Below are 117,569 nucleotides of genomic sequence, written 5' to 3'. Positions count from 1 at the left end.
GGGCGGCGGGGAAGACCCATGGAAGGTTTCTTCGGCCGCCCAGCAGCTGATCTGCTCGGCAGCGCCGCAGCAGTGAGGAGCCGAAGATTGGAGTTTCCCCGCCGCCCACGCAAAGGGGAAACCCCGATCTTCGGCTCCTCGCTGCTGCGGCGCTGCCGAGCAGATCAGCTGCTGGGCGGCCGAAGAAACCTTCCCTGGGTCTTCCCCGCCGCCCACACAAAGGGGAAACCCTGATCTTCGGCTCCTCGCTGCTGCCCTCCCGCCGCTTGCCCACCCGCCGCCCGCCGCTCGAGAGCAAGAGGGGGAGAGATAGAGAAAGAGAGAGAAGGAAAGAGATGAGAGAGGGAGGAAGAGAGTGTGAGAGAGGAAGAAGCAAGAGAGAGAAAGAGAGAGAGAAAGAAAGATGAGGAAGGAAGAGAGTGACGTCATCGGGTGGGAAAAATCGCGATATAGCGTTTCGCGAAGATCGAGATCGCGAAAATCGAGGGATCACTGTATACCCTTGGCATACCTGATGCTTGAGAGGCAGGAGGGGAGGGGGCACCTTTCTCTAGGGTGGCGGAGGGTCAAAATATTCCGGTCTTGCTGGGGAGAGGCAGATATGGTGGGAGCCTTGGAGCTAGCCGTTCCAGGGGAAGGAGAGATCACTGCTTAGTAGCGATCCCTTCTTCCGGCTCCTTGAGCTCAACCCAAGATACTGGTGACGAGTGTAATTCTGGCCCTGGGCTCAAGTTGCTGCTACTCAATGCCAGATCGGTGGTAAATAAAGCTTTCCTCATCCGGGATTTGATCCTGGATGAGGAGGCCGACCTGGCTTGTGTGACCGAAACCTGGCTGGGCCCGGAGGGAGGAGTTCCTCTCTCAGAAATCTGTCCAGCTGGGTTTCAGGTATGGCACCAACCTCGACCCCAGGGAAGGGGAGGAGGAGTGGCTATTATAGCCAGGGAGAGTCTTTGCCTGCATAGGCTCATTGCTCCAGAGGTTGCGGGTTGCGAGTCCCTTCTGGTGAAGTTGGACTTAGGGGTTCAGGTGGGCTTGTTACTCACATACTTGCCTCCCAGCTGCGTGTCAACTGCCCTGCCTGTGCTGCTCAAGGAGGTGGCCGGGTTGGCGGTGGAGTTCCCTGGACTTATTGTCCTGGGGGGACTTCAATCTGCCGTCACTCGGCGGTTCCTCTGGACTGGCACAGGAGTTCATGGCCACCATGACAGCCATGGACCTGACTCAAGTAGTTCAAGGTCCGACTCACGAGGCTGGGCACGCACCCGATATGATATTCCTCTCTGAGCAATTGAGTAATGATCTGAGATTAAGGGGCTTAGAAGTGTTGCCTTTGCCATGGTCAGATCATTTCCTACTGCGGCTTAACTTCCTGGCTCTAATCCTTCCCCGCAGGGAGGCGGAACCGATTAAGTTGTTCCGCTCCAGACGCCTGATGGATCCAGAAGGTTTTCAGATGGTGCTTGGGGTTATTGCAGATACACTCGTTCACAGTTCGGCAGAGGCTCTTGCTGAGGCCTGGAACAAGGCTGCAGTAGGGGCTGTTGACCGGATTGCGCCGTTGCGACCTCTCCACGGCACTAGACCCCGTAGAGCTCCATGGTACAACGAGGAGCTCCGGGAGTTGAAGTGCCAGAAGAGACGTCTGGAGAAGCGATGGAGGAAGAGTAAGTCTGAATCTGATCGAACACTTGTAAGAGCTCATATTAAGACTTACAAAGTGGCGCTCAAGGCGGCAAGATGCGCGTATCATGCCGCTCTGATTGCATCAGCGGAATCCCACCCAGCCGCTCTGTTTAGGGTAACCCGCTCCCTTCTTAATCAGGGGGGAGTTGGAGAGCCCTTGCAGAGTAGTCCTGAGGATTTTAACATGTTTTTCGCTGATAAAATCGCTCGGATCCGGGTGGACCTCGACTCCAATTGTAAAACAGAGTCGACTGACAACGAGTCAGTCGAGGTGACTGGGGCTAAATGTCTTTGTCCACCTGTCTGGGCGGAGTTTGACTTGGTGTCACCTGATGAAGTGGACAAGGCCATTGGAGCTGTGAGTTCCGCCACCTGTTTACTGGATCCGTGTCCCTCTTGGCTGGTTTCGGCCAGTCGGGAGGTGACACGGAGCTGGGTCCAGGAGATTGTCAACGCCTCCTTGGGGAGGGGGTCCTTTCCGGCCCTTTATAAGGAGGCACTTGTGCACCCCCTCCTCAAGAAGCCTTCCCTGGACCCAGCCGTGCTTAATAACTACCATCCAGTCTCCAACCTTCCCTTTATGGGGAAGGTTGTTGAGAAGGTGGTGGCACTTCAACTCCAGCGGTCCTTGGAAGAAGCTGATTATCTAGGTCCTCAACAGTCTGGATTCAGGCCCGGCTACAGCACGGAAACTGCTTTGGTCGCATTGATGGATGATCTCTGGCGGGCCCGGGACAGGGGCTTGTCCTCTGTCCTGGTGCTCCTTGACCTCTCAGCGGCTTTTTGATACCATCGACCATGGTATCCTTCTGCACCGGCTGGAGGGGTTGGGAGTGGGAGGCACTGTTCTCCAGTGGTTCTCCTCCTACCTCTCTGGTCGGTCGCAGTCGGTGTTAGTGGGGTGTCAGAAGTCGACCTCGAGGTCTCTCCCTTGTGGGGTGCCTCAGGGGTCGGTCCTCTCCCCCCTGCTATTTAATATCTACATGAAACCGCTGGGCGAGATCATCCATGGACGTGGGGTGAGGTATCATCAATACGCCGATGATACCCCGTTATACATCTCCACCCCATGTCCAGTCAACGAAGCAGTGGAAGTGATGTGCCGGTGCCTGGAGGCTGTTGGGGCCTGGATGGGTGTCAATAAACTCAAACTCAATCCAGACAAGACGGAGTGGCTGTGGGTCTTGCCTCCCAAGGACAATTCTATCTGTCCATCCATTACCCCGGGGGGGGGGGAATTATTGACCCCCTCAGATAGGGTCCGCAACTTGGGCGTCCTCCTTGATCCACAGCTCACATTAGAGAAACATCTTTCAGATGTGGCGAGGGGGGCGTTTGCCCAGGTGCGCCAGTTGCGACCCTATTTGGATCGGGAGTCATTGCTCACAGTCACTCATGCCCTCATCATCTCGAGGCTCAACTACTGTAACGCTCTCTACATGGAGCTACCTTTGAAAAGTGTTCGGAAACTTCAGATCGTGCAGAATGCAGCTGCGAGAGCAATTATGGGCTTCTCTAAGTATGCCCATATCACTCCAACACTCCGCAGTCTGCATTGGTTGCCGATCAGTTTCCGGTCACAATTCAAAGTGTTGGTTATGACCTATAAAGCCCTTCATGGCACTGGACCAGAATATCTCCAGGACCGCTTTCTGCCGCACGAATCCCAGCGACCGGCTCGGTCCCACAGAGTTGGCCTTCTCCGGGTCCCGTTGACTAAACAATGTCGTCTGGCGGGACGCAGGGGAAGAGCCTTCTCTGTGGCGGCTCCGACCCTCTGGAACCAACTCCCCCCTGAGATTAGGATTGCCCCCACCCTCCTTGCCTTTCACAAACTTCTTAAAACCCACCTCTGCCGTCAGGCATGGGGGAACTGAAACATCTCCCCCTTGCCCATGTTGTTTTGGAGTTAGATTGATTGTGTGCTTGTTTTTTAATATTCTGGGGGTTTTTCTTATTAATTTTTTAGCTTAACATTGTAATTGGATTGGTGGGTATTGGATTTGTTATTATGTATTGTTTTTACTTGTTGTGAGCCGCCCCGAGTTTGCGGAGAGGGGCGGCATATAAATCCAATAAATCTAATCTAATCTAATCTAATCTAATACACTACCTGGTTTGGTTTCATCTCCAAACCCCCATAACTTTAACCCTAGATTGTCTACTATTGATCTTGCCACATTCCTAAGACATCTGTAAGAAATGTGCATAAGTGTACCAACATGCCTACCTTCCCTGTCCTAATGACCCCATTTATTCAGATCCATTTCCTATATTCCTAATCCTGTTATACCTGTTATTTTATACATGTTTACCAAATAAATAATAAAAATAAATACAATTAAACATAAATGTTGGGTATATATATTTTTTATTTTTCTCCACCTTAAGATAAAACATATGCAAATAACAAAACACAATACCAATATCAAACCAGATACATATGCCAAATTTCCATATCATCAATGTGTTTTAAGGAGTTTCTTTACTTTGTACCCTCTCCCTTCCCTCCCATAACTCCATCTCTCCAACATTATATGTAGTAATAAACATTGAAAACAGAAACAAAAAAAGGAGACAAGACCCTTTAATATATCCTTAATATCTAACATTCTATAAATCTCATATTCATCATTATTTACGGAGAAAGGGAAAGAGAAAAGAAAAAGAAAAAAATCCGCCTCACATCAACATTTAGCTAATTCCCTAATAAAAATAGTTTTCCCATGTAAAATAATATAAAAACATGAACTATCTTAGATTTGTGTTACATTAGCAACTAGTGCTGCCACCATTTCTTTTTTTTTCCCCATCTGGGTGTTTACCTGCTTTCTTTTTCAATCTGTTACCTTTTTAAAAAAATTCATATTTGTATTTGTATTTATTAGATTTGTATGCTGCCCCTCTCCGAAGACTATACTTAGATATTTTTAAATTTCATCCATTCATAGATTCTAGATTCCATTCATTCCAGATTCTATAATATTCTGAATCTTCTTTATCTTTAAGTCTTTATTGAATCAAAACCAGAGAAATTCTTGTTGGGAATTTTACCAAATAATTTCAATAGAGAAGAAATTTACTTAATTGTGCATATAGTAACGGTGGCTAGAATTGTTTACGCACAAAATTGGAAATCGAATAGGATACCAACAGAAAGAGAAATAATAAGGAAGATTATGGACTGTGCTGAAATGAATAATTTTAAGACTTAAAAATTAAACATAAATGTTAACCTGAACTCTTCTTTAGCTCTATAGTTTTTCTCGTAATGATGCCCAGAGGTCATTTCAAATTTCATGCCATGTGCATGGTTTACAACATTTCAGATCCATTGAGATATCTGCTCTTGTTATACATTGTTTCATAGTACGTTCATCTTTTACATGTTATTCTGCTTTGATTTCTTTTCCAATATATTCAAATTGAAAGTTTTTTTTAAAAAAAGATAAATCAACAAATATTATTTGTTTGTTTGTTTGTTTGCTTATTTATTTTTTTATTTTTTTATTTATTTATTCATTCATTCATTCATTCATTCATTCATTCATTTATTTATTTATTTATTTATTGGATTTATATGCCACCCCTCTCTGAGGACTTAGAGGAAATATAAAAAACTGATAAGAGGTATCATATCATATCATATCATATCATATCATATCATATCATATCATATCAAATGATCTAAGTGCCAAAGCCTTCGCTTGGTGGGACCTAGGGGAAGAGCCTTCTCTGAGGGGATTTCCCATTCTCTATAAGGTGCAGCTGGAGTTGCTGGCCAGGAATTCTGGCATTCCTGCCACCTTGCTATTCTAACATGGTATTATCGATCTTTGGCCACCGCATGTAGTTCCACCCCAGGACCTTCATTCTCATGATCCTGCAGTGACTATCATACAGGCAATGTCATTTGGTGGGGCTCAGGGGAAAAGCCTTCTCTGTGGGGGGGGCGGTCCTCTGGAGGGAATGGGACTTTTTGCCTCCGCCAGTTGGATGAAGCTCTTTCCTCCGCAGCAGCAGATCGGCCGCTGCCTTCACTCCCTCACCCAAAGGCCCCTAGCTCTTGGCCCCAGCCCTTTGGCCACAAAAATCTAAATTCAGCCACAGACTTTTGGCTACATGGGACACTTCACCACCATCCAATCAGAACGGTTGTTACAAAATGCTACTTTTGGAAGGAAAGAATGGGACAATTTGCTCTTTCATACACAAACACACACATTGAATGATAGAGAGGGAAGGGACCTTGGTGGCCATCTAGTCTGACCCACTTTCTCATTCAGGAGACTTACAGAATGATAGAGAGGGAAGGGACCTTGGTGGCCATCTAGTCTGACCCACTTTCTCATTCAGGAGACTTACAGAATGATAGAGAGGAAAGGGACCTTGGTGGTCATCTAGTCTGACCCACTTTCTCATTCAGGAGACTCACAGAATGATAGAGAGGGAAGGGAACTCAGTGGCCATCTAGTCTGACCCACTTTCTCATTCAGGAGACTCACAGAATGATAGAAAGGAAAGGGACCTTGGTGGTCATCTAGTCTGACCCACTTTCTCATTCAGGAGACTCACAGAATGATAAAGAGGGAAGGGACCTTGGTGGCCATCTAGTCTGACCCCTTCTCATTCAGGGGACTCACAGAATGATAGAGAGGGAAGGAACCTTGGTGGCCATCTAGTATGACCCACTTTCTCATTCAGGAGACTTACAGAATGATAGAGAGGAAAGGGACCTTGGTGGTCATCTAGTCTGACCCACTTTCTCATTCAGGAGACTCACAGAATGATAGAGAGGAGAGGGACCTCAGTGGCCATCTAGTCTGACCCACTTTCTCATTCAGGAGACTCACAGAATGATAGAAAGGAAAGGGACCTTGGTGGTCATCTAGTCTGACCCACTTTCTCATTCAGGAGACTCACAGAATGATAGAGAGGGAAGGGACCTCGGTGGCCATCTAGTCTGACCTGACCTCCCTTCTCATTCAGGAGACTTACAGAATGATAGAGAGGGAAGGGACCTCGGTGGCCATCTAATCTGACCCACCTTCTCATTCAGGAGACTCACAGAATGATAGAGAGGGAAGGGACCTCGGTGGCCATCTATTCTGACCTGACCTCCCTTCTCATTCAGGAGACTTACAGAATGATAGAGAGGGAAGGGACCTTGGTGGCCATCTAATCTGACCCACCTTCTCATTCAGGAGACTCACAGAATGATAGAGAGGAGAGGGACCTCAGTGGCCATCTAGTCTGACCCACCTTCTCATTCAGGAGACTCACAGAATGATAGAGAGCAGAGGGACCTCAGTGGCCATCTAGTCTGACCCACTTTCTCATTCAGGAGACTCACAGAATGATAGAGAGGAGAGGGATCTCAGTGGCCATCTAGTCTGACACACTTTCTCATTCAGGACACTCACAGAATGATAGAGAGGAGAGGGATATCAGTGGACATCTAGTCTGACCCACTTTCTCATTCAGGACACTCACAGAATGATAGCGAGGAGAGGGATCTCAGTGGCCATCTAGTCTGACCCACTTTCTCATTCAGGACACTCACAGAATGATAGAGAGGAGAGGGACCTCAGTGGCCATCTAGTCTGACCCACTTTCTCATTCAGGAGACTCACAGGATGATAGAAAGGAAAGGGACCTTGGTGGTCATCTAGTCTGACCCACTTTCTCATTCAGGAGACTCACAGAATGATAGAGAGGGAAGGGACCTCGGTGGCCATCTAGTCTGACCTGACCTCCCTTCTCATTCAGGAGACTTACAGAATGATAGAGAGGGAAGGGACCTCGGTGGCCATCTAGTCTGACCTGACCTCCCTTCTCATTCAGGAGACTTACAGAATGATAGAGAGGGAAGGGACCTTGGTGGCCATCTAATCTGACCCACCTTCTCATTCAGGAGACTCACAGAATGATAGAGAGTAGAGGGACCTCAGTGGCCATCTAGTCTGACCCACTTTCTCATTCAGGACACTCACAGAATGATAGAGAGGAGAGGGATCTCAGTGGCCATCTAGTCTGACCCACTTTCTCATTCAGGACACTCACAGAATGATAGAGAGGAGAGGGATCTCAGTGGCCATCTAGTCTGACCCACTTTCTCATTCAGGACACTCACAGAATGATAGAGAGGAGAGGGATCTCAGTGGCCATCTAGTCTGACCCACTTTCTCATTCAGGACACTCACAGAATGATAGAGAGGAGAGGGATCTCAGTGGCCATCTAGTCTGACCCACTTTCTCATTCAGGAGACTCACAGAATGATAGAGAGGAGAGGGACCTCAGTGGCCATCTAGTCTGACCCACTTTCTCATTCAGGAGACTCACAGAATGATAGAGAGGAGAGGGATCTCAGTGGCCATCTAGTCTGACCCACTTTCTCATTCAGGAGACTCACAGAATGATAGAGAGGAAAGGGAACTCAGTGGCCATCTAGTCTGACCTGACCTCCCTTCTCATTCAGGAGACTTACAGAATGATAGAGAGGGGAAGGACCTCACTCGCCATCTAGTATGACCCCTCTTCTCAGTCAGGAGACTTACAGAATGATAGAGAGGGAAGAGACCTTGGTGGCCATCTAGTCTGACCCACTTTCTCATTCAGGAGACTCACAGAATGATAGAGAGGAGAGGGACCTCGGTGGCCATCTAGTCTGACCTGACCTCCCTTCTCATTCAGGAGACTTACAGAATGATAGAGAGGGAAGGAACCTTGGTGGCCATCTAGTCTGACCTGACCTCCCTTCTCATTCAGGAGACTCACAGAATGATAGAGAGGAAAGGGAACTCAGTGGCCATCTAGTCTGACCCACTTTCTCATTCAGGAGACTCACAGAATGATAGAGAGGGAAGGGACCTCGGTGGTCATCTAGTCTGACCTGACCTCCCTTCTCATTCAGGAGACTTACAGAATGATAGAGAGGGAAGGGACCTCAGTGGCCATCTAATCTGACCTGACCCCCCTTCTCATTCAGGAGACTTACAGAATGATAGAGAGGCAAGGGACCTCGGTAGCCATCTAGTCTGACCCCCAGCTCAAGCAGGAGAATGGAGGGGACAGCAGAGGCCATCTAGTCTGACCCTCAGCTCAATCAGGAGAATGAAATGGAATGACAGAGATGGAGGGGACCTCAGAGACCATCTAGTCCAACCCTCTTTACAAGCAGGAGAATTGGTCTTCCGGTCAAATTCTTGGGCTGCTAAACTGGCTGGTGGAACTCCTTGCCTCACAACAAGCTAATCCTTTAAAAACTAATTTGGGAACCCAATCAGAGCAGTCCTCTCAAAAGAGGGTTGGGAGAGACTGCTAGGTAGCAAAGAAGTGAAGGCTGGTTGCTATCTGGGGCCCCTTTACGACCTGCTCCTCCTGCTAATCTTTGGAATTTTTACGATGCATGGAGCATTTACGACAAAAGTAAGTGTCAAGATAGGCAAAAATTTGGAGGCCCGAGACGTGGGGGTAGGGTCCACCCCTGCCCTCCACCCATACACATTTAACAAGAGTTGGAAGGGACCTTGGTGGTCACCCAGTCCCACCCTCTCCTTTCACCCATACACATTTGACAAATTCTGACCTGCTAAATTGGCTAGGGGAACATACTTCTCCCAAAGCTCCCTCCCCCTCCCACTTCTGGTAACCCTCAAGACAAATGAAGGAGGTGTGAAAAGAGGCATGGGTCCCCAAAGTGGGGGGGCTGGAGGCTTTGTGGGGAAAAACTTGGGGAGGCTAATGATCCTTTCCTGTTTGAAGAGAGAGATAGAGGTCTGTTCATAATCTGGGCATCTAGATGATCCCATGCCTCCTTCTGCGTTCATGTGGAGAGTCCTCAAAGTGTGTGTGGGGGGCTTTGGGAGCTCACAGACACACACACACACACACACACACACACACACACACATTATCAGCAGCAATGGATAGAAGTGAAGGCATTTTGCTGTCTGGGGACCCTTTATGACTCTTCTTGGAAAGAGGGGAGAGGAAAAGAGGAGGGGGCGCAGGGACTTCTTTTGAAATAAGGTACACATTGGGTCTTCCCCCTCCCTCCTCTCTTTCCTTGGGACATGCGGTCTGGGTGGTTGGGAGGATACAGGTGGGCTAGGCATTTCAGGAAAGGATAGTCCCTGGTGGGTTTACTCTATGGGCAGGATTTACTAACTCAAAACTCACAGATTGGGCAAGAAGCAGGATGAATAAAAAGGACAAACTCATTCCGAAGTGTGAGTGTTCATTGCTTCCATTTGAAATCAAGTGTTAATGTTGTACATTTCCCAAAACACCGGAGCGGGTGAGCGCAACCCAAAGACAAACATGTCTGTGTGTGTGTATGTGTGTTTGTGTGTGTGAAAAAGCTCCTCATCTTCAAAGAAACAGGAATTAACAAAAGAGTGAGGAAAAGATAGGAGTTATCATTCTACAAATTGGCATACCGGGTCACATTTAGTTGGGGCAATAGATCTCATGACCCCTTTACCATATATCACACCAAAGAAACAGGAGTTTCCTAAAACAATTAGCATTTCAAGGGGATATAGGAACAGCTTACCACATGCTCCTTTTTTTATAACTAAATTCTGTACTTGGTGATTTTGATTCCATATCTATTGAGGGGATAACCATTGGAGTTTAGCTTTGTTGAAAACAAAAGTTCATTGCTGCTGATCATGTGTGTGTCTCTGTGTGTGCGTGTGTGAAAGAGCTCCCAAAGCCCCCCACACACTTTGGGACTCTCCACATGAACGCAGAAGAAGCATGGGATCATCTATACGGTGGGGGCCACAGAGTTAGCCGTTCCAGGGGAATGAGAGACCGTTGCTTAATAACGGTCCCTTGTTCCGGCTCTGTGAGCCCAATCTTGGGTACTGGTGATGAGTGTAACTCTGGCCCTGGACTCAGGTTGCTGCTGCTCAATGCCAGGTTGGTGGTAAATAAAGCTCTCCTCATCCGGGATCTGATCCTGAATGAGGAGGCCGACCTGGCTTGTATTACTGAAACCTGGCTGGGCCCGGAGGGAGGTGTCCCTCTGTCTGAAATTTGCCCAGCCGGGTTTCAGATATGGCATCAACCTCGACCCCAGGGAAGGGGGGGAGGAGTGGCTATTATAGCCAGGGAGAGCCTTTGCCTGCGTAGACTCATTGCTCCGGAAATTGCAGGTTGCGAGTCTCTCTTGCTGAAGTTGGACTTAGGGGTTCAGGTGGGCTTATTTCTCACGTACCTGCCTCCCAGCTGCGTGTCAAAAGCCCTGCCTGTGCTACTCGAGGAGGTAGCCGGGTTGGCGGTGGAGTTCCCCGGACTCATTGTCCTGGGGGACTTCAACCTGCCGTCACTCGGTGAAACCTCTGGGCTGGCACAGGAGTTCATGGCCACCATGACAGCCATGGACCTGACTCAAGTAGTACAGGGTCCGACTCACGAGGGAGGGCACGCACCTGACATGGTATTCCTTTCCGAGCAATTGAGCAATGGTCCGAGACTAAGGGGCTTAGAAGCGTTGCCTTTGTCATGGTCAGACCATTTTCTGCTACGGCTTGACTTCCTGGCTCCAATCCTTCCCCGCAGGGAGGCGGAACCAATGAAGATGTTCCGCCCCAGACGCCTGATGGACCCAGAGGGCTTTCAGACGGCGCTTGGGGTTATTCCAGAGGCACTCGTCCACAGTTCGGCGGAGTCCCTCGCTGAGGCCTGGAACAGGGCTGCGGCAGGGGCTCTTGACCGGATTGCGCCTTTGCGACCTCTCCGCGGCGCTAGACCCCGTAGAGCCCCATGGTTCAACGAGGAGCTCCGGGTGTTGAAACGCCAAAAGAGACGTCTAGAGAAGCGATGGAGGAAGAGTAGGTCCGAATCTGATCGAACACTTGTAAGAGCTTTTATTAAGACTTACAAAGTGGCGCTCAAGGCGGCAAGATGCGCGTACCATGCCGCCTTGATTGCATCAGCGGAATCCCGCCCGGCTGCTCTGTTTAGGGTGACCCGCTCCCTTCTTAATCAGGGGGGAGTTGGGGAGCCCTTGCAGAGTAGTGCCGAGGAGTTTAACACGTTTTTCGCTGATAAAGTCACTCAGATCCGGGCCGACCTCGACTCCAATTGTAAAACAGAGTCGACTGACAACGAGTCAGTCGAGGTGACTGGGGCACGTACTTGTCCACCTGTCTGGGAAGAGTTTGATCTGGTGACACCTGATGAAGTGGACAAGGCCATCGGAGCTGTGAGTTCTGCCACCTGCTTACTGGATCCGTGTCCCTCCTGGTTGGTCTCGGCCAGCAGGGAGGTGACACGGAGCTGGGCCCAGGAGATTACCAACGCTTCCTTGGGGAGGGGAGTTTTTCCATCACTCTATAAAGAAGCGCTTGTGCGCCCCCTCCTCAAGAAGCCCTCCCTGGACCCAGCCGTACTTAACAACTATCGTCCAGTCTCCAACCTTCCCTTTATGGGGAAGGTTGTCGAGAAGGTGGTGGCACTCCAGCTCCAGCGGTCCTTGGAAGAAGCTGATTATCTAGGTCCCCAGCAGTCGGGTTTCAAGCCCGGTTACAGCATGGAAACCGCTTTGGTCGCGTTGATGGATGATCTCTGGCGGGCCCGGGACAGGGGTTTATCCTCTGTCCTGGTGCTCCTCGATCTCTCAGCGGCTTTCGATACCATCGACCATGGTATCCTTCTGCGCCGGTTGGAGGGGCTGGGGGTGGGAGGCACTGTTCTTCAGTGGTTCTCCTCCTACCTCTCTGGCCGGTCGCAGTCGGTGTTAGTGGGGGGTCAGAGGTCGGCTCCGAGGTCTCTCCCTTGTGGGGTGCCTCAGGGGTCGGTCCTCTCCCCCTTGCTATTTAACATCTACATGAAACCGCTGGGTGAGATCATCCAAGGACATGGGGTGAGGTATCATCAATATGCCGATGATACCCAGCTTTACATCTCCACCCCATGCCCAGTCAACGAAGCGGTGGAAGTGATGTGCCGGTGCCTGGAGGCTGTTGGGGCCTGGATGGGTGTCAACAGACTCAAACTCAACCCGGATAAGACGGAGTGGCTGTGGGTTTTGCCTCCCAAGGACAATTCCATCTGTCCGTCCATTACCCTGGGGGGGGGAATTATTAACCCCCTCAGAGAGGGTCCACAACTTGGGCGTCCTCCTCGATCCACAGCTCACATTAGAAAACCATCTCTCAGCTGTGGCGAGGGGGGCGTTTGCCCAGGTTCGCCTGGTGCACCAGTTGCGGCCCTATCTGGACCGGGACTCATTGCTCACAGTCACTCATGCCCTCATCACCTCGAGGTTCGACTACTGTAATGCTCTCTACATGGGGCTACCTTTGAAAAGTGTTCGGAAACTTCAGATCGTGCAGAATGCAGCTGCGAGAGCAGTCATGGGCTTACCTAGGTACGCCCATGTTTCACCATCACTCCGCAGTCTGCATTGGCTGCCGATCAATTTCCGGTCACAATTCAAAGTGTTGGTTATGACCTTTAAAGCCCTTCATGGCATCGGACCAGAATATCTCCGAGACCGCCTCCTGCCGCACGAATCCCAGCGACCGATTAGGTCCCACAGAGTGGGCCTTCTCCGGGTCCCGTCAACTAAACAATGCCGGTTGGCGGGTCCCAGGGGAAGAGCCTTCTCTGTGGCGGCGCCGGCTCTCTGGAACCAACTCCCCCCGGAGATTAGAACTGCCCCTACTCTTCCTGCCTTCCGAAAATTCCTTAAGACTCACCTTTGCCGTCAGGCATGGGGAAACTAAACATCTCCCCTGGGCATGTTAATTATACATGGTATGCTTGTGTGTGTGTTTGCTATTACATGGGGTTTTCTTAAATCGTTAAATATTTTAATTAATTGGATTGTTGTGACTGTTTTTACTTGTTGTGAGCCGCCCCGAGTCTCCGGAGAGGGGCGGCATACAAGTCCAATTAATAAATAAATAAATAAATAAATAAATGCCCAGATTATGAACAGACCTCTCTCTCTCTCTCTTCAAACAGGAAAGGATCATTAGCCTCCCCAGGTTTTTTCCCACAAAGCCTCCTGCCCCCCCACTTTGGGGACCCATGCCTCTTTTCACCCCTCCTTCATTTGTCTTGAGGGTTACCAGAAATGGGAGGGGGAGGGAGCTTTGGGAGCAGTATGTTCCCCTAGCCAATTTAGCAGGTCAGAATTTGTCAAATGTGTATGGGTGAAAGGAGAGGGTGGGACTGGGTGACCACCAAGGTCCCTTCCAACTCTTGTTAAATGTGTATGGGTGGAGGGCGGGGGTGGACCCTACCCCCACATCTCGGGCCTCCAAATTTTTGCCTATCTTGACACTTACTTTTGTCGTAAATGCTCCATGCATCGTAAAAATTCCAAAGATTAGCAGGAGGAGCAGGTCATAAAGGGGCCCCAGATAGCAACCAGCCTTCACTTCTTTGCTACCTAGCAGTCTCTCCCAACCCTCTTTTGAGAGGACTGCTCTGATTGGGTTCCCAAATTAGTTTTTAAAGGATTAGCTTGTTGTGAGGCAAGGTGTTCCACCAGCCAATTTAGCAGCCCAAGAATTTGACCGGAAGACCAATTCTCCTGCTTGCGAAGAGGGTTGGACTAGATGGTCTCTGAGGTCCCCTCCATCTCTGTCATTCCATTTCATTCTCCTGATTGAACTGAGGGTCAGACTAGATGGCCTCTGCGGTCCCCTCCATTCTCCTGCTTGAGCTGGGGGTCAGACTAGATGGCTACCGAGGTCCCTTCCCTCTCTATCATTCTGTAAGTCTCCTGAATGAGAAGGGGGGTCAGGTCAGATTAGATGGCCTCCGAGGTCCCTTCCCTCTCTATCATTCTGTAAGTCTCCTAAATGAGAAGGGAGGTCAGGTCAGACTAGATGGCCACTAGATGGTCTGTGTGTGTGTCTGTGTGTGTCTGTGTATGTGTGTGTGTGTGTGTGTGAAAGAGCTCCCAAAGCCCCCCACACACTTTGGGGACTCTACACATGAACGGAGAAGAAGGCATGGGATCGTCTAGATGCCCAGAGTATGAACAGACCTCTCTCTCTCTCTCTGCAAAAAGGAAAGGATCATTAGCCTTCCCAATTTTTTCCCCACAAAGAACCCCTGCCCACCCCCACTTTGGGGACCCATGCCTCTTTTCACCCCTCCTTCATTCGTTTTGAGGGTCCCCAGAAGTGGGATGGGGAGGGGGCATTGGGAGCTCTTTCACTCCCACAAACACACACCCACACCCACACCTACTAATTCTACTCAGGACCCCTCCTCAAGCAGGAAACTGACACAGAGTCATAGAGATGGATGGTACCTCAGAGGCCATCTAGTCCAGCCCTCTTCACAAGCAGGAGAATTGGTCTCCCGGTAAAATTTCTGGGGTGCTAAATTGGCTGGTGGAACTCCCTGCCTCACAACAAGCTAATTTGGGAAGCCAATCAGATTGGTCCTCACAAAAGACGGGTGGGTGGGAGAGAGAGATAGGTAGGGTTCTATTAGCAAACGACAAAAGGGAAGATTCGTTGTTGTCTGGGGCCCCTTTATGACCTGTTGTCATGATTATCTGTGGAATTTTTACGATGCCTCGAGGCAGATAGAAAAGGAACATTGGCTGGGGGAACACATTGCTACAAGCTCCTTTCTAAATCTCCCTTTCCATTTCTCTCTCTCTCTCTCTTTTTCTTCAGGGTCCCTTCCAACACTCTTCCCCCCCACACACTTTCCACATGGACTGTCCACATGGACAGAGAAGGGGGTGAAAAGGGCATGGGATCGTCTAGATGCCCACAGCATGAACGGACCTCTTTCTCTCTCTGCAAACAGGGAGGGATCATTAGCCCTCCAACTCTTTCCCACACGCACACACACTTTGTGGACTGTCCACATGGAGAGAGGAGGGGGTGAAAAGGGCATGGGATCATCTAGATGCCCACAGCATGAACGGACCTCTCTCTCTCTGCAAACAGGGAGGGATCATTAGCCCTCAAATCTTCCCCCACACACACTTTGTGGACTGTCCACATGGAGAGAGGAGGGGGTGAAAAGGGCATGGGATCATCTAGATGCCCACAGCATGAACGGACCTCTCTCTCTCTGCAAACAGGGAGAGATCATTAGCCCTCAAATCTTCCCCCACACACACTTTGTGGACTGTCCACATGGAGAGAGGAGGGGGTGAAAAGGGCATGGAATCGTCTAGATGCCCACAGCATGAATGGACCTCTCTCTCTCTGCAAACAGGGAGAGATCATTAGCCAAGAAAGGTGTCAGACTAGATGGCCACTGAGTTCCCTTTCCTCTCTATCATTCTGTGAGTCTCCTGAATGAGAAGGTGGGTCAGACTAGATGGCCACCAAGGTCCCTTCCCTCTCTATCATTCTGTAAGTCTCCTGAATGAGAAGGTGGGTCAGGTCAGACTAGATGGCCATCAAGGTCCCTTCCCTCTCTATCATTCTGTGAGTCTCCTGAATGAGAAAGTGGGTCAGACTAGATGGCCACTGAGGTCCCTTTCCTCTCTATCATTCTGTGAGTCTCCTGAATGAGAAGGGGGTCAGACTAGATGGCCACCAAGGTCCCTTCCCTCGCTATCATTCAATGTGTGTGTTTGTGTATGAAAGAGCAAACTGTCCCATTCTTTCCTTCCAAAAGTAGCATTTTGTAAGAACTGTTCTGATTGGATGGTGGCGAAGTGTCCCATGTGGCCAAAAGGCTGTGGCTGAATTTGGATTTTTGTGGCCAAAGGGCTGGGGCCAAGAGCTAGGGGCCTTTGGGCGAGGGAGTGAAGGCAGCGGCCGATCAGCTGCTGCGGAGGAAAGAGCTTCATCCAACTGGCAGAGGCTAAATGTCCTAAACCCCCTCTGGAATAAGCTCCCCCTGGAGATTCGTACTGCCCCCACCCTCCTTGCCTTCCGCAAGAGTCTTAAAACTCATCTATGCCACCAGGCTTGGGGCCAGTAGACTCTAGCCCCCTGGCCGATGAATGTGCTTGAGAGTAAGTTGACCAAATAGGAATGACTGGTTTTTTATGGTTTTCTGGATTTTTTGGATTACAAATTTAAATTAATTGGATTTAGGACATTATATATTGTTCTTTTATATGTTGTAAGCCATCCCAAGTCCTCTGAGAGGGGTGGCATAAAAGTCAGATAGATAGATAGATAGATAGATAGATAGATAGATAGATAGATAGATAGATAGATAGATAGATAGATAGATAGACAGACAAACAAATAAACAAACAAACAAACAAACAAATAGACAGATTCATAGCAGAAATTGAAAACAGAACACAGATTATAGAATATGACTATGTAAAAACTCCCCTGTAATTTCTAAAGGGATGGGATTGTGTGTTTCTTTATTTGACCTCTTTTCATGCAATACCTATTGTCCAAAACTACATTCAACGTAAACTTTATTTGTTTGTTTGTTTATTTATTTATTTACTTTAAGTAAGTAAGTAAATATTTACTTACTTGCTTAGTATGCCACCCATTCCCAAAGGACTCAGGGCAGCTATGTCTCTATTTATTTATTTATTCATTCATTCATTCATTCATTCATTCATTCATTCATTCATTCATTCATTCATTCATTCGACTTCTATGCTGCACAATCCCGAAGGACTCAGGGCGGCTTACAATAATAATAATAATAATAATAATAATAATAATAATAATAATAATAATAATAAATACAATATAAGTAGATACAAAGGGTTAACAAAAGAAGTCGAACATTATCTAAAACTAAAACATCTAAAATGAAAACCCCATTAAAAAGTTATTTTAAAAAAGGCAGTCATAGTCATACACATGGCTGAATACATCCTATCCTGACTCCATCATCACACAAAGTAACTACCTTGTTTTCCGGTCGGACCGTGAATCCCGCAGAGGAGGTGGTGTAGCTATATTCTATAAAAGTTCACTCAATCTAAAAAACATCCAAGTTGCACATGATCTTATCCTTCCTGAAACCTTTTTTTTTTTTTAATTTTTTTAAATTATTTTTCATAAAATAGACATACTGACATACAAACATTAAACATAGAGTGGGGATGTATTTCCCCGCTTCTTTTGAAAGTATACATTCAAATAGAAAAAAGAATACATAATCAAATATTTGTTAAATGTTAAAAAGTCTAGTAAAAAATTTTCAAATCTTAAGTGCAATGTTAGTACGGTATAAGTAAAAATTCTTAATATGTTGCTATGTGTAATATATTCATCTAATCAAACATTTAAACAAGTCTCAGTTACTAAACATACATAAACCATATATTCATCTAATCAAACATTTAAACAAATCTCAGTTACTAAACATACATAAACCACAATTCTTAATATGTTGCTTGTAGATAAACTATTATATCATAATCATCAACAAATACATTTGAACTAATATTAATATTGTTATTACCTAAATAAAAACAGATACATCTCTTATTTTTTCTTATCTAACCATTTATATATATTATTCCATGTTTCATAAAATTTAGTATCTTCTTGATCGTTTAATCGTCTTGTCATCATATCCATTTCGGCGCAATCTAATATTTTAGCTATAACTTCTTCTTTCTTGGGGATTTCCTCCCCCTTCCAGTTTTGCGCATATATTATTCTAGCCACAGTTAATATGTGTATGATTAAATAAAGAGTTTCTTTCTTGTAAGTCTGATTGGTAATTCCTAATAAGTAAAATTCCGGGGTGTTATCTATATCATGCTTTAATATTTCTTTTAATATCTTCTCAATCATCTTCCAATAAATTTTAGCTTTACCACATGTCCACCATTGATGGTAATAAGTTCCTATATCTTTCTTGCATTTCCAACATAGTGGGGATGTTTTGGGAAACATTTTTGCTATCCTATTTGGTGGGAGATGCCATCTATAAAACATTTTAATTTGGTTTTCTTTTAATGAAACTGACTTGGTCATTTTCCAATTATTAATCCAAACTTTTTCCCAAGTATCTATATCTATTTCCTTACCTATATTTCTACACCATCTTATCATAGTATCTTTTAAAGTCAACTCTATATTTTTGTGAGCAATAAGAAATTTATATATTTTCCCTATCATTTTTACTGAATTGGTGGTAATTAAATTACTTAGCAAATTCTTACTTTTATTAAAAATGTAAAGAGTTTTATCCTTCTGGTATCTGGATCGAATCTGGGCATAATGCCACCAGTCTATTATTATCCCTTCTTCTTGTAATTTATTCCTAGGCTTTAGCTTCATCTGGTCATTTAATAGTTCTTTATATCTATAAAATATTTTCGTGTCTTTTATAGACTTTGGATGTGTTATTGCTTCTAGGGGGGCTATCCATTCTGGAATATTTAAGAAGTGGTTTTTCTTTATATCTTTCCAAACCTCTAATAAATACTTCCTTAATGTGTGTCTTTTAAAATATGAGTGATTTTTTTCCTTGTCGTACCATATAAATGCATGCCAACCCAACATGAGATCATGTCCTTCTAAATTTAATATTCTTTTATTCTCTAAAGTTATCCAATCTTTAATCCATGTTAAGGCGGCGGCTTGGTAATATAATTTCCAGTTTGGAAGACCAAATCCTCCTCTTTCTTTAATGTCTTCTAAACAGTTTATTTTTATCCTTGCTTTTTTCCCTTGCCATATAAATTTTTTAACTAAATTTGTCAAAGTTCTAAAAAAAGTTCCCCCTGGATTTATTGGAATTACCTGAAAGAGAAATAGAACCTTAGGCAAAATATTCATCTTGATTGTGGCAATTCTTCCTAAAAATGATATTTTCAGGTTATTCCACGTTTCTAAATCTTTTTTAATTTCTGATAATAGTTTTATATAATTATCATTTTTTAATGTTATTGTTTTCGCTGTTAAATTTATTCCTAAGTATTTTACTTTCTTTACGGTCTTTATTCCAGAGATATTTTCTAATTTAGTTTCTTGTATTTTATTCATATTTTTAGTTAAGAAAAAAGTTTTGCTTTTATTTATCTTTAAACCTGCTACCTTTCCGTATTGTTCAATAGTTTGCAATAAAGAAGGAACTGTTGTTATCGGTTCTTCAATTATAAACGTTAAATCGTCTGCAAAGGCTTGAAGTTTGTAAGTTTCGTCTCCTATAGTCAACCCTTTTATTTCAGAATCCGCTCTTATTTTAATTAATAAAGTTTCAAGAGTCATAATGAATAACAATGGTGATATAGGACATCCTTGACGAACTCCCTTATTTATATCAAGTGTTGGTAATTGATTATTATTTAATATTATCTTAGTCGTTTGTTTTGAATATATAGTATCTATTAAATTAACAAATTTTGGGCCGAATCTCATTCTATTTAATTGCATTTTTATAAATGTCCAGTTGACGTTGTCAAAGGCCTTTTGAGCATCTAAAAACATTAAAGATGCTGTCTTATCTGAATGTTGTTCATAGTATTCTAATGTATTTATTACAGTTCTAAGGTTATTTTTAATTTGTCTCCCTGGTAGAAATCCATTTTGGTCTTGGTGTATTATTCCATTTATAATTCTTTTAAGTCTATCTGCATAAATGGCAATAAATATTTTATAATCTACATTTAATAAAGATATGGGTCTATAATTTTTGATTTTTACTGGGTCGGTGCCGGATTTGTGTATTAAGGTTGTCAACGATTCTGACCAAGATTTCGGAATTTTGCCCTCGAGTCTACATAAATTAAAAGTTTCTAACATATGATTTCTTATTATTTCATTTTCTATCTTGTACCATTCTGCCGGTATAGCATCTGGACCAGTGGCCTTGTTGTTTTTCTGTTTTTTAATTATAGTTAGGAGTTCTTCCATTGTTATTGGTCCATCCAAAATAGTCTGTTGGTCTTCTGTTATTTGTGGTAATTTTGAAGCCTGTAAGTAATTAAAAACTTCATCTTCACTAACATTATCTTTGGCATAGAGATCTTTATAAAAATTATACACAATGTCCGCCTTTCCTTCTGTATCATATTTTATTGTACCATCTTTATCTTCTAGTTTTTTTTATCAATTTGGATTGACTCTGCTTTCTAAGTTTATATGCTAACCATCTGCCTGGTTTATTTGCATGTTCAAAATAATGTTGTTTTGCTCTTTTAATTTTTTCAGTTATTTGATTTTGTTCTATAATTCTGATTTTATGCTTAATTACATTTATTTCTGTTTTAAAATCTCTGTTCTTGGTGTGTTGCTGCGATGCAAATTCCAATTGTTTTAATTCATTTATTAATTGTACATACTTTAATTTATTTTCCTTGTTATATTTTGCTATATAGGATATTGTTAACCCTCTTATATAAGCTTTGAGTGTATCCCATAAATTCTGTGGAGTGGTGTCTGGAGTTTTATTAATTTCAAGAAATATTTTTAATTCCTTTTCGATCCAATCCTTATATTTCTTATCGTTTAATATATTTCTGTTCATCCGCCAAATATTTTGTTTATTATTCATTCTTATATAAACCACTATTGGATTGTGGTCGGCCCATGTATTAACATCAATCTCTACCTCCCTTATTTGTTCTGCGACCATTTTTGGTGTCCATACCATATCTATTCTTGTCCAGATTTTGTGGGGATTAGAATAAAACGTAAATTGTCTTTTATGGGGGTGTCTTTCCCTCCATATATCATTTAACAGTAATTCTGCTTTCATTTTTTGGAAAGTACTAGGTAGTAAATTTCTTCTTGTTTTTTTCCTTTTTTTCCTTTTATGATTACTTCCCCCCCCTGAATGGTCTAGTTGCCTGTTCGCAATAGCATTAAAATCACCTATTATTAATACATTCTCAATAGCTAAATCTATTATTATTTGATGTAAATTTTTATAAAATGTCATTTGGTCTTCATTGGGAGCGTAAATTGAAACAACCACTATAGGTCTAGGTTCGATATCAACTTGTACAATCAGTATTCTACCGTCATTGTCCTTGTATATTTGTTTGGAATTTATAGAATTCTCTACATACATCACCACACCTCTTTTTTTTTGATCTGCTAATGCAGCATACATTTTTCCAATTTTAGGATTCAACAATAATTTTTGATTTTCTTTTTTAATATGTACTTCTTGTAATATTGCAATTTGAGCATTTTGACTTCTGATTTTAGAAAAGATTTGTTTCCTTTTCCGTGGTTCATTAAGTCCATTAACATTTACCGAAAAGATCTTTAGATCTTTACTTGTTGTCATTTCTTTTACAGATAGGAGTAAAAAGAAGGAAAATCCGAAGGGGATCAAAAAAGGATTAATTAATCAAAAAGAAAACACAATATATGTAGTTATAGTCTTCTTATAAATCAAGAAATTATACTAAATAAATGGAAAATGTAAATCCAAATGTCAGAAGATACAGTTATACTTAATCCCAGTTGCAGGTCTCAAAAAGAAAGAAAGTCAAATTAATAATTTTCTTTGTGATTAAAATGGAGTCTATGTTCTTTTCCAAATTCAAGACAAAGGCAAAAAAAGTAAATCTCAAAATGGAGTCAGGTTAGAAGTCAGAAGTTCATATAACCAGGCAGATGTGAAAAGGTTCTCAAAAAAAAAAAAATAATCCCAAGAAAAAGGCAATCAGCAAGTAATCCAAAGTAATCCAAAGGCAATCAGCAGATAATCCAGCTAGGTTAATCCAAGGGTGAATATTCCAAAGGAAAGGTGTCAATTCCTTCTATTTCCCTTTTATTATCAAGTTGTTATATTATGTTGCAGAGACAGCAGGATGAGAGAAAAAAAATAAGGCAACAAAGTTATATTCCTCCGCTGTTAAAATGTCAGCAGTGTTTTTAACAGACTATAAAAAAGAAATTTTGCTCATCATTACTGATTTCTTTTAGCCATTATAGTTTTCTAAATAGTCATTTCCAGTTTAAGTTCTTTTATTAGAGCATAAGATGGAAAAGATGTTTTATAGGTTCCAAAGTTCAAATGCAAAATGGAAACAATGAAATTGAGAAGAATTAGTCTCGGCTGTTATTTGCGGATGAGTCTCAAAGAGAAAAAAAAAACTTTCGCTTTTGCCTTGTTAAAAAAAGCTTTCCCTTGAGGCTTCAGAACGATCGAATCTTCTAATTCTAGTCTTGAAACAAAGAGGAAATTTTTTACCTTGAGTCCTTTATCGAATGTATTCTTTTTCAGTCGGTTAAATGTAGAACTTTCACTTCAAAAAATTTTCTTAGCTTCCCGCTGGGTGAGGGGAGAAAGCGCTGGCCGGTCCTCTTAGGCAAAGAGGATCGGTTCTCCCGTCTTCGAAGCTGCGGGGCGAACCGCTGCCTCCGGAGTCTCAGCGATGGCTCCTCGGGCAGAGGGGAGCCCCCTGTTCTGGGATCGGGCCATCCGAGCCCGATCCAATCGCAAATGCGACCTTCGGAGGGGGTAGAAGGGATCGCCTGGCAGAGCCCTGCCAAAGATGTCCCGCCGCGATCTCCGCCAAACCGGAAGTCTTCCCTTCCTGAAACCTTAATATGTGATCTTTCCCTCAATACTACACTCCACTTCCTACTTTGCTACAGAGCTCCAACCTACGACATTACTCATGCAACAAAATTAACCTCCCTACTAATGTGGGCAACCTCCTGCCCCTATCCCATTATCTTCCTTGGTGACCTCAACCTTCCACACATCAACTGGACCCTAAACGAATGCTCCACAGAACCTATACATACTGCCCTTTATAATGCTGTCACCAGCCTAGGACTTGAACAATTAGTATCAAACAATACCACACTCAACAACTGTCTTGACCTCATATTCTGTAATAGCAAAAGTGCTATCTATGGACTGCATATAAAAGAACCCTTCTCCAACAGCGATCATAGTATGATTAACTTCAACCTCAAACTACACCATCCTAACACTCACCTGAATAACATGACACCTAAGTAAAATTTTAGGAAAGCCAACTATGAACTCATGGATGCTAATCTCTCAATTCTTGTGCTCTAACTGCATCACCATTGATGATCTCTACAACACGTTCTTACTCCAACTTAAAAGACTTATAGAACTACATGTACCACTCACTTCTTCCAGAGGTAAACGAAAAAATAACGTACCTGTCTCGATAAAGAAACTACAAACCAAAAAAAGATCTCTCTGGTGTAGAAGCAAAAAAGGCCCAGTAACCAACTTCAAAATCCACTACAAAAGTATATGCCTTTGTACTTTTTGCATTTTGCATTTTTTGAATTCAAGGAGGAGGGGCAGATGCCACTGGCTGTAAGAGACAATTTTATTGGCAGTTTGTGTTCAAGCACAGACAAATCAGATTAGGCTGGGGCAGGATTAGACTGGGAAGGATAAAAGGCAGGAAAAAATCCATTTTAAGCTGCACTTCCAGATCACAGAGAAGGAGAGAGGAAGGTAGTGCTTTGTACTTTTTGCATTTTGCATTTTTTGAATTCAAGGAGGAGGGGCAGATACCACTGGCTGTAAGAGACAATTTTATTGGCAGTTTGTGTTCAAGCACAAACAAATCAGATTAGGCTGGGGCAGGATTAGACTGGGAAGGATAAAAGGCAGGAAAAAGCCATTTTAAGTTGCACTTCCAGATCACAGAGATGGAAAGAGGAAGGTTGTGCTTTGTACTTTTTGCATTTTGCATTTTTTGAATTCAAGGAGGAGGGGCAGATACCACTGGCTGTAAGAGACAATTTTATTGGCAGTTTGTGTTCAAGCACAGACAAATCAGATTAGGCTGGGGCAGGATTAGACTGGGAAGGATAAAAGGCAGGAAAAAAGCCATTTTAAGTTGCACTTCCAGATCACAGAGAAGGAGAGAGGAAGGTAGTGGCCTGCGCGCCTAACGGCACGTGAATCATATAACTATAAACCAAAATCAGCAAAGTTTGGTAGCAATAGGAGTTCTTGATTTTCTTGCTAAGTACTTGTATTTCAATACATTGTTAAGATGATTGGCTTGGTGCAGTGTAACACTTGTTTGGCTGTTGTCTTCCGTAGTACCTTGTGGAACTTGGGGTACTGCCCTCTTTGCATAAGGACATCTAGGTTAGATGGCGAGATCTCTAGATTGCAGTCGTTAGTTTGTAGCTTGCAGTCAGAAGTGGAAAGATTGTCCCAGCCACGTGCTGTAATGCATCCATGTGTCCAGCCTCCTCTTCCACAGTGCCCCCCGAGGAGGAGGGCTGCGTGGACAACTGTCGGTTCAGGAAGATTGCGTGCAGTTGAGCAAAAACATAGCAATTTTGGTCTCTCTGTATCCAATTCCTATAATGTTCTTGCGTATTTAAATAGTAAGGAGATGTTGGAGATATTAGCAAGGTCCCTCAGGCAGAGAATGAGGGGATGTTCAAAGGGGCAGTTGTCGTAAATATCACCAAACCATCAAGTGCAGTTAGTAGAAATAAAAAGAGGACACATTTTCTTGTGGGTGATTCGACTGTTAGAGGTGTTGATTTGGGACAGAGCAAGGATGTGGTGAAGGTGCTGAGGTGTCTCCCAGGGGCCACTGCCAGCAGGGACAGGAGGTGGAATCAAACATTGTCAAGGCTGTGAGTAAAGGTAATAACGTTGATGTGGTGGTGCATCTTGGCACAAATGATTTGTCCCAGAGAAATGTTAATGTAGTAAAAAGAGATTTTCAATGTCTTAGTGTGGAGCTGGGTAAAATAACCGATTCAGTGACTTTCTCAGAGGTGTTACTGGTTTGTGGCCAAGAGGATAAAACAACGTGTATCAGAGAGTTTAATGTGTGGTTAAGGCAGTGATGTAAAGCTGAAGGTTTTGGCTATGTAAGTCATGATGTCGGTAGGTGTTCTAATGGGGAGTTGTTTAAGAGGGATGGTTTGCATCCATCATACAGAGGTACCCAGGTAGTCTGTGAGGAATTCAGAACTTTTTTGGACAGGCATTTAAACTAGGTAAAGGGGACAGAGATGTAACTGATGTGGGTGATTTCTGTCCCCGACCAATGAGGATAAAGCAGTTTTTGGAAGCTTATGAAAAGAGAGCTGAAAATAAAATGGATGTAGTTGTTGATGATAAGGGGCAAACTAATAATGAAAATAATGTTCTTCGGGTAATGTGCACGAATGCTCGAAGCTTGAGCAACAAGCTCTGTGAATTAATGGCCATAATATCTAGAGATAATTTGGACCTGGTTGCCATAACTGACACATGGTTTAATGATTCTAATGAATGGGAAATATCCATACCAGGATATACACTGTATAGGAAGGATAGAATAGAGAGAAGGGGAGGTGGAGTAGCCATTTATGTTAAAGAAAGTCTAAAAACAACACTAATTCAAAATACATGTCAAGATCTAGAGACTCTCTGAATTTGCATGCAAAATAAAGAAGGTTCTGTCATTAGAATTGGGGTGGTCTATAGGCCTCCAGGGCAATCTGAGGAATATGACAACAAGATGGTGGATGAAATTACCCAAATGGCAATAAAGGGAGATATTGTGGTTATGGGTGATTTCAACATGCCTGATGTTGACTGGAATATCCCCAGTGCCCTTACATGCAAAAGTAAGAATATAGTAGAGGCCTTTACAGGAGCAGCTCTGGCACAGCTGGTTAAGACACCAACTAGAGGGGAGAATATTCTAGATTTAGTTTTTATGAATGGGAATTGGGTTTCAGATGTCAAAGTGGGAGAAAATTTAGGTTGCAGTGACCATCTATGTTTGTGGTTTGATGTAAAAACTCATTGTGAGCAATCCTATAATGCAACAAAGGTATTGGATTTCAGAAAAACAAATTTTAATGCAATGGGGGAATCTTTAGATAATGAATTAAAGGGGAGGGATAAAATGGCAGGAGCGAGCACCCAGTGGACTGTATTAAAAAAGGCCATCTTAAAAGCCACTGGACTGTATGTAAGAAAAATAACTAAAGGAAAAAGGAAGAAGAAACCGCTATGGTTTAGCAATGATGTAAGGGCTATAGTCAATGAAAAAAAGGCTGCCTATAGGAGGTATAAAGAGTCTGGAAGTATAGCTGATAGGGAGGTGTATAAAATGAGACAGAAGGAGGCAAAACAGATAATATATGCTGCTAAAGCCTCAAAAGAGGAAGAAATTGCCAAATCTGTAAAGAAGGGGGATAAAACCTTCTTCAGATATATTAGTGATAAGAAGAAGAAAAACTGTGGCATCACGAAGCTTAGTACTGGGAATAATACATGCATTAATGGGAATAAGGAGATCGCTGACCATTTCAATCCCTACTTCTGTTCAGTTTTCTCAAAAGACACCTTACAAAATAATACTATAGAGGGATATAGCATTGCTTCCAGCTGTATGGATTCAGCTCCAGTGATCTTAGAAGCCGATGTCTTAGAAGAACTTGAACGATTAAAGATAAATAAGGCAATGGGTCCAGATGGCATCCACCCCAGAGTTCTTAAAGAACTCAGATCTGTCATTACTACCGCCCCTGACTGATTTGTTTAACCAATCCTTGTTAACAGGAGAAGTTCCTGAGGATTGGAGAATGGCCAGTGTTGTGCCTATTCACAAGAAGGGCAGTAGAAAAGAAGCTGGTAACTACAGGCCAGTTAGCTTGACATCAGTTGTAGTTAAAATGATGGAGACTCTACTCAAAAAGAGGATAAATCAGCACCTAAAAAACAATAACTTATTGGACCCAAATCAGCATGGCTTTACTGAAGGCAAATCATGTCAGACTAATCTCATTGATTTCTTTGACTATGTCACAAAGGTGTTGGATGAAGGTGGTGCCCTGGATATTGCCTACTTGGACTTCAGCAAAGCCTTTGATACAGTTCCACATAAAGAGCTGATAGATAAATTAGTGAAGATTGGACTTAATCCCTGGATAGTTCAATGGATTTGCAGCTGGCTGAAGCGTAGACATCAAAGAGTTATTGTTAATGGCGAGTATTCTGAGCAGAGACAGGTTACAAGCGGTGTGCCACAAGGGTCTGTTCTGGGTCCTATTCTTTTTAATATGTTTGTGAGTGACATCGGGGAAGGTTTGGTAGGGAAGGTTTGCCTATTTGCCGATGACTCTAAAGTGTGCAATAGGGTTGATATTCCTGGAAGTGTCTGTAATATGGTAAATGATTTAGCTTTACTAGATAAATGGTCAAAGCAATGGAAACTGCAGTTTAATGTTTCCAAATGTAAAATAATGCACTTGGGGAAAAGGAATCCTCAATCTGAGTATTGTATTGGCAGTTCTGTGTTAGCAAATACTTCAAAAGAAAAGGATTTAGGGGTGGTGATTTCTGACAGTCTCAAAGTGGGTGAACAGTGCAGTCAGGCGGTAGGGAAAGCAAGTAGGATGCTTGGCTGCATAGCTAGAGGTATAACAAGCAGGAAGAGGGAGATTATGATCCCACTATATAGAATGCTGGTGAGACCACATTTGGAATACTGTATTCAGTTCTGGAGACCTCACCTACAAAAAGATATTGACAAAATTGAACGGGTCCAAAGATGGGCTACAAGAATGGTGGAAGGTCTTAAGCATAAAACGTATCAGGAAAGACTTAATGAACTCAATCTGTATAGTCTGGAGGACAGAAGGAAAAGGGGGGACATGATCGAAACATTTAAATATATTAAAGGGTTAAATAAGGTCCAGGAGGGAAGTGTTTTTAATAGGAAAGTGAACCCAAGAACAAGGGGACACAATCTGAGGTTATTTGGGGGAAAGATCAAAAGCAACATGAGAAAATATTATTTTACTGAAAGAGTAGTAGATCCTTGGAACCAACTTCCAGCAGACTTTGTAGATAAATCCACAGTAACTGAATTTAAACATGCCTGGGATAAACATATATCCATCCTAAGATAAAATGCAGAAAAAAGTATAAGGGCAGACTAGATGGACCATGAGGTCTTTTTCTGCCGTCAGACTTCTATGTTTCTATATGCCAACAAATAAAAGCAGAATGTCTCAACTCACAGAAAACAAGAGGAAAACCTCCTACGCACCAAATCTAACCGATCCTTCTACAAGTTCGTCAACAACAAACTCAATGACTCTAGACCTATTCCACCTCTCGTAGGACCCAACAACAAAGAATACCATGATGATCCATCCAAAGCTAACCTCTTCAACTCTTTCTTTGGCTCCGTTTTTGTTAACAGTAATGGCTCATCCCCCATCTTTGCAAATCGCACTTCAAACTCACTCAACAACCTAACCCAAATCGACTTCACTATAGACTGCATTGAAAAAGCAATCTGTGACCTCAAATCTTCCCTATCTGTCGGACCAGACGGTCTTTGTGCATACTTCCTAAAAAAGCTTTCTTCTGCTTTAGCTGAACCTCTAAGCATTATCTTCCAAAAGTCCTTCAGGATCAGCACAGTCCCCAAGCTCTGGTCAAAAGCAGTAGTCATCCCCATCTTCAAAAAAGGAGACCCTTCACTCGTTGACAACTACAGACCAATATTACTATGCTGCGTCCCTTGTAAAATCATGGAATCAATTATAAATCAATGAATCACCCTTTACTTAGAATCTAATAACCTACTCTCTAACAAACAATTTGGATTCAGAAAGAAGTTATCCCACAACCTACAACTTCTTCACTGCAAAAACATATGGACTACCCACCTAGATCAAGGAAAATCTATTGATGCAATTTATATTGACTTTTGCAAAGACTTCGACTCAGTGTCTCATGACAAATTACTCCTAAAACTCAAATCATATGGCATCTCAGGATTCCTCCACAGCTGGATTACTGCTTTCCTGTCAAATAGGCAACAAGTTGACAAAATTGGAAGTGCCATTTCCACCCCCGTCCCTGTCAAAAGTGGCGTTCCCCAGGGCAGTGTACTAGGTCCTACTCTTTTCATTCTCTTCCTCAACGACCTCTGTGACCATATCACGAGCAACTGTGTTCTATTCGCTGATGATGTAAAACTATTCAACACCACGGACAACACATCTACTCTCCAAAACGACCTCGACTTTGTCTCAGATTGGTCTAAAACCTGGCAACTTCAAATATCAACCAACAAATGCTCTACACATCGGCAAAAAAGAATCCAAGCCTCATATATAAACTGAATAAACAAAATCTCACAGCCAACCCCCACTCAGTAAAAGACCTTGGAATACTAATATCAAATGACCTAAGTGCTAAAGCCCACTGCAACAATATCGCCAAAAAGGCTTCCAGAGTTGTTAACCTGATCCTACGCAGCTTCTGCTCCGGCAATCTCACACTACTAACCAGAGCCTACAAAACTTTTGCCAGACCCATCCTTGAATACAGTTCATCTGCCTGGAACCCATACCACATCTCGGACATCAACACCCTAGAAAACGTCCAATGATACTTCACCAGAAAAGCTCTTCACTCCTCAACTCGAAACAGAATGCCCTATGAAAGCAGACTATCAATCCTAGGTCTAGAAAGCTTAGAACTATGACGCCTAAAACATGATCTACATATTGCCCACAAAATCATATGCTGCAACATCCTGCCAGTCAATGACTACTTCAGCTTCAACCGCAACAACACAAGAGCACACAACAAATTCAAACTTAATATTAATCGCTCCCAGCTTGACTGTAAAAAATATGACTTTAGCAATCGAGTTGTCGAAGCGTGGAACTCATTACCTGACTCAGTAGTGTCAACCCCTAACCCCCAACATTTCTCCCTTATACTATCCACGAATGACCTCTCCAGGTTCCTAAGAGGTCAGTAAGGGGCGTACATAAGTGCACCAGTGTGCCTTTTGTCCCCTGTCCAATTGCCTCTCCTTATCCCATATATCATATATCTTTTCTCCCTTTCATATATCTTCTCCTCTATTTTCATATCTTTTCTTTATATATAATACTTCATGACTATTCTCCTCAATATGTATTGTGTATTGGACTAAATATATAAATAAAAAAACATACACACTATTCATAGAGTTGACCATCAAGGATGTACATTTATAAGCCCCCAGGCCTGCTGCCAAGGCCAGATCTTCGTGGCCTTACAAAAGACCAGTAGCGTGGGAGCAATACGAACATTGGGTGGAAGTTGGTTCCATAGAGCCACGGCAGCCACAGAGAAGGCCCCCATGGTCCCACCAACCCGCATTGCTTCGTCGACGGGACCCAGAGGAGGCCAACTCTGTGAGCTCTTATTGGTCTCTGGGAGGCATGCGGCAAGAGATGGTCCCATAGGTAGTCTGGTCCTGAGCCATATAGGACTTTATAGGTAATAACCAACACCTTGAATTGTGCCCGGAGACTAATAGGAAGACAGTTCAGCTCACAGAGCAGGGGAAGGTCTAATGTCCTCAGGCCTGATGGCAAAGGTGTGTTTTTAAACTCTTTCAGAAGGCAAAGAGGGTGGGGGCAGTGTAAATCTCCAAGGGGAGCTAATTTCAGAGGGCCAGGGCCCCCACAAAGAAGGCTCTTCCCCTAGGTCTCGCCATCTGATATTGTTTGGTCGACAGGACCCCAAGGAGACCAACTCTGTGGGACCACACCAGTTGTTGGGATACGTGCAGCAGAAGGCGGTCTCGGAGATAGTCTAGTCTGATGTCATGTAGGGCTTTATAGGTCATGACCAACACTTTGAGTTGTGCCCGGAAACTGATCAGAAGTCAATGCAGTCCACGGAGTGATGACAAAATATGGGCCTGCCTTGGAAGGCCCATAACCGCTCGCGCGGCTGCATTTTGGACAATTTGAAGTTTCCAAACACTCTTCAAAGGTAGTGCCATGTAGAGAGCATTTCAGTAGTCAAACCTCGAGGTGATAAGGGCATGATTGACCATGAGCAAAGACTCCCTGTCCAAATAGGGCTGCAACTGTTGCACCAGGTGAACCTGGGCAAATGCCCCCCTTGCCACAGCCGAAAAATGATGGATTGAGGAGGATGACCAAGTTGCAGACCCTCTCTGAGGGGGTCAATAATTCCACCACCCAGGGTAATGGATGGACAGATGGATGTGTCCTTGGGAGGCAGTACCCACAGCCACCCTGTCTTGTATGGATTGAGCTTGAGCCTATTGTTTGTTGATTATCTTGATTTTAATAAATGAATCTTCATATTTTATTTCATTTGGTTTTAAATAACCATCATCTTCATAGAGATGCAAAGGAAGCATTTATTTATTTATATATTAGATTTGTATGCTGCCCCTCTCCGTAGACTCTGAGCGGCTCACAACACAATAAAACAATTCATGGCAAATCCAATAATTTACAATTTAAAGTATTTTAAAAACCCCATTATTAAGCAGACATACATACAAACATACCATACATAAATTATATAGGCCCAGGGGAAATATCTCAGTTATCCCATGCCTGACGACAAAGGTGGGTTTTGAGGAGTTTACGAAAGGCAAGGAGGGTAGGGGCAGTTCTAATCTCCGGGGGGAGCTGGTTTCAGAGAGTCGGGGCCGCCACAGAGAAAGCTCTTCCCCTGGGGCTCGCCAACCGACATTGTTTAGTTGATGGGACCCGGTGAAGGCCAACTCTGTGGGACCTAACTGGTCGCTGGGATTCATGCAGCAGAAGGCGGTCTCGGAGATATTCTGGTCCGATGCCATGAAGGGCTTTATAGGTCATAACCAACACTTTGAATTGTGACCGGAAACTGATCGGCAACCAATGCAGACTGCGGAGTGTTGGTGTAACATGGGCATACCTGGGGAAGCCCATGACTGCTCTCACAGCTGCATTCTGAACAATCTGAAGTTTCCGAACACTTTTCAAAGGTAGCCCCATGTAGAGAGCATTACAGTAGTCGAACCTCGAGGTGATGAGGGCATGAGTGACTGTGAGCAGTGAGTCCCGGTCCAAATATGGCCGCAACTGGTGCACCAGGAGAACCTGGGCAAACGCCCCCCTCGCCACAGCTGAAAGATGTTTCTCTAATGTGAGCTGTGGATTGAGGAAGACGCCCAAGTTGCGGACCCTCTCCGAGGGGGTCAATAATCCCCCCCAGGGTGATGGACGGACAGATGGAATTGTCCTTGGGATGCAAAACTCACAGCCACTCCGTCTTATCAGGCTTGAGCTTCCATGCATGTCCAGTAATAATTGTAATGGAAAATTAAATGATATGAGCCTAAAAAACAATTTCACTATCATTTCTTTTCCTTAATCATGAGATGTTCCTTTGTGTTTAGATCTGGTCTCAGGATGATAATGTAGCACTTGGGGAAGAAGATGCAGGCCAGAAGACCAGCACTGGAGGCCAAGATAGAAAAGATCTGCACAACCACCATGTATTTCCCCTTGGTGCTCAGGTAAGTGGGTATAAAAGTTACCCAGACACTGCAGAAGACCAACATGCTGAAGGTGATCAGCTTGGCTTCATTGAAGGCCCCAGGGAGATTCTTGGCCAGGAAAGCCACTGTGAAGCAGATGATAGCTAGGAAGCCCATGTAGCTTTGGGTGATGTAGAACATGACATCAGAACCCTCATTACATTGCAGGATGATCACTCTAGGCTGAGAGTGTGGGTCAGAGTCAGGGAATGGGGGAAAAACTCCAAGCCAGATGGAGCAGATGAAAGTTTGGACAGCAGAACAAGAAAGGATTATGGAGGTGGCCAAGCTCTTCCCCAACCATCTCTTCACTTGGTTTCCTGGTTTTGTTGCAAGGAAGACCAGCACAACCATGATTGTTTTGGCCAGCACAGAAGACACAGCTATTGAGAAGACGATGCTGAATACTGTTTGTCGGAGAAGACAAGTGGCTTTCCTTTGCTGTCCAATGAAAAGAAATGAGGACAAAAAGGAAAGAAGAAGGGAGACCAGGAGGATGTAGGACAGGTCCCGGTTGTTGGCTTTAACAATGGGAGTTTCTAGGTATTTAATGAATATGATTAAAACAAGCCCCGTGGTTAAGAACAGGAGTAGGGAAAAAGAGACCAGGATGATCCCCAGATATTCTTCATAAGACAGGAAGGTTATTCTTTTGGGGATACATTGGATTCTGTTCTCGGTTGGATGTTCATCATCTGGGCATTTGGTGCATTTTTCACTATCTGAGAAAACAAAATAACAAGAGGTTTTTTAAAACTTTCCTTTCATCTTTCAATAAAGACTTCTTTAGAAATAAATAAATATTTATTTATTTATTGGATTTGTATGCCGCCCCTCTCCGGAGACTCGGGGTCGCTAACAGCAACAATAAAGCAGTGTACAATAGTAGTCTGATGTTAGAAACAATTAAAAACCCATTAATATAAAAAAACAAACATAGATACATACATACCATGCATAGAATTGTAAAGGCCTAGGGGGAAGAGAGTCTCAATTCCCCCATGCCTGACGGCAGAGGTGGGTTTTAAGCAGCTTACGAAAGGCAAGGAGGGTGGGGGCAATTCTAATCTCCAGGGGGAGTTGGTTCCAGAGGGCTGGGGCCGCCACAGAGAAGGCTCTTCCCCTGGGTCCCGCCAAGCGACATTCTTTAGTTGATGGGACCCGGAGAAGATCCACTCTGTGGGACCTAACTGGTCGCTGGGATTTGTGCAGCAGAAGGCGGTCCCTGAGGTAATCTGATCCGGTGCCATGAAGGGCATTATAGGTCATAACCAACGCTTTGAATTGTGATCAGAAACTGATCGGCAACCAATGCAGACTGTGGAGTGTTGGTGTAACATGGGCATATTTGGGAAAGCCCATGATTGAGAAATAAAAAGAGGACACATTTTCTTGTGGGTGATTCGACTGTTAGAGATGTTGATTTGGGACAGAGTAAGGATGTGGTGAAGGAGATGAGGTGTCTCCCAGGGGCCACTGCCAGCAGGGACAGGAGGCAGATTACAAACATTGTCAAGGCTGTGAGTAAAGGTAATAACGTTGATGTGGTGGTGCATCTTGGCACAAATGATTTGTCCCAGAGAAATGTTAATGTAGTAAAAAGAGATTTTCAATGTCTAAGTGTGGAGCTGGGTAAAATAACTGATTCAGTGACTTTCTCAGAGGTGTTACCGGTTTGTGGCCAAGAGGATAAAACAACGTGTATCAGAGAGTTTAATGTATGGTTAAGGCAGTGGTGTAAAGCTGAAGGTTTTGGCTATGTAAGTCATGATGTCAGTAGGTGGTCTAATAGGGAGTTGTTTAAGAGGGATGGTTTGCATCCATCATACAGAGGTACCCAGGTGCTCGGTGAGGAATTCAGAAATTTCTTGGACAGGCATTTAAACTAGGTAAAGGGGACAGAGATGTAACTGATGTGTGTGATTTCTGTCCCTGGCCAATGAGGATAAATAAGATTTTGGAAACTTATGAAAAGGGAGCTGTAAATAAAATAGATGTAGTTGTGGATGATAAGGGGCAAACTAATAATGAAAATAATCTTGTTCGGGTAATGTGCACGAATGCTCGAAGCTTGAGCAACAAGCTCTGTGAGTTAATGGCCATAATATCTAGAGATAATTTGGATCTGGTTGCCATAACTGAGACATGGTTTAAGGATTCTAATGAATGGGAAATATCCATACCAGGATATACACTGTATAGGAAGGATAGAATAGAGAGAAGGGGAGGTGGAGTAGCCATTTATGTTAAAGAAAGTCTAAAAACAACACTAATTCAAAATACATGTCAAGATCTGGAGACTCTCTGGATTTGCATGCAAAATAAAGAAGGTTCTGTCATTAGAATTGGGGTGATCTATAGGCTTCCAGGGCAATCTGAGGAATATGACAACAAGATGGTGGATGAAATTACCCAAATGGCAATAAAGGGAGATATTGTGGTTATGGGTGATTTCAACATGCCTGATGTTGACTGGAATATCCCCAGTGCCCTTACATGCAAAAGTAAGAATATAGTAGAGGCCTTTACAGGAGCAGCTCTGGCACAGCTGGTTAAGACACCAACTAGAGGGGAGAATATTCTAGATTTAGTTTTTACAAATGGGAATTGGGTTTCAGAGGTCAAGGTGGGAGAAAATTTAGGTTGCAGTGACCATCTATGTTTGTGGTTTGATGTAAAAACTCATTGTGAGCAATCCTATAATGCAACCAAAGTATTGGATTTTAGAAAAACAAATTTTAATGCAATGGGGGAATCTTTAGATAATGAATTAAAGGGGAGGGATAAAATGGCAGGAGCGAGCACCCAGTGGACTGTATTAAAAAAGGCCATCTTAAAAGCCACTGGACTGTATGTAAGAAAAATAACTAAAGGTAAAAGGAAGAAGAAACCGCTATGGTTTAGCAATGATGTAAGGGCTATAGTCAATGAAAAAAAGGCTGCCTATAGGAGGTATAAAGAGTCTGGAAGTATAGCTGATAGGGAGGTGTATAAAATGAGACAGAAGGAGGCAAAACAGATAATATATGCTGCTAAAGCCTCAAAAGAGGAAGAAATTGCCAAATCTGTAAAGAAGGGGGATAAAACCTTCTTCAGATATATTAGTGATAAGAAGAAGAAAAACTGCGGCATCACGAAGCTTAGTACTGGGAATAATACATGCATTAATGGGAATAAGGAGATCGCTGACCATTTCAATAGCTACTTCTGTTCAGTTTTCTCAAAAGACACCTTACAAAATAATACTATAGAGGGATATAGCATTGCCTCCAGCTGTACGGATTCTGCTCCAGTGATCTTAGAAGCCGATGTCTTAGAAGAACTTGAACGATTAAAGATAAATAAGGCAATGGGTCCAGATGGCATCCACCCCAGAGTTCTTAAAGAACTCAGATCTGTCATTGCTACCCCCCTGGCTGATTTGTTTAACCAATCCTTGTTAACAGGAGAAGTTCCTGAGGATTGGAGAATGGCCAGTGTTGTGCCTATCCACAAGAAGGGCAGTAGAGAAGAATCTGGTAACTACAGGACAGTTAGCTTGACATCAGTTGTAGTTAAAATGATGGAGACTCTACTCAAAAAGAGGATAAATCAGCACCTAAAAAACAATAACTTATTGGACCCAAATTAGGCATGGCTTTACTGAAGGCAAATCATGTCAGACTAATCTCATTGATTTCTTTGACTATGTCACAAAGGTGTTGGATGAAGGTGGTGCCGTGGATATTGCCTACCTGGACTTCAGCAAAGCCTTTGATACGGGTCCACATAAAGAGCTGATAGATAAATTAGTGAAGATTGGACTTAATCCCTGGATAGTTTAATGGATTTGCAGCTGGATGAAGCGTAGACATCAGAGAGTTATTGTTAACGGCAAGTATTCTGAGCAGAGACAGGTTACAAGCGGTGTGCCACAAGGGTCTGTTCTGGGTCCTATTCTTTTTAATATGTTTGTGAGTGACATAGGGGAAGGTTTGGTAGGGAAGGTTTGCCTATTTGCCGATGACTCTAAAGTGTGCAATAGGTTTGATATTCCTGGAGGCGTCTGTAATATGGTAAATGATTTAGCTTTATTAGATAAATGGTCAAAGCAATGGAAACTGCAGTTTAATGTTTCGGAATGTAAAATAATGCACTTGGGGAATAGGAATCCTCAATCTGAGTATTGTATTGGCAGTTCTGTGTTAGCAAATACTTCAGAAGAAAAGGATTTAGCGGTAGTGATTTCTGACAGTCTCAAAATGGGTGAACAGTGCAGTCAGGCAGTCGGGAAAGCAAGTAGGATTCTTGGCTGCATAGCTAGAGGTATAACAAGCAGGAAGAGGGAGATTATGATCCCACTATATAGAATGCTGGTGAGACCACATTTGGAATACTGTGTTCAGTTCTGGAGACCTCACCTACAAAAAGATATTGACAAAATTGAACGGGTCCAAAGACGGGCTACAAGAATGGTGGAAGGTCTTAAACATAAAACATATCAGGAAAGACTTAATGAACTCAATCTGTATAGTCTGGAGGACAGAAGGAAAAGGGGGGACATGATCGAAACATTTAAATATATTAAAGGGTTAAATAAGGTCCAGGAGGGGAGTGTTTTTAATAGGAAAGTGAACACAAGAACAAGGGGACACAATCTGAAGTTAGTTGGGGGAAAGATCAAAAGCAACATGAGAAAATATTATTTTACTGAAAGAGTAGTAGATCCTTGGAACAAACTTCCAGCAGACGTGGTAGATAAATCCACAGTAACTGAATTTAAACATGCCTGGGATAAACATATATCCATCCTAAGATAAAATACAGAAAATAGTATAAGGGCAGACTAGATGGACCAGGAGGTCTTTTTCTGCCGTCAGACTTCTATGTTTCTATGTTTCTATGATTGCTCTCGCAGCTGCATTCTGCACGATCTGAAGTTATATATGTAATATTTGTTGTTGTTTTTTGTTGATTTACAGTAGGTGTGCAAAACCCATTCACCTGAAACCATTGCTTAATTTTTGAGTTCCTAAAAGCGGTAAATATGGAAAGACATTCCCAAACTAACAAATTGAAGAGATAGCACTGCCCAATCCATCATATCCTTTTCTCTCTTCCTATCTTATCCTTTAAGATCTTTTCCTTACTCCTCCTCTTATGTAAGAAACTGAGCATAATGAAATTAACAAACAGGGGCAAAAAGTTCAAGCTTAGAACATCTATTAACAACACATTGATTAAAATACTCTAGATGAATTTAGTAAACTTCCTTGTGGTGTAACCCACCTTCCTGAGTGGAGATAGTCCCCTCTGGACAAGGAATACAGTCGTAGCAGCAAACTGGCTCTCCTTCCCGAGTCTGCTTGAAAAATCCAGGAGGACAATTTTCTACACATTTGGACTGAGGCAAAGACTAAGATGAAAAATAGGAACAACATAGAAAATATGTTAGGGGTCACCATCCATGAAATAGACATGAACATTAGCCAAGTAGTTTCATGGCTTCACTTCGATGAGTATAGAAATAACTAGCACATGGAGATGTGGATCTTTCAAATATTAGAAATTGTTGGGTAACTAATCAATTAAAGGTTGTCCTTGATATTATAGCAGTAACTAGAGATTTAATATAGAGGGATATAGAGTTGATTTCATTTCATTTATTTGATTAAATTTGTATGATGTCCAACTCCCAAAGGACTCTGGGCAGCTTAACAACAAAGTAAAACATTAAAAACATCTACAATATTAAAACAATTTTAAAAACACATATCTATCACTCTATGACCAGATCTCGCTGATTACAACCATAAAATCATGCTTTTTGGAAGGCCAATAAGGTGGGAGCAGTCCAGGCCTGTGGAGGTAATAGGTTCCAGAGAACTGGGGCAGCCACAGAGAAGGCCCTCCCTCATGGGGCTGCCAGCTGACACTGTTTAGCCAACAGGAATGCTCTGGGATCTTACTAGTCATTGGGAGTTGGTTAGCAGATTGATTAAACTGATTGATTATTAGACTGATTAATTATTGATATTATTTGGTTGATTATAGATATTGAAATAATTAAGTCCATTGAATTTTGATATTAATTAATTGATTTTATTGGTATTGATATTAATAAATTGATCTCATGAATTATTGTTACTAAATTTTGATCTTTTGTCAACCACTATTTGATTATTAATCCCTTATTCCAATCCCTTAATCATCTTGGTTGCTCTTTTTTGCACCTTCTCCAGAGTTTCAATGTCTCTTTTGAAGTGTGGTGACCAGAACTGAATACAGTACTCCAGGTGTGGTCGGACCAGAGCGCAGTAGAGTGTCAGCCAGAAGTCCTGAGAAAAGAAATAGATGCTTCCAGTTTGGCTTTGAGCCTGATCATATTTTTTCCTACCTTGTTGAGCAGCTTAAGGCGTGATAGAACATCTTGGTTGATAGTAAGTCTCTGTCTTTCAAAATTCCCCAGTTGCTCTTTGGTAGGATTCCCATTAGAGAGAAACATCCAGCTCACAATGTCCAGATCTGCAGTTATAGCTCCATTTTCATCCAAGTACAGTTTCAGCAGGGAAAGATTGACCAATTCATTCTTCTTCAGAAAGGGGTGGAACTGGAATGGATACATTCAGGAATATCAAAATTAGAAACTATGATTTTTTAAAAACCCATGTCGTCTTTTCACATTTGCATCCTTCTTTTAGAGTTGACATATTTGCAAATATTCTTGGTTGGCAGAACCACTGTCACCACTGTCTCCAAAAGTGAAAACCAATGATTCAGCAAAATTTCTGCAATTGTATGTTGAGTAAGTACATACTGACACAAAATTATTAACAAAATGTGTCAATTAGAAGAAATATCCCAGAGAGGTCACAAATAAATTGAAATAAGCAAAGAAGCAAAGAAATTATTCATAAATTATTGAGATTGGAGATTGCCAAAAAGTCAGGAAGAAAGCTGCCAGGCTAATCTTCTTACGGATAGACCAGAGGGAAGCAAGACCACATGATCTAATATTTCTTTATTGTAAGACTACATTAACAAATCTGAGAGTCTGGAAGTACAAACCCAAAAAAAATATGGATGATACTTTCAGAGATCATTTTCCCTTTTGGTTATGTGGCAGTGGACTCTTTTCTTCTCATTTAATCATTTCTGCATGGCATCTCTTTCCCTATCCCATCCCCCAATCTCATTCTGACATTCATCATGCTTCCTAAATAGATTGTGAAAATGCTGGGGATATAACCTGAGTATTATGCAAAGTATTACAAAGTACAGTAATACCTCGTCTTACGAACCTATTTGGTTCCAGGGGGAGTTTCGTAAGATGAAAAGTTCGTAAGATGAAACATTGTTTCCCATAGGAAACAATGTAAAATCAATTAATCCGTGCAACAACAAAAGAACGCAAAAAAACACCGCCGCCCGGCTGTCACCTTTTGAAACAGCCAGGGGGGGGGCTTCTCAGCGTCCTCCAGAACCCGAACGCCAAACCCAAACTTCCTGGTTCAGCGTTCGGGAGGCGGTCGAGAAGCCCCCGGCTGTTTTAAAAGGTGACAGTCGGGCGGCGGGGCTTCTTGGCGGCCTCCCGAATGCCGAACCCAGAGATTCGGAAAAAGTTCAGGTTTGGGAGGCCGCTGGGAAGCCCCGCCGCCCGGCTGTCACCTTTGAAAACAGCCGGGGGGCTTCTCGGCGGCCTCCCGAATGCAGAAACCGGAAATTTGGGTTTGGCGTTCGGGTTCAGGAGGACCCTGAGAAGCCCCCCGGCTGTTTCAAAAAGCGACAGCCGGGCGGCGGGGCTTCTTGGCGGTGGCGACGGCGGGTTCGTAAGAAGGAAGAAGTTCGTAAGAAGAGGCAAAACATTTATGAACCCCGGGTTCATATCTCGGGTTGTTCGTAAGACGAGGGGTTCGTATCATGAGGTACCACTGTACTTCCTAATGTGCACATTAGCAAACCAGTTAAACTAGGGTTACACTGTATGGTAAGTCAAGTGGCTAAAATTGTCTTCAAATTGTACTAAATATATATCCATATATATCACACACAACCCTTCACCGGTACAAGCTGATACAGGGGATGAGCCTGTAGTCTAATGGCTAAGGTCTCTGCCTTAGAAGGCAGAGGCTCCAGGTTCAAATCCCAGTAAGGGTGTGGCTACCTGATGAAGGCAAATAAGCCCGAAATAGATCTATAGTAGTCTCCCTTCCTTTTCATTATCAGCAAAATTTGTTACAGACTCTTTCTCACATACACACACACACAGAGGGGTACTAGGTACAGTATATATGTGCGTGTGTGTGTGTGTGTGTATAAATGAATAAATGAATAAATGAATAAACGAATAAACGAATAAACGAATAAACGAATAAACGAATAAATGAATAAATGAATACGTATGTATACATGCATGCATGCATACCTACCCAGGCAATGCAGAGTTATTGGTTAGTTTCTCATAAAAATGGGGAGTTATGTGTGCGTGTATGTGTGTGTGTTCCAACATAACACTGGAACTCTTGAGCAATTTCAACCAAACTTGCTACACAGATGACTTACTATCTGGAAACAAATACCTCTAGGTCAGGGGTAGGCAAAGTTGGCTCTTCTATGACTTGTGGACTTCAACTCCCAGAATTCCTGAGCCAATCATGCTAGCTCAGGAATTCTGGGAGTTGAAGTCCAGATGTCATAGAAGGTGGTTGCCATAGGTGGTTGTGTGTGTGTGCTCCAGCATAACCGTGGAATTCCTTAAGCAATTTTCAATCAATCTTGCTACACAGATTACTTAATCTCTGGAAAAAATAGACTGTGAGGGTAAGACACCCCTAGTACAATTCAGTGTGTGTGTGTGTCTTTCTCTGTGTGTAAAAATATAAAGATTTATTTATTTATTTATTTATTTATTTTATTTTATTTTATTTGACTTCTATGCCACCCAATCTTGAAGGACTCAGGGCGGCAAAAATATAAATATAAATATAAATATAAATATAAATATAAATATAAATATAAATATAAATATAAATATAAATATAAATATAAATATAAATATAAATATAAATATAAATATAAATATAAATATAAATATAAATATAAATATAAATATAAATATAAATATAAATATAAATATAAATATAAATATAAATATAAATATAAATATAAATATAAATATAAATATAAATATAAATATAAATATAAATATAAATATAAATATAAATATAAATATAAATATAAATATAAATATAAATATAAATATAAATATAAATATAAATAATATAAACAAAAAAACAAAAAAAATAAAAATAATGAAAATGAAAATGAAAATGAAAATGAAAATAAAAATAAAAATAAAAATAAAAATAAAAATAAAAATAAAAATAAAAATAAAAATAAAAATAAAATAAAATAAAATAAAATAAAAATAAAATAATAAAAATAATAAAAATAATAAAAATTAAAATAAGGTAATGCTGGGCTATCGCTTAGTTTCTCATAAAAATGGGGAGTTATGGAGTTGATGATGGTGTCATTGGACACATGGGGAAATGAATTAGAGTTACCAAACTTGATATGGATATGTGTGAAAATGATCTCAAAACAGTAGTTGATAGCAAACCAAATGTGAATGGGTTATGTGATGCTCATGGAAAGAAGGAAAATGCATCCATGAGAATCTCAGGAATGTCTATGGAGATTCTCAGTCATCCAGGTCATGGTTATCCCGAAGGCCCCTTTTTCAAGAGGCAACAGGACTTTTGGGTTTTTCATCTTCAAAAAATATATCTGTCATTCTACCCTCTCTTTGGAATATTCCCCTCTGAGCAGTTAGATTGGCCAAACCTGTTGGGTTCTGCAGCACAAGCAGGTTCAGATAGTTCTCCTTTGAACTCCTTCCCAAAAGGAACTAAGATTAGAGGATCCATGTCAGGACCCATACCTGCCACGGCTGCAGATTCGAAGCCCAACGTTTCTCTTTGCCTCCCTTCCTTTTCCTCCAGGATCTGGAGGAATATGCAGTCTTCAAGGTGTGGGCTAGAGTCTTAATAATACTGTAAAAAGAGTGGTCATTTTGGATTCTGTTCCCTGGATGAGGTGATGCTTTCCAGGTGCATCTTCTCCGTCCTTTGACAGAAAATGTGTGCTTTGAAAAAGAACAGTCATGATTTCCACCTAAGGGTTCTGCAAGGAGCTTGGATTCAAGGGCATCACGATCTTGCCTTTTCTTTCTCTGATAAACAAAGGTGGAAATGCTACAGACATATTTGAATTCTCTTTCCCTTTTCATATCGAATTCCAAAAAGGTCGAGAGAATCCAGACTTTTCCTTCTACGTGTCCTGACAAACTTTCAAGTGTTAAATGAACAGGAATAAAACCATGCATGTAGCCAGCAATTTTTAAAAAGTAAATGAAGACATTAACTTGTCTCCACTTAGATAGGGCAACCCTGAGGGGGCCTGTAGGTATATATTGTGCCAATCGTTGCGATATAACAACACAAATTCCATTCCTGACAAGCACAGGAGTCAAAGCCCTCATGAAATTCTCTCCCTCTTCTGTGTCTGTAGCAAAGAGGCCAATTAAGATCCATCTGAAATGGAGAAGAATTTGGACAATTGCTGGGTAGTGAACTTCTTCTTTGGGGGCCATCCGGTAGAAAAAGGGGAACTGACTTTTGTCACTCAGAACCTCTGAAACAGTTGCATAAGTGATCTGGAAAAGCAATGGGGAATTATGGTTATATGTAGGATCAGGTCTAGTACAAAGTATTAGTTCTTAATACCAGTAAATAATAATAATAATAATAATAATAATAATAATAATAATAATAATAATAATAATAATAATAATAATATTTATTAGATTTGTATGCCGCCCCTCTCTGTAGACTCGGGGCGGCTCACAACAGTGATAAAGAACAATATGTATTGACAAATCTAATAATTTAAAATCTAAAATGGCAATTGTACATTTAAAAAAATCTAAAAACAAGGAACCCCAATATAAAAAACATACATACAGTCATATCATGCACTAACACTACATAGGCAGGGGGAGATGTCTCAGTTCCCCCACGCTTGACGACAGAGGTGGGTTTTGAGAAGTTTACAAAAGGCAAGGAGGGTAGGGGCAGTTCTAATTTTTTTATTTATTTATTTAGATTTGTATGCCGCCCCTCTCCGCAGACTCGGAGGGAGCTAATTCCAGAGAGTCGGAGCCGCCACAGAGAAGGCTCTTCCCCTGGGTCCCGCCAGACAACATTGTTTAGTCAACGGGACCCGGAGAAGGCCAACTCTGTGGGACCTGACCGGTCGCTGGGATTCGTGCGGCAGAAGGCAGTCTCGCAGGTATCCTGGTCCGGTGCCATGAAGGGCTTTATAGGTAATAACCAACACTTTGAATTGTGACCGGAAACTGATCGGCAACCAGTGCAGACTGCAGAGTGTTGGAGTAACATGGGCATATTTGGAAAAGCCCATGATTGCTCTCGCAACGGCGTTCTAATAATGATAATGATGATGATGATGATGATGATGATGATAATGATATTGATAACAATAATAATAATAATAATAATAATAATAATAATAATAATAATAATAGATTTGTATGCCACCCCTCTATGAAGACTCGGGGCGGCTCACAGCAATAATAAAACAGTGTGACAATGTAAACAAATCTAATATTAAAAAAGCATCTAAAAACCCATCATTTAAAAACCATGCAACACATGCTTACCATACATAAAACTATAAAAGCCTGGGGGAGATGTCTCAATTCCCCCATGCCTGGTGATATAGGTGGGTCTTAAGTAGTTTGTGAAAGACAAGGAGGGTGGCTGCAGTTCTGATCTCTGGGGGGAGTTGATTCCAAAAGGCTGGGGCCACCACAGAGAAGGCTCTTCCCCTGGGGCCCGCCAGACGACATTGTTTAGTCAACGGGACCCGGAGAAGGCCTACTCTGTGGGACCTCATCGGCCGCTGGGATTCGTGCGGCAGAAGATGGTTCCGGAGGTATTCTGGTCCGATGCCATGTAGGGCTTTAACAACTTGGTTCTCACCAACCCATCAGAATAGTTTATTATTGAATAGCTAATAGGCAACCATCATGATACAGAATGCAAACCACAAAGTTTTAATAAGTTCTTACATAAAACAGAATAAAAGAAACAAGTTAAATAAAAAAGAATAAAGGATGAAAATCGTATTTATGTATTATCCCTACAATCTAATACCATGTTTTCCCCAAAATAAGACCCCGTCTTATACTTTTTAAACCCTGGAATAAGTGCTTTGCCTTATTGCCATCCACTCAAAAGCCTGATTGGGCTTATTATCAGAGGATGTCTTATTTTGGGGGAAACAAGGTATAATTATACTCAAATATGCAGTTGTCATGTGAACTTTTTTCTTCTAATAAAGGTCCATATAATGTGTAATTCTGAACTATTATTATATATGAAATTGTCTAATGTGCAGCCTAAGATGCTGATCTCTGTCCGAATAGAGTTGGAAGGGACCTTGGAGATCTTCCAGTCCAAAATCCTGTCTAGGCAGGAAACCCTACACCTCTTCACAGAAGACCAGGGAAGTCTTAATACCACTCTACTATGCCCTGGTCCGACCACACCTGGAGTACTGTATTCAGTTCTGGTCACCACACTTCAAAAGAGACGTTAAAACTCAGGAGAAGGTGCAAAAAAGAGCAACCAAGATGATTAAGGGATTGGAAACCAAGACTTACGAAGAGAGACTGAGGGAACTGGGCATGGATAGCCTAGAGAAACGGAGGGCCAGAGCAGACATGATAGCAGTCTACAAGTATACGAGAGGATGTCACAGAGAGGAGGGGATCACTTTATTCTCCAGGGCACCAGAGGGCCAGACGAGGAACAACGGCTGACCAAGGAGAGATTCAACATGGAGATAAGGAGGAACTTCCTGATGGTCAGAGCGATCAACCAATGGAACAACCTACCAGCGGACGTTGTGAACTCCAACACTCTGGACATTTTTAAGAGAAGATTGAACTGGCACTTGACTGGTGTACTATAGGGTTCCTGCTTGGGCAGGGGGTTGAACTCGATGGCCTTCATGGTCCGTTTCAACTCTAACAATAAATAAATAGATAGATAGATAGATAGATAGATAGATAGGATAGATAGATAGATAGATAGATAGATAGATAGATAGATAGATAGACAGACAGACAGACAGACAGACAGACAGACAAACAAACAAACAAACAAACAAACAAACAAATGGTTATCTAACATCTTCTTTAAAAACATTCAGTGCTGGAGCATTGACAACTTCTGGAGGAAAGCTGTTCCACTGATTAATTGTTCTAATTATCAGGAAATTTCTCCTTAGTTCTAAAGTCCTTCTCTCCTTGATTAGCTTCCACCCATTGCTTCTTGTCCTATCCTCAAGTGCTTTGGAGAATAGATTGACTCCTTCTTCTTTGTGGCAACCCATGAGATATTGTCTTTCCTCGACAATTGATATCTTCTGTCTCTGGAGGTCCACAAACTTGTTCATTAAAAGGGATTTGGTTAAATTTTCCATATTTAACCATTGTATCCATCTCGAATCTTGCTCAAATAGATACTATCCTAAGATGTTTAAGCATTCCATGTTTCAATACTTTGTAATTTGGATGACACATTCATCCACTTCAGTGTGCAATAGGAATGGTGTCATGCAAGGATGTGACTTCTTTCATTCTTGTCCCTACAAGAATGGTGGAAGGTCTTAAGCATAAAACGTATCAGGAAAGACTTCATGAACTCAATCTGTATAGTCTGGAGGACAGAAGGAAAAGGGGGGACATGATCAAAACATTTAAATATGTTAAAGGGTTAAATAAGGTCCAGGAGGGAAGTGTTTTTAATAGGAAAGTGAACACAAGAACAAGGGAACACAATCTGAGGTTAGTTGGGGGAAAGATCAAAAGCAACATGAGAAAATATTATTTTACTGAAAGAGTATTGGATGCTTGGAACAAACTTCCAGCAGACGGGGTAGAAAAATCCACAGTAACTGAATTTAAACATGCCTGGGATAAACATATATCCATCCTAAGATAAAATACAGAAAATAGTATAAGGGCAGACTAGATGGACCATGAGGTCTTTTTCTGCTATCAGACTTCTATGTTTGTATGTTTCACTGTGGATTCCAGTCCATAATCATGATACATAAAATGGCCATAGCGAAAAACAGCATTTGAATCAAATGAGAAGATGTGGCTACATCTGTTGTTCTCCTACCACCACCCACCTCACTTTACTAGAAAGAGAAACACACACACACAAACCTGTGGGACTTTGTAGATGCCTACTAATGTGGACATCTGGATTGAGATCTCACTGTGGGCTGCATCTATAAGAACCAAAAGGTTTTCTTTCCTTCCACAGCTGTAGTTGGGAACATTGGCTTTTCCAGTAGAGAGCATATCCAGCAAGGCATCTGAAGTGTACAGTGTGCTCAAAGTGTTGTCATAGCTGTTGTAGCCCAGTGTGATATTGTGCAGGAGCTTGTGATTCTTGTGGACCACTTGAATGGCAAACATGAATTGATTGGCTCTTAAAAGATCAATAAACAACCAACTGTAAAAAAAATGTTTATATCATCATCATCATCTTTTTCATTTATTCATTTGTTTCATCAAACTGTTTTGTTTTAAAACCCTGCTGTTCTGTTCGGGTCGTATGTGACCCGAAACCAAGTTTGAGTCCCTGTAAAAAATTTTCCCTGCATATCTGAAACTTGAAATTTCATGTAGTTTCATCATTTCAGGGGTTCTCTCTATGAGAATTTTTTTTGGGGGGGTGGGGGGCTTAGTTTTTGCTGGGCAAAAAAAGTTACAAATCTTCTGTTCCCGGGTCATCCTGACCCGGACCGAAAACTCTTCATTTGCAGTGCTTATGTTTGGTCTTTTTGAAAGCTTTTTTCACTTGGAAAGTAGTCTGAACATTTCTGCACACAATGATATGAAAATTGAAATGAAAAAAGTAATTCTTATTGGTTTATTTTGCTGATATAATGCACGCCCCCCCCGTTTTTGTGAAAGTTTTTTCAATTTATGGATAGTTTTGCTTGCAAAATGCATTCTATTTTACTGAAGTTGGTGTGGGATTGGTAGCTTGAACATTTCTGAATATAAGAAAAATATAAAGGAACTGAACAAAATTATTCTTACTGGTTTTTTAACATCAGAAATAAGGCCTCCCCCCCCCTCGGCTGCTTGCAACCATTTTCACTTTTTATTTTTTTATGCTCCAAATCCGAAATATTCTTTAAAATCTTAGGCATTCATTTACTCAATTTAACAATGCTGACCATCAAAAAAATATTTGTGGGGGTGGGGGGAAATTTTTTTTTCTAGGCAAAAAAAAAGTCACACTTAGTCTGTTCGGGTCATATAGACCCGGACCAAAATGATTTTTTTTAGGCACTTGAATTTGGTCTTTTTGAAAACCTTTTCAACTGGAAAACTAGTTTGAACATTTATGAACATAATGATATGAAAATTGAACTGGAAAAATTGAGACTTATATTTTTATTTTGATCAAAAAGCCCCTCCCCCCATCCTTTTTTTAATTTCGTGTCAATTTCTATTTTTTAAGGCTACAAATCCCTAAGGAATTTTCCCCCAAAAGGTTTGATATACTAAATTGAACATTTCTGAATATAAGAAAAATATAAATGAACTGAAAAAAATGGTTCTTATTGGTTTATTTTTGCCACAAAAGGGCCACCCCCCCTCGGCCTTGCTGTGTGCCATTATTGTCACTGTTTATACATATTTGTCTAGAAATATTTGGAATATCCTTTTGAAAATCAACCACATTGTAGCCAGAGAACTAATTTTATGAAACAAATCCATTTTACTAAAAAAAAGTATGTAAGTTTGAAATTAACAGCATAATTTTTATATAAATTGAAATAATTGAGGCATACTTTATGTGCAAAATAAACCAATATGCATCAATTTTTCCAGTTCAATTTTCATATCATTATGTTCAGAAATGTTCAAGCTACCAATCCCACACCAACTTTAGTATAATAGAATGTATTTTGCTAGCAAAACTATCCATAAAGTGAAGACTATTTAAAAAAAATGGGGGGGGCGTGCATTTCATCAACAAAATAAACCAATATGCATCAATTTTTCCAGTTCAATTTTCATATCATTATGTTCAGAAATGTTCAAGCTACCAATCCCATACCAACTTTAGTAAAATAGAATGTATTTTGCAGGCATAATTATCAATAAACCTAAAGAAAATTCACAAAAACGGGGGGGAGGCATATTTATGTGCAAAATAAACCAATAAGGATTAATTTCTTCAGTTCAATTTTCATATCATTGTGTGCAGAAATGTTCAGACTACTTTCCAAGTGAAAAAAGTATTCAAATTGACCAAACATAAGCACTGCAAATGAAGAGTTTTCGGTCCGGGTCAGGGTGACCCGGGAACAGAAGATTTGTTACTTTTCTTAACCCTGCTGTTCTGTTTAAGAAAAGTAACAAATCTTATGTTCCCGGGTCACCCTGACCCGGACCGAAAACTCTTCATTTGCAGTGCTTATGTTTGGTCAATTTGAATACTTTTTTCACTTGGAAAGTAGTCTGAACATTTCTGCACACAATGATATGAAAATTGAACTGAAGAAATTAATCCTTATTGGTTTATTTTGCACATAAATATGCCTCCCCCCCCATTTTTGTGAATTTTCTTTAGGTTTATTGATAATTATGCCTGCAAAATACATTCTATTTTACTAAAGTTGGTATGGGATTGGTAGCTTGAACATTTCTGAACATAATGATATGAAAATTGAACTGGAAAAATTGATGCATATTGGTTTATTTTGTTGATGAAATGCACGCCCCCCCCGTTTTTTTTAAATAGTCTTCACTTTATGGATAGTTTTGCTAGAAAAATACATTCTATTTTACTAAAGTTGGTGTGGGATTGGTAGCTTGAACATTTCTGAACATAATGATATGAAAATTGAACTGGAAAAATTGATGCATATTGGTTTATTTTGCACATAAAGTATGCCTCAATTATTTCAATTTATATAAAAATTATGCTGTTAATTTCAAACTTACATACTTTTTTTTAGTAAAATGGATTTGTTTCATAAAATTAGTTCTCTGGCTACAATGTGGTTGATTTTCAAAAGGATATTCCAAATATTTCTAGACAAATATGTATAAACAGTGACAATAATGGCACACAGCAAGGCCGAGGGGGGGTGGCCCTTTTGTGGCAAAAATAAACCAATAAGAACCATTTTTTTCAGTTCATTTATATTTTTCTTATATTCAGAAATGTTCATTTTAGTATATCAAACCTTTTGGGGGAAAATTCCTTAGGGATTTGTAGCCTTAAAAAATAGAAATTGACACGAAATTTAAAAAGGATGGGGGGAGGGGCTTTTTGATCAAAATAAAAATATAAGTCTCAATTTTTCCAGTTCAATTTTCATATCATTATGTTCATAAATGTTCAAACTAGTTTTCCAGTTGAAAAAGTTTTCAAAAAGACCAAATTCAAGTACCTAAAAAAAATCATTTTGGTCCGGGTCTATATGACCCGAACAGACTAAACGTGACTTTTTTTTTGCCCAGAAAAAAAATTTTCCCCCCACCCCCACAAATATTTTTTTGATGATCAGTATTGTTAAATTGAGTAAATGAATGCCTAAGATTTTAAATAATATTTCGGATTTGGAGCATAAAAAAATAAAAAGTGAAAATGGTTGCAAGCAGCCAAGGGGGGGGGGGGGGCCTTATTTCTGATGTTAAAAAACCAATAAGAATCATTTTTTTCAGTTCCTTTATATTTTTCTTATATTCAGAAATGTTCAAGCTACCAATCCCACACCAACTTTAGTAAAATAGAATGCATTTTGCAAGCAAAACTATCCATAAATTGAAAAAAAAATCACAAAAACGGGGGGGGCGTGCATTATATCCGCAAAATAAACCAATAAGATTTACTTTTTTCATTTCAATTTTCATATCATTGTGTGCAGAAATGTTCAGACTACTTTCCAAGTGAAAAAAGCTTTCAAAAAGACCAAACATAAGCACTGCAAATGAAGAGTTTTCGGTCCGGGTCAGGGTGACCCGGGAACAGAAGATTTGTAACTTTTTTTGCCCAGCAAAAACTAAGCCCCCCACCCCCCCAAAAAAATTCTCATAGAGAGAACCCCTGAAATGATGAACCAGCATGAAATTTCAAGTTTCAGATATGCAGGGAAAATCTTTTACAGGGACTCAAACTTGGCTTCGGGTCACATACGACCCGAACAGAACAGCACAGAACAGCAAGCAAAAATTGATTCAAAACCAGAAGCAAATGAGAATCACCCATTACCATTTAACCCCGGTATTCTGCTCGGGTCTAAAAGGACCCGAAATGAAGTTTGAGACCCTGTAAAAAAATTTCCCTGCATATCTGAAACTTGAAATTCCATGACTTTTTCTCATTTGAGGGGTTCTTTCTAAGGGTGGTGGGTTTTTTTGGGGGGGGGGGGGTTGTATAGTTTTTGCTGGGCAAAAAATGTTACCAATGTTACCCTCCGGGTCCTTTTAGATCTGGGGTATAAAAAGGTTGGTTCTAGCTACTGGAATGGTCTTTTTTCACTAGTATACTAATTTGAACATTTCTGAACACAATGAAATGAAAATTGAAGTGAAAAAAATAATGCTTATTTGTTTATTTTGCTCATCAAACCCCACACACCCCATTTTTGTGAAATTTTGTTCATTTTCTAGATTAGGCTGCAAAACCTTACTTTTTTGACCATCTTTGGCATTTAAATACTAATTTGAACATTTCTGAACACAATGATTTGAAAATTTAAATGAAAAAATTGATGCTTATTTGTTTATTTTGCTCAGAAAAGGGCCTCTCCCCCCAAGGCTGTGTGCACTTTTTTCAATTTATAGATAGAATAGCCTGGCAAATCAGAAGGTTTTGACCATCTTTGGCATTGGCATACTAATTTGAACATTTCTGAACATAATAAAATGAAAAAAAATTTATGTTTTCAACACTTGTAGTCCTCCGGGTCATATTTCATTTAATTTCATTTCATTTTATTGGATTTGTATGCCGCCCCTCTCCGTAGACTCGGGGAGGCTAACAACAGTAGTAAAAACAACATGCGACAATCCAATACTAAAGAAACTAAAAACCCTTATTTTAAAAACCAATCATATGTGACCCAGAGTTAAAAAAAGGTTGGTTCTAGCTACTGGAATGTTTTTTTTTTAATACTGCTTTTACTAGTATACTAATTTGAACATTTCTGAACACAATAAAATGAAAATTGAAATGAAAAAAAATAATGCTTATTTGTTTATTTTGCTGAGAAAAGCCTGCCCCCCAGCTGTGTACAATTATTTCAATTTATAGATAGATTAGCCTGCAAAATCCTTTTTTGTTTCATTTCATTTTTTATTTGTTTGTGATCAGGGATGTTCAAATTAGTGTACTAGTGAGAAAAGTATTCTAAGGACCCGGAGGAGCACAAGTGTATAATCTTTGCGAACATCATTTTTTCTCATTTCATTTTTCATTTCATTATGTTCAGAATGTTCAAATTAGTATGCCAATGCCCAAGATAGTCAAAAGGCTCTGATTTTGCAGGCTAATCATGATAAAAATGAACAAAATTGCACAAAAATGGGGGGGGGAGCTTTTATGACCAAAATAAACAAATAAGCATTATTTTTTTCACTTCAATTTTTATTTCATTGTATTCAGAAATGTTCAAATTAGTATACTAGTGAAAAAAGTATTCAAAAAAACCACTCCAGGAGCTAGAACCAACCTTTTTTTTACTCCAGGTAAATAACTCTAAAAGAAAAAAAGTCAAATGCAAAAAATGGAAAGAGGGACACATAACCAAGGTGGAGTTCCAACAAACAGCAAGAATCTGCAAACAAAAAATAAGGAGAGAAAAGACCCAATATGAAGAAAACCTTGCAACAAAAGTCAATGACAAAAAAAGGCTTCTTCCAACACATGAACAACAAGAAAAAAAATCAAAGAAACAGTTGGTACACTAAAAAGGGAAGATGGCAAAGAAATCATAGACAACAGAGACAAAGCAGAGCTCCTCAATACATATTTTGCATCAGTCTTCACACCAAAAGAAACCTCCAACCAACAAACCAGTATCACAGCCACAAAAAACAGTTTTGGAAGAGAATTCAACATAACTAAAATCATAGTAAGTGTTCTGTCTGGGTTCCCCCAGACCTCAACACCAACTGGAAAAAACAGCCAGACACGCTGGTAAAAGCAAAAGTACTTTATAGCTTGAAAAATAAACACAGAGAAAAACCTGTTCTTCCCAACAGGCAGGCTAGGAGACTTTACAGCAGAGTCCTGATGTCCAGACAATACAGCAAACATCTTGCTGGCACACCCACCACTGTAGAGCATAAGACCCCCACCTTTTCCCCCCAAGGTTTCAGTAGTCAAAGTCACAAACCAGAATTCCAAGACGCCAAAGATCACAGCCAGGTCCCAGGACTCCCAAAGATAATACTCCACAAGCCAGGAAGGGTGGGTCTGCCTTTTAGCCTTTCCAGAGAGCACCACACCCAAACCCAGCTGTTGCCTCTTTAGTGCTGAAAGTACCTAACCAATTGGTCCCTTCTTTGTGTTGCTCTTCTCTGTCGCAGATCGATTATTGCTTGTGCATTTTCCTCTAAGGAATCCAGGCTGCTTGCTGGGGAGAGCTCCCTCTCGGGGGCCTCTGGCTGTTCCCCCTCTTCCTCAGCCTGGGATTCCTCCTCCTCGTCTGCTTGCACCTCCTGTTCCTCATCCTCCCCCTCTGAGCAGGAAACCGACAGAAGATCAGTCGTTCCCTGAGGGGCCTCGGACGGAATCACAACAGTAAGAGACCACTTAAGAGAACTCAATGAGTACAAATCGCCAGGACCCAATGGACTATACCCCAGAGTCCTAAAAGAATTGGCAGATATCATCACAGAACCACTACTCCTTATATTTCAAAAATCATGGAACACAGGAGAACTACTGGAAGATTGGAAATGAGCTAACATAATCCCCATCTACAAAAAATGGAAAAAACCAGATCCAGGCAACTACAGACCAATCAGTTTGACATCTATAACTAGAAAGTTTTTAGAAAAAATAATAATAAAGACAGTTCTGCCACTAGCTAGAAACAAACAAGATAATAACCAACAGCCAACATGGGTTTGTCAGAAATAGATCATGCCAAACCAATCTCATATCATTTTTTAACGCCAATCAGTAGATATACTTGGACTTTAGTAAAGCTTTTGATAAGATAGGTCATAACCTACTACTCTACAAATTGGAAAAAGCAAGGTAAACTACAATATATGTAGATGGATTAACAGTTGGCTGACCAACCGCACCCAACGTGTAGTCCTCAAATCCACATGGAAGGAGGTAGGCAGCGGGGTACTTCAGGGATCAGTCCTGGGCCCAGTGCTCTTCAACATATTCATCAACAACACAGATGAGGGAATATAAGGGGAACTAATCAAATTTGCAGATGACACCAAGCTGGTGGGTAGCCAATACCCCAGAAGATAGGTTCAAAATACAGAAAGATTCAGATAGATTAGTACTGTGGGCTTAACCCTGCTGTTCTGTTCGGGTCGTATGCGACCCGAAGCCAAGTTTGAGTCCCTGTAAAAAATTTTCCCTGCATATCTGAAACTTGAAATTTCATGACTTTTCATCATTTCAGGGGTTCTCTCTATGAGAATTTTTTTTGGGGGGTGGGGGGCTTAGTTTTTGCTGGGCAAAAAAAGTTACAAATCTTCTGTTCCCGGGTCACCCTGACCCGGGCCGAAAACTCTTCATTTGCAGTGCTTATGTTTGGTCTTTTTGAAAGCTTTTTTCACTTGGAAAGTAGTCTGAACATTTCTGCACACAATGATATGAAAATTGAAATGAAAAAAGTAAATCTTATTGGTTTATTTTGCGGATATAATGCACGCCCCCCCCGTTTTTGTGAATTTTTTTCAATTTATGGATAGTTTTGCTTGCAAAACGCATTCTATTTTATTAGAGTTGGTGTGGGATTGGTAGCTTGAACATTTCTGAATATAAGAAAAATATAAAGGAACTGAAAAAAATGATTCTTATTGGTTTTTTAATATCAGAAATAAGCCCCCCCCCCTCGGCTGCTTGCAACCATTTTCACTTTTTATTTTTTTATGCTCCAAATCCGAAATATTCTTTAAAATCTTAGGCATTCATTTACTCAATTTAACAATGCTGATCATCAAAAAATATTTTTGGGGTGGTGGCTAATTGTTTTCTGGGCAAAAAAAAATCATAACTTCGAGTCTGTTTCTGTTCGTATATGACCGGACCAAAAATAATTTTTTTAGGTACTTGAATTTGATCTTTTTGAAAACTTTTTCAACTGGAAAACTAGTTTGAACATTTATGAACATAATGATATGAAAATTGAACTGGAAAAATTGAGACTTATATTTTTATTTTGATCAAAAAGCCCCTCCCCCCATCCTTTTTTTAATTTCGTGTCAATTTCTATTTTTTAAGGCTACAAATCCCTAAGGAATTTCCCCCCAAAAGGTTTGATATACTAAATTGAACATTTCTGAATATATATCTAAGAAATAATAGAAAAGAAGGTAAAGTAATAGAACATATCAATGAAAGAATAGAAGAAGAGATATAGGAATAGAAGAAAGGTATAGGAGATATAGGAGATATAGGACAGGGGACGGAAGGCACTCTAGTGCACTTGTACTCGCCCTTTACTGACCTCTTAGGAATCTGGATAGGTCAACCGTAGATAATCTAAGGGAAAAATGTTGGGGGTTTGGGGATGACACTATGGAGTCCGGTAATGAGTTCCACGCTTCGACAACTCGGTTATTGAAGTCCTATTTTTTACAGTCAAGTTTGGAGCGGTTAATATTAAGTTTAAATCTGTTGTGTGAATTTATGTATGTATATATGTATGTCTTGTCTTGTTTTTGGAAAATAAATTAAAAAATAAAAAATAAAAAAACCAACAAGAGCAGCTGGGATTTTCTTGGGAACCAGAAGAAAATATTTCTGATTTGAACTTTATCCCAACTTGGAAAGAGTAAAAGGATAGGCAGTTGGTTTCATTGAAGATTCATTGGTCTTTTAAAATTTGGACGAGATACAAGAATTAAAAAATATTTTTAATGACTTTATGCAAGTTATTTCTGATTGGAGAAATGAATACAGAAATCCTAATATTGTACTTTCAATTGGAAGGCTGAACCAAGATTATATAGAAAATAATGGAGAGGAGAAAGAAGAGAGGAGTTATGAATGGATGGAAAAGTACTGCCAATTGAATTTATTCATGAGATTGAACAAGGAAGAAAGGGATCCCAAGAGATCTCAAAAGAGATTTAGAAGGTGGTTTGATTAAAGAGGGTGTAGAGGTTCATAGATTTGATAGATAGATAGATAGATAGATAGATAGATAGATAGATAGATAGATAGATAGATAGATAGATGATAGATAGATAGATAGATAGATAGATAGATAGATAGATAGATAGATAGATAGATGTAGGTAGGTAGGTAGGTTGGTAGATAGATAGATAGATAGATAGATAGATAGATAGATAGATAGATAGATAGATAGATAGATAGATAGAGAGAGAGAGAGAGAGAGAGAGATAGATGATGTTCAAGTGGTGAACTCAGGACTTGAAGATCTGTTAAACTACTGAAGTTTGCAGATGATACAACAGTGATTGGACTCATTCGAGACAATGATGAATCTGCATACAGACGGGAAGTTGAACAACTATCCTTGTGGTGTGACCAGAACAATCTAGAACTGAACACACTCAAAACTGTAGAAATGGTGGTAGACTTTAAGAGAAACCCTTCCACCCTTCCACCTCTCACAATACTAGACAACACAGTATCAACTGTAGAGACCTTCAAATTTCTAGGTTCTATCATATCTCAAGACCTAAAATGGTCACCTAACATCAAAAACATCATCAAAAAAGCACAACAAAGAATGTTCTTTCTGCGCCAGCTCAGGAAGCTCAAACTGCCCAAGGAGCTGCTGATTCAGTTCTATAGAGGAATCATTGAGTCTGTCATCTGCACCTCTATAACTGTCTGGTTTGGTGCTGCAACCCAACAGGACCGACACAGACTTCAGAGGATAATCAGAATTGCAGAAAAAACAATTGCTGCCAATCTGCCTTCCATTGAGGACCTGTTTACTGCACGAGTCAAAAAGAGGGCGGGTAAAATATTTACTGACCCCTCACATCCTGGACACAAATTGTTTCAACTCCTACCCTCAAAACGTCGCTACAGAGCACTGCACACCAAGACAACTAGACACAAGAACAGTTTTTTCCCGAACGCCATCACTCTACTAAACAAATAATTCCCTCAACACTGTCAGACTTTCTACTAAATCTGCACTTCTATTCTACTAGTTTTCCTCATCATTCCTATCACCCATTTCCTCCCATGTTGACTGTATGACTGTAACTTGTTGCGTATATCCTAAGATTTTTATTGATATTGCTTCTTCATTGCTTATTTGACCCCTATGACAATCATTGAGTGTTGTGCCACATGATTCTTGACAAATGTATATTTTATTTTATGTACGTTGAGAGCATATGCACCAAGACAAATTCCTTGTGTGTCCAATCACACTTGGCCAATAAAATTCTATTCTATTCTATTCTATTTTTCTTAGGTTCTTTTAGGGTTTCTTCTGACCCATTTCAGTCTTTCATGTAACAAAAAAGAAGCTTGTAAATCAAAGTGATCCAAGAGGTTACAGATGTTTTGCGTCAAAGAAATAAGTGGAAGAAGAAGGATAAGGAAGTGGAGGAGGAAGTGAGGAAGAAGACTGTTAGAAATATGATGGAGGGAATGCAATTCCATCCCACTGAATTGCTTACCCAGGAGAAGAAATATAAGGAGCTTCATTGAACTGTAATGGCTTAAACAAAGTTATTGATGCTGTGAGAATCACATTAATGAGATGATCTCCTGGCCTGTAATAGTTCAGTGGTTTTCTTTTCTCCAGTTGTTTCAAAATTGTGGGGCATTTGGTTTTGAGACTTCCAGAGTTTCTTGGGATCACCAAAAGCAGCAATGTCAGAAGCAGATGCGCAAGGTCCATTCCTGCTTGGATTGAGTCGGCAACTTCTCTGTTCCTAAACAGCAAAAATAATTATAATTCAAAGAATTCACACTCACAAGATGGAAAGGAGAGAGAGATACATTCAATAGCACAGTCCCTGCCTCTCCTAAATCTTGTGCAAATCATTCAGCACCAGTAGAAGCCTTTATCCTTTTCTGATGCATGATCCCTTCCATGTTTCATCAGTCTGATGTTTACATCAAAGGCAATCACTCAAGAAATAGCAGCAAGATCTCCATGAGCATTACAGGGTAATACTTGATTGTTGTGATAATTACAATGAAAAGCAACTTCTCTGGGGATTTTGAACTTCTTTCAGAGCTCCATGTGCAAAGAAATAGCTGGGGATAAAAGTTGGTGAAAACTCACAGTTACATCATTTATTTATTTATTCATTTGTCCAATATACAATACATATGGAAGAGAATAGACATGAAGTAATATATATAAAGATAATATGTAAAAATAGAGGAGAACATTGGGAACATTGTTCTGCAATGGGCCATGCCTTTTCTACCAGGACATGTTAGGAAATTAATTAAATACCAAGAATTGTTAAAAGATTTACATATGCATATTTCATGTGGATAAGCATTCTTTGTACTTGCCAGAAAGAATCCACAATTACAATCAATTCTTTATTTACTTTACTTTATTTACTCGTTTGACATGACTTTATTTTAGCAAACAGCCCATCGGTACCCTCCAGAAAATTGTTGAATGTTTCTTCCTAAATATTTCCCATGTTCCCTCTACCTCTCATGGACTGTAGATCTTTTACATTTATTTGTTTGTTTGTTTGTTTGTTTGTTTGTTTGTTTGTTTGTTTGTTTATTTATTTATTTATTTATTTATTTGTTTGTTTGTTTGTTTGTTTGTTTGTTTGTTTGTTTGTTTATTTATTTATTTATTTATTTATTTATTTATTTATTTATTTATTTATTTATTTATTTATTTATTTATTTATTTATTTATTTATTTATTTATTTATTTATTTATTTGATTTGTATGCCGCCCCTCTCCGCAGACTCGGGGCGGCTAACAACAGTAACAAAACAGTATAATCCAATACTAAAAACAGTTAAAACCCATTATATAAAAACCAATTATACATACAGACATACCATGCATACATTTTTAAAGGCCTAGGGGGAAAGGGTACCTCAGTTCCCCCATGCCTGGCAGCAGAGGTGGGTTTTAAGCAGCTTACGAAAGGCAAGGGGGGTGGGGGCAATTTTAATCTCTGGGGGGAGTTGGTTCCAGAGGGTCGGGGCTGCCACAGAGAAGGCTCTTCCCCAGGGTCCCGCCAAGCGACCTTGTTTGGTTGACGGGACCCGGAGAAGACCCACTCTGTGGGACCTAACTGGTCCCTGGGATTCATGCAGCAGAAGGCGGTCCCTGAGATAATCTGGTCCGGTGCCATGAAGGGCTTTATAGGTCATAACCAACACTTTGAATTGTGACCGGAAATTGATCGGCAACCAATGCAGACTGCGGAGTGTTGGTGTAACATGGGCATACCTTGGGAAGCCCATGATTGCTCTTGCAGCTGCATTCTGCATGATCTGAAGTTTCTGAACACTTTTCAAAGGTAGCCCCATGTAGAGAGCGTTACAGTAGTCGAGCCTCGAGGTGATGAGGGCATGAGTGACTGTGAGCAGTGACTCCTGATCCAAATAGGGTCGCAACTGGTGCACATGCCACTTGTCTAATCTGTTGATCTTCCTCTTGTCTCACAAGCACATTCTCACAAATCGTTACAATTCCCTATGTGCTGAATGTATATTAAAAAAACTGGCTTTGAAGAAGATGCATTTTGTTTTTAAAACTGAAGGAAGAAACACCAAATACCAAGCTTCAGAGCTGAAGAAGCTTCTTGGATGAGAAGCAAAATGTCTTCAAAGAAAAATCAGAAAGTCCATTTGCCTCTTGAAAAATCACCTTTGGGACAATCAATATTCAATATTTTGCCGATGAGACAACTTGCCGAGCCAACAATGCAAATGATCTCCAAGCTCTGATAGTGAAAGTCATTAAGCACAGAGAAAAAATAGGACACTACCAAGTTTGGTTTCATCTCCAAACCCCAATAACTTTAACCCTAGATTGTCTACTATTGACCTTGCCCCATTGCTAAGACATCTGTAAGAAATGTGCACAAGTGTACCAACACGTCTACCTTCCCTGTCCTAATGACCCCATTTATTCATATCCATTTCCTATACAGTGGTACCTCATCTTACTAACGCCTCTTCTAACTAACTTTTCAAGATACGAACCCGGTGTTTAAAATTTTTTTGCCTCTTCTTCCGAACTATTTTCACCTTACGAACCCAAGCCGCTGCTGCTGGGATGAAGGGGTTTCTTTTTTCCCCCTTTTTTGAAGAAAGAAAGGGAGGGGCGGCTTGGAGGGGGAAAGACTTTGCATTAAGAAAAAGTAGAACAGCGTGCTTGCAGGCACTGAAAGGGTGTCTTTTGAAGAAAGAAAAATGAGGGGTGGCTTGGAGGCGGAAAGACTTTGCAGAGAACAGCAAAGGGTGTCTTTTGAAGAAAGAAAAGGGAGGGGCGGCTTGCAGGGGGAAAGACTTTGCAGAGAACAGCGTGCTTGCAGAGGCACTGAAAGAGTGTCTTTTGAAGAAAGAAAAGGGAGGGGCACCCCCCTTGCCTTTCTTCCTTCCCACTCACCCTTTAGCCTAGCCTTGCTTCTTCCACCTGCCCCCTTTAGCTGCTCCTTTCTGCCCTCTGTTCGCCTCCTAAAGTTTGGGATTTTCCTGAAGGATTTGCACGCATTATTTGCTTTTACATTGATTCCTATGGGAAACATTGTTTCGTCTTACGAACTTTTCACCTTACAAACCTCCTCCTGGAACTAATCAAATTCGTATCATGAGGTACCACTGTATTTCTAATCCTGTTATATCTGTTATTTTATACATGCTTACCAAATAAATAATATAAATAAATACAATTAAACATAAATGTTGGGTATATTTTTTTAATTTTTCTCCACCTTAAGATAAAACATATTCAAATAACAAAACACAATACCAATATCAAACCAGATACATATGACAAATTTCCATATCATCAATGTGCTTTAAGGAGTTTCTTTACTTTCTACCCTCTCCCTTACCTCCCATAACTGCATCTCTCCAACATTATATGTAGTACTAAACATTAAAAACAGAAACAAAAAAAGAGACAAGACCCCTTAATATATCCTCAATATCTAACATTCTATAAATCTCATCTTCATCATTATTTACAGAGAAAGGGAAAGAGAAAAGAAAAAGAAAAAAATCCGCTTCACTTCAACATTTAGCTAATTCCCTAATAAAAATAGTTTTCCCATGTAAAATAATATAAAAACATGAACTATCTTAGATTTGTGTTACATTAGCAACTAGTGCTGCAACCATTTCTTTTCTTTTTTTTTCATCTGGGTGTTTACCTGCTTTTTTTCCCAATCTGTTACCTTTTTAAAAAAATTCATATTTGTATTTGTATTTATTAGATTTGTATGCCGCCCCTCTCTGAAGACTATACTTAGATATTTTTAACTTCCATCCATTCATAGATTCTAGAGTCCATTCATTCCAGATTCTATAATATTCTGAATCTTCTTTATCTTTAAGTCTTTATTGAATCAAAACCAGAGACATTCTTGTTGGGAATTTTACCAAATAATTTCATTAGAGAATAAATTTACTTAATTGTGCATATAGTAATGGTAGCTAGAATTGTTTACGCACAAAATTGGAAATTGAATAGGATACCAACAGAAAGAGAAATAATAAGGAATATTATGGACTGTGCTGAAATGAATAGACTTACTTTAAGACTTAAAAAGTAAACATAAATGTTAACCTGAACTCTTTCTTAGCTCTGTAGTTTTTCTCATAATGATGCCCAGGTGTCATTTCAAATTTCATGCCATGTGCATGGTTTCCAACTTTTCAGATCCTCTTACAAACATTAAGTTGAGCAGTGTATATAATTTGGAAGAGATTTTATCATTGGTTAGAAAAAAACAGTCAAAACATTTGAAAAATAAGGACAGAAAACAAGAAAGATTGGATAAAGATAAACAGAAATGAAGAGTGCTTAGGTAAGAACAAAATGTAATGTAATGTAATGTAATGTAATGCACATAATAATTTATTTATTGTTAGAGTTGGAAGGTACCATGTGGGTCATCAAGTCCAACCCCCTGCCTAAGCAGGAACCCTATAGCATCCCAGCCAAATGGCAGTTCAATTTCCTCTTTAAAATGTTCATAGTATTGGAGTTCACAACGTCCGCTGGTAGGTTGTTCCACTGGTTGATCGTTCTGACCATCAGGAAGTTCTTCCTTATTTCCAGGTTGAATCTCTCCTTGGTCAGCTTCCAGCCATTGTTCCTCGTCTGGCACTCTGGTGCCCTGGAGAATAAAGTGATCCCCTCCTCTCTGTGGCAACCCCTCGAATACCTGTAGACTGCTATCATGTCCGCTCTGGCCCTCCTTTTCTCTAGGCTATCCATGCCCAGTTCCCGCAATCTCTCTTCGTAAGTCTTGGTTTCTAGACCCCTGATCATTTTGGTAGTATCAAATGATAATATTTGTTATGTAAATACTGTATTATTGAATGGAACTACAAAACAGAATAGTCGCAAAGTGTTCAATGCTTTTAAATGTTTATTTTATGTTTGTGTATATAAATAAAGAATTTTTTTTTAAAAAGAAAAGAAAATAACAAGAAGACCAGGGTTCAAGGATGCAAATGGTGTCAGAGAGCAGTAGATTTAAGTGTTAAGAACCTAACTCTTAGTGACCTTCTCTAGCATTCTCTGGAGACCCTATGACATAATGGCAGACAGGAGAAGTCAATTCCCTGGGTATTGGAGCATCTTCCTCCAGCCTCACTTTCTTGACATGTCCTGACAGGAAGGAGGAGAACCACTAGAGAGGGTGTCAGCAGGGGGGTATATGCAACATTTCACAAGAATCCTTTTCTCCAGCTGTGCTTGGAGCCCCAGAAGAGGAAAATTATCACTCACTGAACCAACATGGAATGGATCTTGCATCAGAAATAGATATAAGCCTCTACTTCTGTGGAATGGTTTGCATAAGATTTAGAACACAGGCAGGGTGTGTGCTATTGAATATACCTTTCTCTCTTTTTTGGATGAAGCTCAAATTGTTTCCATTTGGAAATTCCATTTTCTGAAAGTGCATCTAACTCTTCTTTGGCAAAAGGCAATTGTTTCAGTTCCATGAATTATGTACCTCCTGCTTCTGCTTTCGATGCTACTGGTTTCACAGCCAGTCTCTGGGAAGCTGAGAATGAAGTGCCCACTGCATCTGAATAGAGAAAGACTATGGAGCTACTATCGGCCGGGAGACCATCTCATTGGTATAGTCACCAGTGCAGCTACACTAAACCAGAAAATATTTTTTTTCAACCGGCTTCCTTATAGTCAATCTCACTAGTAAGTTATTTGGTATGATATTATATTCCTTCCATTATTTGCAGTTCTAAGACTCTCATTCTTTTCTCCTTATTCTATTTATTCCTATATTTCAGGAAGTGGTAATTGTGTTGATTGATCAGATTTCTCTGGGTTTCCTCTTTTGTCTTGCTTAGTGGAAAACACACAAATACAAAGATGGAATAGTAAAGAGATACCTAAATGAAATCCACATTGTGTTATTTATTGTTTTCCTCTCCAAGTCCAGTCTAGAATATGACTTGAATAATGCTTTCTTTTTAAACATAGAAACATAGAAGACTGATGGCAGAAAAAGACCTCATGGTCCATCTAGTCTGCCCTTATACTATTTCCTGTATTTTATCTTAGGATGGATATATGTTTATCCCAGGCATGTTTAAATTCATTTACTGTGGATTTATCTACTACGTCTACTGGAAGTTTTTTTCCAAGGATCTACTACTCTTTCAGTAAAATAATATTTTCTCATGTTGCTTTTGATCTTTCCCCCAACTAACTTCAGATTGTGTCCCCTTGTTCTTGTGTTCACTTTCCTATGAAAAACACTTCCCTCCTGAAACTTATTTAACCCTTTAACATATTTAAATGTTTCGATCATGTCCTCCCTTTTCCTTCTGTCCTTAAAGTAGTTGTAGTTAATCCTTAACCAGTTCATTTCCATATTTTTATAACCACTCATTGATATTCAATGCCTGATCTATCTAATCGCACCTCTAACCCACTCAACAACCAAACCCAAATCGACTTCACTGTAGGCCGCGTTGAAAAAGCAATACAAGACCTCAAACCTTCCCTATCAGTCGGATCTGATGATCTTTGTGCATACTTCCTAAAAAAGCTTTCCTCTGCTATAGCTGAACCTCTAAGCATTATATTCCAAAAATCTTTCAGGACCAGCACATTTCTCAAGCTATCGTTAAAAGCATTAGTCATCCCTGACTTCCGGTGGCAGCCGAGCTGCGTCGGGAGGCTTGAGATAGGGCTCCATCAACAGTCCTCCGTTTTTGCCCTGACGGTCGCACCGTAGCGATCTGATCGGACCTGGAGGGTCTGATCTAGAACAGGGGGCCTCTGGACATCAAGGGGGTACTTGCCAATGTCCCTGAGGTGTATGATTGCCCCTCAGCACCAGGAGCAAAGATCTGGGGGCTGGTAATAGCCGGCGCCCGGCCATAGCGATACCTCAACATGAGAGGAAGAACAAAGAAAAAAATCCTGAGAAGTCTAACTGAGTGTTTGAACCAACAGAGAAGAAAGAAGGTAAAGTGACTTTTATCCCTACAAATAAAACTGATATATACTGAATTTAAGTAAGGCGAAGAAGAAAGCAAGAGTTTTGCCGATGTGTGTGGATTTAAATAAGCCGGAACAGTTACAGCTCACACAACCATAGAGACTATAAAATAGAGCTTCAGCTCGAACTTACCCTAAATCTGTCTACAGCTTTATTCCTGGAAGGTTTTCTCAATATATCGAAACCGAGGGGATGAGAATTCTGATTAATTGAACTTCATTCTAGCAATTAAATTTAAAACGATTGGCTTTTTCACCTCTCGCGTGGAGTTTGTTTGGTGTCTTCGTTCACAGCAGCAGTAGCAGGGAAATAACATTCAAGATGGAGGATTAACATTTTACGAAGAATAAAGCCTTGATTCTGGAGTTGCCGAATCTTTTTTTTCCTTTTCTTTCCATTGTTTTTTTGGATATACGAAAATATCTGGATTAAAGCATTTTAAAATATTATAAGCCATTTTTAGTTTGGATTACAGTCTACACTTTTTTCCCCTTCCTTTTTTCTGATAAAATCGAACTTTGCTTAGAAGCAGCAGGTGAAGCTAGGCAAAAATCACATTAGATATCTGTACAATTAGCATAGGGCCCTCCCAAGGCTGTATACTCTCGCCGCTTCTCTTTATATACCAATGACTGCATTTCAAACAATCTGTTAAACTACTGAAGTTTGCAGATGGTACAATTGGTCTCATTCAAGACAATGATGAACCTGCATTCAGATGGGAGGTTAAACAACTAGCCTCTTGACAAATGTATATTTTCTTTTATGTACACGGAGAGCATATGCACCAATAACAAATACCTTGTGTGTCCAATCACACTTGGTCAATAAAGAATTCCATTCCATTCTGTTTTTATCATTGTTGTTAGCCGCCCCGAGTCTATGGAGAGGGGTGGCATACAAAATCCAATAAAGTATTATTATTATTATTATTATTATTATTATTATTATTATTATTATTCCATTCCATTCCATGAAATAGAAAAGAAATGTATTTTATTATTGCTGTTGATTAAGCTTGTATTAACCAAAGCATTTTTAAAAACTAGTGTACCTTATGATCGCAAAGGAATAGAACGCTTTATTTTCACCATTCAAGAGATCAACAAGTATATCCAGCTTCTGTGCAATCTCACCCTTGGCTACAATATCCATGACAACTATTTGAAAACTCTTGGCACTTCCGAAGTCTTGCTAGACATGCTCTCTACTGGAGAAGCCAATGTTCCCAACTACAGCTGTGGAAGAAAGGACAACATTTTAGCTCTTCTTGATGCAGCCGACAGAGAGATTTCCATCCAGATGTCAACATTAGTAGGGACCTACAAAGTCGCACAGGTTCGTGTGTTTGTTTCTCTATATAGTAAAGTGAGTCGGGTGATAGTGGGTGCATAGTAGATCCAACCATATCTTTTCTATGGAATTTAAGAACTTCATTTCACTATTTCCATTGCTGGTGTTGGTTATGACCTATAAAACCCTTAATGGCATCGGACCAGAATATCTCTGGGACCGCCTTCTGCCACATGAATTCCAGCAGCCGGTTAGGTCCCACAGAGTTGGCCTTCTCCAGGTCCCGTCGACTAAGCAATGTCGTTTGGCGGGACCCAGGAGAAGAGCCAAGACCCTCTGGAACCAGCTCCCCCCAGATATCAGAGTTGCCCCCACCCTCCTTGCCTTTCACAAGCTCCTTAAAACCCACCTCTGTCATCAGGCATGGGGGAATTGAAATTTCCCTTCCCCATAGGCTTATAGAATTTATACATGGTATGCTTGTATGTATGAGTGGTTCTTTAAATTGGGGGGGTTTTAGATTATTTTTAATATTAGACTTGTTTACATTGTCTTTTTATATTGTTGTTAGCCGCCCCGAGTCTTCGGAGAGGGGCGGCATACAAATCTAATGAATGAATGAATGAATGAATGAATGAATGAATGAATGAATGAATGAATGAATTGTAGATGTCACGGCTAATAACTGGCATACATATTAGAATGAGAGCATGTATTAAAACAGTCAGATCTTCTCTTAATAGCATCTCCATTGCATTGGGGGCTTCTGATGCATACTTTTGAAAGGGCTCTACATCCAATCAAAGGGTTTTGTACAACAGGATATTGTAACACCGATAGAAAGCTCATAATTTGTATATGATATCAATAGCCTTTGGTCTTACTTACTGCTTCATAGGGCTTTCCAGCCCGCTCTAAGTGATCTACAGAGTCAACATTTGCCCTCAACAATCTGGGTCATCATTTTACCAACCTCAGAAGGATGGAATCTTGAGTGTGGCTTATGATCTTAGAAAAATGTTGATGATGAATAATATTGTTTGTTTGTTTGATTGATTGATTGATTGGTTGATTGGTTGATTTCTATGCCACCCTTTTCATCAGACTCAGGGCAGCTCACAACAAAATGAAATACAAAAACATGTAGAAATATAAAGTAAAATACATTTCTAAAACCCCAACTACTTAAAAACAATCATCCACATTCATTCTATAATACATATAAATTCATTCATTGCCATGTAGGTTTGTAAGGGGCATGCATAAGAAACAAAGAAACACAGAAGATTGATGGCAGAAAAAGACCTCCTGGTCCATTTAGTCTGCCCTATTTCCTGTATTTTATCTTAGGATGTAGGTATGTGTATCCCAGGCATGTTTAAATCCAGTTACTGTGGATTGACCAACCACGTCTTTTGGAAGCTTGTTCAAAGCATCTACTACTCTTCCAGTCAAATAATATTTTTTCACATTGTTTCTGATCTCCCCCCCCCAACTAACCTCAAATTGTGCCCCCTTGTTCTTGTGTTCACTTTCCTACTAAAAACACTTCCCTCCTGAACCTTATTTAACCCTTTAACATATTTAACCCTGCTGTTCTGTTTAAAAAAAGTTAAATATCTTCTGTTCCCGGGTCACCCTGACCCGGACCGAAAACTCTTCATTTGCAGTGCTTATGTTTGGTCAATTTGAATACTTTTTTCACTTGGAAAGTAGTCTGAACATTTCTGCACACAATGATATGAAAATTGAACTGAAGAAATTAATCCTTATTGGTTTATTTTGCACATAAATATGCCTCCCCCCCCATTTTTGTGAATTTTATTTAGTTACTGTGGATTTACCAACCACGTCTGCTGGAAGTTTGTTCCAATGATTTACTACTCTTTCAGTAAAATAATATTTTCTCATGTTGCCTTTGATCTTTCCCCCAACTAACTTCAGATTGTGTCCCCTTGTTCTTGTGTTCACTTTCCTGTTAAAAACACTTCCCTCCTGACCCCTATTTAACCCTTTAACATATTTAAATGTTTCGATCATGTCCCCCCTTTTCCTTATGTCTTCCAGACTATACAGATTGAGTTCATTAAGTCTTTCCTGATACGTTTTATACTTAAGACCTTCCACCATTCTTGTAGCCTGTCTTTGGACCCGTTCAATTTTGTCAATATCTTTTTGTAGGTGAGGTCTCCAGAACTGAACACAGTACTCCAAATGTGGTCTCACCAGCGCTCTATATAAGGGGATCACAATCTCCCTCTTCCTGCTTGTTATACCTCTAGCTATGCAGTCAAGCATCCTACTTGCCTTTCCTACTGCCCGACCACACTGCTCACCCATTTTGAGACTGTCAGAAATCACTACCCCTAAATCCTTCTCTTCTGAAGTTTTTGCTAACACAGAACTGCCAATGCAATACTCAGATTTAGGATTCCTTTTCCCCAAGTGCATTATTTTACATTTGGAAACATTAAACTGCAGTTTCCACTGGTTTGACCATTTATCTAGTAACGCTAAATCATTTACCATATTACAGACCCCTCCAGGAATATCAACCCTATTGCACACTTTAGAGTCATCGGCAAATAGGCAAACCTTCCCTACCAAACCTTCCCCTATGTCACTCACAAACATATTAAAAAGAATAGGACCCAGAACAGACCCTTGTGGCACACCGCTTGTAACCTTTCTCTGCTCAGAATACTCGCCATTAACAATAACTCTCTGATGTCTATGCTTCAGCCAGCTTGAAATCCACTGAACTATCCAGGGATTAAGTCCAATCTTCACTAATTTATCTATCAGCTCTTTATGTGGAACCGTATCAAAGGCTTTGCTGAAGTCCAGATAGGCAATATCCATGGCACCACCTTGATCCAACACCTTTGTGACATAGTCAAAGAACTCAGTGAGATTAGTCTGACACGATTTGCCTTCAGTAAAGCCATGCTGATTTGGGTCCAATAAGTTATTGTTTTTTAGGTGCTGATTTATCCTCTTTTTGAGTAGAGTCTCCATCATTTTAACTACAACTGATGTCAAGCTAACTGGCCTGTAGTTACCAGCTTCTTCTCTACTGCCCTTCTTGTGGATAGGCACAACACTGGCCACTCTCCAATCCTCAGGAACATCTCCTGTTAACAGGGATTGGCTAAACAAATCAGTCAGGGGGGTAGCAATGACAGATCTGAGTTCTTTAAGAACTCTGGGGTGGATGCCATCTGGACCCATTTCCTTATTTATCTTTAATCTTTCAAGTTCTTCTAAGACATCGGCTTCTAAGATCACTGGAGCTGAATCCGTACAGCTGGAAGCAATGCTATATCCCTCTATAGTATTATTATTATTATGTAAGGTGTCTTTTGAGAAAACTGAACAGAAGTAGCTATTGAAATGGTCAGCAATCTCCTTATTCCCATCAATGCATGTATTATTCCCAGTACTAAGCTTTGTGATGCTGCAGTTTTTCTTCTTCCTATCACTAATATATCTGAAGAAGGTTTTATCCCCCTTCTTTACAGATTTTGCTATTTCTTCCTCTTTTGAGGCTTTAGCAGCATATATTATCTGTTTCGCCTCCTTCTGTCTCATTTTATACACCTCTCTATCAGCTATACTTCCAGACTCTTTATACCTCCTATAGGCAGCCTTTTTTTCATTGACTATAGCCCTTACATCATTGCTAAACCATAGCGGTTTCTTCTTCCTTTTACCTTTAGTTACTTGCTTTACATAAAGTCTTGTGGCTTTTAAGATGGCCTTTTTTAATACAGTCCACTGGGTGCTCGCTCCTGCCATTTTATCCCTCCCCTTTAATTCATTATTTAAACTTCCTTGGCATCCCACTTTTTCTTGATCTGAGAGCACAGAGGTGGAAACAAGGCATGTAGCAGAATTGGAAGGGACCTTGGAGATCTTCTAGTCTAACCCCCTACTCAAGAAATACTATTAAGAAATACTATTTCTGACAAGTAGTTGTCCAATCTCTTCTTAAAAACCTCCAGTGATGCAGCATCCGTAACTTCGGAAGGCAAGTTGTTCTACTGATTGATTGTTCTAACTAAATTCCTCCTGAGTTCTAAGTTGCTTCTCTCCTTGTTTAGTTTCCACCCTTTGCTTTTTGTCCTGCCTTCATGTGCTTTGGAGAATAGCTTGCCTCCCTCTTCTTTGGGGCAGCCTCTCAAATATTGGTACGAGCAGGCTGGGAGATGGGATCTGTTGTTGATCAATCAACCACCTCCAATATTACATTCCCCCATTGGGGTCACAAGCCAACTGGCCAAGTCAGGTCTTCAGTCTCTTGCGGAAGGTCAGGAGAGTGGGAACTGACGTCACTCTGGGGAACAAGATGTTCCAAAAGGAAGGAGAATGGCAGAGAATATTCTTCTCTTGGACCCACCCAACTAGAATTCCATGAATGATGGGTTCTCCTCTGCTGGCACAATTGGAGCTGGCTGGCAAATTCCTTTGGAGTGTGATGGTTCTTTAAGCTTTTGACTAACCAACCACACTCGGTGTGTAGTTCTCAATGGAACTGCATCCACATAGAGGAAAGAATGTAGTGTAGAACCCCAAGATTCTGTCTTTGGCCCAGTATTTTTCAACATCTACACAAATGATCTAGAAGACCTAAGTGCTAAAGCCCACTGCAACAATATCACCAAAAAAGCTTCTAGTGTTGTTAACCTGATCCTACGCAGCTTCTGCTCAGGCAATCTCACACTACTCACAAGAGCCTACAAAACTTTTGCCAGACCCATCCTAGACTACTGCTCATCTGTCTGGAACCCATACCACATCTCAGACATCAACACCCTTGAAATTGTCCAAAGATATTTTACCAGAAGAGCCCTTCACTCCTCCACTCGAAACAGAATATCCTACGAAAATAGACTAATAATCCTGGGCCTAGAAAGCCTAGAACTACGGCGCCTAAAACACGATTTGAGTATTGCCCACAAGATCATATGCTTCAACATCCTACCGGTCAATGACTACTTCAGCTTCAACCGCAACAACACAAGACCATGCAACAGATTCAAACTTAATACAAACCGCTCCAAACTTGACTGTAAAAAATATGATTTCAACAATAGAGTTATCGAAGCGTGGAACTCATTGCCGGATTCAATTGTGTCAAACCCTAACCCCCAACATTTCTCCCTTAGACTCTCCACGATTGACCTCTCCAGGTTTCTAAGAGGCCAGTAAGGGGCATATATAAGTGCACTGGTGTGCCTTTCGTCCCCTGTCCAATTGTCTTTCCTTTCTCTCATTTATCATATATATTTTCTTTCTTTCATATATCTTCTCCTCTAAGTTCACTTTACCCTTATATATATTACTACATGTCTATTTTTCTTCCTATGTATTTGTGTATTGGACAAATGAATAAATAAATAAAAAATAAGAAGGGAAAATGGGGAACTCATCAAATTTGCAGATGACACTAAGCTGGGGGAAATTGCTAACACTTTAGAAGGTGGACTCAAGATTCAGAAGGATCTTGATAGACTTAAGCACTGGGCCCTATCCAATGAAATGCAATTCTTAGACAAGAAATACTAAATGCACAGTTATAGAATAGTTGATATCTAGCCAAGCAGTAGCAACTGTGAGAGAAATCTAGATGTCCTACTGGACCATGACTTACATGTGAGACACCAGTATACTACAGTTGCCAAAAAAGTCAATGCAGACCTAGGTTGCAACCCTCTATTGGAGGGATGGGGACAAATTGTTAAAGAGAATGTGTATAACTCAGTGTTGAACAAATAATTCCCTTAACACTGTCAGACTTTCTACTAAATCTGCACTTCTATTCTAGTAGTTTTTCTCATCATTTCTATCACCCATTTCCTCCCACGTTGACTGTATGACTGTAACCTGTTGCTTGTATCGTAAGATTTTTATTAATATGTTTCTTCATTGCTTATTTGACCCTTGTGGCAATCATTAAGTGTTGTACCACATGATTCTTGACAAATGTATCTTTTTCTTTTATGTACGTTGAGAACATATGCACCAAGACAAATTCCTTGTGTGTCCAATCACACTTGGCCAATAAATAATTTTATTCTATTCTAACTGAAGGTTTCTTGTTGCTTTCTGAGTTTGGTTATTTCCCTGCAGATATTTATTAATTTATTGATTTATTCATTCATTCATTCATTCATTCATTCATTTGTCAAATACGTATTGGTAGTATACAAAAATATAACAATGTTTATATACATGATACTAGTAAGAGAGAAACATAAGGACAGGGGATGGAAGGCACACTGGTGCACTTATGCACGCCCCTTACTGACCTCTTGGGAATCGGGTGAGGTCTACAGTGGATAGTCTAAGGGTAAAGTTTTGGCGGTTAGGTGATGATACTACAGAGTCAGGTAGTAAGTTCCATGCATCAACTACTCAGTTACTAAAGTCGTATTTACTACAGTCAAGTTTGGAGTGGTTTACTTTGAGTTTGTATCTGGTCTGTGTATTGTTGTGGTTGAAGATGAAGTACTCATTGACAGGAAGGACCTTGTAACAGATGATTTTATGGGCTATGATTAGGTCATGTTTAAGGCAATGTAGTTCTAAACTTTCTAAACCTAGGATTGTAAGTCTAGTTGCGTAAGGTATTCTGTTGCGAGTGGAGGAGTGGAGGGCTCTTCTAGTAAAGTATCTCTGGACATTTTCTAAAGTGTTCATGTCCGAAATGCAGGTTCCAGACAGATGAGTTATATTCAAGGATTAGTCTGGCAAAAGCTTTGTATGCTCTGATTAGCAGTGTGAGATTTCTGGAGCAGAAGCTACATAGGATTAGGTTAACAACTCTTGAAACCTTTTTGGCGATGTTGTTGCAGTAGGTTTTGGCACTTAGGTCATTTGATATGAGTATTCCAAGGTCTTTCACAGAGTGAAGGTGTTGTATATTCAGCATGTATTTGATGTTTCATTACGCAAACTAGGTAACATTATCATGCTAGTAAGGAGTGGGGAATGCTCTCAATTTTATCTTCTAATGACTTGTCCTCTAAGAGCTGGTGTGAATGGTTTTGGAGGGTTTTTGGTGGGCTGTTTATTGTTAATTTGTTTGGCAGTTCCTTGATTGGTGTATTGTTTACTTCTTTATTGTTGGTCTGATGTTAATCAATTAACCAACATCATCATAATCAACATAAATTATTCTCCTTACTTATTGGTGCAAAATGAAAGCTACGGAAACTTCAGAGTCCCAAAACTGTGTCTGTTAGAGCAGACAAAATTTCAGCTAAAGATTTCTCAACTTATACAATTGATAAATTATATGAATAACCATGGTCTCCCTGTCTCTTGGACAACTGGAGAAAAAGTAAAAAGATGGTTGCACAAAGAATCTGAAATATAAAAGCAGAGAAAGACAGCAATAGCAATAGCACTTATATACAGCTTCACAGTGCTTTACAATCCTCTCTACGCACTCAACATTTCTGGGCCTAGAAAGTTTAGAACTAAGATGCCTTAAACAAGATCTAAGTATTGCCCACAAGATCATATGCTGCAACGTCCTGCCTGCCAGTGACTACTTCAGCTTCAACCACAACAACACAAGAGCACACAACAGATTTAAACTTAATATTAACCGCTCCAAACTTCACTGTAAAAAATATGACTTCAACTTCAGTAACCGAGTTGTCGAAGCGTGGAACTCATTTTATTTATTTATTTATTATTTAGATTTGTATGCCGCCCCTCTCCGCAGACTCATTACCGGACTCCATAGTGCCATCCCCAAACCCCCAACACTTTACCCTTAGATTATCTACGGTTGACCTATCCAGATTCCTAAGAGATCAGTAGTACAAGTGCACTAGAGTGCCTTCCGTCCCCTGTCCTATTGCTCTCCTATATCTCCTATACCTTTCTTCAATTCCTATATCTCTTCTTCTATTCTTTCATTGATATGTTCTATTACTATATCTTCTTTTCTATTCTTTCTTAGATATATTTTACTATGAGTATCTCCTCTATAACCTTCATCATGTATTTTACTATGTGTATATAGATATATACCCACGAAAACCCTCATTGTGTATTGGACAAAATAAATAAATAAAATAAATAAATAAACATTTTGCTCCCAACAATTTGAGTCCTCATCTTCCTGACCTCAGAAGGATGGAAGGTTGAGTCAGTGAGACTCGAACTGCCAAACTGGAGGCAACTGGAAAAGAAGCAGAAGTAGCCTGTAGTACTGCATTTTAACCACTGTGCCACTGTGGTGCTTCTATTTTTATATAAAGTGTTCTGTTGGGCTCTCTGGTAGAATCCTCCCAAAAATTCACAGGTACAAATTTCAGACACACACATGTTTGAAAATTCAAAACAATGTTCTTTATAATGAAAATTCACTTAAATCAAGCCCTCTTTTGGTATAGCAAAGAGCACTGGTCTTCAAACAAACTGGTAATTTGTACAAGTCCCTTATCAGTTCTGTGATACTTAGCTTGCAGCTGTGAGGCAATTCACAGTCCTTCTTCTTTCACAAAGTGAAACACACTTTGCTCTGGTTTAGTTTCCAAGTGGGGAAAAATCAGCACACAAAAGGTCAAAGTCAGTAAAGCAGGCACGAAACACAACGATCAGATAATCCTCCACAATGGCCAAACCCACAGGCTGCTATTTATAGCAGCCTCACTAATTACCACAGCCCCACCCAACCACAGGTGGCCTCATTTTCTTTGTTAATAATCTCTCAGTTGTTGTTGTCTATGCATCGCTCTCTGCATGTGTGGCTGTATCATTAACTCTTGTTCTGAATCCAAGGAGGAGCTAGATAATTGATCTCCTTCTGAGCTGTCTGCCACACTCTCCTCCTCCCTGTCACTCATGTCTTCTTGGTCAGAGGAGCCTTCATCAGCAGATTCCATCGGGGGCAAAACAGGCCTGCAGCATGTGGATGCCTCCCCCACATCCACAGTCCTTGGGGCAGGAGCTGGGCCAGAGCTAACCACAACATAAAGTATTCTTAATATTCTGCATTTAATATTTTAAACAATGGCCAATCAATAAATTATTCTAAGATATTTATTAAAAATTCCTATTTGGGACTTGACTTGATCCCAAATATAACACAGCCTTCTTCACTGCTTTTCCAGATTACTGATAAAATTGCTTCCGAGTCTTTGAGTGATAAAAGTAATTTCCCTTTTTTCCATCGGATGTTCCCCGAAGAAGCTTTTCTGTATTCAGCCATTGTCCAAGTGCTTCTTCATTTCAGATGGATCTTAATTGGTCTCCTTGCTCCAGACACAGAGGAGGGAGAGAATTTCCTGAGAATTTTTCCTCCTTTGCTTGTCAGGAATGGAATTTGTGTCATTATATCACAACGATTCGCAATGACTGGACAGCCAGCACCTTTCAGGGATTCCAGCTTTTCTCAGTGGAAACAAGTCAATATTTTTGTTCATTTCATAGGACGTATTATCGTTTCGAGCACATTTAATATTTTTCAACTAACCCTTGACACTTTGTCAGGCCCCATTAGAGGGAAAATCTGCATCACCACAACTTTGGGAAACTACATAATGTATCCTCGTGGACGTCACAAATATATCCATAGTATTTGGAAATTTGGATTTATGCAAAAAATAACCTCGAAATATAGTACTTTTGAACCCACTTCCTTTATAGACCACCAATATGAAAAGAAGAATTTTCAGTGCTCTTTTTCAAAGTATGCTTTTTCAGTCAAAGGCCGGAAAAGATGCACCCAAAAAACTCCAGTGAAGACACAAGAGAAATTGAAAGGGAAACAGGTTGGAAATAGTGGCTTTATTTACCTTATCTATATGACTCTGGCCCATGTCTTGAAGGCTGCATATTCGTCCAGATCCTGGACGAGAAGGAAAAAGACCCAATGGACATTGGAGCCTCCAAGTCTGCAGCCATGGCAGGTATGGGATCCCAACAAGGATACAACAAACTAAGTTACTTTGGAAAAGGAATCCATTAGAAATGGAGTGAAATCTTCTCAACATCATTGTGCTACAAAAGGTCAAGAGATTTGGTTAATCTAGAATAGAACAGAGCAAAGCAGAGCAGAGGAGAATCTTGGAGGTCTTCCAGGCTAGCCCTCTGCTCAGGCAGCAGACCCTATAGCATTTCATATAAGTCACCGTGCAGTCTCTTATTAAAATCTCCAATGATGGAACACCCGTGATTTCAGAAGGCAACCTATTCCATTGGTTAATTGTCCTCACTGTCATGAAGTTTCCCCTTAATTGTTTCCCCATTAAAGCAGTTTAATGTTTCCAAATGTAAAATAATGCACTTGGGGAAAAGGAATCCTCAATCTGAGTATTGCATTGGCAGTTCTGTGTTAGCAAAAACTTCAGAAGAGAAGGATTTAGGGGTAGTGATTTTTGACAGTGTCCAAATGGGTGAGCAGTGTGGTCGGGCGGTAGGAAAAGCAAGTAGGATGCTTGGCTGCATAGCTAGAGGTATAACAAGCAGGAAGAGGGAGATTGTGATCCCCTTATATAGAGCGCTGGTGAGACCACATTTGGAGTACTGTGTTCAGTTCTGGAGACCTCACCTACAAAAAGATATTGACAAAATTGAACGGGTCCAAAAATGGGCTACAAGAATGGTGGAAGGTCTTAAGCATAAAACGTATCAGGAAAGACTTCATGAACTCAATCTGTATAGTTTGGAGGACAGAAGGAAAAGGGGGGACATGATCGAAACATTTAAATATGTTAAAGGGTTAAATAAGGTTCAGGGGGGAAGTGTTTTTAATAGGAAAGTGAACACAAGAATAAGGGGACACAATCTGAAGTTAGTTGGAGGAAAGATCAAAAGCAACATGAGAAAATATTATTTTACTGAAAGAGTAGTAGATCCTTGGAACAAACTTCCAGCAGACGTGGTTGGTAAATCCACAGTAACTGAATTTAAACATGCCTGGGATAAACATATATCCATTGTAAGATAAAATACAAGAAATAGTATAAAGGCAGACTAGATGGACCATGAGGTCTTTTTCTGCAGTCAGTCTTCTATGTTTCTATGTTTCTAATTCCAGGTTGATTCTCTCTTTGATTGGTTTCCAAGCATTGTTTCTTGTCTTGCCCTCTGGTGCTTTGTAGAATAAATTAATCCTATGTTCTTTGTGGTTCCTCAAATACTGTAATGTTGCAATCATGTAACCCCTAATTCTTCTTTTCTCTAAATTAGCCGAACCCAAATCCTGCAGTTATTCTTCATATGTTTTAGTCTCCAGGCCTTTGATTGTCTTAGTTGCACTTTGCTGAACCTTTTCAATGTTTCAATATATTTTTATAGTATGGTGACCAGAATAAGTTGCAGAATTGCAGGCATGGTCTTAATAGGACTTTATAAAGTGCTACTAATTCTTCACATGATCTATATTCTGTTCCTCAGTTTATACAACCTAGTAATAGCAATAGCATTTAGACTTATATACTGCTTCACAGTGCTTTATTCTGTTTCAAGTGGAGGAGTAAAGGGCTCTTCTGGTGAAGTATCTTTGGACATTTTCAAGGGTGTTGATGTCCGAGATGTAGTATGGGTTCCAGACAGATGAACTGTATTCAAGGATGGGTCTGGCAAAAGTTTTGTAGGCTCTGGTGAGTAGCGTGAGATTGCCTGAGCAGAAGCTGCGTAGGATCAGGTTAACAACTCTAGAAGCCTTTTTGGCGATATTGTTGCAGTGGGCTTTGGCACTTAGATCATTTGATATTAGTATTCCTAGGTCTTTAACTGAGTGGGGTTTGGCTGTGAGATTTTGTTTATTCAGTTTATATATGAGGTTCGGATTCTTTTTGCCGATGTGGAGGGCCTAGGATCATATTAGCTTTTTGGGTGGGTGCTGCACAATGCTTAACAATCTATTGGTTAAATAACAATCTGAACTAACAATCTGAACCCTTTACATATCATCTTTAGTAAACTGTGACAACCAGCATTTATATTTCCTGTATTGGATGAGTTCAGCACATCTTTCTCCTTCTGTCCTAGCCATTTTTTACAGAAGCACAATTGAGAGCGTTTTGACAAATTGCATCACTATTTAGTTTAGTGGCTGCAGTGATTCAGATAGGAAGTCCATGCAGAGAGTGGTGAGGACAGCAGAGAAATTAATAGTAAGTTCCCTTCCTGTTATTCAGGATATTGCTTATAAGTGTTGTGCTTATCCACAAGGACGGTAGAGAAGAAGCTGGTAAACAGGCCAGTTAGCTTGACATCAGTTATAGTTAAAATGATGGAGACTCTACTCAAAAAGAGAATAAATCAACACCTAAAAATCAATAACTGATTGGACCCAAACCAGCATGGATTTACTGAGGGCAAATCATGTCAGACTAATTTCATTGATTTCTTTGACTATGTCACTAAGGTGTTGGACGAAGGTGATGCCACGGATATTGCCTATCTGGACTTCAGCAAAGCCTTTGATACGGTTCCACATAAAGAGCTGATAGATAAATTAGTGAAGATTAGACTTAATCCCTGGATAGTTCAGTGAATTTGCAGCTGGCTGAAGCATAGATATCAGAGGGTTGTTGTTAATGGCAAGTACAGTATTCTGAGCAGAGACTGGTTACAAGCGCTGTGCCACAAGGGTCTATTCTGGGTCCTATTCTTTTTAATTTGTTTGTGAGTGATGTAGGGGAAGGTTTGGTAGGGAAGGTTTGCCTATTTGCTGATGACTCTAAAGTGTGCAATAGGGTTGATATTCCTGGAGGTGTCTGTAATATGGCAAATGATTTAGCTTTACTAGATAAGTCCGCAACTTGGGCATCCTCCTTGATCCACAGCTCACATTAGAGAAACATCTTTCAGCTGTGGCGAGGGGGGCGTTTGTCCAGGTTCGCCTGGTGCACCAGTTGCAGCCCTATTTGGACCGGGAGTCACTGCTCACAGTCACTCATGCCCTCATCACCTCGAGGCTCGACTATTGCAATGCTCTCTACCTGGGGCTACCTTTGAAAAGTGTTCAGAAACTTCAGATCATGCAGAATGCAGCTGCGAGAGCAATCATGGGCTTTCCCAAAAATGCCCATGTTACACCAACACTCCACAGTCTGCATTGGTTGCCAATCAGTTTCCGGTCACAATTCAAAGTGTTGGTTATGACCTACAAAGCCCTTCATGGCACCGGACCAGATTATCTCCAGGACCACCTTCTGCCGCACGAATCCCAACGACCAGTTAGGTCCCACAGAGTAGGCCTTCTCCAAGTCCCGTCAACTAAACAATATCACTTGGCGGGACCCAGGGGAAGAGCCTTCTCTGTGGCAGCCCCAGCCCTCTGGAACCAGCTCCCCCCAGAGATTAGAATTTCCCCCACCCTCCTCACCTTTCGTAAGCTCCTTAAAACCCACCTCTGCTGTCAGGCATGGGGGAACTGAGATATTCCTTCCCCCTAGGCCTTTACAATTTATGCATGGTATGTTTGCATGTATGTTTGGTTTTATAATAAGGTGGTGTTGTTTTTTTTTTAGTATTGGATTGTTACATGCTGTTTTTATCATTGTTGTTAGCCGCCCCGAGTCTACGGAGAGGGGCAGCATACAAATCCAATAAATCCAAATCCAAATCCAAAATCCCATATGTTTCTATTTTAGTTCCATCCCTTTCTGGAAAATAATGAGTTCTATAATCTTTCCCATTGGAAATTCTACCTGGACCAAAATGGAGAAATAACTACAGACATGAACATTGAGTGCCAGATATTTTCGCGCCACGGGAATTTGATCCACAAGAAACTGGGAAGTATTGAAAAACAGAAACTTGTTATCAATCAAACAATTCTTTTGTGGCTAAAATGGTACAAAAAGGTATGTGGAATATTGTTGTGTTTTCTCTTTTTTCTAAAGATTATGACCCATTTCAAGGGGGTTAACTTTAATCAGAGGTTTGACCACATTATAAGGAACAAAAAGGGAAAGGCCAGTGTATATCTGAGTTTAATGCATGGTTAAAGGCGTGGCATAAAAGCAAAGGTTTTGGTTTTATTAGTCATGATGTCTGCAGCTGATCCAATGAAAAACTGAACAAAAGAGATGACTTACATCCATGAAAGAAAGGGACTGAGTTACTTGGTATTAAATTCACAGATTTCCTGGATAAACATGGTTAGGACTCTGTCCATAACTATTGGGTTGGCAATACTTTGGCTGCAGGTTTTGCAGACTTCCACAAGAGGGAGCTAGAGTTTATAGCTTGTTTCTCTTAGTCACCCTCTCTATTTCTCTTTGTCCGGCTATTCACTATTAATGGCTACTCACTGTTAGGTTAGTCTCTCTGTACTGTAGTTATGTATATCAGCTAAAATGTGTTGTTGTTGTTGTTGTTATTTACTCCTTAAAACCCACCTCTGCCATCAGGCACGGGGGAATTGAGACATCTCCCCCAGGCCTATATAGTTTATGCATGGTATGTTTGTGTGTATGTTTTTATTTTTAAATAAGGGGTTTTTAGATATTTTTAAATATTAGATTTGTTGTACATTGTTTTTATTATTGCTGTGAGCCGCCCCGAGTCTACAGAGAGCGGCGGCATACAAATCTAAATAATAATAATAATAATAATAATAATAATAATAATAACAACAACAACAACAACAACAATAATATCATCATCATCAACAACAACAACAACAACAACAACAACAGAGTTGGAAGGGACCTTGGAGGTCTTCTAGTCCAAGCCCCTTGCTTAGGCAGGAAACCCTACACTACTTCAGACAGATGGTTACCCAACATCTGCTTAAAAACTTCCGTTGTTGAAGCATTCACAAATTCTGGAGGCAAGCTGTTCCACTGATTAACTGTTCTAACTGTCAGGAAATTTCTCCTTAATTCTAAGTTACTTCTCTCCTTGTTTAGTTTCTACCCATTGCTTCTTGTTCTACCCTCAAATGCTTTGGAAAATAGGTTGACTCCTTCTTCTTTGTGGCACCCCCTGAGATATTGGAACTCTGCTATCATGTGTCCTCTGGTCCTTCTTTTCATTAAACTAGCCATGCCCAGTTCTTGCAACCATTCTTCATGTTTTAGCCTCTAATCCCCTAATCATCTTTGTCACTCTTGTCTGCACTTTTTCTAGAGTCTCAACATCGTTTTTGCATCATGGCGACCAAAACTGAATGCAGTATTCCAAGTTGGCCTTACCAAGGCCTTATAAACTGTTATTAACACTTTGCCTGATCTTGATTCTATCCCTCTGTTAATGCAGCCTAGAACTATGTTGGCTTTTTTGGCAGCTGCTGTACACTGCTGGTTCATATTTAAATGGTTGTCCACTAGGACTCAAGATCCCTCTTACAGTTCTCACTGTTGAACAACATACCACATATACTGTACCTGTGCATTTTGTTTTTCTTGCCTAAATGTAAAACCTTACTTTTTTTCACCATTGAATTTCATTTTCTTATATAGTGCCCATTGTTCACATTTGTCAAGATTCTTCTGTATTTTGCGCCAATAACCAATAGTGTTGGCTATTCCTGCCAGTTTGGTGTCATCTGAAAGTTCTAGTTGCTTCTCTCTTAGTTTCCATCCATTGCTTCTTGTCCTACTCTCTTTTGAGAATAACTTGACTCCCTCTTCTTTATGGCAGCCCCTGAGATATGGGAACATTGCTGTCATGGCTCTGTCAGGGTTTCAAATAGCATCCAAAATTATATCAGAGTCCAAAGCAAAGTGTATTCCTCAAAACGTCAATTTTGTCATGTTGGCACATCTGCGTAAAGCCCAAATGTGAAGCATCCCAGGTTTCACCATCCAGTTGAAAGTCCTTGTCTCCACACCCCAAAATCTGTCACATTGTCCAATCTTCAAGTGCCATGATCTCCACCCATCTTCTTCTGTGCAGGTGCAGAGGCGCAGGGACAAAGGATGACCTTGACTTTCTAGAAATAATTTTGTTATGGCAACATACTAGCAAATTCATACAATTCCCCCCTCCCATTTTCCCACAGTAGAAAATGCATAGTAAAATAGTATATATTCTATTAGGCCCAAGATGCCAAATAAAATGGTTCAGACTGACAATTCCCTCTAGTCATGAAACAATACATACCCAATTCCAGTAACTGTTCTTCATCTGTTTTAGCCTTCAGTTGCATAATCATCTTTGTTGCTCTTTTCTCTCTATCAGTGATGATGAACCTATGGCACACAAGCCACAGGTGGCACATAGAGCCATATCTTAGGGCAGGTGAGGAATTGCCCTATGTCAGCTCCAGTGCCCAGCTGGGGATGGGCCATTTTCACCCTTCCTAGTCTTCAGGAAAGCCTCCAGTGCCTGTGGATGACAAAAAATTCAATTTCAAGTCAATTCAATTTATTAGATTTGTATGCCGCCCCTCTCCGAAGACTCGGGGCGGCTCACAACAATAATAAAAACAATATTCCAGCGAAAACAAATCTAATATTAAAAAGCACATAAAATCCTATCACATTTAAAAAAGCAAACAACATATATATAAAAAAGCCTGGGAGAAAGGTGTCTCAACTCCTCCATGCCTGGCACTATAGATGGGTCTTGAGTAATTTACGAAAGACAAGGAGTGTAGTGGCAGTTCTAATCTCCGGGGGGAGTTGATTCCAGAGGGCCGGGGCTGCCACAGAGAAGGCTCTTCCCCTGGGGCCCGCCAAACGACATTGTTTGGTCGACGGGACCCGGAGAAGGCCAACTCTGTGGGACCTTATTGGTCTCTGGGATTCGTGCGGTAGCAGGTGGTTCCGGAGGTACTCTGGTCCAATGCCATGAAGGGCTTTAAAGGTCATAACCAACACTTTGAATTGTGACCGGAAACTGATCGGCAGCCAATGCAGGCCACGGAGTGTTGCAGAAACGTGGGCAAATCTAAGAAGCCCCCACGATGGCTCTCGCGGCCGCGTTCTGTACGATCTGAAGTTTCCGAACACTTTTCAGAGGTAGCCCCATGTAGAGAGCATTGCAGTAATCAAACCTCGAGGTGATGAGGGCATGAGCGACTGTGAGCAGTGACTCCCTGTCCAAATAGGGCCACAACTGGTGCACCAGGTGGACCTGGGCAAACGCCTTCCTCGCCACAGCCGAAAGATGATGTTCCAATGTCAGCTGTGGATCGAGGAGGATGCCCAAGTTGTGAACTCTCTCTGAGGGGGTCAGTAGTTCCCCCCCCCAGGGTAATGGACGGATAGATGGAATTGTCCTTGGGAGGCAAGACCCACAGCCACTCCGTCTTGTCTGGGTTGAGTTTGAGTTTGTTGACACCCATCCAGGCCCCAACAGCCTCCAGGCACCGGCACATCACTTCCACTGCTCCCTAGTCTTCAGGAAAGCCTCTGGTGCCTGTGGATGGCAAAAAATGAACCCAACGGGCAAGCTGGAATGTCCACTTGGCCCTTTGGGCTGTTTTTCACCCTCCCCAGGCTTCAGGAGGCTTTCTCTTGGGGGGAGGGCATTACATTATGGGTGTGGGCTTGTGTTAACCATCACTGGTCTATATGTTTTGTGACTGTGAATATGATCATGAATTCTTTCTCCAAGCGAAGCCCAGATGGACTAGTCAGTTAAATTTCATGTCTACCCCCATTTTCCAATGGATACTTAGCACACATTTTTTTTAGCATTCCTTATTTTTCTCCTTAGCCTTTGCCTGAATCTAAATGTGTGGAAAGTTGTCATCTTGGATTTGTTAAACGGAAGAGAGAAGGAGAGCCAATTTGCTGCTATGATTGTGTTCCTTGTCCAGAGGGAACGATTTCCACTGAGGAAGGTGGGTGACACCCCAAAAAGGGTAGGTTTGTGATTCATTCAGAGCACTTTCATGAAAGTGAAAGTTAAATGAGAAAATGAAGATCTACGAATTTTTTTGTTTATTTTTCAACTGTTTTTGACTCATGCAGTATCCTCAATGGAAGACCGGTTAACAGTAACTGTTTTTTCTGCAGCTCTGATTCCTCTGAATAATTTTATTGTCACTTTGAATGTACACTAATCGGCCTACGTTAAAATGAAATTCTGTTGCATACAGATTTCAAAACATCACCAATTCCAATATACACTACACAAATATCACAAAATAAATAAATATAAAATTATGCATGTACCCACTGAATAACAGGAAACAAGCTTCTTTGGCTGTCCTTACTACTCTCTGTTGTACATACTCCTGGTCAGTTGGAGGATGATGAAGAGCTTGAGGACTCTGATACAGATAGTGTTTATGAATTAGTGGTAGGCCCTGGGTTACAGGTATTAGAACCAGTGGGAGGCCAGCCACAGGATGTTGCTATAAGTCCAGAATCTAGTGAGGAAGAAACAGACATTCGCTGGGTAAATCCTCAATTCAGAAGGGAACAAAAACACAAGGAACAGGTGTTAGGAAAAAGATGTTAAGGGGAGGAATGGGTTAAATACTGGAGTGATGTATTCGGTACATCAGGGGGCTAGTGGGGAAGAAGGTACATAGGATTAGGTTTACAACTCTTGAAGCCTTCTTGGGCTTTGGCACTTAAATCTTTTGTTATTAGTATACTAAGGTCTTTAACCGAATGGGGATTATCTGTGATAATTTGATTATTCAGTTCATATTTGGAGTTCAGATTCTTCTTCCCAATGTGTAGGACAGAGCATTTGCTAGTTGAGATTTGGAGTTGCCATGTGTTAGACCACTGAGAAACGCGTCAAGGTCTTTTTGGAGAGTAGTTGTGTTATCGGTGGTGTTGAAGAGTTTTACATCATCGGTGAAGAGGTCATTACCAACACTTTGAATTGTGTCCAGAAACCAATCGGCAGCCAATGCAATCTGGGAAGTGTTGGAGAAACATGGGCGTACCTAGGCAGGCTCATGACTGCTCATGCGGCTGCATGCTGCACAATTTGCAGTTTCTGAGAGAGGATTGCAGTAGTCGAACCTCCAGGTGTTAAGGGCATAGGTGACTGTGAGTCACTCATGTCCAAATAGGGTTGCAATTGGTGCACCAGGCGAACCTGGGCAAACATCCCCCTTGCCATAGCCGAAAGATGATATTCCAAAGTCAGCTGTGGATTGAGGAGGATGCCCAAGTTGCAGACCCTCTCTGAGGATGTCAAAATTCCCCTCTGGCTAATGGATAGACAGATGGAAGATTCCTTGGAAATCAGAACCCACAGTCACTCCGTCTTAAGTTTGAACCTGTTTGCCCCCATCCAGACCCTAACAGCCTCCAGACACCAGCACATGATTTCCACTGCTTCATTGAGTGGACATGGGGTGGAGACTTATAGCTGAGTATCATCAGCATACTGATGGCAACCCACCCTGTGCCCTAGGATGATCTCACCCACCCATGTAGCAGCAGGGGGAGAGGACCAACCCCTGAAAACCCCACAAGGGAGGGACCTAGGAGTTGACCTCTGACCCCCCCTTAACACCAAGAGGTAGGAGGAGAATCACTGTAAAATGGTGCCTCCCACTCCCAACCTTTCCGTTCAGCACAGAAATATACCATGGTCGAAGGTATGAAAAGCTGCTGAGAGGTCAAGGAGCACCAGGATAGAGGATAAACCCCTATCCTGGGCTCACCAGGGATTATCTGTCAGCGTGACCAAAGCAGTTTCTGTGCTGTAGCTGGGCCTGAATCCTGACTGACTGACTTCATTCAAGGACAATTGAAGCTGGAGTGACACCACCTTCTCAACAACCTTCCCAATGAAGGGAAGGTTGGAGATGGGACTCTAGTTGTTAAATACAGCTGGATCCAGGGAAGGCTTCTTGAGGAGGGGGCGCACAATTGCCTCCTTGTAGGGAGCTGGGAAGGACCCTTCCATCAACGATGCATTGACAATCTCCTGGATCCAGCTGCGTGTCACCTCCCTGCTGGCCGAAATCACCCAGGAGGGACATGGATCCAATAAGCAGGTGGCAGAACTCATAGCTCCCATGGCCTTATGGGTTCACCTCACTGGTGACGAGTGTAATCCGGGTCCTGGGCTCAGGTTGCTGCTACTCAATGCCAGGTCGATGGTAAATAAAGCTCTCCTCATCCGGGATTTAATCCAGGATGAGGAGGCCGACCTGGCATGTGTAACTGAAACCTGGCTGGGCCCAGATGGAGGAGTTCCTCTCTCGGAAATTTGCCCAGCCGGGTTTCAGATATGGCATCAACCTCGACCCCAGGGAAGGGGGGGAGGAGTGGCTATTATAGCCAGGGAGAGCCTTTGCCTGCATAGACTCATTGCTCCGGAGATTGCGGGTTGCGAGTCCTTCCTGGTGAAGTTGGACTTAGGGGTTCAGGTGGGCTTGCTTCTCACGTACCTGCCTCCCAGCTGCGTGGCACAAGCCCTGCCTGTGCTACTCGAGGAGGTAGCCGGGCTGGCAGTGGTGTTCCCTAGGCTTATTGTCTTGGGGGACCTCAACCTGCCGTCGCTTGGCGAATCCTCTGGACTGGCACAGGAGTTCATGGCCACCATGGCAGCCATGGACCTGACCCAAGTAGTACAGGGTCCGACTCACGAGGGGGGGCACGCACCCGACATGGTATTCCTCTCTGAGCAACTGAGTAATGGTTTGAGACTAAGGGGCTCAGAAGTGTTGCGTTTGTCATGGTCAGACCATTTTCTACTGTGGCTTGACTTCCTGGCTCCAATCCTCTCCCGCAGGGAGGCGGAACCGATTAAGTTGTTCCACCCCAGGTGCCTGATGGATCCAGAAGGCTTTCAAAAGGTGCTTGGGGTTCTTCCAGATACACTCGTCCACAGTTTGGCAGAGTCTCTGGCTGAGGCCTGGAACAAGGCTGCAGCGGAGGCCCTTGACCGAATTGCGCCATTGTGACCTCTCCGCGGCACTAGACCCCGTAGAGCTCCAGGGTTCAACGAGGAGCTCCGGGAGTTGAAACGCCAGAAGAGACATCTAGAGAAGCGATGGAGGAAGAGTAAGTCCGAATCCAATCGAACACTTGTAAGAGCTCATATTAAGACTTACAAAGTGGCGCTCAAGGCGGCAAGATGCGCGTATCATGCCGCCTTGATTGCATCAGCGGAATCCCGCCCGGCCGCTCTGTTTAGGGTAACCCGCTCCCTTCTTAACCAGGGGGGAGTTGGGGAGCCCTTCCAGAGTAGTGTCATGGATTTTAATGCGTTTTTCGCTGATAAAATCGCTCGGATCCGAGCGGACCTTGACTCCAATTGTAAAACAGAGTCAGTCGAGGTGCCTGGGGCTAAACGTCTTTGTCCATCTGTTTGGGAGGAGTTTGACTTGGTGACACCTGATGAAGTGGACAAGGCCATTGGAGCTGTGAGTTCCGTCACCTGTCTACTGGATCCGTGTCCCTCTTGGTTCGTTTCGGCCAGTCGAGAGGTGACATGGAGCTGGGTCCAGGAGATTGTCAACGCCTCCTTGGGGAGGGGGTCCTTTCCGGCTCCTTAGTAGGAGGCACTTGTGCACCCCCTCCTCAAGAAGCCTTCCCTAGACCCAGCCGTGCTCAATAACTACCGTCCAGTCTCCAACCTTCCCTTTATGGGGAAGGTTGTTGAGAAGGTGGTGGCACTTCAACTCCAGCGGTCCTTGGAAGAAGCTGATTATCTAGGTCCTCAGTAGTCTGGATTCAGGCCCGGTTACAGCACGGAAACTGCTTTGGTCGCGTTGATGGATGATCTGTGCCAGCTGGAGGGGTTGGGAGTGGGAGGCACTGTTTTGCAGTGGTTCTCCTCCTACCTCTCCGGTCGGTCGCAGTCAGTGTTAGTGGGGGGTCAGAGGTCGACCTCTAGGTCTCTCCTTTGTTGGGTGCCTCAGGGGTCGGTCCTCTCCCCCCTACTATTTAGTATCTACATGAAACCACTGGGTGAGATCATCCAAGGGCATGGGGTGAGGTATCATCAATATGCCGATGATACCCAGTTATACATCTCCACCCCATGTCCAGTCAACAAAGCAGTGGAAGTGATGTGCCGGTGCCTGGGGGCTGTTGGGGCCTGGATGGGTGTCAACAAAGTGAAACTCAACCCAGACAAGACAGAGTGGCTGTGGGTCTTACCTCCCAAGGACAATTCCATCTGTCCGTCCATTACCCTGGGGGGAGAATCATAGACCCCCTCAGAAAGGGTCCGCAACTTGGGCATCCTCCTCGATCCACAGCTCACATTAGAGAAACATCTTTCAGCTGTGGCGAGGGGGGCGTTCGCCCAGGTTCGCCTGGTGCACCAGTTGCAACCCTATTTGGACCGGGAGTCACTGCTCACAGTCACTCATGCCCTCATCACCTCGAGGCTTGACTACTGTAACACTCTCTACATGGGGCTACTTTTGAAAAGTGTTCGGAAACTTCAGATCATGCAGAATGCAGCTGCAAGAGCAATCATGGGCTTCCCCAAATATGCCCATGTCACACCAATACTCCGCAGTCTGCATTGGTTGCCGATCAGTTTCCACTCACAATTCAAAGTGTTGGTTTTGACCTATAAAGCCCTTCATGGCAACGGACCAGATTATCTCAGAGACCGCCTTCTGCTGCACGAATCCCAGCTACCAATTAGGTCCCACAGAGTGGGTATTCTCCAGGTCCCGTCAACTAAAGCAACATGAGAAAATATTATTTTACTGAAAGAGTAGTAGATCCTTGGAACAAACTTCCAGCAGACGTGGTAGATAAATCCACAGTAACTGATTTTAAACATGCCTGGGATAAACATATATCCATCCTAAGATAAAATACAGAAAATAGTATAAGGGCAGACTAGATGGACCATGAGGTCTTTTTCTGCCGTCAGACTTCTATGTTTCTATGTTTCTATGTAACTAAACAATGCTGCTTCGCAGGACCCAGGGGAAGAGCCTTCTCTGTGGCGGCACCGGCCCTCTGGAACCAACTTTCCCCAGAGATTAGAATTGCCCCCACCCTCCTTGCCTTTCGTAAGCTACTTAAAACCCACCTCTGCCGTGAGGCATGGGGGAACTGAGATACTCTTTCCCCTTAGGCCTTTCCAATTTTATGCATGGTATGTCTGAATGTATGTTTGGTTTTTACTTTAATGGGTTTTTAATTGTTTTTACTATTGGATTATTGTGTATACTGTTCTATTATTGTTGTTAGCCGCCCCGAGTCTCCGGAATGGGGCGGCATACAAATCCAATTAATCAAATCAAATCAAATTACAACCTAATCCACTAGCCATTCCTCATTATTTGCAGAACTAGTTTTCTTTACCAACCAACTTGATTTCAGAAGATTGATATCCTCTGTGTCAAGTATATCGAGTCTTCGGAGAGGGGCGGCATACAAATCCAAATAATAAATATATTAAGAAGCACAACTCAGAGGTTTTTTAGCCTATAACTAACTCATTATTTAATTCTTGAAATGTAGATCTGGAAAAGATTCTGCACATTACACAGGAAATCTTTCAAGCCCAGAGTTTCCCCCAATTTCGTAGGGTACCTGAAATTTGCTTTTAAAAAAAGGAAAGAAAGAAAATCATATTTATATATTTATTTATTGTTAGAGTTGAAAGGGACCATGAAGGCCATCGAGTTCAACCCCCTGCCCAAGCAGGAACCCTATAGTACACCAGTCAAGTGGCAGTTCAATCTTCTCTTAAAAATGTCCAGAGTGTTGGAGTTCACAACATCCGCTGGTAGGTTGTTCCATTGGTTGATCGCACTGACCGTCAGGAAGTTCCTCCTTATCTCCATGTTGAATCTCTCCTTGGTCAGCTTCCAGCCGTTGTTCCTCGGCTGGCCCTCTGGTGCCCTGAAGAATAAAGTGATCCCCTTCTCTCTGTCACATCCCCTCGTATACTTGTAGACTGCTATCATGTCTGCTCTGGCCCTCCTTTTCTCTAGGCTATCCATGCCCAGTTCCCTCAGTGTCTCTTCATACGTCTTGGTTTTCAATCCCTTAATCATCTTGGTTGCTCTTTTTTGCACCTTCTCCAGAGTTTCAATGTCTCTTTTGAAGAGTGGTGACCAGAACTGAATACAGTACTCCAGGTGTGGTCGGACCAGGGTATTCCCCTGTTGATATCCTTCTTATTTCATTCTCTGGAGATATTAATAAGTACATTTTGGAAAATACTCCTCTGTATGAATTGTCATTTCAAAAAGATATTTAATAAAGGCAAAAAGATAGAATATTAAAGAGAGGTTTCTTTTGGGTTTTCTCAGATACAGAAAAATGCACCAAGTGTCCAGATGATAAATATCCAAATAAGGAACGAGTTCAATGTATCCCCAAAGTTATAACATTTCTGTCTTATGAAGAACCTCTGGGCATCATCCTGGTCTCTTTTGCACTGTTTTTGTTCATAACTGCATTGTTTATATTAATCTTATTCATTAAATACCGAGAGACACCCATTGTCAAAGCCAACAACCGGGACCTCTCTTACATCCTCCTGGCCTCCCTCCTGCTTTGCTTTTTGTCTCCTTTCCTCTTCATTGGTCAACCAAAGAAAATCACCTGCCTTTTCCAACAAACAGCTTTCAGCAACACCTTCTCAATTGCTGTTTCTTCTCTCCTTGCCAAAACTATTATGGTGGTGTTAGCTTTCCTTGCCACAAAACCAGGAAATCGAGTGAAAAGATGGTTGGGGAAGACTTTGGCCAACTCCATCATCTTTGCTTGTTCTACTGTGCAAATTATCATCTGCTCCATCTGGATGGGAATTTCTCCCCCATTCCCTGATTCCGATCTCCACTCTCAGCCTGGAGATATCATCCTGAAATGCAACGAAGGAATTGTTCTCATGTTCTACATCACTCTCTGCTATCTGGGCTTCCTGGCTGCCGTTTGCTTCGTAGTGGCTTTCCTGGCCAAGAATCTCCCTGGGGCCTTCAATGAAGCCAAGCTGATCACCTTCAGCATGCTGGTCTTCTGTAGTGTCTGGGTGACTTTTGTGCCCACCTACCTGAGCACTAAAGGGAAATTTATGGTAGCTGTGCAGGTCTTCTCCATTTTGTCTTCCAGTACTGGATTGCTGGGTTGTATCTTCTTCCCCAAGTGCTTCATTATCCTTCTGAGGCCGGATCTGAATACAAAAGAGCAACTTACAACAAGAAGAAATGTAGATATGTAAGACACAGGAATTCAAAGTCTTAACATGTTCCAACAAGCCATACTTAGAAAATGGACTAAGCTGTTCTCCATGGATGACAAGGCTTCAAATCATTAAAGAGTGACTGGAAGATAAGACTTGGAGTAGTGGGTGGATTTGAACAAGTTGGAAATACTATATAGAAGAATTGCAAGTGGCAACCATCAAAACCTTGTTTCTCAAATCATTTTACCAAAACTGAAAATGCAACTGATGTTTCTTTTTATTTAAACAATAATTATTACTTCGTGGTAGTAACAGTTTATGTGTGGGAAAGTACCTTGATGTTTATTAATTATGAACATTTCTTACACCAGATATTAAATATGCATATGTATGGTTATCATTTCATCTTCCTTTCCTGTAATGTAGAAATATGAGTGCATCCTTTCTTCTGTTGAACTCCCTCCCACTATTTTCTGGAGGAAAATTCCTTCACTGTCCACTAAATAAATAATCTGCAGTAAATCTGGATTATTGTTTATTTTGGGGGTCCTGTATTATTTTCTGCAGAAACTGATGCCAGCAGTGAGATTCATAATCTAAATCCTGGTGGATGATGTATGATCACAGACATTCAGATTTGAGACCTGGTCTAGCTTACAAATGACAAAAATGGAATGTCAGTTTTCTCCAATTGTTTGGTGTGCCTGAGTTTTTACTCAAGGAAAATATTTACAAGGCACTATTAGTCCACATCGTTATAAAGGAAGCAGTGACCTCAAATAATATGATTGACCATGCCCAGCATGTTTTGCAGAGGCTGGGGAAGGAACACCTGGCTGAGAACTGTGAGTTTGAGTAAGAAAAGGAGGAGAAAGATAGCAGTGCATGAATCATATAACTAGACACTCAACCCCACCCAACAAGGATACAACTCTCCCACCACATTCCCACACTCATCTTGCAAAATACCTACACACACCCTAAAAAAGAACCTAACAAATTAAAAGCACAACTTCCATCATTTTACTCTCCCACACCCACCTTGCAACCAACCACACACACAGAAGACAAACCAACCACACACCCAGAAGATGTACCAACCACACACATGGAAGACAAACCCACCACACACAAGGTTTAGGAGGGAACTGCCTCCATGGTGATTTTCAGTGTGTGCTCGATATACCTGCCCTCAAACCTCCTAAACTTTACATGCAACAAATGTAAATTAATCCAACTACTTGAGGAAAAAATAGAAAACCTAGAGAAAAACCTAAAAACTCTGAAACACAAACATCAAAATGAGAAAGACCAAAAAATTCCTAGCAGAATTAACACCTTAAAGGAGCAAAACAGAATCAACCCCCCAGAGGATGAAAATGGCTGGACACATGTCACAGAAAGAAAGAGAAACAAACCAAATACAAAACCACTACCAATTCCAACCCACCCCCTCTCAACCCCATTACCTACAAGCAAGAAATACCTAGGGCTCCTAACACAAAAGAACTCACAGATAATTGACAAAGAATCATCAGAAAGAAAGCACAATAAAACAGAACCACCAGATGCCACCACAACAAAGAAAAAGACCCCACCCCCACACACCAACCTTTCCTTCTGCAGACTGTTGGCTCATGTTTAGCTGGTTGTCTACTAGGATTCTAAGATCCCTTTTGCAATCACTGAGTGTGGTTTCACCCAGTTTATATGTATATTTTTGGTTTTTCTTACCTAAATTGTTGTGGTTAGCTTTGGCCCAGCTCCTGCCCCAAGGACTGTGGATGTGGGGGAGACATCCCGGTGGAATCTGATGATGAAAGCTCCTCTGACCAAGAAGACATGAGTGACAGGGAGGAGGAGAATGTGGCGGACAGCTCAGAAGGAGATCAATTATCTGCCCAGGACACCAAGGTGTCCCCAATATCAGTGAAGTTGAGTTGGTGTTCTGTCGGGCTCTCTGGTACACTCCTCCCAAAAATTCACAGGTACAAATTTCAGACACACACATGTTTGAAAATTCAAAACAATGTTCTTTATAATGAAAATTCACTTAAACCAAGCCCTCTTTTGGTATAGCAAAGAGCACTGGTCTCCAAACAAACTGGTAATTTGTACAAATCCCTTATCAGTTCTGTGATACTTACCTTGCAGCTGTGAGGCAAATCACAGTCCTTCTTCTTTCACAAAGTGAAACACACTTTGCTCTGGTTTAGTTTCCAAGCGGAGAAAAATAGCACACAAAAGGTCAAAGTCAGTAAAGCAGTCACGAAACACAACGATCAGATAATCCTCCACAATGGCCAAACCCACAGGCTGCTCTTTATAGCAGCCTCACTAATTACCACAGCCCCACCCAACCACAGGTGGCCTCATTTTCTTTGATAATAATCTCTCAGTTGTTGTTGCCTATGCATCGCTCTCCGCATGCGTGGCTGTATCATTAACTCTTGTTCTGAATCCAAGGAGGAGCAAGATAAGGATATCACTCTTTTAACCCTAACCCTTGGCAAACACCTGCCAATGTGTCCTTGACTCCTACAATTCTTCTTGAAGTCTGGAATCTGCATTCTATCTTACCTTTCCCTCCTCACTGGTTCTTGGAGAAGTTGAGAAACGATAATGGTTGCAACAGCATAAGCATCCTTGACCTGACAACTTGACAACAATCCCTTCTTCTGAGTGTGTTTGCAGGCTTTCCAAACTCTGTACACATAATGCTTTCACGAAAAACACTCCAGGTTTTGGCTTCCCAAATCTCACCCACCCCCAACTTCTCTTTTTTGCCCTCCCTGGCCCCCAGGAGCACTCTGCAGGTTTCCCATACTCTTCACACATACTGTTTTTGCCAAAATAGGCCACGCAGGGGGGAGGACAAAAGCACATATTCGGTCCATAAATTTCCTGGGGCTACCTGAATGCCTGATAGGTAGATATTTTTCTCTATTTTCATCCCTCCAAACAAATGTGTGTCTTATACTCTGATGCATCTAATACTCTGAAAAATATGGTATTTTCTTGGAAGAAACTGATCTTTCTACACAGGTTGAGAAAAGGGATGTAGGAGAATAAACAAGTGTACATACAATATTTCTTTATTTTATTATTTATTTATTTATTGTTAGAGTTGAAAGGGACCATGACGACCATCGAGTTCAACCCCCTGCCCAAGCAAGAACCCTATAGCACACCAGTCAAGTGGCAGTTCAATCTTCTCTTAAAAATGTCCAGTGAGTTGGAGTTCACAACGTCCACTGGTAGGTTGTTCCATTGGTTGATCGCTCTGACCGTCAGGAAGTTCCTCCTTATCTCCATGTTGAATCTCTCCTTGGTCAGCTTCCAGCCGTTGTTCCTCATCCGGCCCTCTGGTGCCCTGAAGAATAAAGTGATTCCCTCCTCTCTGTGACATCCCCTCGTCTACTTGTAGACTGCTATCATGTCCGCTCTCGCCCTCCTTTTCTCTAGGCTATCCATGCCCAGTTCCCTCAGTCTCTCTTCGTAAGTCTTGGTTTCCAATCCCTTAAGATTTGTATGCCGCCCCAAGTCTGCGGAGAGGGGCGGCATACAAATAAATCTTTTTGCTCTTTTTTGCACCTTCTCCAGAGTTTCAATGTCTCTTTTGAAGTGTGGTGACCAGAGGTGATCTGTATATAAAGTAATGTCTTAGTGCTGGCTGTTTGCCTGAGGGAACAGATAACCCTTCTCTTCCCACCCAAAATGCCTTCGATGACTCTCAGAGAACTAGAAATGAGGATCTGTCTGCAAGTTCCCTAGACCATTTGCCCACCCAATTTTTGCGAAAAAAACCAGGCAAAAAAGCAGCCTTTTTTTTTTTTTTTTTGCAAAAATGGGTCTGTTTTTGCCTTCTATTTACCCCATCTAGAATAACTGGAGGATGAAATCTGGGAGTTGAAGTCCACTGGTCTTAAAGTTGTGAAGTTTGAAAACCTCTGGGTTAGGGATTAGGGGTGCAAGGGTATTCAAACTTGGCAAGTTTAAGACTTGTGGACTTGAACTCCCATTCCTGAGTTAGCATGAACTGGAGGAGGATTTCTGGCAGTTGCAGTTCACAAGTCTTAAAACTGTCAGGTTTGACGTTTGTAAAAAGTGTACATGTTTGTAAAGGTTATTCTGCTACACTGGTGTTTTATTAAATAATATATTACTATACCATCTGGTTCAGAATATTTTTTCCTTGTTTTCCACCTCTAAACTCTAAGTGCATCTTATACTCTGGTGCATATTATACTCTGTAAAATATGGCACCTAGTCCAGAACTAGTTATTTGCCTGCTCAGAACCAATGAAAAAAGGTCCTTCATAGCTTCTGCTCTGGCAGTCTCACACTACTTACCAGAGCTTACAAAACTTTTGCCAGACCCATCCTCGAATACAGCTCATCTGTTTGGAACCCATATCACATCTCGGACATTAACACCCTTGAAAATATCCAAAGATACTTCACCAGAAGAGCCCGTCACTCCTCCACTCGAAATAGAATACCCTACGAGACTAGACTTTCAATCCTGGGCCTAGAAAGTTTAGAACTAAGATGCCTTAAACAAGATCTAAGTATTGCCCACAAGATCATATGCTGCAACGTCCTGCCTGTCGGCGACTACTTCAGCTTCAACCACAACAACACAAGAGCACACAACAGATTTAAACTTAATGTTAACCACTCCAAACTTGACTGTAAAAAATATGACTTCAGTAACCGAGTTGTCGAAGCGTGGAACTCATTACCGGACTCCATAGTGTCATCCCCAAACCCCCAACACTTTACCCTTAGATTATCTACAGTTGACCTATCCAGATTCCGAAGAGGCCAGTAAGGGGCGAGTACAAGTGCACTAGAGTGCCTTCCATCCCCTGTCCTATTGCTCTCCTATATCTCCTATACCTTTCTTCTATTCCCATATCTCTTCTTCTATTCTTTCATTGATATGTTCTATTACTATACCTTCTTTTCTACTATTTCTTACATAGTAAAATATGAGTATCTCCTCTATAACCTTCATCATGTATTTTACTATGTGGACTAACTAACTAACTAACTAACTAACTAACTAACTAAATAAATAAATAAATAAATAAATAAATAAATAAATAAATAAATAAATAAATAAATAAATAAATAAATATTCTGGAAGAGGCAGGCAAGCTTAGCAAAAAGAGTAGGCTTGTAGTGATTGCTTGAAAATGCTCACAACATTTATAAATTATTTATTTATAAATAAAACTGCCTGTTAAACATAGTCTCAGATCCTGGTCTTTGAATTACATTTGTTCAAGTGTTCAAAGAATACTACTGTGGTGGAATGTAGTTTAGAGTCCCAAGAGTGTTGTGATTCAGCCTGAGGCTCCTCAGGGACCGGCTGCGTCTCTGCTGGATCCATGCCCAGAGGAGGAGGACAGTGAACAGGAGGGGGAGGACCAGGCAGACGGGGGAGAGGAAAGTCAGGAAGAGGAGGAGGGAGAGCAGCCTGAGAGCCCGGGGGGGGGGGCTCTCCCCAGCTAGTAGCCTGGACTTATTGGATGAAGAAGCACAGGCTCTAATTGACATGAGACAGCGACATGCAGCTCAGAGACAGGACCAATTAGAAAGGTATTTGCATCACTGAATTGGCAACAGCTGGGTTTGGGTGTGGTTCTCCTCAGCAGGGTTTAAAAGGCAGGCCCACCCTTGCAGCCTTGTGGAGCATTATCAACTGGAAGTTCTATGACCCTGCTTCGCTTCTCAGCGTCTCTGATCTTGGCTTGTGGCCTAGAAGTCTGGAAGACTTGGGGGAGACGTGGGTTTGTTATCTCCAGTGTTGTTTTTCACAGCAAGAATCCTGTTTTCTTTCATGGCCTTTGTGAAACCTCTGTGAAGTTCCAGCGTGTTCCTGTCTGTAAGAACAGTTTCTGTTACCTGTGTTTGCATTGAATTATATAAACTGCCTTTGCTTTTTACCAGTGTGTCTGACTTCTCTTTTTGATTGGTGTTGGCTTCTGGAGGGACCCAAACAGAACAAAGAAGTAGGGATTGTTTTCCCCTAAAGTGAAAAGAGGCAGTAGAGCTCAAAACGTCTGTAGCAGAAAGAGAGCTAAGATGCCACCTCCCCGACTAGCAGTTCACACAGTATAATTATAGCTGTGCAAATAGTTGTTTTAGTCTGGCAAGATTCTGTCTATAGATGAATGGCAATAAAGAAATAACTCATAATTAAGGCATTCTTTAATCTTTGGGGACCTGACAATTTCTGAGGGAGAATTTTTGAATCAAGAAACATAGAAGACTGACGGCAGAAAAAGACCTCATGATCCATCTAGTCTGCCCTTATACTATTTTCTGTATTTTATCTTACAATGGATATATGTTTATCCCAGGCATGTTTAAATTCAGTTACTGTGGATTTATCTACCACGTCTGCTGGAAGTTTGTTCCAAGGATCTACTACTCTTTCAGTCAAATAATATTTTCTCATGTTGCTTTTGATCTTTCCCCCAACTAACTTCAGATTGTGTCCCCTTGTTCTTGTGTTCACTTTCCTATTAAAAACACTACCCTCCTGGACCTTATTTAACCCTTTAACATATTTAAATATTTTGATCAAGTCCCCCCTTTTCCTTCTGTCCTCCAGACTATACAGATTGAGTTCATGACGTCTTTCCTGATACGTTTTATGTTTAAGACCTTCCACCATTCTTGTAGCCTGTCTTTGGACCTGCCTTTCTAGCCAAAAGCCTTTCATCCAAAGGCATAGTCACACGGAAGACAAAGCATTAACTCAGTTACAGGGTGTTCTGTCGGGCTCTCTGGTAGAATCCTCCCAAAAATTCACAGGTCCAAATTTCAGACACACACACGTTTGAAAATTCAAAACAATGTTCTTTATAATGAAAATTCACTTAAACTAAGCCCTCTTTTGGTATAGCAAAGAGCACTCGTCTCCAAACAAACTGGTAATTTATACAAGTCCCTTATCAGTTCTGTGATACTTAGCTTGTAGCTGTGAGGCAATTCACAGTCCTTCTTCTTTCACAAAGTGAAACACATTTTGCTCTGGTTTAGTTTCAAAGCAGGGAAAAATCAGCACACAAAAAGTCAAAGTCAGTAAAGCAGTCACAAAACACAACGATCAGATAATCCTCCACAATGGCCAAACCCACAGGCTGCTATTTATAGCAGACTCACTAATGACCACAGCCCCACCCAACCACAGGTGGCCTAATTTTCTTTGATAATAATCTCTCAGTTGTTGCCTATGCATCGCTCTCTGCATGCGTGGCTGTATCATTAACTCTTGTTCTGAATCCAAGGAGGAGCTAGGGAATTGATCTCCTTCTGAGCTGTCTGCCCCACTCTCTTCCTCCCTGTCACTCACGTCTTCTTGGTCAGAGGAGCCTTCATCATCAGATTCCACCGGGGGCAAAACAGGCCTGCAGCATGTGGATGTCTCCCCCACATCCACAGTTCTTGGGGTAGGAGATGGGCCAGAGCTAACCACAAGACAGGGTGCCCACTGAAACAACTTCCCACTTCCCAGAGGCACTCTCCCAGGAAAACAAAAACTCTCCTCCCATCCACAAAACAACCAGAAAGCCAAATGTGCTGAGACACTGGGAGAAGATCCAAAGAAAAAAGCCCAGATTCTGTGAACCAGAGACAGCTTAATGAACCCACAAGACCACTGTTAATACACTCTTTGTGATCCAACAAATTTTGTCCAGGTCTCTGATTCCAATCTACCCTTGCAAAAATTCACTCATCCAAAGCATTCAGAAATATTCAGTTTTCTATAAGTTCAAGATCAAATTGAAAAGGTGAAGCCATATTTATTGAGAAATGATTATTTATTTATATCACAATGACAAATGATGTTGTTTTTGTTTGCTTTTTCCAGAAACAATACAAATTCAAAGGTTATTGTTCTGTCGGGCTCTCTGGTGGACTCCTCCCAAAAATTCACAGGTACAAATTTCAGACACACACAGGTTTAAAAATTCAAAACAATGTTCTTTATAATGAAAATTCCCTTAAACCAAGCCCTCTTTTGGTATAGCAAAGAGCACTCGTCTCCAAAGAAACTGGTAATTTGTACAAGTCCCTTATCAGTTCTGTGATACTTAGCTTGCAGCTGTGAGGCAATTAACATTCCTTCTTCTTTCACAAAGTGAAACACACTTTGCTCTGGTTTAGTTTCCAAGCGGGGAAAAATCAGCACACAAAATGTCAAAGTCAGTAAAGCAGTCACGAAACACAACAATCAGATAATCCTCCAGATAATCCTCTACAATGGCCAAACCCACAGGCTGCTATTTATAGCAGCCTCACTAATTACCACAGCCCCACCCAACCACAGGTGGCCTCATTTTCTTTGATAATAATCTCTCAGTTGTTGCTGCCTATGCATCGCTCTCCGCATGTGTGGCTGTATCATTAACTATTGTTCTGAATCCAAGGAGGAGCTAGATAATGGATCTCCTTCTGAGCTGTCTGCCACACTCTCCTCCTCCCTGTCACTCATGTCTTCTTGGTCAGAGGAGCCTTCATCAGCAGATTCCACTGGGGGCAAAACAGGCCTGCAGCTTGTGGATGTCTCCCCCACATCCCCAGTCCTTAGGGCAGGAGCTGGGCCAGAGCTAACCACAACGGTTATTAGGAGCCATTGTAATGTGCTGTTAGAATGCAGTATTGCAAGATAATTCTGCTGACTGCCAGGAGTCTGATTCTCACTGTCACTCAGCCTTCCATCTTTCCAAGGTCAGTAAAATAAGGATCCTGATTGTTGGAGGCAATATGCTAACTCTGTAAACTGCTTAGAAAGTTCTACAAAGTGGTCAGTCTAAATGCTAGTGCTATTTGCCCTAATCATTATTTGACATGTTTGGGGATTACTTCACCCTGAATTCACTTTTCAGTGTTACATTTGACATCAAATGTTCTTTTCTATTGAGATTTGACCTTAGCAGAATGATGTAGCACTTGGGAATAAAGATGCAGACCAGCAGGCCAGCACTGGAGGTCAAAATGGAGAAAACCTGCACAGCCACCATGTATTTCCCCTTCGTGCTCAAGTAAGTGGGCACAAAAGTAACCCAGACACTGCAGAAAACCAACATGCTGAAGGTGATCATCTTGGTTTCATTGAAGACCCCAGGGAGATTCCTGGCCAGAAAAGCCACCATGAAGCAGATGGTGGCCAGCAGGCCCATGTAGCCCATGACTCCATAAAACATGGCAACAGAGCCTTCATTGCATTGCAGGATGATTACTCCAGGCTGGGAGTGCAAGTCAGCATCAGGGAATGGTGGGAAAGTGCCCAAATAGATGCTACAGATGACAACTTGGAGGCCAGTGCAAGAAAGGACAATGAAGTTGGCCAGCCTATTTCCTAGCCATCTCTGAAATTTATTTCCTGGTTTTGTGGCCAAGAAGGCTAACACCACCATGATTGTTTTGGCCAAGATTGCAGAGACAGCAAGTGAGAAAACAATGCTAAAAGCTGTTTGTCGAAGAAGGCAGGTGGCTCTTCTTGGCTGGCCGATGAACAGAAAGGAGGACAGGAAGGAAAGTAGGAGAGAAATTAGAAGGATGTAGGAGAGATTCCGATTGTTGGCTTTGACAATTGGAGTTTCCTGGAATTTAATTAAGATTCTCAAGATAAAGCTTGTGATTAAAGAAAGAAACAAAGAAAGGGAAGCCAGGATGATCCCCAGGTTTTCTTGATACGATAGGAAGGATTTAATCTTGGAAACACAATTATTTTGCTGGATGTTTGGATACTGATCTTCTGGACATTTGCTGCATTTTTCTGCATCTGAAAAAAGAGGGCTAATAAATTTTCCTATACAGCTTTACTTCAATTAGTTAAAAGTCTAGCCAATAGTTTTGGTGAAATTAGTGATGGTAGTGTGAACAGTTTTGTGTAGAGGAAGTCAGTATATAGTAAAAATGGGGACCCAAAGACCCAAGGAGTCAGGGGCTCCTTTTCAGGATTCACAAAGTCACAGCAATGTCATGGTTTAATGTTGCTTTAATTTGGATTGGAGTTAGGGAATTTCCTTGGGCAAATCTGATGAGAAAATATCTGCTAGTGTTTTTTGCTTCTTCCTTTCACTCCAGTTAGAAGAGAACAAATTTCAAGAAATGGCAGGAAGGAAGGAAGGAAGGAGGAAGGAAGGAAGGAAGGAAGGAAGGAAAGGAAAGGAAAGGAAAGAGGGAGGGAGGAAGGAAGGAAGGAAGGAAGGAAGGAAGGAAGGAAGGAAGGAAGGAAGGAAAAGGATATTTTATTTATTTATTGGATTTGTATGCCGCCCCTCTCCGCAGACTCGGGGTGGCTAACAAAAATGATAAAAAACAACATGTAACAATCCAATTTAATAAAACAACTGAAAACCCTTATTATAAAAACCAAACATACACACAAACATACCATACATAACTTGCAATGGCCTAGGGGAAGGAATATCCTAAATCCCCCATGTCTGGCGACAATGGTGGGTCTTGAGTAATTTGCGAAAGACAAGGAGGGTGGGGGCCATTCTAATCTCTGGGGGGAGTTGATTCCAGAGGGCTGGGGCCGTCACAGAGAAGGCTCTTCCCCTGGGGCCCGCCAAACGACATTGTTTGGTCGACGGGACCCAGAGAAGGCCAACTCTGTGGGACCTTATCGGCCACTGGGATTCGTGCAGTAGAAGGCGGTTCCAGATGTATTCTGGCCCAATGCCATGTAGGGCTTTAAAGGTCATGACCAACACTTTGAATTGTGACCGAAAACCAATCGGCAGCCAGTGCAGGCCGCGGAGTGTTACAGAAATGTGGGTGAATCTAGGAAGCCCCACGATGGCTCTCGCGGCCGCATTCTGCACGATCTGAAGTTTCCGAACACTTTTCAAAGGTAGCCCCATGTAGAGAGCATTGCAGTAATCGAACCTCGATGTGATGAGTGCATGAACGACTGTGAGCAATGACTCCCTGTCCAAATAGGGCCGCAACTGGTGCATCAGGCAAACCTGGGCAAAGTGTGGGATAATCTAGATTTTGTAAACATAGCAAGAAAGAAGTGGGAGATGAGCAGGTTAAGTCTGAGGGTGGGGTAAAATCCATCATCAGTGTGGAGTCTCTCTATGCCCCTGTAACAGACCTAAATCCAGCCTTCTTTGGAGTCCATTGACTTTTATCTACCACCAACTTGCTTTGAACTTTAGTGGTTCAGGTAGTGTGTGTATAGGTAAATAAAACTTGCAGTATTTTTTAACTCTGCCCTAGTTCCCAATTTCTTGCACCTGATAGAAAATTTGAAAAATGGAAATTACTTGTCTTGTGGCTCCTCGAGATATCTGAAGACATAAACTTTGACTGCCCATAGAAGTGCTATCTACTGACATGGATAGTGGTAGGACTGGGGTATCAAACCCATGTTGTCATGTTGTCACGTGACTTTCCCCCCCTTCACTTAAATGGGGGTGGGCATGGCCAGTGCATGATGCATCCAGTCTGGGGAACCACGGGTTTGACAAGCCTGTTGTAGGGAGACCTGATCAAAATAATTATACAGTATTTTGGACATTCTGCCTCTTCAGCCAAAAAGATGTATAAACCATGAAGGGTGTATGTTGAAGATGAAAAGAAAGAGATGCAATCTTTCTCATAATGCAAAGCCCTCCTTTTTCCAGTATCTTCTCATGTCCCATCCCCCCAGTTTAATTTTCAAAGCCATTTCTTATATTTCACTGTTTGTTTGTTTGTTTGTTTGTTTGTTTGTTTGTTTGTTTGTTTGTTCGTTCGTTCGTTCGTTCATTCATTCATTCATTTATTGGATTTGTATGCCGCCCCTCTCTGCAGACTCGGGGTGGCTAACAACAATTATAAAAACAGCATGTAGCAATCCAATTAATAAAACAACTAAAAACCCTTATAATAAAACCAAACATACACACAAACATACCATGCATAACTTGTAATGGCCTAGGGGGAAGGAATATCTTAACTCCCCCATGCCTGTTGGCATAAATGAGTCTTGAGTAGTTTACGAAAGACAGGGAGGGTGGGGGCAGTTCTAATCTCTGGGGGGAGTTGGTTCCAGAGGGCGGTGGCTGCCACAGAGAAGGCTCTTCCCCTGGGGCCTGCCAAACGATATTGTTTAGTCAACGGGACCCAGAGAAGGCCAACTCTGTGGGACCTTATTGGTCGCTGGGATTCGTGCGGTAGCAGGCGGTTCCAGAGGTAATCTGGTCGCAGGCCATGTAGGGCTTTAAAGGTCATGACCAACATGAAACCTTTATACATATTATAAAGAAATTGATGTTTTTAAAGCCAAGCTTTTGGTGATGTTCTCCAAACTCTGCCCCTTTCTCTTGGGGTCACAGACCTTCCTTAGTGGAGATAGTTCCTTCGGCACAAGGATGGCAGTCATAGCAGCAGATGGGCTTCTCCTCTTGAGTTACCTTCATGAATCCAGAATGGCAGCTTTCCACACATTGGGAAGGAGGAAGGGGCTGGGCAGAGAGAGAAGGAAAATCCAGATAATGAATTTCTTTCCAGAAAGAAGGCAAAGGAAAATGGGCATTGGGTCATACTGATATACCATTTCCCATGGGTGGAGCTAGCCTCCAAAGATGGGAAGGTACCGCCCTATGACCAATGAGGACTGAATCTGAGTTTTAAGTTTTGCCCCTCTGTCCATGTTCCCCCTCTTTAGATGAAAGATATTACCAGATTCTGCATGCCATTCCCATACAACCTATAAGGATATTGGAGGTTTCCTCCTGTTCGATCAGACTATGTAGTAGCAAAAAAGTGAAGGGATGTGGAGGCTAGCTCCACCCCATGAGAAAGGGTATATCAGTAGGATCCAACACACATTCTCCATGCTGGGTGGAGCTAGCCTTCAAGGATGGGACATACCAAACTAGTCACCAAATATAGCTACTTAAATCTGACTAAAACCCTCACTGTCTTTTACCACCTGTTGCAAAGTACCCCTTCCAACTGCCGGGAACTGCCACTGCTTCAGTATAGCTACTACAAATAATTGTGGTGTGGGGGTCACTTCCGTTTGAGAAACGGTCTCCTCAAATAATGGATCCACCTTAGAGGTGCTCACTTGGGGTTCAGTGGCTGAGGTAGGCAGGTTAGCTGTGGGTTTATGTAGGAGAAACCAAAAAAGAGCTGGTTGAAACAGGGCCGTGGAAATGGGGGGTTCTGGGTCTAGGCCCTCGTCCGCTGATAAATCCAAATCCATTTGGTCTTCCCTGGACCTCTTGTAATTGGCCCTCTTCCAAGTTTGTGGATCAAATCTTCCTTCCTTTCACAAGTCTAATATACTGTTTATTGGAATAGTTGAGGGTACATTTCTCATGGACATCTAACCAGTGAATAAGAACATAAGAAGAGCCATGCTGAATCAGGCCAAAGCCCATCAAGTCCAGCATTCTGTGTCACACAGTGGCCCACCAATTGTACATGGGGATCTTGAGCAGAAAGAGAAGGCAAAACTCTCCCTTTTCCTTGACCCCCAACAAATGGTACACAAGGGAATCCTGTCTGCCTCAACCAACATAGAGGCAGCACTTGCCTTCCTGGGAGAATTCCTTCTTAGATGACATTCAGAAGCATTTTTTGCCCCAAGAGTGTGATCTTCTGGATAAGAACATCAAGAAAATTAAAATCAAGATTTAACCCCACCTTCTTCAATCCTTCCATCTCTTCAGTAGCATTCTGGTGGATCACACACTTGAAATCCAAGGATCCTTGTTTTTCTAGACTCCCAAAGATAACTCTACTAAAGGATTTGTTGACCATAGACTCCCACTTCACAATATGCAGGCTTGCTGAGAAGTCTCCCTTCTCCTCCAAAAACATTCCATTGATGGAATTATTGTAATACTGAAAGTTTTGAAGAAAGAAATTGAGCTGGAATTGAAAAAAAACGTATTATGTTTAGACAGGACATTCTAAATTCAATTGCTTACTTGAAACCAAAATGATTAGGGGACTTGAAACCAAGACTTACGAAGAGAGATTGCGGGAACTGGGCATTGATAGCCTAGAGAAAAGGAGGGGCAGAGGGGACATGATAGCTGTATACAGGTATATGAGGGGTTGCCACGGAGAGGAGGGGGCCACTCTATTCTCTAGAGCAACAAAGGGCCGGACGAGGAACAACGGCTGGAAGCTGACCAAGGAGAGATTCAACCTAGAAGTAAGGAAGAACTTCCTGACGGTCAGAGTGATCAACCAGTGGAACAACCTGCCTGCGGAGGTTGTGAACTCCCCAACTCTGGACACTTTCAAGAGGAGATTGGACTGCCACTTGGCTGGGGTGCTTTAGGATTCCTGCTCAGGCAGTGGGTTGGACTTGATGACCCGCATGATCCTTTTCAACTCTAACAATAAATGAATGAATGAATGAATGAACGAACGAACGAACGAACAAACAAACAAACAAACAAACAAACAAACAAACAAAACCTTTATTTATTTATTATTTATTTATTTTATTATTTAGATTTGTATGCTGCCCCTCTCCACAGACTTGGGGCGGCTCACAACAAAGTGCAACAATTTACAACAAATCTAAATTATAGTTTAAAAATATCTAAAAAAACCCATTTTCTAAACAAACATACATACAGACATACCATTCATAAATTGTATATGCCTGGGGGAGATGTCTCAGTTCCCCCATGCCTGACGACAAAGGTGGGTCTTAAGGAGCTTACGAAAGGCAAGGAGAGTAGGGGCAGTTCTTGGTTCCAGAGGGTTGGGGCCACCACAGAGAAGGCTCTTCCCCTGGGGCCCGCCAACCGACATTGTTTAGTTGACGGGACCCGGAGAAGGCCCACTCTGTGGGATCTAATTGGTCGCTGGGATTCGTGCGGCAGCAGACGGTCTCGGAGATATTCTGGTCCAGTGCCATGAAGGGCTTTAAAGGTCATAACCAACACTTTGAATTGTGACCGGAAATTGATTGGCAACCAATGCAGACTGCGGAGTGTTGGTGAAACATGGGCATACCTAGGTAAGCCCATGACTGCTCTCGCAGCTGCATTCTGCACGATTAACTATTAACTTTACCTATTCACTTACCCTTCAAATTTATATGATCTGGACAAACACTGCGAGCTGCTGTATGACAGAGACAAAATTGGATAGGTTTCAATATGGTGTTACCCAAAGCCAGATTCCCTGTGGTGTCTGTTTCCTAACCAGTTTACCTGAAAAAGCTGAAATCATCTTTAATATTAAGGCACAGCTTCTTTCTCACCTCTCCTTTTAGCTCTGGACTATGTCACTTCTTCTCCATGTCTCCCTGCTGTGGTTCCCTTCCTACTTCCTATTCCTTTCCTGTTGTGGTTCAGCCTGAGCCAGATCAAAGACCAGCTGCGTCTCTGCTGGCTCCATGCCCGGGGGAGGCTGAGAGTGGAGAGGAGAGTTCTTGGCAGCCAGACAGCAGTCACGAAAGTGAAAGTGATGCAAGGCCTGAGAGCCCTGGGGAAGGGCTCTCTCAAGCAAGTAGCTTGGATTCTCTGGATTCCTTGGAGTCCCTGGATAATGAAGCACAAGCTATCATTAGTATGCGACAGAGACGCAGAGGTCAAAGGAGAAATCAACTGCACAGATATTATCAGCGCTGAATGAGGAGCACCTGGGGGTTGGGTGTGGTCCTCATTAGCAGGGAAGGGTTTATAAGGCATGAGAACCCTTTCGGCAGCGTGGAGTGTTATCAAAGGGGAGTTGGAGTTATCTGCCTTTTCTCTCAGCATTTTTGTTCCTGGCTCGTGGGCCAGCAGCCTTGAAGACTGGTGGGAGAGGTGTGTCTGTTAGCTCAACAGCCTCATCTGGCATTAAGGATCCTGTATTTCTGTATGAACAATTGCCTTCATGTATCTATTTGGAGTTCCAGTGTTTTCCTGATCTGTAAGGACATTTTCTGTTGGCTTCTTTTCTCTTTATCATTATAAAACTGTGTTTGGATTCAACCGGTGTGTCTGGCTTATCTTTTTGGGTTGGTCATAGCTTCCGGAGTGACCCAGGCAGAACATTTCCCTTCCCCTCCCTCCCTTCCTTCCTCAACAACAGAATAACATAATTGGAAGGGACTTTGGAGGTCCTTGCTCAGGCAGGAGAATTCTATACCATTTCAGAACAATGGTTGTCCAATCTTTTTTTTTTTTAAACTTATTCCACCAATAGTTTCTCACCTTAGAAATTATTCCACAAATTAATTGATTTGTCAGGAAATTTCTTGGTTGCTTCTCTCCTTGGTTAGTTTCCATCCCTTGTTTCTTGTCCTGTCTTTAGGTGCCTTGAAGAATAGCTTGACCCCCCATTCTTTGTGGCAGCTCTTTAGATATTGGGACACTGCTATCATGTCACCCTTAATCTTTCTGTTCATACTAGACATACCTAATTTCAGTTAACATTCTTTATGTTTTATTTATCAATTTATCAATTTATCAATTTATCAATTTATCAATTTATCAATTTATCAATTTATCAATTTATCAATTTATCAATGTATCAATGTATCAATGTATCAATGTATCAATGTATCAATGTATCAATGTATCAATTTATCAATTTATCAATTTATCAATTTATCAATTTATCAATTTATCAATTTATCAATTTATCAATTTATCAATTTATCAATTTATCAATTTATCAATTTATCAATTTATCAATTTATCAATTTATCAATTTATCAATTTACTTGTATACTTGTTTACTTGTATACTTGTATACTTGTTTACTTGTATACTTGCATACTTGTTTACTTGTTTACTTATTTATTTACGTATTTACGTATTTACATATTTACACATTTATTTATTTATTTATTTATTTTATTTATTTATTTTTATTTATTTATTTATTTGTATGCCGCCCCTCTCTGAAGACTCGGGGCGGCTCACAACAACAATAAAACAGTATACAATAAACAAATCGAATATGTAAAAAATATCTTAAAACCCATTATTTTAAAAAAGAAACATACAGCACAAGCATACCATACATACAATATAAAAGCCTGGGGGAGATGTCTCAGTTCCCCCATGCCTGATGGCAGAGGTAGGTTTTAAGAACTTTGCGAAAGGCAAGGAGGGTGGGGGCAATCCTAATCTCTGGGGGAAGTTGGTCCCAGAGGGTCGGGGCCGCCACAGAGAAGGCTGTTCCCACGGGTCCCGACAGATGACATTATTTAGTCGATGGAATCCGGAGAAGGCCAACTCTGTGGGACCTAACCGGTCACTGGGATTTGTGCGGCAGAAGGCGGTCCCGAGATATTCTGGTCCGATGCCATAAAGGGCTTTATAGGTCATAACCAACACTTTGAATTGTGATCGGAAACTGATCGGCAACCAATGTAGACTGCGGAGTGTTTTAGTCTCCTGTTTGTCCTTTTTGCTCTTTTCTGTACTCTTTCTAGAATCTCAATATCTTTCCTTTCCTTCCGTAAGGTCTTGCCTCTCCAATCAGTTGTGTGTTGTACAGTTGGAGCTTTCATTAAAAGGTTTGAGATAACAAGAGATCTAGACAAGAACTGAAGCTTCTCACTTAAAACCAGCTATTTAAAGCAATGCTAACTAAACCCCTACCACACTACATCATTGCAGGAAAACAGAAACATCATATTGAGATTAACACAGTAATGCAAGAAACAGAAACTTCATATACAGACCACTCCATTCCTCCCGCACTTCCTCCCACCAAAATGCCATCGTCCCTGTAGAAATATATGGGACCTGACACCTTTTTTCCTTCTTTCCTTCCTTCCCTCTTTCCTCTCATAATGAAGTTAATACATTGCAACAAACAAATAGGAAATGAGTGAAAGTTGGGATGCATTTTATTTTTTGTACTATTCCTGGAGGGGTCTGTAATATGGGAAATGATTTAGCTTTACTAGATAAATGGTCAAAGCAATGGAAACTGCAGTTTAATGTTTCCAAATGTAAAATAATGCACTTGAGGAAAAGGAATCCTCAATCGGAGTATTGCATTGGCAGTTCTGTGTTAGCAAAATCTTCAGAAGAGAAGGATTTAGGGGTAGTGATTTCTGACAGTCTCAAAATGGGTGAACAGTGCAGTCAGGTGGTAGGGAAAGCAAGTAACATAGAAACATAGAAGTCTGACGGCAGAAAAAGACCTCATGGTCCATCTAGTCTGCCCTTATACTATTTTCTGTATTTTATCTTAGGATGGATATATGTTTATCCCAGGCATGTTTAAATTCAGTTACTGTGGATTTATCTACCACAACTGCTGGAAGTTTGTTCCAAGGATCTACTACTCTTTCAGTAAAATAATATTTTCTCATGTTGCTTTTGATCTTTCCCCCAACTAACTTCAGATTGTGTCCCCTTGTTCTTGTGTTCACTTTCCTATTAAAAACACTTCCCTCCTGGACCTTATTTAACCCTTTAATATATTTAAATGTTTCGATCATGTCCCCCCTTTTCCTTCTGTCCTCCAGACTATACAGATTGAGTTCATTAAGTCTTTCCTGATACGTTTTATGCTTAAGACCTTCCACCATTCTTGTAGCCCGTCTTTGGACCCGTTCAATTTTGTCAATATCTTTTTGTAGGTGAGGTCTCCAGAACTGAACACAGTATTCCAAATGTGGTCTCACCATCATTCTATATAGTGGGATCATAATCTCCCTCTTCCTGCTTGTTATACCTCTAGCTATGCAGCCAAGCATCCTACTTGCTTTCCCTACCGCCTGACTGCACTGTTCACCCATTTTGAGACTGTCAGAAATCACTACCCCTAAATCCTTTTCTTTTGAAGTATTTGCCAACACTGAACTGCCAATACAATACTCAGATTGAGGATTCCTTTTCCCCAAGTGCATTATTTTACATTTGGAAACATTAAACTGCAGTTTCCATTGCTTAGACCATTTATCTAGTAAAGCTAAATCATTTACCATATTACAGACGCCTCCAGGAATATCAACCCTATTGCACACTTTAGAGTCATCGGCAAATAGGCAAACTTTCCCTACCAAACCTTCCCCTATGTCACTCACAAATATATTAAAAAGAATAGGACCCAGAACAGATCCTTGTGGCACACCGCTTGTAACCTGACTCTGCTCAGAATACTCGCCATTAACAATAACTCTCTGATGTCTACGCTTCAGCCAGCTGAAAATCCATTGAAGTATCCAGGGATTAAGTCCAATCTTCACTAATTTATCTATCAGCTCTTTATGTGGAACCGTATCAAAGGCTTTGCTGAAGTCCAGGTAGGCAATATCCACGGCACCACCTTCATCCAACACCTTTGTGACATAGTCAAAGAAATCAATGAGATTAGTCTGACATGATTTGCCTTCAGTAAAGCCATGCTGATTTGGGTCTAATAAGTTATTATTTTTTAGGTGCTGATTTATCCTCTTTTTGAGTAGAGTCTCCATCATTTTAACTACAACTGATGTCAAGCTAACTGGCCTGTAGTTACCAGCTTCTTCTCTACTGCCCTTCTTGTGAATAGGCACAATACTGGCCATTCTCCAATCCTCAGGAACTTCTCCTGTTAACAAGGATTGGTTAAACAAATCAGTCAGGGGGGTAGCAATGACAGATCTGAGTTCTTTAAGAACTCTGGGGTGGATGCCATCTGGACCCATTGCCTTATTTATCTTTAATCGTTCAAGTTCTTCTAAGACATCGGCTTCTAAGATCACTGGAGCTGAATCCGTACAGCTGGAAGCAATGCTATATCCCTCTATAGTATTATTTTGTAAGGTGTCTTTTGAGAAAACTGAACAGAAGTAGCTATTGAAATGGTCAGCGATCTCCTTATTCCCATTAATGCATGTATTATTCCCGGTACTAAGCTTCGTGATGCCGCAGTTTTTCTTCTTCTTATCATTAATATATCTGAAGAAGGTTTTATCCCCCTTCTTTACAGATTTGGCAATTTCTTCCTCTTTTGAGGCTTTAGCAGCATATATTATCTGTTTCGCCTCCTTCTGTCTCATTTTATATACCTCCCTATCAGCTATACTTCCAGACTCTTTATACCTCCTATAGGCAGCCTTTTTTTCATTGACTATAGCCCTTACATCATTGCTAAACCATAGCGGTTTCTTCTTCCTTTTACCTTTACTTATTTGTCTTACATACAGTCCAGTGGCTTTTAAGAGGGCCTTTTTTAATACAGTCCACTGGATGCTCGCTCCTGCCATTTTATCCCTCCCCTTTAATTCATTATCTAAATATTCTCCCATTGCATTAAAATTTGTTTTTCTGAAATCCAATACTTTGGTTGCATTATAGGATTGCTCACAATGAGTTTTTACATCAAACCACAAACATAGATGGTCACTGCAACCTAAATTTTCTCCCACCTTGACATCTGAAACCCAATTCCCATTCGTAAAAACTAAATCTAGAATATTCTCCCCTCTAGTTGGTGTCTTAACCAGCTGTGCCAGAGCTGCTCCTGTAAAGGCCTCTACTATATTCTTACTTTTGCATGTAAGGGCACTGGGGATATTCCAGTCAACATCAGGCATGTTGAAATCACCCATAACCACAATATCTCCCTTTACTGCCATTTGGGTAATTTCATCCACCATCTTGTTGTCATATTCCTCGGATTGCCCTGGAGGCCTATAGATCACCCCAATTCTAATGACAGAACCTTCTTTATTTTGCATGCAAATCCAGAGAGTCTCTAGATCTTGACACGTATTTTGAATTACTGTTGTTTTTAGACTTTCTTTAATATAAATGGCTACTCCACCTCCCCTTCTCTCTATTCTATCCTTCCTATACAGTGTATGTCCTGGTATGGATATTTCCCATTCATTAGAATCCTTAAACCATGTCTCAGTTATGGCAACCAGGTCCAAATTATCTCTAGATATTATGGCCATTAATTCACAGAGCTTGTTGCTCAAGCTTCGAGCATTTGTGCACATTACCCGAAGAACATTATTTTCGTTATTAGTTTGCCCCTTATCATCAACAACTACATCTATATTATTTGCAGCTCCCTTTTCATAAGCTTCCAAAAACTGCTTTATCCTCATTGGTCGGGGACAGAAATCACCCACATCAGTTACATCTCTGTCCCCTTTACCTAGTTTAAATGCCTGTCCAAAAAAGTTCTGAATTCCTCACCGAGCACCTGGGTACCTCTGTATGATGGATGCAAACCATTCCTCTTAAACAACTCCCTATTAGACCACCTACTGACATCATGACTTACATAGCCAAAACCTTCAGCTTTACACCACTGCCTTAACCACACATTAAACTCTCTGATACACGTTGTTTTATCCTCTTGGCCACAAACCGGTAACACCTCTGAGAAAGTCACTGAATCAGTTATTTTACCCAGCTCCACACTTAGACATTGAAAATCTCTTTTTACTACATTAACATTTCTCTGTGACAAATCATTTGTGCCAAGATGCACCACCACATCAACGTTATTACCTTTACTCACAGTCTTAACAATGTTTGTAATCCGCCTCCTGTCCCTGCTGGCAGTGGCCCCTGGGAGACACCTCAGCACCTTAACCACATCCTTGCTCTGTCCCAAATCAACACCTCTAACGGTCGAATCACCCACAAGAAAATGTGTGTCCTCTTTTTAGTAGGATGCTTGGCTGCATAGCTAGAGGTAGGATGCTTGGCTGCATAGCTAGAGGTATAACAAGCAGGAAGAGGGAGATTATGATCCCCTTATATAGAGCGCTGGTGAGACCACATTTGGAATACTGTGTTCAGTTCTGGAGACCTCACCTACAAAAAGATATTGACAAAATCGAACGGGTCCAAAGACGGGCTACAAGAATGGTGGAAGGTCTTAAGCATCAAACGTATCAGGAAAGACTTAATGAACTCAATCTGTATAGTCTGGAGGACAGAAGGAAAAGGGGGGACATGGTCGAAACATTTAAATATATTAAAGGGTTAAATAAGGTTCAGGAGGGAAGTGTTTTTAATAGGAAAGTGAACACAAGAACAAGGGGACACAATCTGAAGTTAGTTGGGGGAAAGATCAAAAGCAACGTGAGAAAATGTTATTTCACTGAAAGAGTAGTAGATCCTTGGAACAAACTTCCAGCAGATGTGGTTGGTAAATCCACAGTAACTGAATTTAAACATGCCTGGGATAAACATATATCCATTGTAAGATAAAATACAAGAAATAGTATAAGGGCAGACTAGATGGACCATGAGGTCTTTTTCTGCCGTCAGTGTTCTATGTTTCTATGTACTCAAAATAAATTTTCAAAAGTAACTGTCCAATTCTTACACTTCTGAAATTGACAGAAAAGAAATACCTGCCATCCTTTCAGCTTTGGTGTATCCATGTTTTGACCTCCTTTGATCCTTGCCCTCTTAGAACTGAGCTTAGAAGTGGCATGGATAGCTTGTGCCACAGCCCAGATTGTGTTATAAGTTAAAAAGCCATCCAAAGACTGGATTGCATCAATATTCTCTTGGGACAGAGCCTCCAGTTCTTCTCTCTCCCTGCAATGTTTCCGGACTTTCACCGAAAAGGTATCCTTAACATATGAACATGTAAAGGATGTTTCTGCTATGTTTTTGATGAAATAGTAAAAATCCACAGGCAAAAGAGACTTTGCCATTTGGTTTCCCTTAATAAGAAAGGAAAAAATGCTGTGGATGAATTCAAAGGGGAAAGTCAAACCAGTAAAATAGATGGTGAGGTCCCAACAAATTGTTGTAATCATCACTTTTCCTATAACTGGTTGCTTAAAGGATTTAAGTGCTATTCGTAGAATGCTAACACCCCCAGTGATCATGTCTTTATCTGCAGCATAAAGAAAAATGTTCACTTGTCGCCAATTGCGATAGAGATTCCGATCTATCAACCTCTTACGGTAAGAAGTGGAAAAGGTTTCTGCTATAACTGGACAAATGTCATTCCTGATCAGCATGGAAGTCATTGTCCTCATGAAGTTTTGCCCATTGTCAGTGTCTGGTGCTATCAAACCAACCAAGGTCCACCGAAAATGTAAGAGCAACTTGACCATCCCTGAATACTGGAATCCTTCGGCAGGAAGCATTGGATGGAAGAAAGGAAACCTAATTTTGTCACTCAGAATCTGGGCAGCAAAATTGTAACTGACCTGAAAAGGAATGAAAAGATGGTGGAATGGAATGGAATAGAATGAAAATAGAAATGAAAGTAGAATGGTAATGGTAATGGTTTTGCCTCCCAAGGACAATTCCATCTGTCCATCCATTACCCTGGGGATGGGGAATTACTAACCCCCTCAGAGAGGGTCCGCAACTTGGGCATCCTCCTCGATATACAGCTCACATTAGAGAAACATCTTTCAGGTTCGCTTGGTACACCAGTTGCAGCCCTATCTGGATCAGGAGTCACTGCTCACAGTCACTCACACCCTCATCACCTTGAGGCTCGACTACTGTAATGCTCTCTACATGGGGCTACCTTTGAAAAGTGTTCGGAAACTTCAGATCGTGCAGAATGCAGCTGCGAGAGCAATCATGGGCTTCCCTAAATATGCCCATGTCACACCAACACTCCACAGTCTGCCTTGGTTGCCGATTAGTTTCCGGTCACAATTCAAAGTGTTGGTTATGACCTATAAAGCCCTTCATGGCACCGGAAGAGATTATCTCAGGGACCGCCTTCTGCCTCGCGAATCCCAGCGACCAGTTAGGTCCCACAGAGTGGTCCTTCTCCGGGTCCCGTGAACTAAACAATGATGTTTGGCGGGAACCAGGGGAAGAGCCTTCTCTGTGGCAGCCCCGACCCTCTGGAACCAACTCCCCACAGAGATTAGAATAGCCCCCACCCTCTTTGCCTTTCGTAAGCTCCTTAAAACCCACCTCTGTCGTCAGGCATGGGGGAACTGAGATATTCTTTCCCCCTAGGCTTCTACAATTTATGCATGGTATGTTTGTATGTATGATTGGTTTTTATAACAAGGGTTTTTAGCTGTTTTACTATTGGATTGTCACATGCTGTTTTTACCACTGTTGTTAGCCACCCTGAGTCCACGGAGAGGGGCGGCATACAAATTCAATAAATGAATGAATGAATGAATGAATGAATGAATAGTGGTAATAGAAGAGAAGAGAACAGAATAGAATAGAATAGAACTGCCCTGAGTCCTATGGAATTGGGCGGCATACAAGTCAAACAAACAAACAAACAAACAAACAAACAAACAAACACAATACAATACCAGAGTTGGTACAATACAATACAATGAGTTGGAAGAAACCTGGCTGTTTTCCAACCTCCTGCTTGGGCAGGAAACTCTATAACTTTTCAGACATATGGTTATCCAATTTCTTTTTTAAAAGTTCCAGTGTTGGAGCCTTCACGTCTTCTGGAGGCAAGTTGTTCCACTGATTGATTGTTCTGTCAGGAAATTTCTCCTTAGTTTTAGTTTTGCTTCTCTCCTTGATTAATTTTCATCCATTGCTTCTTGCTTGCCTTCAGGTGGTTTGGAGAGTAACTTTTTTATTTATTTTATTTATTTATTTATTTATTTTGTCCAATACAAATTGAAAGTTGAAGAGAATAAAAACATGTAGTAGTAAATATCAGGGAAGGGATAGAAGAAGAGATATGAGAATAGAACTCGACTCCCTCTTCTTTGGAGAGTAATTTGACTCCCCTGAGATACTGGAACACTGCTACCATGTCATCCCTAGTCCTTCATTTCATCAAAATAGACATGCCCAATTCCAGCTACCATTCTTCCTGTCCCCTAATCATCTTTGTTTCTCTTTTCCATACTGTCTCAACATCTTTTTTACATTGTAGTGACCAAAAATTGGATGCAGTATTCCAAGTGTGGCCTTACCAAGTATTCTAAACTAAATAAGGAAGAACTTGCTGACGGTCAGAACGATCAACCAGTGGAACAACCTACCAGCGGACGTTGTGAACTCCAATACTCTGGACATTTTAAAGAGGAAATTGGACTGCCATTTGGCTGGGATGCTATAGGGTTCCTGCTTAGGCAGGGGGTTGGACTTGATGACCCGCATGGTCCCTTCCAACTCTAACAATAAATAAAATAAATAAATGCAAAATTAAATACTTATTTCTCTTGTAATAAAACTCTTCTCTTGATTTATAACTAAGGATATCTGATTGGATGTCGCATGACAGAAAACTGTTTCCCAAACAAAGACACACCTGTGGGATTTTAAAGGTTCTTAACATGGTTGAAATCTGGATGGAGATGTCAGTATCAGCCCCTTCAAGAACAGCCAGTGCATTTCTCTGCCTCTTACAGTTGTAGTTGGGAATCATGGTCTCCCCGTCTGAAAGTAGCCCCAACAAAGCATCTGCAGTCTTTGCTGCATGGTAATAGTTTTCATAAATGCTGTAGCCCAAGGTGATGTTGGGCAAGATGTGGGAATCCAGGTTGATCTTCTGGATGGCAAAAAGGAAGAACAGAATTTTCCAATCTTCAGACACTAATTTTCTACAAGTATAAATGTACATAATCAATTAAAGAAAGATTTTATTTAATCATATACATATGCATATGCATATGCATATGAATATGAATATGCATATGCATATGCATATACATATACATATACATATACGGTGCAGAGCTGAAGGGATTGGATACTGTAGCCTATAGGATAATTTTCTGCCTTACAACGCAAAGGTTGCAGGTTCAAGTCCCAGTGGGTATGACTAGCTGATGAGGCCAAAATAAGGCCGAAATAGATCTATCCTAGTCTCCCTTAATTTTCAAATTCAGCAAAAAAAAATGTGATATATATATATGTGTGTGTGTGTGTGTGTGTGTGTGTGTGTGTGTGTGTGTGTGTTTGCTAAAAACATTTGATACATATATATATATATATACACAGCTGGAAGGGATCTGATCTGATAGCTCAACTGCTAATTCTCTGCCTTACAAGGCAGAGTCCACCGGATCAAATCCCAGTAAGGAAGGGTGTGGCTAGCTGATGAGGCCAGAACAAGGCCAAAATGGGACCATCCTAGTCTCCCTTAATTTTAAAATTCCAGCTAAAAAAAACATTTGACATATATATATATATACATACATACATACATACATACATACATACACACACACACACACACACACACACACATACACACACACACCTATGCATCCATCTATCTATCATCTAAAACAAAAAAAAAACCTGCCAAGGGGGAAAAAACTGAATGGATAACAACATTCTACAAGTTTAACATAAAAAATCAAAATACTATGTAAATAGAACACAACAGAATAGAATAACAGGGTTGGAAGGGACATTGGAGGTCTTCTAATCCATTCTAATCTATGCCATTTCAGAAAAATAGTTATCCAATTGCTTCTTTAA

General features: G+C 41.3%; 2 protein-coding genes across 2 annotated transcripts; one reads left to right on the top strand and one right to left on the bottom strand.

Moving 5' to 3' along the window:
• Nucleotides 1-32,726: 32,726 nt before the first annotated feature.
• On the bottom strand, nt 32,727-64,553 carry LOC139158807 (vomeronasal type-2 receptor 26-like). The gene is made up of 8 exons (XM_070736143.1): nt 64,409-64,553; nt 61,264-61,300; nt 57,886-58,143; nt 47,212-47,479; nt 43,408-43,605; nt 39,286-39,498; nt 38,178-38,304; nt 32,727-33,631 (listed from the first exon to the last, which is right to left on the bottom strand). The coding sequence occupies exons 1-8, from the start codon at nt 64,551-64,553 to the stop codon at nt 32,727-32,729; spliced, it is 2,151 nt and encodes a 716-aa protein (XP_070592244.1).
• Nucleotides 64,554-64,716: 163 nt separating this feature from the next.
• Nucleotides 64,717-91,254, top strand: LOC139158805 (vomeronasal type-2 receptor 26-like). Its single transcript, XM_070736142.1, has 6 exons — nt 64,717-64,772; nt 65,964-66,252; nt 75,339-76,136; nt 79,833-80,045; nt 81,829-81,955; nt 90,344-91,254. Exons 1-6 carry the CDS (start codon nt 64,717-64,719, stop codon nt 91,252-91,254), a joined length of 2,394 nt encoding a protein of 797 aa, XP_070592243.1.
• Nucleotides 91,255-117,569: the final 26,315 nt, after the last annotated feature.

Source organism: Erythrolamprus reginae, chromosome 2, assembly GCF_031021105.1.
Source record: "Erythrolamprus reginae isolate rEryReg1 chromosome 2, rEryReg1.hap1, whole genome shotgun sequence".
Taxonomy (NCBI): Eukaryota; Metazoa; Chordata; class Lepidosauria; order Squamata; family Dipsadidae; genus Erythrolamprus; species Erythrolamprus reginae.
Note: the sequence above shows the minus strand (reverse complement) of the source record. Positions and strands in the feature narration are given on the sequence as shown.

Bases quoted from the DNA above. Each gene is read 5' to 3' on its own strand.
- LOC139158805 (XM_070736142.1), top strand. From the start codon at position 64,717: ATGTCCCTGAGGTGTATGATTGCCCCTCAGCACCAGGAGCAAAGATCT. The intron at 64,773-65,963 runs GTAATAGCCGGC...TTTAAAAACTAG, and splicing joins GAGCAAAGATCTGGGGGCTG to TGTACCTTATGATCGCAAAG. The intron at 80,046-81,828 runs GTATGTGGAATA...TCTTTATGGCAG, and splicing joins GGCTAAAATGGTACAAAAAG to CCCCTGAGATATGGGAACAT.
- LOC139158807 (XM_070736143.1), bottom strand. From the start codon at position 64,553: ATGACTAATGCTTTTAACGATAGCTTGAGAAATGTGCTGGTCCTGAAA. The intron at 58,144-61,263 runs GTAAGGGAGAGG...TTTGCTGTTTAG, and splicing joins GAGAGATGCAGTTATGGGAG to GAACAGAGAAGTTGCCGACT. The intron at 43,606-47,211 runs GTTTGTGTGTGT...TTGCTTTTCCAG, and splicing joins GCATCTACAAAGTCCCACAG to ATCACTTATGCAACTGTTTC.